The following is a 141,646-nucleotide window of genomic DNA, read 5'->3' as shown; positions in this document are numbered from 1 at the left end:
CCTTCAGGTACATTTAATTACAGTTCGCCTTGTTCCAGTTGCTGAGCTTCAGCCGTTGAACACTCACCAAGTGCTTTGGCGTGAAAAACAGCCAGTTGTGAATGGGGACTGTGTGGATTTATGAAAGGGTAGTAAAATGATTGTGTAATTTCTTTAACCTATGGCCCAACTTCTGGAAGCAGCAACCACTCTGCTTGTAGTCAGAAGCTTTTGTAGGAACTCAGCAGCTGCAGCGATTTCAAGGCAGGACAGCTAAGATCCACAAAGGACTCATGGCAACAGGTCAGAGCATGTCCTGACCCCTAAACACTCCTATGCGGGCTTGCACTGCCCTGTGACCAACAAAGGGGTTCCACTTACTGACTGCCACTGTGTCTGTCATAGCCTTGTCCCCACTTCCATGTGTTCCTAACTTTGGGAGAAGCTAGGAAGCTTTCCCCCACTCCTGCCCCTACACATGTTGAATAGTTGTTGTTGTTTTTTAATTGTTCACCACAAGCATTAAATGCCACTGCAGCCTTCCCTGGATGCAAATAGCAACCTCAGATAGGCAATTGTTGTTGTTGTAAGTAAGGATTAAGACAGGGAGGACGAGTTAAGCTCCCTACTGTTCAGGCTTCCCCTCTGCCACTAATTACATGACAAAAGATATGCACAGTTAATTGCATTCATGTAGTTAACATCATTATCTACTTTAGGCTAGAAATGATGCTAGAAGGGTTTGCTTCTAATGTTGTATTGCTGCTTTTTTGGGGTGGGGGGGAGTGGTGTGTGTGTGTGTGTGTGAGAGAGAGAGAGAGAGAGCTTTGAATATGGTTAATATAGTTTGTAAGACAACAGGAAATGACTATCCTCCTGGCCCTGTTTTTTTGAGTACATTCGTCCCGGATATTTCTAAGGGTGAAGGGGGGCGGGAGTACAAACATTTGAACATGAATCATTCCTGGAGTCACGTCAAACATCATGGCAGATTTTATTCCCCCCCCTAAAAATGTTTTAGAATCTGATTCTATTAATGTAACACACACAAACACCCCCATACATGTAATAATAATAATAATATAATAATAATAATAATAATAATATAATTTATTTGTACCCCGCCCATCTGGCTGGGTCTCCCCAGCCACTCTGGGCGGCTTCCATCAAATATTAAAATACATTTAAAATATCACAGTTTAAAAACTTCCCTAAACAGGGCTGCCTTCAGGTATTTTCTGAATGTCAGGTAGTTGTTTATTCCCTTGACTTCTGATGGGAGGGCGTTCCACAGGGCGGGCGCCACTACCGAGAAGGCCCTCTGCCTGGTTCCCTGTAGTTTTGCTTCTCGCAGTGAGGAAAGCCCTCAGCGCTGGATCTCAGTGTCCGGGCTGAATGATGGGGGTGGAGACGCTCCTTCAGGTATACGGGACCGAGGCAGTTAAAGCACATGGCTTCCCTCAAAGAATCCTGGGAGTTGTAGTGTACCCCTCATGGAGCTACACTTCCCAGTACCCTTAACAAACTACCGTTCTCATGATTCTTTTGCAGGGAAGACATTTGCTTTGAATATACGTTGCGTATGCAGCTGGAGTCTCAGTGAGTTTTATGGTACGTGCTCCCAAGCAAGTATCGCTATCATTACCTGCATTAATCTAATCTCGGGTTGATAAGAGATCTCTTTGTCCCACAATAAAATACTTGGTGTGATTATTTCACTGTGTACATCCAGTCCAGAGCTTGCTATTGCATGGCTGTTTTACTGGGGCATAGTGTTACATCTAAAACAACACCCAGGAAAGTTGTGAGCAGCATTGTCCCTTTCTGTCTTGCAAGCCCCTTGCACTACCAGCCTAAATCAAGGGTTGGATGGCTGACCTTTCATACGGACACGCTTGTTTGCTGCATGTTTCTGTATTGGACCCCAAGGAAAGTGTGAAAGGAGGGGGGGGCTCACATGGAGGCAGACCCCCTGGGATTAGCCAAGTCTTCTTCTTCTTCTTCTTCTTTCTTTCTTCTTCTTCTCTTTTCTTCTTCTTCTTCTTCTTCTTTCTTCTTCTTCTTTCTTCTTCTTCTTCTCTTCTTCTTCTTGCTTCTTCTTCTTCTTCTTCTTCTCTTCTTCTTCGCTTGAGAATACTGGTGCAAATGCTGCAGCAAATGCCATGTCTTCAAACGACTATGTGTCGCGTGTGAATTAAAGGTTCCCTTTCCAAAACGCGGCGGAGTAATTCGCAGGGCAATTCCGGTTTTAGCCGATAGGTGGCGTTGCCCCCTACCAATTTTCTGCTGGATGGCTGCCGCCAAGGGGATGCTGCTTATATACCGCCGGCCTGGTTCTCGAGCGCTGGGCTGACGTCATCTTCTCCCAGTGCAGAGAGGGTCCCTCTCTCGCAGAGATTTCCTCGCAGCTGCAGTTGGCAATGCTGGAGCCTGCGAGCTGCCAGATTGTTAGATGTGCGTCTGTCTGAGATCCCGAGGAGCTCCAGCCGAGGACCGCCACGCAACCGAGAGCCAAACCGGCCGCGCCATTTAATTGCTCTGATTGCCTTTTCAAAGCGCCCTTAATGTTTTGCTCGCCGCATGCTCTTGACCCCCCCGGGTTTGGCTGCAGATCTCAAACCCAGTCCTCTGAGATCTCGGGCAGCGGAGTGAGGGTGGGGGGGTCTTACCTGGCCGTGATGCAGCGATGCAACCCTCCAAAATACATATAATTTTTTGTGGGGACGCGGGGAAGGTTGAGGTTAAGGGGCCCCTTAATGAAATTCGAAAGACCTCTCCATTGACTCGCTCTCCTCCTTCCCCACCTTTAAATATAGTAGCTGAGGAGGGGAAACAGGTAAGAAAGACCTCCCCTTGGCCCCAGTAATTCAGGTCTTTAATGTAAGGGGTTGGGAGATCGTCGTCGTCTCCTTCTTTTTTTTTTTGCACGCCAACTGAGAGTCAAATGTGGGTTAGAAGAGGGGGGAGGCATGATCTAGCTTGTTCTCGTTTTCAGAGAAGAAAAATGGGACCGGGGAGCCAACATGCTGGCAAGCAAATATCTGGAGTAGTATTGATAAATCGGGGGGGGGGGGCAGGGATGCCCCCTTCCCCAGTACTGCATGGGACCATATTGCATCCATCCCATCTTGCTGACTAATCTCTTCCTTTGGTTTATTTTGGGAGGCTGGTCCAAGAGGGCAAATGGGGGCACTCTCCCCAGCAGGCTCGACCTTCCCCATGCCAGCCCCGTTCTGTCTGTCTGCTTTTCTCCTTTCTTGCAACCAGCCCGCCGGGGTCGGGGGGCGGGAGAAGGACACTGGCTGTGAGCCCCCCCCCCGCTCCGTGTTGCCCCTTGCAGAGCTCGGCAGGGCGGGGGCTGGGAGGGACGATCCAGATCCGGAGTCCTGTAGCTCCGGCTCCACCTGCCGCTGCCAGTCCCCAGACCCACCTGAGACTTGGGACCCCTGCAGTGGGGCCAAGAGACGAATTAGGGGTTTATGGAGGGCTGGGGGAATGTCGCAGGAGGAAGGATGGTGGTGGGCGTGCGGGAGAGGGGGGAGATTGAGCAAAGCTTTGCAGCCGTCAGTCACGGCATAGAGATCCAGGGGTGTGGGTGTGTCCGGATGCTGCCAGGCGGTTTGCGGGAGGAAGGGCTTCTCAAGGATTTTTTCACTCAGGAGATATATCTCCACAACACACACGCGCGCATCTATTTTGTATCCGCTCTCCAGCCTGAATGAGCAGAATCCCTTCTCGCGCTGACATCCAATTTAGCAGTATCCCTGCTGGCTCAGCACGTGAGGGGGAAACCGAATGCCGGAGCTATTTTCAACCTCCATAAATTCATCTCCTTCAGGCAGCCAGGCTTTTCTCCTGCTCCCCCCACCTCCCTCCGTGGAGGAAACCAGGCGGCGGTGGAGGAGGAAACTGGAGGGGGATGCCGGGATTTCTGCTCCCACTTGCTCTGCAAAGTCTGCTGAGCTATGCTCCTCGCTCTGACATCTCCAGCTGCTCCTTCGAGGAAGGAGGGAGGAGACGATGATGAAGCTTACATACAGAAGCTTTCCTCCGTTTCCTCCCCTCTTCAGCTGATGCCTCTCTGTGGTCTTTCAGGCGGTTAAACACCTCGGGAGCTCAGTGAAGTCATGCACGCGACTGGCCCCAAAATATAGGCTGGGATCCTGATTTAGGCGTGCATTCAGCAGACCCACTGAAATCTGTAGGCCTGCTGCTGCTCTAAGTATGGTTATGTTTGGATGCAAGACCTTAATGTAGCACAGTACAGTATCAAGCATGTGTGTATTTGTTGAGTTCAGAGAGGCTTAGATTACAATTCTGTATCCCCTAACCTGGCTGTATGGGGGGGGAGGGGTAGTACTCTGGTGGGGACACCTTGTGTTCCTTTTGGGCAGGCATAGGCAAACGGCCCTCAGATGTTTTTGGGTCTACAACTTCCATCATCCCTAGCTAACAGGACCAGTGGTCAGGGATGATGGGAGTTGTAGTCCCAAAACATTTGGAGGGCCGAGTTTGCCTATGCCTGCTTTTGGGGTACTTTGTTGTGCGCATGATCACCTGAAACCAGAGAAAGCAGGCCTTCAGAACAGCTCTTTCTCAACTCATAGGCAGATACGTCGATGCATATTTAAAGTCTTCATTAGCACTTGTACCATAGCTCTAACGACTCCCCATCTCTGAAGCCCACTCTGGGGGCGTTCTCCAAAATGTTGAACAAGCATTTCGGGGGTGGGTGGGGCGCGAGAGAGAGTGCAAAGAGGCAGAGTTTGGGCAAAGCCACCTTGGGGGGAAGGAACACACACACAACGGAAAGCAAAGCCGCCTGTAGGTTCCTCCGAGGGCCTTGTTTTGCAGCAGAGCACACAGTGAAGGCGTCTGGGAGGTAACGGAGGTTGCAGAAACTTACCCAAGGCCGCTCGATGGGGCGCGGCGGAGTGTGGGGAGGGATCTGTGGCAGAAATGGTGATGGAGAGAGCTCCACCCCACCCCCGGATTTCCCCAGCTGCCCTGTGCCATGCCAGCCTTTGGATTGCCCTAACAAAGCAACGCGCTTTTGCTAATCCTTAAGGGCTAGAAGTGTTCTTTGCAGTCTTTGCAGTGACATTGCAGATTCCTCCCAGGCTGAGTGGCACCTCTCGCCTTACAGCCAAGGCCTTGTTGTGCTCCCCTCTGCTCCCCTCTCCTAGCCCCCCCCCCCCCGCCCCCTACCCCGGGAGGTCAACGCTACTCCAGCAGCAGCTGCTTTGTTGTCTGGGTCAATAGGCGTTTATATTTAGCAGGAGCTGCTTCGGCGACATTGACTATTTATAAACCTCCCTGCCCGCCTCCCACGCGCTCCCACCCGGCCAGAATGCAGAATGAGGGTTGGAGGGGGGGGGCTCACTCCTGGGCGGCGGGGGAAGGAGAAGGTGTGCGGCACAAATCCTACCGCACTGCAGCCTCGCTTGGCAGGGGCGGGGGGGAGAAGGGGAAAGGGGTGGGTTGTGGGGATGTGGAGTGGCGGCGGGGGGGGGGAAGAGGCTGATTTACTGTGGGCAGCTGCTAAGAGGGCTTCCCAGGCTTGGTAATGTAGGTGGTCATCGAGGAAAAGGACTGGGCCCGGTGGTGTTGTTTTGCCTAATTAAACGGGAAAGCGATGCAAAGCTCAGGGTCTGTCTGAGGAAGGAGAGAGAGAGAGAGAGAGAGAGAGAGAGATTGCCTTTGCAGGGAGGGAAACCCAAGCCTGTCAGAAGAAAGTGGATGGGAAATCGAAGAGGCTGATGGATGCGTGCCTGTGCAGCCGGGAGACCTCTTTAAGCAGAGCTGTTTGAGAGAGAGAGAGAAATGCAGGATTAAATACTTGGTGGGTTGGGGGTTGGGATGCCTGAAGGAAAGGGCCAGAGATAGCAGGCATTAGCAGACACAGATGGTTCCAGTGAAATGTCTCATTTATTGCATTCCTAACCCACCTACTCTCTCTCCCTCTCCCTCTCTCCAAGGAGCTCAAGGTGGTGCAGATGGTTGTTCCTCCTCATTTAATCCCCGCAACAGGTTAGGCTGAGAAGCAGTGACTGGCCCAAGGTCACCCAGTAAGTTTCATCATGGCCAAGTGGGGGATTTGAACCCTGCTCTCCCAAGTTCTCATCTGGAACACATGTCTTAGTTTGGTCCCTTCAGTTGCATTAGGAAGAAATAATTTCACTTGACCTCCAAGAGGACCTCAAGTCTTGGCTGTACTGCTGGATTAGGAACCAGTGCCTGTGAGAAAAGGCTGGGGGAACTGGGAAGTTGCTTCCTCTTGTCATTCGTTGAGAAGCAGTGAAACACTTTGGAAGCTTCCGCCCGTTCAGCTGCCCTTACACAATGTGTACACAGATGTGGAAGAGAGATGACTACACCTGTATCAAACTGAGTGTACCATTTAGTGTAAACATTTCCATCTTTTACCCGTGCATGTGCTCCAATGTCATTTTTGGATCTGAGTTCCAGGCACTATGGGAAATGTAAAAAAAAAAATGAAAAATTTAAACCTCTCAGTTTTAAAATGTCACCACCTGCGAAACTGCCTCTTGATTTGTATTCTCGTATTTTGCTTGTCATCTGTTTGGACTGGGAAATGTTTTTCTTCTGTATATGACTCTGGTGTGTGTGTGTGTGTGTGTGTGTGTGACTCCAGCACAAGCTGAAAATCGGCACAGTCACAGGTAAGGCCAAGGTGTTGGAGATGTTCAGCGGGTACAGGTTTCCTTTGTTGGGTCTTGCTCACTCTGAGGTGAAACCATTTTTTTTCTCCGATGCCATTGGAAAGGCCTGAAACACAGCTCTGTCTGCTATTCTGGGTTGTTTGTTTCTGGAGCAAACCCTGCCTCCAGAGTTTGATCCCATTGGCCAACCCTTGTAGGAAACAAGAGGTCCAAAGACTTCTGGGAATCTTGTCAGGCCAACAATAGTTCTGCATTGCTGCTCATTGGTCAAGTTGTGCTTGACGGTTGTTTAGTATCTGTCCTCCTGTCTTGGCCCTCAAATCAACTCTGACCCATGCTCCTGCGCTGAGTCTCCTAAGCCCTCTTGCTTGGTATGCCCTGGCTTCTGAATTCAAGGCTTGAGCCTCAGAGCATTCTGAGTGGCCCGTCTTAGAGCAGGCTTCCCACCTGCTCATTCCTAAGATGCTGGACATTTTTCAATGCTGCTCATGGCCTGGTGTGACTTCAGCTCTGCCATTTTGTTTTTTGGTCATAACCATAGCTGTTATTTTATTGTATTTACTATTTTATTGTAAATTCAATTTTAACGAACCATATAAACACAATAGATACAACATCCAGAATATTCAGAGACTTAAGAGATGATTCAGCTTGCGGTCAAAACCTATAAATTCACGTCAAACAAAAAAATCACTTAAATCCATAAAATTCCTTGTACCATATAAAAAAACCCCAACCCCCTCATTCTTAACACTCTGTAAAATCAATCCAGTTTAAAATCTATACTGTCTTGAAATAATTTTTAAAATTATCATAATAGCCCATCTTGAATATTTCTCTTTGATTTTTCTCTCTCTCTTTACTTTTCTCCACTTTTTATCAGTCATTTAACTTGGCCAGGTTAACATGCAACATTAGATTTCCCAGTTCTTCTTCCTTTTTCCAAACCTGAGCAGCTAAAACTTGGGCTGCCATTAACAGAGAATAAATTAATTCCCTTTTTTGTTTTTGGTCCAATTTCTTCTTTAAAAAACCCTAACAAAACAATAAAAGGGTCTAACAGTGTGTCTTTGTATACCTGATTCGTTGATTTTCCTAATATTAACCTCCAAAACCTTTGGCTGCCATTTTAGGTATCTTTGGAAAATGGCACTGGCTGGCACCATTACTTCAAAGGGAACTTTGGTGACTACGGTCTTTTGACATGGTTTCCTGTGCGGCCTTGTGCTTGGATAACCAGCCTACGTTACCCATTCTGCAGCCTGTTTTTGACTCGCGTAATCTCTATTGTAAGAGGAGATTTGAGCCCATGCCAGAACAAGGGACAATGGCATTTTCTCCCCCTCTTTTCCTGGCATTCTGCTTTGGGATAACTTTGGTGTTTAGGAAAGATCTTTCCTTGTGACTTCTGGAGGCAGTTTACCCTTTTTCTCCCTTCCTCACGACAGTGGAAAGACCACGGTCTTCTCACAGAAGGAAGGCACGTTCTAATCCCTCCTTGGAGAACTATTTCGTAAGAACAGGGACTCCTCATTAAGGAAAGCCATTGATGACATTCAGAGCAAGCACCATGGGAAAGAGCTTTCATCTTCGTGAGAAAGGGGAGCTTTTTGACCGCCCTGCACAATTTGTGACTCACTAACCCAAACAGAGTTCACGAGCCAAATGTGGTGGTCCTGGCCTCAGGAATAAACTTCCTATCAGGACTCATGTGTCAGGAAGGGGACCTTTACTGGGACCCAGAGATTTGGGGCGGGGAGCACAGGCTGCAACTCTCTTACTGTGAGGAGAACAACTGAGGCTGAATTGTACATTATGCTTGAGTATATTTATGAAGTGTTAAGGATCTATATGGAAACCTACTTCCCTGTTATCCGTGTTTCATGGTCCAGAGTAGGGCTGGGCGATATATTGATATGTCGCCCAAAACCGGTTTGAAGTCCATGTTGTGATATCCATTTCATAATTTTTGACCTGGGAACATATCCCATCACAGTACCATATCTCAGCTGTCTCTAGGCTCATCCACACTTCCATTGTCCTGCTGCTCTTCCCTGGGAAACCACACTCTTTACCGCTGAATTGGAGCAAACACCAATCGAGTTTTTCTGCCCCCCTATTATCCTGCATGTTCTTGGAGACCAGGGGAGGGGGGAGCTTGTTGCAGCAGGAGAGGAGACTCCCTGGATTTTCTGCAGCCTGTTGACCTCCCCTCCCTCTTCAGCCCGGAGTCTGGACTGCTCCCTGTCACCGTCTCTTTCCTGCTCACTAAACCCTGCTGCCCCTTCATCCAGCACCTCCTTCCCCCTATTTCCTCTCTGACGTCTCCTCAGTGTCCCACCACCAATCCCCTGGCTCTGATCCTTTGTCCCCTGGGGGTTTCCTTGGGGTTCCCCTGGCTGGTGCCTCCCACCTCTCCTCTTCAGCCAGTCCCTGGCAGTCCTCTTAATTCAACAAAGCTGGCCTTAGTATTAGATAATGGGGGCAGTCACCTAAGGAGTGTACACTCAGCACTGAGTGTCGCAGTGGGGAGACAATGTGACCCATGGGGTGTGGTAGTATTGTTCTGCAGCTTCTGTTCCTTCAAGCAGCATGTAGCAGACCTTCCTGTTGGATTAGCTGTGTGTTTTGGGGGTGATGCTATTTGGACTTTCCATTCTCAGGCATGGAATTTTTGTGGGGTGTGTGTGTGTGTGTATCTGTGCATATGCTTAAAAACGACAACCCTTAAGCCTTCCAATTTAAAAGCTTATCTTTGCAAGCAACTCCCTCCCTCCCCGCAAAACGGGATTCACCTTCCCAAGCTCAGACTCTGCAGAAATGTTTAAGCATCTCAGAACATATATCCCCCTCCCTCCCGACTCCAGTGTTCCCTGTTGCCTGGAAACGAGGGATTTTCTCCAAAGGAGATCAAGCAAGCTTTTCATGTTTCTCCCCAATGATTTTGCTTCTTACTCTCCCTCCACAACGTTGAGCACTGCCCTACAAACCACACAAACACACACACACACACCCACACACACACACACAGTGTACCACACCACAGAAAGGGCAGCACTTCTAAAAATAGCTCCTTGTGGGAAAGTGCCGAATGCCTGAATGGAGGAAATCCTAACAAGGCTCTGAAAGGAAACACCTGGGGCTGCCATTGCTCCGCTGTAGTTGCAGCTAAAAATAAATCTGCAGTGTACAATCTGCATCCCTTGTTGATAGGGAAACACGCATATCGCTGCGTGCAGAATAATTTGCTGCCATTCTAAGATAAGCTTTTTTTCATTATTTGGTTTGTGAAGCCCTGTATCTGATCTGAAGAGTCTCCTGCTCACATATGAACCTGACTGGGTTCCCCCACCCCGCCTTAGGTCTTCTTAAGTGTCTCCATCTTCAGAGATTAGGTGGGAAGAAAGGGCCTCCTCTGATTGTGGAATATGCTGCCCCCAGAAACACTCGCCTAACATCTTTTAAGATCGGGGGTTGCAAACCGTTTTAGGCCAATGGTGCATTTTGAATTTTGGGAAGGCGCTGTGACTGCCAGTCAGAAAATGGCTACTGGGCAGTGTGTGGGCTATGGACACAAAATGGCCGCCACACCAAGACAAACGGAAAAGGAGACAGGACCACAAAATGGACCCTCCCCTTCAATGGAAAAATGGCACCTCATCAGCCACTACTACCACACTCATGGAAATAAGCTCTTTGCATCTCTCCTCTTCAAAGAGGAAGGGAGTCCAATCCGGCATCCAGTGACGTGGGGATGTTTAAGAAGGTGCGCTCAATGTGCAGTGCTGTCAAGTATCCCGTTTTCCCCGGGATTCTCCCTTATTTCAAGCAGTTTCCCGATGCTCTCCCTTATTTTTATTTCCCTTAAATTTCCCGTTTTTAATGGAAGCAGCTCCTCCCCTGCTGGCCAGGGACTGGGTGGGAAGACCTTGCCCTACTTGGAGAGAAAAGCCTCAGCCCTCAAAGCAAGTTGGAGCCGTTTCCCGTGCTTACAGGGGGTGTATTCCTCCCCCTGCATCTGCTCCTATCTGTTGCTGCCGAGCCCCTCAGCCGGCCAATAGGGTTAGCTGGAGGGCGGAGCCCAGCTGCCTTTGAGCAGCTGCTGCTTCCTGTCCTGTTTTGATGGGATCAGACAAGACGATGGGGCTCCATCGCGCGGAGCACATGGCTGCCCTCCTCTTTGCTCCGCTCTGAGCCTGAGCCCGCTTGGAGTTTACATTGCTGCTCCGCCCACTTTTGCTTCTGGCTCCGCCCACCACTGACATGTGACTGTCCCCGGGATAGGTGAGACTGCAGATCCTTTATTTTCAAATCCGAAACTTGACAGCTATGTCAATGTGGAAGAGATCGAGCCAGTGCACCATGGATTTTTGAGGGAATATTTACTAAGATTTTTTGCAAAACACCATACTGTTGGGCACATTGATGACCCCCTACTTTTAAGAAGGAGTAACTTTTGTTGTTAACTCTTTGGAAACTGCTTCTTGAAATGCTGGCTAGTAGACTTTTTTTTTTTTTTAAACCCACAACTGTTGAATAAACAGTACATAAAACACATAAGATTAGAGCCAAAGCACAACATAAGAGGTTATGCACCTTTGTGAAAATGAAAGGATAATCTTCAGTATAGATATTATTGCCAACAGATTTCACCAACCATCTTATTGAAGAGCAAGAATGGCAGATTAATATTGAAATAAATTATGGGGAAACTGGTTATGGTTTATAATAGTTTTTTTTTAATGTGATTTTCAGGTTCATAGCCTACATTTCAATAATTTTACAATCATTTTAACATTTCAAAACTTGACTTCCTTCCCCCTCTTTCTGCAGTTCCTTAAATTTATTTTTAATATCTTCTGCATATCCAAATTAATTTGTCCCTTTATTCATCTACTTTAAATATATACTCTTAGGAAACCGCAGGTTATTACAGTAATCCTGCCAAGGTTCTTATCTGTTTACAATTTGTCTGTAAATATTCATTAAACCATTGCCATTCTTTTATAAAAAGTTGTTATCTTGATTTCTTATTTTTCCGGTAAATTTTGCCATTTCTACATATTCCATAAGTTTTGTATCCATTCTTCCTTTGCTTCTTTCCATTTTGGGGCAAGTAATATTCTTGCCGTTGTAATCACATACATGAATAAGTTTCTGTACAGTTTGGGTAGTTCTATCCCCATAATTCCCAAAAAGAAAGCTTCTGGGGTTGGTTGGGTTTGTTTTTACAAATGTTATTTTGAACATCTTTTTCAAGCTTTATACAATATTGTTAAGAAAACAATTACCTCCCGTGAAAGCAAAAAGGGAAAAAGAAATATTGTAATTTTATGTCAATTTACATTTACTTATATGAAATTATGATATGAATATTTTCTCTCTTTTTTGGAGCAGAGCTTTGTTGATTACTGTTAATAATTGTCAAATGAATAAATAAAATGTGGGTGGGAGATTCCATAAAGAAAGGTTTTACACAGATCATGCCATGAAAATTGTGCTAAACTTCCACAAAATTGTCTGTCTTGTTGGGGGACACAATTACTTTAAAACGGAATAAGAAAAATTAAAGGCTTGAATGGAGATACACTTTACCCCTCAATGACTACTGAAACTTCTGTTCCCTTAACCACCTTGGACAGCCATGTCACAAGTGAATCTGCCTTGATACAACCTCCTCATAGTGCATGTTCAGGGCCGTCTTAAGGATATCTGGCACCGTGGTTCAAAGATCCCTCCAGCAAACCCCCTTCAAAGATCCCACCGGTCCCGATCCCCCCCGTTTCACCTTTTTACAGTGCTGCCGGCAGCTTTGCAGGACTGGAGGAGGCGGGTAGCAGCTGGAGGGTGGCTTCTCCGGTGGGGAAGAGGCGAAGGCTCTGGGCATGCCGCTGCTTCAGCGCAGCGGGCGAGGGCACCGCGCCCAGCCTCCGCCTCTCCCCTGGCGCCTCTCGCCACTTGCCTCTATGGGCAAGACACCCCTGTGCATGTTACCACCTGAGTACCCACAAAGTCAGCTTTTTAATGTTCATTTTGCCTCAGTATCGGACCATTTTCATCTTTGAGATTCAAGTCACCTTTGAACACCTTTCTTGCACAGTTTATGTGACTAACTCATACAACAGCTGGGGACTAATATTTTTTTTGTGTCAAGGGTGCATTGCCTTGGAGATACCTCCAAATAAGAACTTTGGTCCCTTCCAGATGTACAATTCATACCACTATATCTGTTGTCAATACAAGTTTATTGTTTTAGCCAAAGGCCATGGCAATCCCGCAGCAAGAGTACAATTAAAACATTACAGATCACATACATCCATATTATGAGCCAACATCCATGATGTAAGAGAGAGGTTGCCAGAGATGCCAACAAACTCAGATCCAGCTTGATTTCCAATTATATATTTTTTTCGTTTTATTGCAACCAGTGCATAGAAGACCACTCTCTGTGTTATGAAGCTATTATGGTCACTCAAAAGAAACTGGACCTTTTCTGTTGGGGTGTACCTGCTTGCTTATGTGAACAAAAGTTTCAGAAAGCAATCTCTTGGGTCTCTATATAAGGGGCAGGCTAACAGATAATGAGCGATGTCTTACACCTGAGGTTGACCACAAATACAAAGTCTATGTACGGGACCTTGTTGTCGCAGCCATCCAAGACTGCCGTGGGCATCACTTGGGAATGCAGCTCAATAAAAGCACGCCCCCCCCCAAAAGTGCAAGTAGTAGCTCCGGCGGGATGGTAAACGGTGTTTCTGTGCGCTGCTCTGGTTCTGGTGTTCTGTTGCACCAGAAGCGGCTTAGGTCATGCTGGCCACATGACCCGGAAAAACTGTCTGCAGACAAACGCCAGCTCCCTCGGCCTGTAAAGTGGGATGAGTGCTGTTGTGTATTGATTCAAGGGTTATAATATCTGTATAATATCTGTATTACTATTGTCTGTGTTCACATTAGGGAAGGAACAGCCACTATTGGTTCATTCAAGTTGCTGCATTTGGATCCTCAGTCTTATTGGTTCCCACCAAAAGGCAGCTTTGTGATTGCTTGAGATTGTTCCCTCCAAAATGTATCCTTTCTAGCCAGTCTTTATGTCCCTATAAATGTAGCATCCCTCTCCTCAGTTCCCCAGTCTTGTTTGTCTGAATAAAGAGTGTTACATGAAGAAGCTGTCTCCTGCCTGCTACGTCAGAGCTGAAATCACTTGGTGAATCACGATCCCCACACTACAACAAGCGCTGCAACCCCAGAGTCATCTGCCACTGGACTTAACTGTCAGGGGTCCTTTACCTTTTTAAAGGGCATTTCTTAAGGAAGCTGGTAAGAGTTTGGTCACATGACAAGCTCTAAAATGCTCTTTCTCAAGACTGGATACCAAGGGTGGGTGGGTGGATTATGTTTCTAATTAGTTGCAGGTCCCTTCTGGATTCTATCCAGAAGAGACAATCTCTTAGTTGACACTTCTTCAAGGTCAAAGCAGAGCTGAGTTCTGGAAAATGATAATAGTCTAAAAAAACATATAGCACAGAGCGGGAAGGCACTCATTAGGCATAGTAGCAATTTTAAAAAATATTCTTTAACTGAGTGCAGTCTGCTCGTTTTAATTGTTGTCCACCCAGATTCTGTATGAAGAAGAGCTGAGCAGAGACTACAGCTTCTGGAGAGAGAGAAAATTTGCAGTTTCCAAAACTAATGGAGATTACAGCCCCGTATTTCAATACCATATAGAGCATCTGAGTATGCACTTTGCTACCAAATATTTTAAGGGCAGGTTCAACCAGCTGCCCGCCCTCATCAATGCCCCTATGGTTTTATGCGCTTTGACTTTCACTGGCTCCATACTTCCAAGTGTCCAAAAGAGTACACTCATGTATCTAAATGAGTGAGTTTGTTCTATACTACAGCCTGCTGATCCAAGCACCATCTATACCTAGGACTGTGTCTCCCAAAAATCACAATCTTGGTCTTAAGAGTAATTTATAGATAAGCTTTTCTGTTTTCAGTATGTGCTGAAAAACCTCTACAAAATTTTTGAGGCCCAGTCAGGAAAGAGAGGAGTTGCTGTCTGTCCTGATGTTTTTTGGAGCAAAATAGTAGTGGAGCATTGCACCAGCTGCTTGTTGCTGTTTTTCGAAGGGCGATTAAGCTTTCTTCCATACGCACCAATGACAGGGTATGTTACATCCCTTCTGCCCCCTTGTTCCAGCAACTAGCAAATGTCGCAAGTTATGAGCATGTGCACAGGTTACTCTGATAGCCATTTTCACTTGGGTCTCCTTTTTGAGCGGGGAGAATTCCAGAATTCTGTTCCTGTCGAAGATTAGGAAAAAATAGCTGGCAGGAAACCCTTGAGTTCACTTCACTGGGTGAGTCTGAGCTATCTACCATTTTGGAGAGTGCAGTAACAGGCCGCATTTCAAAAAAAAAGTTGAGGAAACAGTGTGAAACGCAAGTTGCTCAAACCGCAAGCCTCCCCACCTCACATAAAAATGGGAAATTGCGCTAAACGTATTTCACACACCGTGGAAAGAGAACCACACAAAGGTCGGAATTTTTACAAAAGAGGAAAAAGCAGTTTGATGGTGAAGGTAATATTCTGGATGGAGACCCAGTAAGATGGGTGGGGTACAAATAATAAATTATTATTATTATTCTGGAATAGCAATGGGATGATAACAATGTCATGTGGAAGCATACAGGAAAATCTGGAAGAAAACCCCAAACCCAGCAGCTATAGCACTACAAAAGGTATGCCTGGAAAACCCCCAGATTTTGACTTTTCACAGGAAACTCAGACACAGGAAATCCTTGAGCACGCCTCAATACAACTAAGTCCAGTGCCACCTAGTGTCTAAACTATATATATAACAGACAGGGGGAAACACTTTTTTCTGTAGCTTTGCCTTGGTGGTATTTAGGGGGTATTAGCAGCTGCTGATGGGTAGGCCCAGAGCCAAAAATAGGTGTGTTATCCTATTTCCCCCTTCTCTTCCGCTCCCTTCTCTTCCTCCCATTTCAAAACATTTTGTAAATGTGGAGCCATTTTTCTCAGAGGTGATACAACATACATATATACCCCTCTTGTAGAGTAGACCTTGAAAATAAGCAAGAAAAGTGAACGCATCTGACAAGGCAGGAGGCCGTTGTAGGCAAAGACATCAACAAACAGGCCCCTCCTTTTGCAGAACTGACCTGCTCTTTAGTCTTTTGTTCAAAAGTGTCAAGTTTTGTTCTTCTTAATTGAGGCAAGATCTCGGGCAGCTGCCCAGTAAGTAGGTTAGTGTCTTAGTGCAGCCAAAGGGCATGAAAATATGACAGGCTTGCAGCGTGCTTTTTTAGAAACGCATAAAATAAATTCAATTACCATGTTCCATCTCTCTGTGGCTGGACAGCATTATCCCTCAGTGCAAGGCTCTGAAATGAGGGAGCGCTCTTTAACTATGATAGGACTAAGCTGATCTATGTGGTCAGATTAGGCAAGTGGTACAGTCTTGTCTCTATGTGGGACAAGAAGCTACAGTTAGAACTGGATATGGAACAACCGACTGGTTCAAAATTGGGAAAGGAGTACGACAAGGCTGTATATTGTCTCCCTGCTTATTTAACTTATACGCAGAATTCATCATGCGAAAGGCTGGGCTGGATGAATCCCAAATCAGAATTAAGATTGCCGAAAAAAATATCAACAACCTCAGATACGCTGATGATACAACCTTGATGGCAGAAAGTGAGGAGGAATTGAAGAACCTTTTAATGAGGGTGAAAGAGGAAAGCGCAAAATATGGTCTGAAGCTCAACATCAAAAAAACTAAGATCATGGCCACTGGTCCCATCACCTCCTGGCAAATAGAAGGGGAAGAAATGGAGGCAGTGAGAGATTTCACTTTCTTGGGTTCCATGATCACTGCAGATGGTGACAGCAGTCACGAAATTAGAAGACGCCTGCTTCTTGGGAGAAAAGCAATGACAAACCTAGACAGCATCTTAAAAAACAAAGACATCACCTTGCCGACAAAGGTCCGTATAGTTAAAGCTATGGTCTTCCCAGTAGTAATGTACGGAAGTGAGAGCTGGACCATCAAGAAGGCTGATCGCCGAAGAATTGATGCTTTTGAATTATGGTGCTGGAGGAGACTCTTGAGAGTCCCATGGACTGCAAGAAGATCAAACCTATCCATTCTCAAGGAAATCGGCCCTGAGTGCTCACTAGAAGGACAGATCCTGAAGTTGAGGCTCCAGTACTTTGGCCACCTCATGAGAAGAGAAGACTCCCTGGAAAAGACCCTGATGTTGGGAAAGATGGAGGGCACAAGGAGAAGGGGACGACAGAGGATGAGATGGTTGGACAGTGTTCTCAAAGCTACTAACGTGGGTGTGGGTATTTGTATTTGGTTTAATTTGGAAAATCCAATAAATTCTTATTAAAAAAAAAGAAATTGCAGGAATTATTTTTAATTTTACATCTATGCATATAAATGCACATATGCAAACTTTATGCAAACCTGTGTCCTCTTTTTTTTTGGGGGGGGGGGAATGCATGTAAGTGGCCACTCTAAATTAATCAGGAAAAACTCTGAACCGAAAGTATTCTGCTTGCTTCTCCCCCTGAGAGTTAAATTCCTTCCCCTGCAGACCTGGAGCTCTAGATCAAACTCTGAAACCCTACCTAGGTCAATTACAGCAGCAGGAGCTCTCCTGGAGTAGAATCAAGAGGGTAAGTAAGGAGTTGGGTAACACAATACAGGCAGAGCTGAAATTGCTGCAGTTAATTTCTCATAGGAGAAGCATTAGGAATACAAGCCTTTCTGAAAAACGTCTCCTCTTAGATGAAAGCCTCCTTGTGTCCATTTCATCTGGGACATTTCTGCGGAAGAGGGTGGCTGTGACTCCACACGGGTGAGGCAGAGACCACCTGTCTTTGTGATCCATCCACAGTCCCAGGCCTGGCCTCTGGGATCATAACAATAGGTTTACCTCCCAGTGATCCTTGACTCAAACCCTGTCCATTTTAAATGTGTTTTTGCTTGAGGCAGTTGTGCAGATGAGAGGTGTAAATGCAAATGTAGAGATAACAATGAGACTGAGGGTACGTTCTATCACATGTGGTGGACCTGTAAAAAGGGTAAAAGAGTATTGGGAAATAATTCATAATGAATTGGAGAAAAAACAAGTTTAAAAGTACTCCCCCCCCCGAATGACAGAGTCCTTATTGTTGGGGATAATTCAGATGGAAATTCCCAGGTGTCCATAAAGGTTATTTTATGCATGACACTACTGTGGCCCGTGTTTTGTCAGCCCCAAAATGGAAAAGAGGCGAAGTCCCAACTGAAGAAGAAATGACAACTTAAAGTGATGGAATATACATTTAAAGAAGATTGGAAACTTTTTATTGAATATATGGGGGGGGGGGAGGAATTGTGAACATTTGAAAACGTGGGCAGCATTAAGATAAATTCAACAGTGTAAATACCGTAAGTTTTGATGGATGTAATACGTAATGGAAAACTGAATGGTTTAGTTTACGTAAAATCTGCGGGGATTTATGTTATGCAAAATGAACCATGGAAAGAGAAGAAGGGAAGTCATTGATATTTTAAGGTTGTTTAAGCCAATATTCTAAAATGTAAAGCAGAAAATTTAATAACAATTATAGAGAAAAGAAAATGCAAATGTAGACATAACTATTACAATATAAAGCGGCATCACAGTTCATCTCTAGCATTAGCAGCAAACAGGTGACCCGCTGAGTTTGCTTTAGTGCCTCCTATGCGCTCTTCCTTCTTAGGGTTCTTTAAACCAGCCTCAGACTGGACAGCCCTTCCAATGGGGAGCTCCTTCAAACAGTCCTCTGTAAGGTAGGACACATCGCTGCCCGGTGCTGCAGGCAGGTATGGGGCACGTGCCACAGCTTGAACCCACAAAGCAAGCCTGCTGCCCTTGGGTGCAGTTGAGGACGCTGGTCTATTGCCAACATTGGAGTAAGATTCAACTGCCGGTTCTGGACAGTTTCTGGACTCGGAAGGGGAGCGGGTGCCCAAAGGCCTCTTCAGTGGGCTCTCATTCCACCACCACTCCTGCCCAATTCTCTCAGCCATCTTGGATTTTCCTCTTGGTTCATTGGCCAGTTTGATGGGCCCCATCCTACTTGATTCTTCTTGGGTCTCTCAGCCTGCCATGCAAAGAGGGAGGGAGAAGGTTACCCTTGGCTACCCAAGGCAGGGTGACACAGGAGAACGGCTCTTTTGGGACAGCAGGCAGCTGCGGCTTGAAGCATGCTGACCCCTGGAGGCATTTTGCAGACCCTACACTCCCTTCTCCTTGCAGGACGGCAGCTCCAGCAAATAACTGGGCGATGGATTGCGGGTAGAGGTGACTTGCTTCCCTTCCTTGTGAACTTTGGATTCAGGATACACAAAGGAGTGGAAATACACACCTGATCCCCGAATGCAACAGCTGCTAGGCCTTATTCCATTGAACCCTACAAAGAACTTGGCCGCTTTGTTCAACGGAGCAATTGCCGAATTGCATTGTTTGTTGTGAATTGCATTGGCCCTTTTTATCCGAAAGCGGCCGGGACAAACAACAAGGACATTTCCCTTGTCTTGCCACCTGTCATAACAACCTTTAAGTTCTCCCCTGCTCCAAACACCTGCCTGTAGTACTGATTCTAACAATGCTGTCTCTACAGCACCTGTCAAGGTTTATTGTACCGCATTCTTTGTACAGCAAAGAATGAGAAATCCGGAATAAGTAAAGTGATGCTTTGATATTGGGAAAGCTTTATAGGTTGGTAGAAGTGTGCGAGCCTCTGATTCAGACAGAATTCTGAGCTGGATGTTTGCATGAACTTCTTCCATCTTTGCAGATGGGTACTCAGAGGGGTGAGTTTCAGTTCAGGACCAGCTCCAGATTTAAGGCTCAGTGCTTTATAGAAAGCTCCTTCCCTCTATATTTGCACGTCACCAGTCATCGCCTTTTAAATTCCCCACAATTCCGCAGAATGCCTGGGTTATTTTTTATTGTTGTTGTTGTTCGTTTATATAAGATCAAGATAGTTTGCAAAGTTCAAAAACCCATTCCATAGACATTAAAATACGAGCATCCATAATTAAAATACACAATAAAACAATCCCATTAAAAGCCATAGTTTAATCCATAATTAAAATGTGTGCGCGCACACACATTACAGTAATTAAAAAAAGAGGAGATTCCGGTCCAAAGATCAAGGGAATGCCTGTGTAAAACATCCTCAGAAGCTAGCAGAATGTCCACGGGATGTCTCCTGCCCACCCATGAGGCCAGGTGAGGTGATAGCCTCAGGCGGCAGGGTCCCTGGGGCAGCAGATCCTTGTTTCATCTTTCTCTCCCCACTCCCACTCTGTCACCGCTTGTTCCTCATGCCAATCTCCCCTGGTGGGAAGCACTGCTCCCCATATTGTGGTTTGCTTCAGGAGCTGAAATGTCTTGAGCCAGCCCTGGCATCTTGCCCCATCACTCTGTAGAAATACGGGCAGTTTCAAACGGCTCACTTCTGCTACTTTTGCCAGGTACGTCCAGAGTAATTCTGTGCTCGCCTTATTTCTTGGACCTGGTCACCGTTATACAGGCAGATTTGGCCACTGTCTCCAGCATGTGGCCAGCCAGGAAGCAAAGAGGGGAAAACACTGCCACAAAACCCCAAAGCAGCAGGTGAACCAGAGACACACCACTTAAAACACTCCCACAGTCCACCACTATGTGCTGGTACAAAGGCACCCACATGGCACTGAGAGAGAGAGAGAGAGAGAGAGAGAGAGAGAGAGAGAGAGAAAGAAAGAAAGAAACAGCCAATAGACTTCTGAAGACAGAGACAGCACAGACCTTGCATCACCATACACACAACATGCAAGACAGCCAGTGGCGTAGCATGGGTTGCTGGTGATTGGGGCGGGCAAGCCACCAACACTGCCGAAATGACCCCCATGCTGGAGCCAAGCTAATCAAGCTAATCAAGAGCCTTGATTCTGCTAACAGAAGGGCATCTAACAGAATACATGTAAATACTTAGGGATGTGTGCCTAGAAGCAGGATAGGGGAAAAGACTCCCTGTTAGTGAAGCATGACCTTATGTATATATGTATGGTTTATTATTATTGTATCCCACCTGTTTGGGAACACTCAGAGGGATTTATGCTGAGCTCCAGTGGTCTCCCATTCGGTCGTACTGTTGACAATGTTACAGCATCAGGTGTTCCCTGCACAAGCGCTGGGCCCATATATAATGTGTATGGTAATGAGGCCAGTTGAAGAGAGAGCCTTGATTCTGCTGTCTACACAAATGTGGCAGTGTAATTTAAGAAGGCATGCCTTGCGCCATAACAGAGGCTGCTTGTGGTGAGAGCCCTCATCCGTCTCTGCAATGCATCTACATGAGGCTTAATTAAAGCACAGATGCTCCCAGCAGGTGAATGCAAAACCAACCCACTTAATCTCCGGGGGCCAGATCGCCAATTGGAGCAGAACAGGTACTGACGCTAAGAGGAATAAGTTTTTTCACATTGTACTAATGGCGGATCCAGGCCTTGGGTTCATGCCCAGCTTGTTACGCAAAGAGTAATGAAAGGTCTTGTGCCACCTTAAAGACTATCAGATTTTATTATGGCATTGTGGACTGGTGTCTACACCAGATGCATAAAACAGGTTTGTCTCTTGTATGCACAACAGGCAGAAATCCAACAGGCGTAGTAGCTATTTTTGGAGAGTGATGGGGAAAGCCCCACTGATTGAATCCCAGTCTGTTATGCAACTGTGAAAGTCACCAGACAGAAAAGATGGTATTGGTCCCCAGAGTCCTCCAAATGGCCTTTATCACAGAGAAGCCAAGGCAGAGAACCTCAGGCCCTGGGGCAGGGAAACAGAATGTGCCCTTCCAAGCTTCTGTGGCTGGTCCTCAGGACTCTCCCTAGCCTATACCAGCTGCCCAGGCACATCATTTATTTTATTTTATTTGTTAGATTTATAAACTGCCCTTCATCAAAAGTTCTCAGGGCAGTTCACAGAATAAAACACAGGATTAAACAATAACCACCCTTACAACAGACACATTTAAAAGGCTGTAGAATATTTATCTGCCAGAGGCCTGGTTGAAGAGGAGCATTTTTGCCTGGCTCCTAAAAGTAAATAATGAAGGTGCCAGGCAAATCTCCCTGGGGAGAGCATTCCACAAATGGGGGGCCACTGCAGAAAAGGCCCGTTCTCGTGTTGCCACCCTCCGGACCTCATGTGGAGGAGGCACATGAAAAAGGCACATGAAAAAGGGGTCTTAGATAATGAACACAGTCCTGGATGGTTTATATGAGGAGAGGCAGTCCTTCAGGCCTGCTTTCATGCTTGCTATGTCCAGGGCAGGCCTAGATGTCTTTTTGCTGTCTCAGGCACCTTGCTGAACCAAACCCGGAGACTTTTGAATGCATCACTCTGTGTATGAACAGTTGCCAGAGAGAAGCCCCTCAGCAGATTATTGGGGTTTGGGAAGAGCTCTCTTGACTAAAGACTCCCACTCAGACAGATTGAAGGGAAGACTTTCAACAGAATCTCTCTCACTCTCTCTCTCTCTCTCTCTCTCTCTCTCTCTCTCTCTCACACACACACACACACACACACACACACTGGTGTTAATCAATAGCCATTCCCTGTTGCTTGTCTCTGGCACCTAGAACTGTCTGCCAGTTCTGAAAATGGAGCTTGAGAATTTGGCTCTTGTGGCTAGTACCTGCCCGTAAACTCATCATATATCTGTTTAATCCTTTTAAAAAGCCATTTATGGGTTCTATAAACCAATTATGTGTTTCTTGTGTTCTTAAAAATTCTACTGCCTATGAATTTTTATAGCTGTCCGCAGGTTTTCTGAGGTGACTGCTGTGTGCCTGCTCCTCACTCTCTCCACACATGGCTCACAGGCTTATAAAACCTCAGGCTGCAATCCTGCACCCACTTATCTGGGAGTAAGCCCCATTGAATTAAACGGGTCTTACCTCCGAGTAAACCTGCACAGGCTCGCATTGTCATATTCACCCTTCAGCTTTCAGTTGGTTTGCTTTGAGGGGCCGATCTACACATTGCCTCAGTTGTGTGGCTGGGGTTGACTGCCATATTGCTTCACTGTGGCTGGCGCCATCTCCCGCGATGCTCTGGTAACATGTAAACCTTTTTGCCCCATGTGCTACAACAGAAGAAGAAGAAGAAGAAGAAGAAGAAGAAGAAGAAGAAGAAGAAGAATTTGGATTTGATATCCCGCTTTATCACTACCCGAAGGAGTCTCAAAGCGGCTAACATTCTCCTTTCCCTTCCTCCCCCACAACAAACACTCTGTGAGGTGAGTGAGGCTGAGAGACGTCAAAGAAGTGTGACTAGCCCAAGGTCACCCAGCAGCTGCATGTGGAGGAGCAGAGACGCGAACCCGGTTCACCAGATTACGAGTCTACCGCTCTTAACCACTACACCACACTGGCTCCCTCCACAGTAGTGTGGGCCATGCCATTGGGAGGCACATTACCGGTACTTGTCACAGGCTTAATCCCACAAATCTACCTATCTGTCTGTCTATCTATCTATCTAAATGGCCTCGGTCCTGTATACCTGAAGGAGCGTCTCCACCCCCATCGTTCAGCCCGGACACTGAGATCCAGCGCCGAGGGCCTTCTGTCGGTTCCCTCACTGCGAGAAGCGAAGCTACAGGGAACTAGGCAGAGGGCCTTCTCGGTAGTGGCGCCCGCCCTGTGGAACACCCTCCCAGCAGAGGTCAAAGAGATAAATAACTATCTGACATTCAGGAAATACCTGAAGGCAGCCCTGTTTAGGGAAGTTTTTGACCTGTGATATTTTAATGTATTTTAATATCTGTTGGAGGCTGCCCAGAGTTGCTGGGGGGACCCAGCCAGATGGGCGGGGTACAAATAATAAATTAAATAAATTATTATTATTATTATTATTATTATTATTATTATTATTATTATTATTATTATTATCCATCCATCCATCCGGTACTTTTTAGCACTGTTGTATTGATGTCCTGCCCTTTCTTTTTTACCTTTCTTTTTTACTTCTAAACCACCCACAGAAACCTTTTGTCCTTATGGGGGTATATAAATATTGAAGAATAAATAAAATGTGTCTGAAACACAGACCTGCCCACATGTTCCCAGAACAGCGTGGAGGGGCCCCCCATCCAAATGAAGTAGAGGAAGCAGCACCAGCCACCCTAAAAGTTAAATATGCCATTACTTTTTAAGAACGTGTAAAAGTGATTAATGGCTCTCTGGAGTATGGAGGAAGGAGTTGCTTTTTCTCCTTCTCAAAAAGTTGCAGACAAATAAAAATGTCTCCGACCTGGATAGTCAAAGCCTCTTGCAGCCACTTTTCCATTTTGGTTACTTTTGCTATCAATCTAGAAACGGTGCTGAATTCTGCATGGCTGCTTCTCTTTTGTGCCTTCCCTGATTTAGAGCTTTTTCTTAACTCAAGTCTTTCAAGACTATAGGCTTCCCAAGGAGGCTCGCATTTAGTAACAGATGCACAATATCGTTTACAAACAAACTTCAAAAATCAACTAGTTTCCAGGTCAATAAAATTCAATATACTGTATAGCAACTCCAGCAGGCTATTGCTGGACTTACTATCAGCCACAGCTGGCATGGCCAAGGGACCATGGATGATGGGAGCTGTATTCCAGCCCATTGGATAGGTTCCCTATCCATGCTCCAACTGAGCAAAACTGGTGGTATTGTAAGGCTTCCTTGAAAATGAAAATGAAGGAGCCAGGCATATCTTTCTTGGAAGGCAGCGCTATAAGGTTGGAGCCACCACTGAGAAGGCCCTGTCGCTAACGCCCATGAGCACAATTGATCTTAAAGGTGGCACACAAGTAGCTGCCACAGAAGCCGACCCATCTGCTCAACAAAAGCTAACGCTGGAGGCAAACCAGGAGTGCTCTATTTGCTCTCCTTTCCCTCTACTGGGATTCTCATGGCGGGAAATGGAAATATCAGAAATGCATCTCCCCTGCCACCTACATCTGCAACAACAACAACAACAACAACAAGGCATCTGGATCCTTCTCTTCTAAATGAGCATGGGTGCAGGGGCGTACCCAGGATCAAATCTAGGGGGGGGGGGCAAGCCATGGTCGTTCAGGTTCAAAAACAAAAACAGCTTCAAAAAACAGAAAAACTCCCCCCCCCCAAACAGAAAGCCCCAAATGGCTGAAAAACTCAGTTTCCCAGGATCCTCAGTCCTCGCAAAGGAACTACTCACCATGCAAGGGAACTCAGTTTGCCAAGCTCCCTTGCAATGATTAATCCCGGCAACGATGAATTCGCCCCCTGACACTGCCCAAGTCTCAGCCTGCATCCCCATTTGACCAAGCAAGGTGCAGGCTAGGATCCGGTCTCTGATAGGCACGCCAGCTCTTTGTCGGCATGAGGGAGGGGGAAACAGCCGGCGCCACACACACACACAGTGGCCAACTGCCTCGGCAAGAGCGGAAGGGCTCAATTGTTATTGAGATTTTGGGAGGGGGTGAAAGACCAGTCTTGAGCTTTTTTTTTCCTTTTAGGCTGCCGATAACCATTTAATTTTTTTTTTGCTTCTGGGGGGGGCAGCTGCCCCCTGCCCCCCCTGGGTACGCCCATGCATGGGTGAATCTTCCATCTTTTATATCACATTGTCTGGTGTAAGACACATATTTTTCAGTTGCTTGAAACTCCCTTGGCAGTGAGGTCCAAAGACCAGGCATTCCTAAAAATAAATAAATAAAAGACTCAGTCTCAAATCCTCATCCTCTGCATCTCACTGGGTGGAAGAAAGTTCCCTGGCGAGTGCAGAGTGTGAACAGGTTCAGTACAAGAGGAAACTGTCCTGGAGATTGCCCAATTTCAAGTTGTTTTTAGGGCTTGAATAATAAAGGCTTCCACATTGCTTTAGTGGCACAGTGAGTCAGTGGGTCTTGCTGTTAACCAGAAGGTTGGTGGTTTGAACCCATGCAGAGGTGGCTGTGGGCAGGATTCCTGCATTGCAAGGAGCTGGACTAGAGGACCCTTGGGGTCCCTTCGAAGTCAGCAATTCAATGATCATATGCTCCCACAAGTTCTTTGTCGGGTACATAGAAACAATAGCATGGTGGCATGTTCTACTTTACAGAGGACAATCCTGCATTTGAAAGGCAGTTAGAGGGTGGTCCTCTCTTTGAAGGCACCCTCTGTTTCAAAGAAGAAGAAGAAGAAGAAGAAGAAGAAGAAGAAGAAGAAGAAGAAGAAGAAGAAGAGTTTGGATTTGATATCCCGCTTTATCACTAACTACCCGAAGGAGTCTCAAAGCAGCTAACATTCTCCTTTCCCTTCCTCCCCCACAACAAACACTCTGTGAGGTGAGTGGGGCTGAGAGACTTCAAAGAAGTGTGACTAGCCCAAGGTCACCCAGCAGCTGCATGTGGAGGAGTGGAGACACGAACCCGGTTCCCCAGATTACGAGTCTACCGCTCTTAACCACTACACCACACTGGCTCTCCCAGTCCGCTCTTAACCACTACACCACAAAGGCTACCCAGTCCAGTTTAAAGTTAAAGAACCCCGACAGGAGGGACCTTGGAGGGTCCCCATCAACTGCTCCCAACCTGGACAACCAACATAGGAACACAGCAGGTCACAGTCTGGCCACAGTCTTCTCCCACTATGGTGAGATGCTTCGCAGACAGCTCAGTTGGTTAGAGCATGGTGCTGATAACGCCAAGGTTGCAGGTTCGAACAACTGCATATATGCGTTGCAGGGGGTTGGGCTAGAATGACCCTCAGGGTCCCTTCCAACTCTACAGTTCTATGATTCTATTATATCTATTTACGTTTTGCGGTGGCTGGCTTCCCACTGAGAATGGCAGAGGAGAATGCAGGGATGCAGAAAGCTCAGTGGAACCAGAGCCCAGAGCCAATGAGAGGTGGAGCTAATTCTAGCTCTGCCCCCCCATCCTCTTCCATGTTGAGTCTCTACAAGGGCAACAACACTGGGGCTCAGGAGGAAGAAGCTGGCAGACAAGGACCCCTTCCCCCAAGACTAGATGCGAGTAAGAAGGCAGGCAAGTGGGGCTGGTTGAGGGCAGACGTAGGCTTGGGGAACAGTGCCTTCACTGTTCATACCACAGTCATTATTTCTAAGTCTGCACCCACACTGTTAACGTAAATTAGTATATGTGAGTTTGATGCGAAGTGGTGTCCCAAGTGGCCATACAAAGAAGAGGGTTATATCCCTTCCCTATGGGCTTGAAAGCAATTATTTCGCTTGAGCCTGGAGCAGGAAACCAGTACAGGCACCAGAATACTGTTATAATACCTTACTGGTTGACACCAGAGCACAACAACATGACAGTTGTAATAATAATAATAATAATAATAATTTCCTTTACCCCACCCATTTGACTGGGTTGCTCCAGCCACTCTGGGCATCTTTCAACAGAATACAAAAGAACACATCAGACATCGAAAGCTGGGCCATGTTCTCAGTGGGGGGTTAGTTTAAATGAGTATTTTATTTCTTAGCTTGAACACATTCCTAATATTGCAAAGATGCTGGGGGTGGGGTGGGGGAACTTGCTACAGAAAGTGATGTTTGGGAAATGACTTTCCCCGTCCCCTGCTGTGCTCCAAGTCCTGTAACCTTGTCTCCCATGATCGATGACTATTAGTTTCTGCGGCCGCTGCCAAAACAACTTGCTTCAGATGGGGCCCCCTTCCTCCGCCAGCTAGACTGGAAGATGAGCCCAAGATGGCTCCCAGAGGTGTAGTTAGTTTCAAGGTAGCTTCAAGGAAACAAGATGTGCGATCCGAGTCCAGGACCTGTCAAAATGGCAAGCTGCAGAAAGCGGCTATTTTTAAATGCTGCAGGGCTCAGAGTGCTCATTTTGGTTTGGGATCTATTTGCTGGATCCCACTCCTGCATGCCTCCTCTAAGGCAAATTGGGGTGGGTGGGTAGACGGGTTTAACAGTTTCTGCAGTTAAGCCCTAAAACTGAAGGTTTGTGGGTGAATTAGGTGTGATCTCCTGTTGACCAGAGTCCACAATAGTCCCACTCTCAGTTTGGGAGCTTCCTAGAGACCAACTATTCAGGGCCCACGTCCAAATGTCAGCCTCCCCACCTGTTTTTCTGGCATTTATGTTGGCTTTTCTCTTCACACGTTCAAACGCATCTTTGCATCACTAAAGGGAGACTTGTGATTCGTTTTGTCATTTATGGTGGGCAGTCCCAATAAAGGCATGCTTTAGAGCAGGGGTGGCCAACTCCCAAGAGACTGCGATCTACTCACAGAGTTAAAAACTGGCAGTTGTTGAGCTTTTTTAGGGAGGGGGAAAGCCACGGTTTTTTTGGGCTTGCAGGTCAAAAATGCTGAGCTTTTTTTTTTTTTTTTTTTTAGGGGAACCAAACTTTGAGCTTCTTGGGGGGGGGCACTGATCTAACAGTGATCTACCACAGACGTCCAGTGATCTACCGGTAGATCTACCTCTCGGATGTGCCTGCTTTAGAGACATCGGCAGCTGCCTTATGCCACTGGTCCATCTATCACAGTATTGTCTACACTGGCAGGCAGCAGCTCTGTGTGTGGAGGGTTTACAGGGAGGGGGTCTTTCCTAGCCCTACCGGCAGATGCTGGTCATTGAACCAGGGGGATTCTGCATGCAAAGCAGACGCAAGCCACGTCGTCTCAGGATCCCTTTTCAGTACGGAGCTTCCCAAGCGGTCCGCTTCGCTTGTTAACTTGGTAGGGTTTGTAGTCTCTGCTTGGGGATATCAGTAGAAACGGAAAGATGGGGAAGAAATAGTCAATAACTAGCAGGGAGCTTCTTTGCTTGCGTCCCAACTTGAAACAACAAACATTCCAGGTTGCATGGAGCGCTGTGCGTGTATGTGTGTGTATGCACACTCCTCTTTCCAGGCGGGGTTTTCAATCCCCGAAGGAGAGCTATCATTCTCAGCGACGGGGGTGGGGGGGAACCCACCCTCGCCCTCGCCGGCTCAAACGCACAGTGGCGCGCAGGGAAACGAGCAGGCAGGCGCACGCACTCGCACATTACAAAGACCAGGGAGGGCATCTAGCCCTTGATCGGTGACTTCCCCACCCCACCCCACCCCTTAATTCATTTTTGCCTGCGATTTCTTCCCAGCTAGCCAGAGGCTGCTCTAGGTGGCCAAGGTGCACCCGCGCCCGCGCGCGCACCCAACCCACCCACACGCCCGTTCCTCGCTCGCACGCGTGGCGGCAAGAAGCTGGCAAACTTCACGCGTCCTGCCCTGGCGTGATGGGAGCTCCTGCGAGAGAGAGGGGTCGGGGTCGTCTCCTGCTTCGGATTCAGAGGCAAGCTCCGGAGCCTGCTGCGGATTAACAGGATAAAAGAGAGCGAGCAAGAGGAGCGAGCAAGAGGAGCCGAGCGGGGAAAGCCGCAATGCCTGTTGCTTGGAAGGGGATCGTGGCGGATTCGGTCGGCTCCCCCCGCAGCTCGCCTTTCCCGCTTCCCCCCTCGGGCTGCGGGGCTCCGGAGGGCAGCTACGGCCAGCGGCGGGAGGCGAGCGGCGGAAGGTGAGCCGGATCCCAGCCCTCCACCCCCGGGTTAGAAGCGGGAGGAGGAAGGCGAGCGCGGGAAGCGGGGCGGGAGAGCTCAGCCATGGCTCCTCCGGCGAGAAGGGCGAAGCGGGAGCGAGATCCGGAGACCCGCGCGGAGGAGGAGGAGGAGGAGGAGGAGCGGAGTTGCAGGGAGAGCTGGTGTGCTGCAACTTTGCCTGCATCGTGGAAAGTTGTCTCTGGTTTCATCCCCCCCCCCTCCCTTCCCTTCCCGTGCAAAATAATAATATATTTATATATTATTATTATTTTTTAAGAGAGAAAGCAAACGTGCACCATATGCATCCTTACTCAGAAGCAAGCCCCATTGTGTGCAGCGGGGCTTACTCCCAGGCAAAAGTGTGCGGTTAAGATTGCAGCCTTGCAGAAGCCTGGTTACACACCTCTTCCGCTTCAGCGTTCGTGCGGGAGAGAAGGCACGGGGTTTGCAAATTGAAAACGGGCTTGCAAATTTCGTTGCAATGGTCTTTTCAAAACCGAAAGCCTGGGGGTAATAATAAAAATAATAGCTGGGTTTTCAGAAGGGGCGGGAAAGGGGTGTGTGTGGTGGCCCCGCCACTCCCGGGCTCCCAGGTAAGGCGGCCGGCTGCATTGCCCAAGGTGCACGGTTAGACATGCACCCGACAGCTCACTTTATTTTGGCTCCCAGGCACGACGCAGAATCCTGTTCTGTACTCAGCTGAAGCTTGCTTCTCCCATTCTGCCTGGGTGGGTTGTGCATGTGTGTGTGTGTACGTGTATATGCGCGTGAGCGTGTAAGAGAGAGAGAAAGGGAGAAATGAAAGACCCTTTGCATTAGGTATGAAGCCGCTGATTTGGTGCCCTCTCGTGGCTCTCAGTTTCATACCATTATATCGTGTGTGTGTGTGTGTGTATGTATCTATATAAAACCATGAAAAATATATATATTGAAAAAGCAAGAGGTTTCAATTCCTTAAGCACAAGTTTTAAAAGGTGAGGAAATAAGGACTTGGTCTTGGGGGGGAGAAACTTGGCCTGCGTGTGAAAACCACTGGGATCATCTTGAATGTAAATCTATGCAGCAACTGGATCTCTAGGCAATGCCATTTTTCATGGTGGATTTTAGTACTTGAAACCTCTCTGCGTCCTTTTCAAGAAGAATTTTGGAAATGGCATTTTTCATGCTTCTGTAAGTTTCAGTTCCACTTAACAAACGAAGAACGAATTAGTTTCTTTCCTAACTGGTTTCTTAGTACGTATATATCTTACTTCAGATCTTACAGCAGTAGACATTTCCTCTGGCTCTGCATCAAGATCCCTGCATCCCCTTTAAAAATCAAGGAAACAGCAGGAAATGAACAACCCCGAAATTATTGCTTAATTCCCCCTGGGAAAAAAAAGTGGTTTTTGTCTGCCTCCAGAGCTTGATTGCAGCTTAGTACGATAGATTTTGTACAATCACATGGTGCAACTCTGATTCAAATTTTGGCCACGCTCATCTGCCAATTTTTTTTTTTTACCTCTTCACTGTTAATGTGCTGCTTTGCAAAGATGGGCCTTCACAGGTTGCATGTAGGCATATAAGATAGTATTATTCTAGGTTTGCTTTGAAAGCACACATGAAAACAGACCTCTTTCTCCCTTTTCTGGAAAATGAATAGGACTTTACGGCTGCTGATTATGCCTGTCTTGAAAGAGTGTGTGTGTTGTGGCAGCAGCCACAGCAGCAAACCGAAAAAAAGGGGTGTGTGGCAAGGCTGTTCCGTTCTGGAGAACCAAAATGTGCAGTTAAGGTGTCACCTGAAGTTAGGGTTTTCCTTTAATTTTAAAAAAATGGCAGAGGCGTGCAATCTGCAGTGGTAAGATGCCTGTAAATACTGGAGTGCCCTGGGGGAATATAGGCATTCCTTAGACGGGCTTATGGGACTGCATACCTTCTCTGGGAAAAGAACACGCGTGTCACAATTCCTGCACGATGCTTGTAGAGGTGGCTCAAGTTATTTTGCTGCCTGAGGCAAAGGACAAGATGGCTTCCTCCCATTCCAAGTTCAGGAAATGATTAGGCTGGTTGTTGAATCTTGCTTCAACACTGGCCGTGGGGTAGTCTGGGGTGAATGACTGGCCTGATTGGCAGCGCACACAGAACCCAAATGAAGCTGAAGATTCAGGGCAGGCAAAATTAAAGCGCTTCCTCCCACAGCGCGGGAGAGTTCTGTTGCATTCAAGTCTTGCTTGCGGCGGGCTTTCCATAGGCATCTGGTTGGCCACTGTGAGAAGAGAGTGCTGAACTAGATGGGCCTTTGGTCTGATCCAGCAGGGCTCCAAGAAGAGGAGGGCTTCAGCGTGCAGAGGAGGAACAATGAGGAGGGGTGGGGCCTGATACTGCTGCCTGAGGCAGTTACTTCACTCTACCTAATGGCAGGGCCAACCCTGGAGGTACAATGTGTTTCTTTGTGTGTGTTTGCACCTTAAACAAAGGATACTCCATGGTGACCTTGTTGTTGTTCAGTCGTTCAGTCGTGTCCGACTCTTCGTGACCCCATGGACCAGAGCACGCCAGGCACACCTATCCTTCACTGCCTCTCGCAGTTTGGCCAAACTCATGTTAGTAGCTTCGAGAACACTGTCCAACCATCTCATCCTCTGTCGTCCCCTTCTCCTTGTGCCCTCCATCTTTCCCAACATCAGGGTCTTTTCCAGGGAGTCTTCTCTTCTCATGAGGTGGCCAAAGTACTGGAGCCTCAACTTCAGGATCTGCCCTTCTAGTGAGCACTCAGGGTTGATTTCTTTGAGAATGGATAGGTTTGATCTTCTTGCAGTCCATGGGACTCTCAAGAGTCTCCTCCAGCACCATAATTCAAAAGCATCAATTCTTCGGCGATCAGCCTTCTTTATGGTCCAGCTCTCACTTCCGTACATTACTACTGGGAAAACCAGTGGTGACCTTAGGCATCCTATTATTTAAGGCCACATCTACACTGTACAGCAGAGGGTGTTCCGCAAAGAATCCTGGGAACTGCAGTTGATCCCTCACAGAGCTACAATTCCCAGCACCCTTGATAGGCTACAGTTCCCAGGATTACGTGTGAGGCAGCACGGTGTAGATATAACCTAAGTTACCCGATGCTCATTCAGTAGTCAAAGCTGCCATCCTATACCAGCTTTACCTGGGAGTAAGCCCCATTTAATTCAATGGGACTTAACTCCTAAGTACATATACATAAGGTCGTGCTGTAATTAACTTCCAAGATGGAAGTTCTGAACTTTTCAGTACAGTTATTTATTTATTCGTTTGTTCATTCTAAACATATTTTTGTCCATTAATTTAAGGCGACAACTCTCGAGTGACTCGCAACAGTCTGGAGCAAAGACCCAGATTATGCAGAATAGTAAAACCAGAGTAAAGTGATTTTTTTTTTTAAGAACAACAGATGCACTGTTAGAAACCATCAAGATTGAAATAATCTTGGGAGTTGTGCTAGGAAGTCTGGCTGAATGCACAGTTATTTACCTGCTGTCAAAAGGATATCAAATTTGGTGGCGCTGTGGGTTAAACCACTGAGCCTAGGGCTTGCTGATCAGAAGGTCAGCGGTTCGAATCCGTTGCTCGGTCCCAGCTCCTGCCAACCTAGTAGTTCAAAAGCACGTCAAAGTGCAAGTAGATAAATAGGTACCGCTTCGGCGGGAAGGTAAACGGCGTTTCCATGCGCTGCTCTGGTTTCACCAGAAGCGGCTTCGTCATGCTGGCCACATGACCCGGAAGCTGTACGCCGGCTCCCTCAGCCAATAAAGCGAGATGAGCACCGCAACCCCAGAGTCGTCCATGACTGGACCTAACGGTTAAGCCTGCCTGGCAGAGAGATTCCATGTGTGCAGTTGCCACAGTGGAGAAGGCCTTCTAGTTCAGGGCTGGCCCTATCGCTAGGCATAGGAAGGCAGCAGAACCTGGGGGCCAGGGAACAGTAGCAAGGCTTTGTGGGCTCAGGCCTATGCGTGCCACATGGCCTTATCCCAGTGCCGTTAGCTAGCCTACTGCCCTCAGGGGCAATGGAGGACACTGTTGTGCTAGCATTGAAGTACAACGTGACCTCTGACTCACCACAAGCCATCAGATGAAGAGGTTCCATGCAAGCCTGCCCTTGCTATTGTGAGAATGGGCTGATCCCATGCCACTCTACAGTCCCGATTTAAGCAGGACACCCCGGAATTACAGAAGACCATCTTGGCTTCTGTACTGGATCCTGAAATGTCCAGGGTTTTTTTTTCGGTTCGGCTCTCTGGTGTAAGTCAGAAGGCTCACACCAAAGCACCGGACCGAAAAAATGAACAAACAATTGCTTAAGAGAGCTCAGGACAGAGCGTCCTGATTTTGGTCAGTCAGTGGGACGTTGATCTGAAACCTTGCCTACAAGTCTTGCCCACAGGTATAGGCAAGAATGTATATCTGGAGTCTGGTACCATTTCCTAGACGGAAACCCACCCTAATGGCTGAGGCTGCATCCTTGTGACTTCATTCCCCGTTCCATTCCAAAGGGTTCCTATTCCAAAGCAGTGCAACTCTGGTACTGTACTTTTGAATCTTTAATTGGCCGATCTGTTGCCAGCAGGGCTTTCCCAACCCTCTTCGCTCTCTTAGGGAAAGCAACTCATCATTTGCAGAGGCTGGAAACACTCAATGAATCCCTTTCACTATTTAATGGGATTGCCTTCCTGGCAAAGTACCCATTTGCTTGAAAGGGAGGGAAAGACCCAAACATCTTTGCTTGGCTCGTTTCATGGAAATCCGGACCAAATTACCTTCATAAAACACACAGGCTCAAGACCTTTTATAGCTCCTCAGAGCTGGAGGACCGTTTTCAGAAAACCCACCAGGCATAATTGGCTTTTTGAAATAGGCAGAAGCCCTATTGATCCTAGATGTGGAAAGTCTATCCTTCCACTGATAGCAGAGTTTTGATCACAGCGAGAACGGCATGTTCTATTTGGAGAGAGAGAGAAATTGTTTCCTAAGTATAATAATTTTCTTCCTTTTCCCCTTGTTTTTTTTTAAAAAACAGCAACCCCACATACTTTTAACCTTCATGAATGCAAAGTACAGCACGGAAATATCTGAGACAATGCCTGTCAAAGCCTTGGAAAGGTTACAACATCTAGGGGTTCTTTAGTTTAGAGCAGTGTTTCCCAAACTTGGGTCTTCGGCTGGGTTTTTTTTTGACTACAACTCCCATCATCCCTAGCTAGCAAGACCAGTGGTCAGGGGTGATGGGAATTGTAGTCTGAAAACAGCTGGAGACCCAAGTTTGGGAAACAATGGTTTAGAGAAAAGGGAGATAAGAGGCGATGTGATAAGAGTAAAATTATGTGGATAAAATGGTCAGAGACAAGTTTTTCTCCCTCATAATGCTATAACTTGGGGCAACCCAGTGAAGCCGAATGCTGGAAGACAAAAGAAAATACTTCTTTTTCATACAAGGCAGAATTAAACTATGGCATTCCCTCCCACAGTTTAGTTGGCTTTAAAAGATCAGACAAATTCATGGAGGAGATGGCTGCCACCACAGAGCAAGTTCTCCAGAGCTTTTCTTCAGGTTGCTTATTAAGCAAAACAGTGGGTTGGGTGGGGTGGGGTGGACGCATGGAGAGAAAGTAAAATGTAGGCATGGTGTTCGAAGCCCAAAATATGTAGCTTATAGCAATCTTAAGGTGGAGTGCAGGAGGCACTAGGCAGATTTGCAGTCCGATCCCATTCCACCTTGAGGCCACCTTAGCTATGCTGTTGACACTGCAGTCCAAACCTGCAGGTGACTTCTCCTGGCCGTGTCACGTAGCTGTAGAACATCAAGCCACTCTGGAAGCCCACAAGCCAATGGCCATAGCGTGGAACAAACACTCCCCAACACCGTCTTCTGGGAGTGGCCACCCAAGAAGAACCTGAATTGCTATAATAAAGTACCCTTTAAACCTAATCCCGACCTAGAAAGATACCATGGTCAATGGTACTGAGAGCTACAAGAGAGATCCGAGAGGTCTAACTGCCCTGATAACATTCTCCGGCATATGCCATCCACCAGGGTAGCCAAGGGACAGAACCCAGACTGGAAAGGACCCAAGCCATCAGTTTCATCCCGAACTCCTTGGAAGTTGAGAGGCTGCTTGGAGACCAGACCATAGTTGTCTATGGTCAAATGGCTTCTTGGTCAAATTTCACTTCTCTACGACTGGTCTCACTACCCCCACCTGCTTGAGGCAGACAGGAACGACTCCCTTGATGTAGCTGTCCTTGATGCAGAGCATTGTATACATTAAGAGCGAAGGCTTGGGTGGGTGCAAGCTTGCTGTCCAGCCGCACCTTGGCTGCTGCACCCATTCTGAAGCACTTCCATTTGTTTCCCGGTGGTTATGTGAGATGAGTATGGAAGAAGTTCTGCATTAGGAAGTGGCTCCACATCAGATATGCCTTGCGGCGTTTCCACCCTGCCAAGCCATTGCATAATCTAGCAGCCGTTTCAGTGCAGGGCAAAAGCTGATGTTGGCATGTGGGCACAAAAGGGCTTATCTGATGCCAGCATGTCTGAAGCCTTCTCCTAGTAGGTTTCCTTTCTCGGCTAGTCCCCCCCTCCCCGACGTCTTTCCCTCCCCAATTGCAGTCTATTTTTAAATGACAACACAGGGTGGGGAACATAATTGCAGAACTTCACGCGGGTGACCTCAGCTTGCTGACACCACGTGGGCACACTCCTGGCAGCTGACACTGGCACGCTTTTGTAGTGACTTGGCTGGCACCAAAGGACATTGAGTTCAGGGTGCTCTGTGCCTGTGACCTACGGGTTCAGCACCAGCCCACACATGAGGCAAGGTGAGGCAGCTGCCTCAGGCAGGAGGATCCACAGGGGCAGCAGATCCGGCTTCTGAGGAACTCGTTGCCTGCCTGCCGCCACCATGGATAACAGCAGTAGCTGCGGCACACTCCTTGAAAGCCAGACCTGCCACCTGGATGTCCCTATTTTCACTGGAGAAATGTTGGCAGGGATGTCTCTATTTGCATCGGAGAAATGTTGAAGGGTGTGAACCTCCTCAGTAGCTCTCCCAATGCTGCCTCTATGGCACCCTCTTGACAAAAAAAGGTGCTGCTGGTCTCCTCCCACCCTTGTTCCCAATATAGTCTGCCTCAGTGCCAGTCCTGCCTATGGCCTTCTATCTGAGAGGTGGCTAAAAATGATTTGCCCCCAATTTTTCATAGCAGAAAGGAGCGGGCAATCTCGGGTCATCTGCTGGGATTGGAAGGGGTTCCTTGTAGATGTTATTGTGGACATTTCTCCTAGCAGTGGGAATGTCCAGTGGTGCTGACCAGTTTTGATTCCCTTTAGGAGGCAGTCACTGTAGGCTTATTGGGGCTTTGTAATACAGTCGTACCTTGGAAGTCAAACGGAATCTGTTCCGGAAGTCCATTCGACTTCCAAAATGTTTGGAAACCAAGGCGCGGCTTCCAGTCGGAACCCGCGCCGGACGTTCAGGTTCCAAAGAACGTTCGCAAACCAGAACACTCACTTCCGGGTGTGCGGTGTTTGGGAGCCAAAACGTTTGACTCACAAGGCATTCGGGATCCACGGTAGGGCTGTATTTCATTTTATTTAAATGCATGCATGCAGGTGGAGCGTAGGTGGAGGCCATGCCGAACACAGCCAAAGTCCGTGGCTCCCACGGCGGGTTCCCATAGCGATGCAGCCACTATCCCCAAATGCTGTTAGCTAACAGCAGGGGAAGACCTTGGTAAGGCCTTGTGCAAGGTCAAAATTTGTTTTTGTTTTTTTAAAACAGAATTTATTAGCATTTTCATAATATAACACAAACCCAACCCCACACCTACAAATACCAAAACAAATACAAATACACATAATGTCAGGATTCTTCTTCTTATTTGTATACCTTACAAAAAAAAATTTCTACTTCTGAATCTTGACGTTTGACTTCCCCCGCCTTTTCACCTTCGGTTTTAAATCAATATACTATTTCCTTAACAACTTTTCTCTATAAAAAAATTTAACTTTACTTAAAAATAACACAATTATCTTGATCTTTCTATTATAACCTAAATCATAACCAAACATTCTTATAACTAAACTTATTTCTTCTATCCTTTATCATGCTGCTTTTGACTTAAGATTCAATATCTCCTTACTTATTTAAAATAAACCTATAATTAACAGACTTCACACTCCGATTTCGGATACCATGACAGACCATTTGGATTATACATTTAATACTTCAACCCACTCCCCCTCTGTCCATTGTCTTTTTCTGTCTTTCACCAGAACCGGATCTCCAATTGTCTTCTTCTAAGTGTCCACAGATCCAGGCAACATTCACAACAAACCTTGCATTGAGCTTCAGGGTGTTCATCGCTTCCTTTCTGGGCTCCTCCGTTTCTTTGTGCCATACTTCTTCTTCTTGTAGAAATCTTAATTCCATGTCCCTTGCCCCCGAGCTGCCACCTCGGAGTCTGGATATTATAAATTTTCCCGTTCCAGGGCTGCCACCCCCAGAAATCGGTTCCTTTTCCCGGAGTTGCCCAGCCATTTCGAACCATCCTTCAAGCACCCCTCCCAGCTCTTTGCCAAGGTTTGATTCCATTGTATAAAACTTTTGAAAAGCCTCCTCTGTGGAAAATAAGTCCTTTTTATTTATAATTCCACTCAAAACTTGTAGTTTCCGATTAAGCAGTTCCAGCTTCAAGACAGTGAGCATTTCCTCATCCTTTAAACCAGAGTTCAATACCAGTGCAAACACAAAGTCCAGCATTTTAGAAGGGAGGGTGAGTGTCAAGTTTCAGTTCCTGTCTCTTCCTTCCTTTGTTTCAATTTTTTCCCACGACAGTCCAAGTCGTCGCCATTTCTCCGAAGCCGGAGTATAAAGACCAAAACTTCAAATGGAGATATTTTTTCCCCAGTTAACCCCCGAAGGGAAATCTCAACAGTCTCAGTTTTCAAATTCCAGATACTTTCTATCGATTATTGTAGCAGCAGTCACTTAAACAGTTAATTTCTTTCATCTCCCGAAGGGAGGGAGGCGGGCTGCCTTTCTTCTTTCCCCCAGATCGTTCCAAGAATACAAAGAGTCAATCAGATACTCACAGCCACTGGGTTCTTATCAGCTCGTTAAAGACAGGTAGAACTTAGACGCTCATCACAGGCTTTGTCGCCGCATTTACATCCCGGTTGGGGCATGTCCCCTATAGCCCGGCTCCGTCGTCCCTTCACCCCCACTCCCCCTTTACAGGGGGAGCGGGGGAAGGGTTCGGAGCCACAACGGGCACAGCCGGGGAGCCCAGGGTGCGGGACGCTCTTCCCGCACCCCAACCGGAGCCCCGCTATGCGGTGGCAGGGCTCCTAACCCCCGGGATGGACTGGGTGCTTCGCAGCCGAAGCAGCCCACGACCACCCGCAATGGCGTCGCCGCCGGAAGTCGTGCAAGGTCAAAATTTGATGTGCCCCAGCCCTTGCACCACTAAGCGAGGTGCCAGGCTTTGGGAAGGAGGCACCAGGCTCTGGCTGCATCTTAGAGCCCCCCCTGTCTTCTTCCCAAAGCCGAGCAATCACTAACAAGGCTTTGGGAAGGAGGCAGGAAGGCACCCTCTTGGCCAGGGGTCAGCAACCTTTTTTAGCTGTGGGCCGGTGCACCGTCCCTCAGATCATGTGGTGGGCCAGACTATATTTTGAAAAAAATATATGAATGAATTCCTATGCCTCACAAATAACCCAGAGATGCATTTTAAATAAAAGCACACATTCTACTCATGTAAAAACACCAGGCAGGCCCCACAAATCACTCAGAGATGCATTTTCAATAAAAGGACACAGTCTACTCATGTAAAAACACACTCATTCCCAGACCACCTGCGGGCCAGATTGAGAAGGCGATTGGGCTGCATCTGGCCCACGGGCCTTGGGTTGCCTACCCCTGCTCTTGGCGCCCTATGCAGGGGAACTGGTTGCAGTGCCGTAAATCTGCCTCTGCTCACAGAGCCCAAACTCTGCTCTATATTTCTTTTCCCTCTTTAGTCTCACTCAAATGGCAGTCTTTCTTCACACTCCTGGATTACATTTTAATCCTATTTGGGAAGGGGAAGCCTCACCCGTTCTCTAATTGGTTTTTCATATACAGAACCATCCAGAGTGGCACTATATCAGGAAGCAGTTGTCTGACTGTTAGTTCTTATGGAGACGCATTAAAATGCAGCTTTCCTTAACAAAAGGACATGTCTGCCTGGATGGAGCCTGGCTAGTGATCTGACCAGCTTTAGGTGGTAGTCCTGGCCCTGCCCAGACCCCCCCAATCTCACAGCAATGTTGTCATGCTTGCCTCACCTGGCTGGTGAGAAGTTTTGGGGACGTAGAAATCTCCTGGGTTCACCAGTTACCTCCAGCAAAAGGTTAGAGGGATTTTATGGTATTTGTAGTATTTGTGTTTACTTACAAATAGATGGGTCAGACACAGGTAGAGGTATAGCTTTAATTCTCCAAAGTCCACTGCACTCACCTCAGGACCACCAGGGGAACAGCCTGTAACCCAACATGCTTTCTGAGGCAACTCAACTTTAAATGTACATTGTGTGTATGTAGCCCCTGTCTGTCTACCATTCTCTGAAAAACAGAATGCGGCAGTTAGACTGGTGACTGGCCACCAAGACCATATAACACCGGTCCAAAAAGACCTACATTGGCTCCCTGAACATTTCTGAGCACAATTCAAAGTGTTGGTGCTGACCTTTAAAGCCCTAAACGGCCTTGGCCCAGTATACCTGAAGGAGTGTCTCCACCCCCATCGTTCAGCCCGGACACTGAGGTCTAGCTCCGAGGGCCTTCTGGTAGTTCCCTCAGTGTGAGAAGTGAGGCTACAGAGAACCAGGCAGAGGGCCTTCCCTGTAGTGGCGCCCGCCCTGTGGAACACCCTCCCATCAGATGTCAAGGAAATAAAAAAAACTATCTGACTTTTAGAAGACATCTGAAGGCAGCCCTATTTAGGGAAGTTTTTAATGTTTGATGTTTTATCGTGTTTTTAATATTCTGTTGGGAGCCGCCCAGAGTGGCTGGGGAAACCCAGCCATATGGGCAGCGTCTAAATAATAAATTGTTGTTGTTGTTGTTGTTTCTGACACAGGCACCTTGATGATCTCATGCCCAGCTGATGGAGTGGGATGATATTCCCCCTTCTCCAAAACAGCTTTCTCCTTCCAGAACTGTTTCTGGCCATTTTCTAGTTATCGTGGGCAGCTCTGTACTGGATTTTTAAAATTATTTTTTTGCAAACACAATTGCTGCTCGTGGGTTACATTGTATAAAGTATCACCCTTTAAGCCCATTGTTTATAATGTAACTCCATGGTCCACGCCACTGTTGTGCTTATGCTCCTTATAAGTTCAGGTGTGACCCAATTTAAATGTAACACCTAGACACATGAGACTTCAGACAAGCTTTGTTTTTTTTAAAACCCAACATAAACAGTGCCATGTTGAAATTGGGCCTGGGAACTTGACACACCCCCAGCATTTTTTAAAAAAGAAATGCAAGGATCTTAATCACAAAAGGAAGTTCAAGCAGCAATGAATTGTGCCTTTGTGTGCTTTTTTTTTAAAGGAAAAATGTTTATTGAACACAAGTATATTTGAATGCAAATCTCTTGCAAGATCATGGAGGCTAAATTCCACACCAGAGTGTCAGATTCCACCACTTAGCAGATGACAAGCAGTGCCCTCGCTGTTGATGATACAGAAACAGTGGCTCAGATGACTAGGTGAGGAAGTGAGAAAGTGACGCAAGCCGGCAGTTGATGCTCCAGAGCAGGGAGTGCTCTAGAGATCTCTGGCCTCAATATCGCGGACCTCCTATTCAGTTCTGAGCCCAATTTAAAGCGCTGGCCTTTAAAGCCCTAAATGGTGTGGGACCCTGCGGGAATACCTCCTCCCCTCCCAGCCTGCCCGTGCCTTGAGATCTTCAGCAGAAGCTGTCCTCTAATTTCACCTTTGAAGGTGGCCATGTGTCCTACCCCTCAGAAGACAATACTCTGTTTGAAGGGGCGGTCAGGGGAGAGTCCTCTGCTTACCCTTCTGAGGTAAAATGATGCACGTTGGAGGCAAAAAAAAGTACTTCACACTATGCGTAGTTAAGCCGTGGAACTTGCAGTGGCAGTGGTGGTCACAAAGTAGGAGAAGGCTCTCCAACGGCTGCTAGACACGATGGCTATGCTCTTGGTGCTGGAAACCAGAGGACAGGAGAGTGTTCTTGCACTCACATTCATGTTTGTGAGCTTCCCACAGGCATTTGGTTGGTCACTGAGAGAACAGGATGCAGAACTATGTGGATCATTGTCCTGGCCCAGCAGTCTCTTGCTATGTCCTATGAGAACTGCAATTCAGTGAAGGTGCTCTGGTGACTTCAGATCTTTAACCTCCTTGCTTCCAGAATTGTAGCTCTCAGGTTTCCTTCAGGACAGGTAATGACTATGATATCTTGTCTGCAGTGGAGATACACCCCAGTGTACACAGTGTACACACACACACACACACACACACACACACACTTGAAAAACAAATATATAATCATAAGAGTACTGGGTAAAATAAGACATGTGAAGAAAAAAATGAAATAACACCCACGTAAAAAACAAAAAAAAACCCTTATAAACACCACATGATTTTTATTGCAGTTCACGTAAACGTAACCTTTATATAGTGTTGATAAAAATGAATTCCAAATGCCGTTAGGCTAAAGCTCCCATCAACCCTGACCATGGGCCATGCTGGCTTGGGATGATGGGATTTGGAGTACAGCAGGAGGTTGGACTAGATGACCCTTGGGGTCCCTTCCAACTCTACAATTCTGTGAATTTGGGGGCAAACTCTGTGTCGTTTTCGTATACTGTAACGCTCTTGCGCACCCATGTCAAAAACCCCAGGACCGCATACAGTCGTACCTTGGATCCCAAACGCCTTGGTACTCAGACGTTTTGGCTCCCGAGCACTGCAAACCCGGAAGTGAGTGTTCCGGTTTGCGAACGTTCTTTGGAACCCTAACATCCAACGAGGCTTCCGCGGCTTCTGATTGGCTGCAGGAGCTTCCTGCAGCCAACCAGAAGCTGCGCTGTGGTTTCCGAACGTTTTGGAAGTCGAACGGACTTCCGGAATGGATTCCGTTCGACTTCCAAGGTACGACTGTACTTTGTTTTGGTGGTGGTGGTGTTTCATTGTGATGACGAAACGTTGCCTCAGCTCCAGTTTTGCCCTTGCTCTGTCTTTTCAGTTAGTGAACTCCGAGCCGCAGCCTCCAAGGCTCCCCCAGAGGCAAAGGACGCCCATCAAGGAACTGATGACTGAGCAGCTACACCGTGGCTCCCCAGATGCCCCGCCATGCCTTTTCTGGACTGGCTCCTCTACCACTCGGTTGCCATGTGGCTGCTCCTCCAGAGTTTTGTCCTGATAGCCTTCTGCTTCCACTCTGCCACCACCTTCCCCAAGGGCTGCTACCCTTCTACCGAGGACGGCTTCAAAACCTTCCGTTGCAGCAAGGCCCAGCTCACCGTTATCCCGAGGGATATACCCAACGACACCAACAAATTGTACCTGGATTACAACCAGATTTCTTTCCTGCCTAACGACGCCTTTCAGAACCTGCCCCTTCTGGTGGAACTCGACTTGTCTCACAACACCATCAGCCGCGTGGAGGTCGGGGCCTTCCGGGGATTGTCAGAAAGCCTGCATGCTCTGGACCTGTCCTCTAACAAGCTGGTGTCTGTCAACAAGGATGTCTTCAGTGCGCTGAAAGCCAAAGCCAACCTCTCCAGCAACCCTTGGCTTTGCGATTGCACTCTTCAGCAGCTCATCGAGAGGGTCGAGCTGGTTGCCGGCACCTCCGATGGGATCATCTGCGATGCCTCTGCCCGGAAGGAGCACATCGGCAAGCCCTTTCTGCAACTGGTCGGAGACATAGACTTTTGCAACATCTACAAGAAGACCACAGACATCGCCATGCTGGTCACCATGTTCGGCTGGTTCGCCATGGTGATCTCGTACTTGATCTACTACGTCCGGCAGAACCAAGAAGACGCCCGGCGGCACCTAGAATATCTCAAGTCCTTGCCCAGCAAGCAGAAGAAGTCGGAGGAGTCGTCTACGATTAGCACTGTGGTGTGACCAAAAAACGAAACCCTCCCTCTGCCCCGCATCCTCAAGAAAATTGTAAGCAGATAAAAGAGATTCTACATCTCCTTCATGTGGATCGTGTCCACTAGATGCTGGAATGCACAATGGCTGAAGAGACTGTTACTAAACAAACAAAGAAAACGACTTGGGGAGGCAGGGCCTTGCTTATACAGAAGCCTCCCTTAGCATTTCTTTTCGAGCAATGAGCAACAAAAATCATGTCAAGGTTGAATTACTCGGCACACTTCAAGGCAGGGGTTAGTGCCAGGTTGAATCAACTACTTCCCAGCCCTGCCGTAGAGACTCCACCATACACACACTTTGCAAAAAAAAAAAACCCAACAACCCTCTTTCTCTCATGATTTAGAGTACCAAAAACCTGGAGAACTGCATCCTGGGATATATTCCCATCATGTAGTGCTCCAGAAGGATTGGGAGTGAGATTTAGGCGAAGCTCAGGCTTAGTGGAGTGCTGTAGGTGTGCTGCTAAGATCCTGCACGTTTGCCCAGAAGTAAATTCCACTGGGTTCAGTGCTGTTTACTCCTCAGTAAGCGTGCGCCGGGCTTTAGAGGATATTTCAAGGCCTGAAGTACGAAAGCCCCCCCCCCCAAAAGCTCTGAACAATATACAGTAATTACCAAGTGCTGGGAGGCGTTTTGAGCCCGTTATTAATGTGCAGGATTAGAGAGGATGAAACAAATTGCAGCATCCTATTAATACTGAATGTTCTCTTTGAACGCACATTAATAGCACCACCAGTTCCCCTGTCAGATGCTTCTTATAGGGATTCCCTCCCCACCCCCTTTAAATCATTTTCTTCTTTGCAGGAATCCATTAAAACATTCAGCATGGGGTGGGGAATGGGGAGATGGGGGTGGGGAGGGGGAAGAATCAATGTTTTGAACTTTTAAGCCATTCTCTCACAGTTCTTGGCTGCTGTTAAGATTATTTCTCTGGCCTGCTGGGAGATGGAAAATCTTAACTAGCTCAAGTAATGCAATTTGGGGGTGGGGGGTGGGGGCAGGAATCGTACCCACGCCGACTCTCAAGGAACACAAAGAAAACATGCACAAACGCCCTCGATCCAGCAGACAGCAGGACCAGCAGAAGGCTTTGACGGCAAAGACACTGTTTAGCTCTCCAAGCTAAGCTGGGTTGTTTTTTTTTGCAGGGGCCTCCGAGGAGTAGCATATGGCTCACCTGCACGGATCGGCACCTTGCTGGGTGATGCCTGCCGTCCACCTTTCCACCCCCCTCCTGCCGACTCCGCAGCAGCCTTTTCCGCACCTGCCATGTGATAGATTCACATCCAGGGAAACCTGTTTCTACTGTGGATTGTATCCACTGGATTGAGGGGTAGTTGTGTTTGCCCGTTTTTCTCTTATAACTAGTGGCAGCATCATCACTATAGTAATCTAGGACTCCAAAACAATCCCCATGATTCACAAGATATTTTGCCATTTTGATAACATAATTTAAAACACACACACACACACACACACACACACACACACACACACACACCAAACAGAATAATTCCTAACTAGGAATCATCAACAAGCAGCTGAGAATATTTATATTGGCCCCTACAGGCAAAATGCCACGTTACCAAGAAATGTATAGTATCTTATCAGCATTCCCCCCCCCTCCCAAAAAAAACCAGGGAACATTGCAATTTTCATTTTGCTAAGTTTTATGTACTTAAGAATAATAATCTTAAAAACCTGAACGCATATCGTTGCTGGTTTTCCAAACGGATCAACTTTTTAATATGTGCTGTAGCAATAGCTGGATATCCATTTTGCTGGAATGCTTCACTTCAAGCCATGGCAATTATCAGAATGAAAATGCATATGGACTTACGGATCAATAGCATAAATACTTGGATCAGTAGTAAGGCACGAGATAATAGAAGACACATCTATAGACTAGAATCACGGGGGGTCATGTTCTTTGAGACTGTTTTTCTTCTTCAAAAAAAACAAAAATAGTTTTAGGCTCAAATTTGACAAGAATTTACCTGGGCTCCAAAGGTTTATTGTACTGTTACCTTTCCATTTGTCAGAACCAGAACTACGAACCCAGGAAAACAAAAGGGGGCGGGGGCAGGGAACAGTCCACATGTTGCCCTTTTGTTATTTCTTCACTCACAGAAGTTGCCTGCTTGTTGTGAACAACAGTGATAAAAACGGAGCACATGCTTCCCCCCCCCCCAACTCCACTCGTGGAACTCAGTTGTGTTATTTATTTTGTCCAAGACCCTTATAACCTGCCCTTCCTCCAGTCTGGAAGCTCAGGGCAACTAACAGCCAATGAATTAAACCACCGTACAAAATTATGCCCAGGATTCTATAGCGAGGGTCGTTGAAATGTGGCTTTGTTCATAGTTTCGCTGGTTACGCTAAATCTGCCAGCTCCTTAACTCCTTGTTTTCATCAAGAACTCAGATCTCAGCTGTGACATCCTCCATGGTCTGTGAAGTTCTGAAATAATACCTTTACATGGAGTGGAGATCCTCCGCCAGTTCCCATAGGGGGAGGACCGCTCCTGTGAGTGAAGAGAGCATCAAAAGGGGAAATGCCTGCACTGGCGCAGGGCCAGTGGAAAGCAACATCCGATCTGATGTCTCCTGCTAGCCAATACTGCATCACCTTTTATACAACACCAATGTGCCACGTCAAAGGGTTGTTTTGCCTGGACTTTTCCAAACGCTGGAAGAAGTTAAAATTAAGGAGGACCTTAGGGAGGTATGCTGGGATTCGGGAGAGTTACTTCTACTCGCTCCAAACCTCGAGGGTGTTGAAATTGGAGATAAGAGCTGTGGGCAAGGGGGCACATCCGCGGCGCACCACTCCAGACTGCAGATGTGACCTGGATATCCACCTGTATTCCACATGTGCCTACCTGGTTCCTGCTTGTGGGGGGGAATGACGCCCTGCCAGGTTTCTAGACCATACGATAACTCTGCTCTGGCCCAAGAGCGGGCAAGAGATAGAGATTACATCCACCTGCCATTCTCTCAAGTGTCCTTTATTGAGAGACATCCTCCTCCAGAGCTTTTCAGCCTGGTGTTCCAGGGCAGGCCTTTCTCTGTGTGGTGGTGGTGGTGGGGGACATTTATTATTATTATTTTTTGGCAAGTCCCACCTACTTTGTAGCAAAATACTCCCCTTGTTCTTCAAGAGGTCCCTCCTTCCGTTTCCTTTACCAATAAAAGCCGAAACGCCTTCTTTTTCAAGAGAGAGTATGCACTGCAATAGCCTACCATCAGACTTTTAAAAAAGGGGCAGCTGGTCACCGAATGTTTCTCGGCGGAGGACCCAGAAGTCAGCTGACCTTCCACTGTGACCGTGCATTGAGGGAGCCCAGGAGGTGAGGAGGAAGACCCTAATGCTCTCTCTTTCTCTGTTGATCAGCAGCCTTATACCTTGACCTCTTCAAACTCAGTACCTCTTCTCTACATTCCCAGTATGCAGTAGGACCCCCCTCCATCGCAGCGTTGGCAGCCGGCCAGAGCTGCCATTGGGAAAACCAAAGCGGCCATAGAAAAGCTTATACACATGCGCACAAAGAAGAGAGGGGGAGAAAAGGAAGGAAGAAATACTCTGGTAATAAGTAAAACCTTTCCTGGTTTCTGTTTGTTTGTTTGTTTTGCCCCACCCCCCTCCTCCAAATGTTATTTATTTCAGTTTTTCCCCATGAAAAAAGGCAAATAAACAAAAATTCAACATCCTACATTGGAAGATGCTTGGCTGCTTTATGTGTGCGCGTGTGTGTCTTTGAAAATGTGCTTTTCCACGCAAGGGTTGCACTGCACAGGTGATCTGTGCAGGAGTGGTTCAAGGCATTTGGGCAGAGCATGTGTTTCGCTTGCAGGAGACCACGGGTTCAGTCCAGGTAGGGCTGGCAAAGCTGGAGTCAGATCCATGTCAGCACTAAAGTAATAAGTCACTGATGCCGATGGTGTTAACTCTTTATTCAAGTAAACCAAAATACAACTCAGGCCCTGTGGTCTCAGCAACCCTTCCCAGCAGGTCTTGCCCCAATGACACGGTTGCAAAGACTGAAGTTCCTCACCTTTCTACTCCTCTCCTGGGTTTTCCCCATGCAGTCTCAAACTGCACAGCTAATCTCTGTTGTGCCCTTTTCATTTCTCTGCACATTCTCAGAGACTAGTGGGGAAGGGAGGTGGTTGCAGCAGCAGCAGGAGACTCCCTGGGTTCTTCATCCACCTCTTGACCCCACTCTTCTCTCCAGCCTCCAGTTCAAAGTCTGAACTGCTCTCTGCCACAGATTCTTCCTATTCATTAAACCCTGTTGCCCTTCTAGCTTCCAAAACACCCCCCGTCTTTTCCCTTTGACCACTCATCGCCATCCCACCACCAATCCCCCGGCTCTGAGCCTTCTTCCCCTGGGGGTTCTCTACGGGGTTCCTCAGCTGGTGCCTCTCTCCTGCATCCAGCCAGCCCATGACAATGTCCGAAACCCTGAAGAGCTGACCTCTGTCAGTGTGTAGCCCAGGGAAAGGGAACCTGTCTCCCTCCAGAGAAGAAGAGGAAGAGGAGGAGTTTGGATTTGATATCTGTGGGAATGTTCAGGGATGCAGGAGAGGATATATTGTTTGATTATATCCTTTCCTGTGATGCTTGGAGAGTGCTAGGTTCTCCTTCAAAGAGGATTTCTCCATGAGGGACATTTCAGTTACGGAGTGTCCAAATCTGTACAGATGATGATGATGATGAAGAAGAAGAAGTAGAGTTTGGATTTGATATCCCACTTTATCACTACCCGAAGGAGTCTCAAAGCAGCTAACAATCTCCTTTCCCTTCGTCCCCCACAACAAACACTCTGTGAGGTGAGTGAGGCTGGGAGACTTCAGAGAAGTGTGCCTAGCCCAAGGTCACCCAGCAGCTGCATGTGGAGGAGCTGGGAAGCGAACCCAGTTCACCAGATTACAAGTCCACTGCTATTAACAACTACACCACACTGGCTCTCAGGTGGTGCTGAAGCCCGACTCCTGTTATCCCTGACCATTGGGCACACCGGCTGGGGCTGTTGGGAGATGGAGTCCTCCAACATTTGGAGGGCCACAAGAAACCATCCTGGGATAAATGCTGACCTGGATAGGCTGAAGGTTTTACCTAGGGTCGTTCCAGATTGGCATTTTATTATGGGAGTATTCTGCAATGAGGTGTGTGGGGTGTGAGGGGAAGGGTAGTACCAATGACTGCTGGTGCACAGTAACTCCACCACAGCCTAGGTTGGGTGGAACATGTCAGGGACCAAATATGGTACCAGTCCCTGACACATTGGGGGAAATAACAGCTGGTCTGCCACATCAGATAGTTTGAGGAGCACTGCTTTAATGCATTTCAACTCCAGGCCTGAGGTTTTAACTCCAGGCCTGATTTAGAGCCTTCACACACCCCTCCCTTCAGCAGAAAAGGCTCCCTGTGCAACTTAATATACAATCAATTTAAAACAGGACAGTCCTTTCCTGCAAGCTGACAGCTCAAAAAGACAATGACACACAAGGGAAAAGGGAGAGGTTGGGAAAAGGAAGAAAGCAAACTTGGGAACCAATTCTTAGAAGTTAAATGTTAGTCCTTCTCCTGACCAGCTGGAATGGAAGCACCCCGGGGACACGAGGCATCTGATGGAGGTGATATTTCAGAAGAAGAGCTGCTTGGGTTGCTCCTAACAGAAATCTCTAGTCATTCTCTGCAGAGGTTCAGTGCATCTCTCAGCCCACCCCACTTCCTCACACGATTCACAAGCACACCACAAACACACTTCAGGTCAGAAGACTGTGCTGGCAGTCTCATGTCTATTTTTGGACGTTTCGTGCTAATTTCAAGCTGGATAGCTCAGTCGGTAGAGCCTGAGACTCTCCCATCTCAAGAGTTGTGGATTTGAGCCCCACGTTGGGCAAAAGATTCCTGCACTGCAGGGGCTTCGACTAGGTGACCCCTATGGCCCCTTCCAACTTTTACAATTCTATGATTATAAATCAAGAAAGTGTGGACAAAAAAAAAGCATGTCAGTAGATTCTTGGTTCTTATCCCCACTTTGTTCATTAAAGTAGTCTTCAGATATTTTAAAGCCAGCTGCAACCTGCAATACAGAGACAAAATAATAATAATTTTTTACTGTTGTTTTTATGCCAAAGTGTCTCAAAGTGACTTTACAAAAAAAAGAACAGAAACTTTTTTAAAAATAACAAAAACTAGATGGAAAGCTGCAATAAAGCAAGAACCAAAAATGCTCATCCATAATTACATACGAAAAGGACAAATCCTACCCACCCCACTGAAAGCTAAGCACAAAAATTGGCCACAGACATAACCAATTACCCTCCAAAGTGCGGGCCGAGAGCTCAGATAAATTGCCCATTGTTCTCCCCCTTGATCCTTCCCTCCCTGTTCTCCGTCATTCTTCCCTCAACTTCCCAACAACAAAAATAATATAGTGGGGAATGGGGAACTGCCCCACTAAACTCTGTCCTCAGCCAGCCCCTACCTGCTTCCCTAACTACCTACCGGTATATGCAGTTCAGGGAAGGAGGGTCCTAGCTGTCTGCTTCCTTCTCCGTTTTGCTCTTGTAGACCCCAGCAGCGAGGAGGATGGGGGCGAAACTCGAATTAGTTGGTTTCACCTTTCATCGGTTCTGCCTTCATCTTCTGCCGGCCTTACCAGCCTCAACACGCACCAGCCATCACTGGCAGACATGGGCATAGCCAAGGGTGGTGGCAGGGGGGCACACACACACACCCCGCCGACGTGAGAACTGGTTCCCACACAACTCCTCCCCTCTGGAAGGAGGAGAGGTCTTCTCATGTCATGTCTGATGTGCATGCATGGCTGGCCCGTTTTGCTGCCAAAATGGTGCTCCCCCTTCCCGTGATAAGTGTAGAAGTTAGCCTGATTGGCTACTACACTTGAAGGCAGCAGGCTAACTTAGGGGACACAGGGCAGAAGTGATAGGGTGTGTGTGTGTGTGTGTGTGTGTGTGGGTGTGTGTGTGGGTGTGTGTGTGTTCAGAGCTGGGATGAAGGCCCCAGCAAAAGGCAAAGGTTTCCTCAGCACTGCAGTTCCAGTATCCAGTATACTGTTGTGCCTCCAGGGCTATGGAGTCCCCAGGGCCAACATTTTTTCTAGAGGACACCATAGGAAGGACCCAGCTTCTCTTCAGAGGAACCTGGTGGGCCCTGAAAGCGAAACCATTTTGAAGCTTCTGTTTAGCTAGAGCCATTCCTTGCATCCCACTTCTGCTGAGTTTGGAGGGCGGAGAGGTTTTTAGAAACGAGACACCGTAATCCCACTTTTCAGGTGCCTGCGTGTAATCCAACCTTATCCCTGAATGAATAAAACAACAACAAGCTTGTTGGGCTTTTGTGAATGAGGTCATGTTCAGAGCCACCTACATCATGTTACCCTCTTGAAATCAAGTAAATACGGTGGACTAGACACAGCTGGAATACTTGAGGGTTTTCTTTTCAATCAAGGAGGTTGCAGCTGTGGTGTGGGAGCAGTTTGTATTATCCATCGATGCACATGCCCCAAACTGACCCTAATGACCAGCAGCACTGCCATTTTTCAAATGCACACAGCTCCCACTACGCAAATGCTCGTTAGAAAAAAATTCGCTTATCCAAACACGAGGAATTAATACCCAAACTTCACTATACACAGCACAGATATCCAAGCAGCCAGATTGTACTACTGTAAACAAATAAGCAGCCTTAAACAAGTCTTACTTTGTGTGTTTTGCTAGTCTGCTGGTTAGCCGTTTCACCAGAAACCATGGTGAGGGGGCGGGGAGGGAAAGGGTGAGAGATTCAACAAATAAGAGAGCATTTTATTCCTTCCTTGTTTTATTTTTGCAAGGTTGCAGAGGATTTTGCAAGGTTTCAGACTCTATGCCTGGGGTTTTTTCATCACTTTGGGGTCGCAATTCTGTGGTCAGGAACGACGTGGAAATTTCCCCATAGGAATCAATTGAAATCACCAACTTGTTATGTGAACGTTCGCCTAACAAATGATTTCCTGAAAATGCATTGTGTTTGGATAACAAGACCTGTGTGGTAAGTTAATGACCCTATTTCAAATTCTGAAATGGCTTTTGACAATCTTCTCAGTGGGGACACATGTGTAAAAGTAAGGTAAAGGGACCCCTGACCGTTAGGTCCAGTCGTGGACAACTCTGGGGTTGCAGCGACTCTGGGGTTGTGGCGATCATCTCACTCTATAGGCTGAGGGAGCCGGTGTTTGTCCGCAGACAGCTTCCAGGTCATGTGGCCAGCATGACTAAGCCGCTTCTGGCGAACCAGAGCAGTGCACGGAAATGCAGTTTACCCTCCCGCTGGAGCGGTACCTATTTATCTACTTGCACTTTGATGTGTTTTCAAACTGCTAAGTGGGCAGGAGCTGGAACCAAGCAACGGGAGCTCACCCCGTCGAGGAGATTTGAACCGCTGACCTTCTGATCGACAAGCCCTAGGTTCTGTGGTTTAACCCACAGCGCCACCTGCATCCCACATGTGTATGACGGTTCAATTTTCAGACCCTTTCCTGGGTCTCAAGAAGCTGATCTCTAATAACCTCCAGAATTTCAATATTTTGCAGAATGGATTCCATCACAAATCATAAATTTTGCTTTGCACAATTAAAGCTGACTAAAGTCTTTTGGGACGCGGGTGGCGCTGTGGGTTAAACCACTGAGCCTGGGGCTTGCTGATCAGAAGGTCGGCGGTTTGAATCCCCGCGACGGGGTGAGCTCCTATTGCTCAGTCCCAGCTCCTGCCCACCTAGCAGTTCGAAAGCATGTCAAAGTGCAAGTAGATAAATAGGTACCGCTCAAGTGGGAAGGTAAACGGCATTTCCGTGTGCTGCTCTGGTTCGCCAGAAGCAGCTTAGTCATGCTGGCCACATGACCCGGAAGCTGTACACCGGCTCCCTCGGCCAGTAACACGAGTTGAGCGCCACAACCCCAGAGTTGGCCATGACTGGACCTAATGATCAGGGGTCCCTTTACCTTTAAAGTCTTTTGGTACTCTGGCATGCCAAATCTGCTTTAAGAAAGCAAAATGGTCTTTTTGCGAATAGGAAAGTGATATGGCTAATGGGGGGGAAAAGTGAGATAATAATCAACAAATGGGAACACATATATTAGTGAAAACCACAGACAAAAATACATTATATTGGGGAAATTTGTTAGTTAAAAATGTACATGATGCAAAATTACATACAAAAATTGTATTTTAGGAGAATTTCACATAAAATGCCGATGAATTTTCACGACGATGCTTTTTAAAAAAAGAATTTGCAAACAGATGTGGACATGTGATGAATGGCACTCAAAGATTAGAAAACGGAGTGAAATTGAATTTGGCAGATCCACCCATCCCTGTGGAAGAGTAAGCAAATGCTGAACCCTGCAGAAGGGGAAGGATCTTCAGCAATGAGTAATGTGGGGGGAAGAGGAAGGAGTATGCTGAGGTAGCATGAGAAGAAAAGGGGTGTTGCAATATGAGCATATAACACAGCCAGCACCTCTAGTTTTGGTAAAGTTCAAGTATACTGGACAAAACTGCTTAAAAGTTATTCAGGGCCATGTGTGGTCCTGGGAATCCCGTTACCCTGGAATTAAGCTATTTTGGAAAATACTAGTGGTGGTGGGGAGCAGAAGAAATCTTAGATGCAGAATTTAACACAAATATCCTTACTGTGCCAGGAACAGAAATAGTGGTTATCATTATCTGCTAACAAATGAAGGATGTAAAGGGGGTTCTTAGTTCGGCTCATATTCTTAGACCTAACAGGGAGAGCTTGGAGAGTTTAAAAAGAAAAGGTGGGGGAAATGTATAATACGAAGAAGAAATAAAACCACAGAATTGCCCCGAGTTCTGTGCTACTGATTATGTGCTACACATCTAAACAACAAAAGTATGAATTATTTTGACACGTATAAACCTTAAAATGAGAGTACAGGAGTTGGAATGACAGCCTTACTAGTTGGTTAAATTTATAATTTGTCCCAGGCATGGGGTTCAAAACAAACCCAAGCTTGGCAGAAGCTACTCAAAAGGTATAACCCCAGATGCCTGTTTAGGTGAAAATCCTAATGTGGTGGGGTCCTTGCGGGTGGAGGCTGATGCCAGTGCAGATGGAGGCTGAAACCCCTGATCATAAATCATAGCCTGCCTCCTTGATTCTGCCACCTGAAGCAGAAACTTCAGTCCTATCCCTGGAGATCCTGCGACGGCGACTCCACCCATGCTGGCTTAACCCCGACCATCAAAAACCAGTATAGTGAAAAGAAAATCAAAAAATCAAAAAATCCTTCCAGTAGCACCTTAGAGACCAACTAAGTTTGTTCTTGGTATGAGCTTTCGTGTGCATGCACACTTCTTCAGATACACTGAAACAGAAGCCACCAGACCCTTATATATAGTGAGAGAGTGGGGAGGGGTATTACTCAAAAGGGTGGTGGGAATGGGGGATTGGCTGATAGGTGTGGGAAACCAGTTGACGGCTGTTAACGACTGCAATTGGTCTTACAGGAAAAAGCAATGGGTGAGATGGCTAAAAATAGCTTTGTTATGTATAATGAGATAAGAATCCAATGCCTTTGTTCAGACCAGGTTTCTCCATGGTTTTAAGTTTGGTGATAAGTTGCAATTCAGCCACTTCTCTTTCCAGTCTATTTCTGAAATTTCTTTGTATTAAGACAGCTGCTTTGAGATCTTGTATAGAATGTACTGGGATATTGAAGTGTTCTCCTACTGGTTTCTCTGTCTTGTGATTCCCAATTGCTTCTCATGCATCTTGTAATTTGAGGGCTTCGGTTAATATTAGTTCATTCATGTGATCAGGTAGAAGGTGTCTTATTTCACAATATACCGGTAAGCTTTCTGTTCAATGAAGTACCGTAGAACTACAGTTGTGCTGGGAAGTAGCGAAGGATTACTTCTTTCAGGATGCCTAACACCAAAATCAGGTTAAAATGATTGCCCCCTCCCCAAACCAGAAATTGGCATCTCTGCATCTGACAAGTGGGTTTGGGGGTGAGCTGGGGGTTCAGAGGGTTGTGTTCCCTGTTTCTGACCATTCTCTAACTTTACCACTGCCCCAAGGTTCATCACATTCTCAGCGTGTTTCAGGGTTCTTGAGTTTTGAGAAAATTGCGAGAGCCTTTGCATCATGGAAAAAGAATGACTGTTCTCAATTTTATTGCACAATTCCTTCCTTTGCGGTAGGTAGCCCAGTTGAGTCAGCAATTCTCCCCTCAACCTTTGCATGGCTTCAGTTACAAATCTGACTATCCTTCTACCACCCTGAGCAGGTTGCTTGTTGTTGATGTTTGGTATAATGAACTGCTAAGCAGTTTCAACATGCTGTTGTCTTTCTTAAGCTACTCAGAGATCCTTTGGCCTACTCTAATCCTCTCATTCTAATAATAATAAGTGCACACACTTATTTCACTGTCTCCATTGCCTTCTGACTCATTGCTCTGTGTTATTAGTGGTCTTGCCCAAGTCTGCTTTCATTTCTGTATGTTGATATTTTCGTTATCTTCCTGACCCAGGATATAATGTAATTACGATGTTTGGCCGATCTCCTAGTGTTTCATTCTGTATCGTCGTATCTTATCTGCTGGTATTCTGTTTGGTTGCGCTAGGGAAAGTAAGAGAACACAGGTTTGTGCGTACTTCAAGAGAGTCTGTTTGTTCTGTCCAGAAAAGGTTTGGGAAAGCTCATACACAGATTTCAGACTGCAAAACTCTGATTGCGTGTTTAGACCTTTTAACCTCCCCCTTAAATAAATTCAGACAAGACTCAAATTTTTGGTTTGGTTTTTGGGAGAATTTAGGCCACAACTTTATTGATTACAGCAAGTGAGTGGTTGCATAGGCTCTGGTTCGACTAGCTCCCTGCACCGTTGCAGGTAGCGCTGACCCAGGGCACCAGCCTAGGTCAGCCTAGGGTGAGCACCTGAAACAGCGGAAAGCCGGGGTCAGGCTAGTCCACCACCCAGATGTCCCCCTGTACTCAGGCACGGGCACAACCCCTCTCAGGGTTGACCAAACCATTGAGTCCCTGGATTCCTTTAACAGAATACCCTTTGCATAGAGATGGCTAGAGCGTTCTGCCACCCCATCACCTGAACCAGAGCCTATCTGCAACCTTACAAGTTGTGATGATTTGCTACACGTCAGGCGAAACCCAAATGGCAACAGCCAATCAGCCAAGTGGGGAAAATCCCTGCCGTGCCCCTGTCCCAACGACAGACGACACACGACGGCATAGCAAGGTCAAACACAAGCCCTAAATATAGGGAGAGGTGGGCGGGTGTTCCTATGCACTGGCCCGAAGAGGAAGCTCAGGGACACGTGCATGGGCTTATGTAGGTCCTTCGATCCGTTTGGCTAGCGTCCCATTGATCTGATTACTCCCAGCATCGAGGGACCTACCAGTAGGGTGTTGTGGCTATCCAAACGCTCCCACCCACAACACAGGGTTTGGTTGCCAGGTCGCACCGCAACACGTGCCCTCTTTGAGGGAGGACCCGATCTGTGCAAAATGAATACAGAGATTAAATATAGGCAACAACTGATTTAGAAGAAGAAGAAGAGTTTGGATTTGATATCCCGCTTTTCACTACCCGAAGGAGTCTCAAAGCGGCTCACATTCTCCTTTCCCTTCCTCCCCCACAACAAACACTCTGTGAGGTGAGTGGGGCTGAGAGACTTCAGAGAAGTGTGACTAGCCCAAGGTCACCCAGCAGCTGCATGTGGACGAGTGGAGACGCGAACCCGGTTCACCAGATTACGAGTCTACCACTCTTAACCACTACGCCACACTGCATCTGATCATGGCAACCCAGAAGTGGCCAGAAAAGGGGGCAGAGTAAGTAAGAAGAAGATTATGGAATTAAGCTTATATAGATAAGATAAAGAAGAATTGGTTATAATGGTGATGGATTAGCAATGGTAATGAGTTTTTTTAAAAAAAAATTATGTTCACTATGTTAAGCTTATGAAGAGAGGTTAATATTACTAGATTAGAATGATTTTAGGTAACTGTAAGGTAATAGTTACAAAGTTACTACAGTATATTAGAATGGAACACTGAAGAAAGGGTGGAGGAGGTCCATTAGATACAAAATAAGATAAGATATAGATGAGATAATATTTTTTCCTATTTTCTTTTTTCATTTTTCTTTTTATTCTTACTGTTTTTGTCTTTTTGTTTTTGTTTTTATTTTTATAGTGATGTATAATGTGTATTGTAAGGTATAATGAGCAATGGTTTTCTTTTTCTTTTTGTTTTTAATATGGAAAATTCAATAAAATACTTAAAAAAAAGAAAAGAAAAGGGGGCAGAATGGGGGGTGGGGCATAGCAGGCTGATGCATGCTGCACCATCGCACATGATGATCCGCAACACAACCCTCATGCAAATAGGGGGTTGCCTATAAAGTGGGGGAATTCTCTGTACTCTGGAGTTGTCAGGCTCCAGCTTGTTTCTTCCCTGTCTGCCGTGCGAGTGTGTGAAACTCATTCGGATACTTCAAACATAAGACAAATTTTGACTGTTCTGTCCCGGCTGCTATGCAGTTACTGAGCCTGAACTATTTCTTATCTTCAAGGCTGGTACACTCTGAGCTTCACAGAGCAGAATGCAAGTCCCGTCCCCCCCCCCCATTTAACCGAGTTAAAGCGCAATCAGTTTGCCAAATGCACAGTTATCCTTGGTGCTACACTGCTTAAGAGTTGTCAGCTTACTAAGACCATTTTTACAGGCACAGATGAGAGCAGCAGGGTGGGTCATAACAGTAAAGAAGCAATAAAGCAATAAGGCAAAGCTTAACACAGCATTCCAGCTGAGAACAACAACAACAACAAAAAAAGATAGCTGAGACTTGAATGTTTCAAAATAATCTACGCAGGGCTTTTTAAAAAGCTAGTACTACTCTCCAGATGTTGATGAAGTATAACTCCCATCAGCCCTGGCAAGCATGGTCAATGGCCAGGGGTGAAGGCTGCACTACAGAAGACCCATAAGTTTTACCTCACTTGTTTGGGACTTCTGTCTACAGGTAAAAGGGCACGACTTCAAGGCAGGTCGTGGCACATTTGAACCCTCTCACCTCAACTGATCACTCATGTGCTCTCTAGCCAATTGAACATGCCAATACCTAGCGGTTTGTGTGACTCATAAGGAGGGTTAAAAAGAGGATGCCCAACTTCCCTTTATTAGCAGAAAACTTCACAATTCATTTTAAAGTGTTGTTGGCAAGCTCAAGAGAAGGAAACTTGCATTTGACCTTGCTGAATCCAGAGTTACTCTTGTCAACCAAGGAAGGCCCCCCCCCCCTTTTAAAGAAGAAACCTGAAGGCTTCAGGATTCAGGTAAGTCAAAAACTATTTTCTGAAAGAAACCAAGAAATCCTGTTTCGATGTCTTCATGACATCCCAGAATCTCCCACCTTACTTTTACACCCGGAAGGAGCACAGGTAGCTGGGAGAGAAACTAAGATAGTCAGGTTCTTTGCACCTCTGAAAATGCTGAAGATAAATCATTACTAATTACAAAGTTATTGATGTGATACAATGCAGCAACTCAGGAAATCTTTAGCAAATAGCTCAGTGTTTCCTTCCCCCTTTCCTTTCGCTTCTCTGTGCATTGAATAAATGAAACTTTTAACAAGAACAATCTGATCCTCGGTCCCGGCTTACCTCACCACTCTCAGTCTGGAAGAACTTTTTAAAATGTCAGTAATTGTGTATTTTCGTTCTGGTCCCTCTCTCTCTTTTAACTTCCAACCTTATTCCCCCCATGCCAAGTCACACTTTTTCGCTTTTAATGTGAAGCTGGCAGGCATGTCATTTTAGCTTTTCATTTTCAAGCATTAAAAAAGAAAGAAAGAAAGAAACTCAAAAGGCAGCTGGATTGAACAAATTCATGGTGTCTTGGGGCCAGGACTCCTCTTTTCTCTCATTGATGGAGCTCGTGCATCTGCTGGAGTTACCTGACAGGCAGAAATTTAACAAGGAAAGCTACACCTGTTGAATTTCTCTGACTTAAAGGCAAGTGTGCCCATCGGGCAGAGTGGGCAAGCTGACCAGCTTCCTCGTGAATTTCATGTGCTTTCTTCCAAATCAGCCGTTATCTTATTAGTGTTTACACCAGCCTATAAACAGGACCAGCCCAGGCAGATTTTTGTAACCCTATTGCCTGTATGCATTTTGTAGCACATGGAGAGCTTGAAAGAAAAACCAGACCCTTTCTTAATTTACAAATGCTTCTCTGCCCTGTCACCTGTAAGTGACCTGGTGGTCAGGGCTGGCCCCATATTTGGCTGCCTGAAGCAAAGGCCAAGATGGCGCCTGCTCCTTTCCATGTACTGAAGCCAACTAGACAGAAGGTGAAGCGTAATTCAACACTGGTGATGATGGGGCAGCATCCTTCACTGCACCTCAAGGCAGCATGAGAGCTCAGTGGGGCACAGGACAGGGTGCGAGGCACCCACTGCTTCCCTCTACCTAATAGTAGGGCCAGTGTGGTGTAGTGGATAAGAGTGGTATACTCGTAATCTGGGGAACCAGGTTTGTGTCTCCACTCCTCCACATGCAGCTGCTGGGTGACCTTGGGCTAGTCACACTTCTTTGAAGTCTCTCAGCCCCACTCACCTCACAGAGTGTTTGTTGTGGGGGGAGGAAGGGAAAGGAGAATGTGAGCCGCTTTGAGACTCCTTCGGGTAGTGAAAAGCGGGATATCAAATCCAAACTCCTCCTCCTCCTCCTCCTCCTCTTCTTCTTCTTCTCCTTCTTCTTCTTTTTCTTTTCAATTTTTTCTGCTGACTCTCCTTTCAGAGATCTCCTTCTCTCTTCCACCTTCAACATATCCAGACACAGAATGCTTTCAATCACAATGAGGAATATGGAATCCCCTTTCATTTTTTTTATCTCCTCCTCCTTTTCCTCCTCCCTCTCCCTTCTTTTTCTTCTCCTCTTCGTCCTCCTCCTTCTCGTTTTCCTTCATTCTTCTTCTTTTGGCTTCCATTCTGTGTTTCCTCTACCTCCTCTCACTGTCTAAAGTAATTTCTGACTGGGTTGTTAAGCACCACCCCCTTTTCTTTTTGCTCCAGAGATTTCCCCCTGAAAACCCACCCTTTAAAGCTCAGTCAGAGCAAATGTCAGTCTGCAGAAAACCCAAATTGATGTTTGTTCCAATTCAGCTTTAAAGAGCAGGTTTTTGCAAGGAAAGCTTCTTTTTTTTGGGGGGGGGGGGGAGAAACTGTTTGGACACAGAACGTTAAAGCACAGTAAGTGTGGATAAGCCCTTAGTTATTTAGCATTTGCTGATCGTAATACTCAGCTGTTAGCACTATGCTTTCTATTTTTTTTCTGTTGTGGCTTGCTGTATTTACGGGTTAAATTTATTGCTGCTTTAATGTGTTCTGTAACCTGCCCTGGAGTTTGATAATGAAAGGCAGTATATACATATTGTAAATAAATAAAGACCAGTTGAGTGATCACTTAATTACAAGCAGGACGGCAGCCTATAAAACAACAGTGACACTTCAGTACTTTGCCAGCCTTAGATTTCACCAGCAGCAGCATATGCAAGTGAGGTGATCACCACACACTTAGGGAAGTGGTTTTCTTCAACAAAAACTTCTTCAAAGTTAGCAGGGGGAAAAAAAACAATACTGGAGGGGAACCACTTTGCATGCAACCTAGGCCTCAGAATATAGCCTTTTTTAATGCTTCAAAATGGTTTGTAAATGTTGTTTGGGAGAGCGTTCTCTCACTCTTTTCCTGAAAGCCTAAGGCCTAATGCACTGCCCAGTTCCACTGTCAACTTCAAATACTAGCTTGGGGCTGCCATCTGAGGAGCACCCAAGAACCAGATGTGACCTCAGAATTGAAAAGTTGCAGGTATTACAGCACCAGGGCCAGGGCCAGGACCAGCCTAAAATATTTTGCTGCGTGAGGCAAAAAAACAAAATGGTGCCCCCCCATGGCAGTTGACGCTTACTTCAACCGTGGGGATGGGACAGCAGTCATATTCACATTGTGCATTTGGCTTTCCCCCCAAAGAATCATGAGAACTATAGTTTGCTAAGGGGACTGGGAATTGTAGCTCTGTGAGGGGTAAACTACAGTTCCCGGGATTCTTTTTTTTTGGGGGGAAACTATGGGCTTTAAATGTATGCTGCAGATAGTACCCTCACAACTCTCACCCTCACAACTATCCTGTGAGGTAGGCTCAAGGGAGAGGCAATGATTGGGAAACAGTCACCAACTTGCACCTTAGCCTCCCAGGTCATAATACAACACTCAGACTACTTTACCACACTGGCTATTCTGTTTTAATAAAAATAAAATAATTCGGTTCCTTCCTTACAGGTTGTAAGCTGCTTTCCTGCCTTCCTGCTGTTGTGTCTCAGCGTCTTCCAATCTGTGGGGGTAAAAAATGTTTAAACGGCTGACCAAGCAGCTTATAAAAGAGCTGGGCTCAGATAGGAGGCTGATACCTGTGACTAGCCAGGTACTCACTGATAGCTTCCAGCCTCTCTCTCTGGTGACTAAAGAGCAATCCAGATTTCCTTGGAATACGCGGAAGTATTCCCCAAGCCCTTTCAAACTGGTGGATGTGCTTGAGAAAGGAGCAGAGGTGGAAATAGGTATGTTGTTTTTCGTATCATTTAGTAGGCATCTGTTAGGGTCCGTGGGGCCAGGAGCAATACAGTGGCTTACTAGAAACCATGTCCAGACCAGGGTGCATACCAAAGCTTAGGGGAGACGTTTTTTTTGCTGTTTAACAACTGCGATGGACAACCCAGGAATGGGATCTAGAAGTGAAGCCAAATCAGAGCATCATAGAGCTGGAGAGGCTCTTGTCCCAGACAGGCAATGAATATTTGCTATTTGCTTATGCATGGCTTATGTAGGCTCCGTTTGGGGTTTAGGCCGGAAAGTTGTGTGTGCCTCGTCTGAAGGCATTCACACTTCCATGACCACACATTTGAAGTAGCCCTCCATGGACATTGGAATTTCATGGCTGGAGTGTTTGGAATGTGACAAAAGAGATTTAAGGTGTTTGGATTTGCGGTTTAGCTCTTCAGCGGGCCATGCTTCCAACTCACATACCCAATATGAACTATGGATCCCGGTTCTGGTTTGCATGGAAAGTGGTTTGTAGTAACGATAGTGAAGTGTAGGTGGGTTCCCACGAGGCAAGACACAGCGATAACAGCAAGAACCTTCATTGAATTAACAGAACTGGACAACAGGGGCAAAGCAACTGCTTATATACATTTCTGAAGGCCTGGGCCACTCCCACTCCCAACACAATTGGCTATCTAAACTTCCAAGCTGCGAATCATAACTCAGAGTTTAAGGGCCAATGGCAGAGGCCCAAACCCTGAAATGTTCTGGGATTGGATATCATGTATCGAATCAGAACACAGGGGCTCAGAATCCTTTTTTTTTTATAAGATTTTTTATTGTTTTACAATAAAACAAAACAGAAACAACATTAAACATACATAAACACAATAAAATCATAATACACAATCAACAATATCAAACACAACAATAACATATAAAAAGAAAACTTATACAAACCTTACCAAATACCTATCTTTGTTTCTCAACTTGTTTTTTACTTCTTGGGGGGACTTCCCCTGGTCCCTCCACTGTCTTCAAAAACATATATACTCTTTAGATAGCTTCATTTCTTTTCCCATTAACTTATACTCAATTTCTTAATGCTCTTTAAATTTGCTTAAACCAATATACATCTTAACTTATACTCTATATCTTAAAACCTTCTTGTACAAATAGATCTATCACATCATAAATTTCTTCTAAACCGTTATAACTAACCTTAAACTTCTAAAGCCGGTTCTTTTATATATTTCTGCTCAAATATTCAAACATTCAATTTAACATACTTAAGTAAATAGTCCTTAAATTTCTTCCAATCTTGCGACACCTTCTCCTCCCTCTGGTCTCGGATTCTGGCGGTCAGGTCTGCGAGCTCCATATACTCCATCAACTTCATCTGCCATTCTTCAATTGTCGGTGTCTCTTCACCCTTCCAGGTTCTTGCCAATAAAATTCTGGCCGCTGTCGTGGCATACATAAAAAATACTCTATCCTGACTGGGTATCTCTTCATTGGTCATGCTCAAAAGAAATGCCTCTGGTTTCTTACTGAAGGTAATTTTCATTACCTTTTTGAGCTCATTATATATCTTATCCCAGAAGGCCTTTACCCCTGAACACGACCACCACATATGATAAAAGGTACCTTTCGACGATTTACATTTCCAACACACATCCGACATTTTAGAATTCATTCTAGCTATCTTAACTGGTGTCAGATACCATCTATATATCATTTTCATTACATTTTCTCTTAAACTATTACATGCAGTAAAATTGATACCTTTCTGCCACAATCTCTCCCAGTCATCCATCATAATATTATGACCCACATCTTTTGCCCAATCTATCATTGTTGATTTAACCAGTTCATCTTTCGTATGCCACTCTAGCAACAAATTATACATCTTGGAAAGGTTTTTAGAGTTCGATTCGATCAGTTCTGTTTCCAGTTTTGATTTTTCCACTTGAAAACCAATTCTTTTGTCTAATTTAAATATTTCATGTACCTGGTGATATTGCAGCCAGTCGGGGACTTGGCTTTTGACTTGATCGTAGCTTTTCAGCTTAAATGAGTCCCCTTCCTGCTGCAATATGTCCATATATCGTAACCAACTTGCAGACATATTCGGTCTCATATAGGCCTTGGCCTCCACTGGTGAAATCCATCTAGGAGTCTTTCTCTCCAGTAAGTCTTTATACCTAATCCAAACCTGATACAAAGATTTCCTAACTATATGACTCTTAAAAGTTCTGTGGATTTTAACTCAGGGGCTCAGAATCCTTAGTCCAGACTCAAGCTCAGACAAACACAGACCACTGAATGCACAACAGATAGTTTGTCCAATTCAGACATAATGGCAAACCATACAGTAGGTATTCGGCATCAGGGAGCAGAAAGGATCTGCCAGGTAAGGTAGAGCTGCTGCAGGTAGGTTGTTAAGAGGGAGAACAGAAGAGGAGAGGTGGCACCAATATCAGTGCATTTGCACTATGTTAACCTTCCCCCCAGCAGATCACTCCTCCCCATAAGCAACAGAGACCCACTTGCTAGGAAGGTAGCACAGCTAGCTGCTCCACCCACCTGCCAAGCAACTTCTTCCAGTAAGGAAGGAAACAAAGTGCACTAGGAGGGGAGAGAATGGAAGGATGGCTTGCATAAACCCAATGGGTTTGGTCGTAACAAGGAAGCAGATGTAGGAGCCACAAAGTATAACAATTTAATGCCGTCGAGAGAACCTGCTGCTCTGGCTCTGTAATGAGAAGAAGGGCGATAGCACCTGCCTATACATCCGATTTGATTCTTGTGAACCTCCTTGAGAATCATCATGAGTGGAATGTGGGTGGTTAAAGAAATAAATCTGACCGAAGTGTTTTGAATGTGGGGTTTTGTTGTGTTTTCCCCAGAACTGAAACACTCTGAACCACTTCTGTTCTCTGCAAACACCTGCCACAAATCTGGAGCAAGACTGAACCTCAAGATACAGACTGCTGCAGTGGACATCGGCGGCTTGGGCTCGGCCTGCTTGTCTTCCTCTCTGATAGCTGTGAGGAAAACGTATGTGGACACCAGGGAGCTGTGGTGAGCATGGCTTTGCAGGGTGCTTGGGAAGGGGAGGAATAATAGAAGTTGACCAGCCTTTTTGGCCATTGTCTTTTTCTTTTTTTTTGCTTATGCAAATGGAGAGCCTTCTCTTGCACCGCAGTCAACCCTACCATAATGCAAAAGGAGACTGCAGATGCTCCAGGAAGCTGACTTTGGGTGTCACCAAGAGCTGCAGAGTAGGACGGATAAATGGATCGGGCCCACATCCATTCTAACACCCACACTGTGCATTTAAAGCACATTGCCCCTGCAAAGAACCTTGGGAACTGTAGTTCATAGACCTACATTTCCCAGCACCCTTAGCAAACTACAGTTCCCAGGATTTATTTGGGGGATTGCCATGTGCACCAAATATGCAGTGGGTGTTGGGCACCCTGTCTTCTAAACTGTCTCTCAGTGAAACTTTTCACACCGTGACTGTACCAGGCTCCCTCTGAACAGGAAGGATCAGAGAATCGGAATACAGTAGCCTGGCAGTCCTTATGAGGGCAGCTAACACTACGGAGCTCCTCTGAAGCACCATTTCTCACTGCAACCTGGCATACCCAAGATTAAATGACAAAGCAAGGTGAAAGCAAACAAGATGAACGTTCCCACGTGGAAGGGAACGAGCAAAAGCTGCAACAGCAGCGCAGTACAAACACTGGTAAAATCCGTTTTTTTTTTTTGCTAAGAGGGCTTAAGACTTAACTGCAGCCCCAACAGTGCCCACTAGAGGGCAGTCAAGCAGAAAGAAAGAAAGCAGCCTTGAGTTAGGACTCATTGAGTTAGGTAGGACTCGAGTTACTGCACTCCTTGCAGAATCTGCTACAATCCTCGCCTTGTCTCTGGAATGCTCACTTTCCAGGAGGCTAGCCATTTATTCATTTCATAAAATTTATACATTGCTTGATTGTAAAACACACACACACACACACACACACACACACACACAACCAACCAACCATCAAAACAGCATACAAAAAGGGGGGGGGGAATAAAACCAAGGAAAAAATTACAACCTTTAAAGCATGCAAAAATTAAAATACTAAAACAGATTAAAATGACCTCAACTTTCTGAGCATCCGGGTAGCAGTGGTGTAGCGGGGGTTGCCGGCGCCTGGGTTGGAACAAATGTTGTGCAGTTGTGGACTGGGCAGCTAGGGTGGAGACTTGTGCATTAAGATGATGCTTTCTGAAGTGAAACTGCCAGGAAGGTCACATGGAAAGCGGACAGGGAGATACACCATGTTGTCCTTTGCCTCAGCAAAGCAAATTGTCTTGGGCAGGATCCGGGTGTGGGGTCTGGGAAAGTGCCACATCGCTGGGAACCTTTTGCTCTGTAGCCCTTCTGAGCGTGGCCCTCACGAGGGGCGCAGAAGCAGAAGCCCCCCAGTTCTTTCCTCACTCAGCAAGATCCCTGGATGCTTAGGAGCCATTGCTACATACCTCCCCGTTGCTTTCAGGAAAATGGTGCCATCCTTCAGTCTTCTCCAGCAACTCTACCCTAAGCTGCATTTCTACGTTGTGACGGAGGCTTTCGAGATAATGGAGCCACTTCTGATTGAGGAGACTGTCCAAGCAGGAGGCAAGGGAACGGTGACAGCAGCGGAAATATTGACGATACAGGTTTGTGGCCTTTAGCTTTGTGGTTTCTCCTTCTCTCTCTCTCTCTCTCTCTCTCTCTCTCTCTCTCTCTCTCTCTGTGTGTGTGTGTGTCTCCCACAACCCACATTTCTGTGGTGGCTCCCCATTTGTGGAATGCTTTCCCCAGGGAGGCTTGCCTGGTGCCTTCATTACAGATCTTTAGGCACCAGGCAACAAAGTTTCTCTAGGTAGTTGCACCTGTCCTGTCAAATGCCCTCCCGTCAGATGCTTTTTCGTAGACATCTGAAGGCAGCCCTGTTTGGGGAAACTTTTAATGTTTGATGTGTTGTTTTGTCCCTTTATTTTTAGTTGGAAGCTGCCCAGAGTGGCTGGGGTAACCCAGTCAGATGGGTGGGAAACAAACAAACAAACAAACATTGTTACCAGGTAACTGGCTGATTAAACAATCAATCTTTGGCCATTTATATATGTTTGTGAGGGGGTTATTGGTTTGTTGTGGTTGTTGTTATGTCTTTTGTGTTCTCATTTCGTATTTTTATTGGCCTTTGATCTTCAGATGAAGGGCAGTATACAAATTGAAATAATAATAATAATAATAATAATAATAATAATAATAATAATAATAACCACAAGAACAACCACTGTCTGCGTGCAGGGCCTGAGCAAAACAGTGAAGAAGAAGGCCATGCTGATCCCCCGAGGCACAGTGCTGGCCTACGTGGTTGAGAAGCTCCAAACCTACGATGAAGAACTGGGTGAGTGAAAAGAGTTGTCTGCACAGATTGAGACGGTTGTAGCTTCCACAAAGGATGTGAAGCATCTTGAGCCAGGATGGGGAACCTACAGCCCTCCAATTGTTGGATTCCAACTCCTTTCAGCCCCAGACAGCATGATAGGGCTTATATTCCAGCATCTATAGGTTCCATAGTCTCTGCCCTCTGATGATCTAGAGAGCAGCTGTCTAAATTTAAATGGTCAGGACTATCATTGCCCCTTCCACTAATAGCATGAAGCTTCCAGCAGGTTGCCCATGAGTCAATTCACCCTACAACGAAGTGAGAAAATGATTGTCAAGGCTTCAGGGAATCCAATCCCTCCCACAGTGGGATGCCAAGAAGCAGATAAACAAGAAGAGTTCTTACCAAGTAATTTATTCAATATTCACAGAGAGAGACAAAGGGATGCGGTCTCTCTTAGATAATGGCATTGCTCCAAGTAAAGTCCCACCCCCTCCTATTCTACTTCACCCCTGTGCCTGCTGATCTGTGCTTTCTACCTCTGAGCTTTCTGTTCTACTACTCTCAAGGCATGCCGGGTCCTAGAAGGGGGTGGGCCTGGAATGCTTTCTAGAGACCCTGAGTCTGTCAGCTGTCTCTCCCCTGGTACTTCTTCTTCTTCCTGCTCCCCTCCCAATATTTCCCAGCTTCTCCGCTCTGCAGCCTCTGAACTATGACCTTCTGCAAACCACTGTTCTAAATCTATACTGTCTCCCCCTTCTCCCTCCTCTTCGGACCAGTCCCTGACAAAGATGCTCTTGGTGTGCAGAACCACAGGAATTGGAGAGCTTGCTGGGTGGTGTGATAACAGCTGGTGTGTGAGGCATCTACCTGTAGTTAAACAGTTCAGCACTGCGGGTTGCCCCAGGGTCACTCTGAGACCAATGCCCCTGTTGGAAGACATGAAGAACTCGATTCTGTTGTCCTTTCCTGATCGTTTCTTTGTTTTCTTTCCAGTTTTGCTCTGCCAGCGGCTTCAAACAAAGTTGGTTTCCTCACTCACGTATGATGGTACGTGTGAGACTGTTGTTATTTATAATTTACACATAATAATGCACTCAAAATGTATGGCACTTTGTAGAATAATGCAAGTGAAACAAAAAGAGACAGACGGAGAGGACTCTTGATAATGTTCCAGTATGAATATCAACAGTGGGCAGGACAAGAAGGAGGCGAGGGAACAGAGGGAAAGGTGTGCCAAGATTACTAGAGTTGTTACATTAGGTTTAACAGGGTGGGTATGTCTTTGCCCTGTGCCAAGTGTTCACACCTTGGCTAGAGATGAATTAGGAACAGCTTACGGACTCTAGTTGGTGTGAAGCTGGTTTGAGAAACAGGGACTCAACCAGTAGTGTTCTATTTAAAAAGGTCCTGGGTGCATATGCGTTTTGGATGATGTGTGAACCCAGCACTTGGAAATGCAGTGAGTGCATAGTGAACACAGCTTTAGCTAACATGAATTCCAAGTGGGTATTTTTAAGCCAATATTTTTTAAATTTCTCTCTACTTCTCCCTTTAGCATTCCAGGATGAGCTAGGCTCCTCGCTAACAGGCAAGTGGTCTTCTGTTGCTTTCTGATTTCATGCCTGGATTCTGCCTGTCCCAGTCCTGCAGATCTTTCCCACCAGAGACCAGCAAATCCCCTTCATAGCTCCGTGGCAAAACATCTGTTTTCTATGCGGGCGGTTCCAGGTTCAGTCCCCGGCATCTCCTGGTAGGAATGGGAAATAAGACTCCTGAAACGCTGGTGATCCATTGCCAGTCAGTAGTAGACAATAGTTCTGGCTCAGTATCATAAAAATTGTAGAATCACAGAATCGTAGAGTCAGAAAGGATCCCGGGGGTCATCTAGTCCAGCCCCCTGCAATGCAGGGATCTCAACTAGATCATACATGACATGTGGCCACCCAATCCTCCAAGGAAGGAGAGTCCACCAGCGCTCGTGGGGGTATGCTCCACTGTCAAACAGCTCTTAATGCCAGAAAGTTCTTCCTGATGTTTAGTCGGAATCTCCTTTCTTGTAACTTGAAGCCACTGGTTCTAGTCCTAACCTCCAGAGCAGGAGAAAACAAGCTTTGCTCCATCCTACAAGTGACAGCTCTTTAGATATTTGAAGGTGTCTATTATATCTCCTCTCAGTCTCCTCTTCTCTGTGCTAAACATACCCACCTCCCTCAACCATTCCTCCTAAGGCTTGGTTGGCAGACCTTTGGTCATCTTGGCCACCCTCAAATGCACACGTTCCAGAGTGTCAATATCCTTCTTTAATTGCAGTGCCCAGAACTGGACACAGTTCTCCAAGTGTGGTCTCTTGAGTTTTGCTCCTCTCAAGGCTAAACCCAGCTGAAATTAGCTCCTGCTGCCTCTGAAACTCAGCGCCATACTATTTATTTAAGCTATTTAGGTATTGCTGGAATTTCTAAGCAGTGTGCCCTAACAAGCACTTTTAAATGAGTGATTGGTTATGGTAAGTAGCCCATCATATACCAGCCTCAGTCCTCAAAGGCAAAGCCACCTCTTCGCTTCGATCAGTAAAGGTAAAGGGACCCCTGACCGTTAGGTCCAGTCGTGGATGACTCTAGGGTTGGGGCACTCATCTCGCTTTATTGGCCAAGGGAGCCGGTGTACAGCTTCCGGGTCATGTGGCCAGCATGACTAAGCCGCTTCTGGCGAACCAGAGCAGCGCACGGAAACACCGTTTACCTTCCCGCTGGAGCGGTATGGTACCTATTTATCTACTTGCACTTTGATGTGCTTTTGAACTGCTAGGTTGGCAGGAGCAGGGACCGAGCAACGGGAGCTCACCCCATTGCGAGGATTCGAACCGCCGACCTTCTGATCGGCAAGCCCTAGGCTCTGTGGTTTAACCCACAGCGCCACCCCCGTCCCATTGTTATCAGAAGTGCCGCAGTGCAAATCATGCTAACCGTCTTGACTGCAACCTTTAGCTGTCCAGCAAGTGAAAGACGCCGTCAAAGAGGCATATGAGCCGCTGGGGCTCTTGAGCCAGCCTTTGAGGAAGCAGCTTCTGGAATCCTTTGAAGTTTTCCTGCAGGACGGAGAAGTCGCTTCCACTGTCCAGTCGATGGTTCGTCACTTTTCTCAGCTGCTCAACAGCTCATATACTGTGCTATTCTGCTGCATGTAGGTGTAGGCCAGGGTTTCCCAAGCTCGGGTCTCCAGCTGTTTGTGGACTACAGTTCCCATCGTCCCTGACCACTGGTCCTGCTAGCTAGGGATGATGGGAGTTGTAGTCCACAAACAGCTGGAGACTCAAGTTTGGGAAATCCTAGTATGGATGCAGACTAAATCTGTAAATGCCAGGGATGTTGAACCTGTGACCCACCAGACCGGGGGGGGGGGGGGCTGGTGGTAAAACAGAAAGTGCCGCTTTGCCCTGCTGCTGTCGCCGGCCGCCACCACTGATCTGCTCATGCTACTGCTGGCCTAGAAGCAACACCATCTGTGCAGATTTGGGGTCAGGGTTTGCAAATTTCGGGTAAGATTTTGCCCCAGATGGATGCTTCTCCACCACTGGTGGTGGCAGGGCAGGCGGGACGCTCATTGGCATGCCACCTGGGGGCACCTGCCACCTGAAGCAGCAGCCTCACTCACCCTGCCAGCTGGGCCGGCTCTGCCTCTGCAACTCCTATCATCCCTAACTATTGGCCATGCTAGCTGGGGCAGGTGGGAGCTGGAGTCAATCAACAACCGCAGGGCCACGGGTTCTTTTTCACAGCGGGTATGTACCCTTCCCGTGTTTATTTCAGTTTCAGCGCTTGTTCCAGAAATCTGCTACCAAAGTATCTTCTTTCTCGAGCTTCCAGCTTGTCTGTTCCAAGATCCTGGCTTTACCCAAACTTATCCACTCAGTCTCTGCACCTAACCACATTGCTTATGTTCCCAGAAGTCCTTTATTGGGACTTAGCAGCAAATATGTATCTCAGCTCTGGGGGGAAAGAAGAAGAAAGGCTTTAGGAGATAAGGGCTCTGCTATATGTGGCAGCTGTCTATTTTCACTCCTGTTGACTGACCAAATGCTATAATTTCCCACCAGCTGGAGCTTTCTATGGCAGGAAACAGAGTCGATCACTCCACGCTGGAGTCCCTGAATGAGGAAAACCGACCTGCTGTGGAAAAGCTGCTTTCCTGTTTAGGGATTTCTCGAGACACGGAGAGTGCGAAGAACCAAGATCTCTGTGGACCAGTCAACTTCCTTTGTTCTTCTATAGATGGTATGGAGAACACTTATCGGTTGGGTGTGTCAGCTTGGCTTCCCCAAGGCGAGAGGGGTTGGTGGATAGTTTTTGCACCTTCCTTGCAAGCCTCTAAGCCAGGCATAGGCAAACTCGGCCCTCCAGATGTTTTCGGGACTACAACTCCCATGATCCCTAGCTAACAGGACCAGTGGTCAGGGATGATGGGAATTATAGTCCCAAAACAGCTGGAGGGCTGAGTTTGCCTATGCCTGCTGTAAGGCATCCATCCAGACCTGTCTGTTCTGGATAACTGTGCGCATGTGTGTGTAAAAGATGCTACCATCCACATGTGGCAGTATCGCTCCATTCATCACGTCTTGGGATTTGTGTTCACAGACTTGGACTATGAGATGCTACCCCTGCTGCATACCGTCCTGGAGAAGAAAAAAATGGCCCAACAGCTGGAGATGGTGAGGCCCTTCCGGCTTAACTACTTCCATGTAGTTTTTAATTTTATTTTATTTTAAAGAAAAGATGAATACCAAACATTCATGCCTGGGAGGTATTCATTTGCTCTTCCCTCACCCATTACATCAGAATGATTTCCCCTTAAGAGTTTTAACATTTTGTTATGGCCACTGGCTGTTTCTTTCTTGGTCATCCACTCTGCCCAAGATGGTTGATCTTTCCTCATTGGGGAAGGAAAAGTTAGGAAAAACTTAAAAGATATTTCTGGAGTATTTTGAATCAAGAGTTTGGGGGAGGTGGCTTCTCCCTAGCTACGGTGAGGTGAACGTGTGTGTATGTGTGAACAAACAAGAAAGCAGGCTGGGAACAGACTAAAGATAAGTCTATCAGTGGCTACTAGTCCCTATGGCTGTATATTACCTCATATATTACAGGTACCCTTGTGGCAGGAAGGTAAACGGCGTGTGTTTTTGTGCTCAAATTCTGCTTTGGGGCTTTCCATAGGCATCTGGTTGGCCACTGTGAAAACAGGGTGCTGGACTAGACATGATTTCTGTCCAGCAGGGCTTTTCTCACGTCTTCTTCAGTTACTGCCCTCACCCACAATTCATCCCAGGAATTGTACCCCGCTGTATCTGTGAGCGCTCAGTTCACATGCACTTGCGCGCCCAAGGAAGGCAATTACTGCTCATATGCTCGTATGTTGGGAAAGATGGAGGGCACAAGGAGAAGGGGACGACAGAGGATGAGGTGGTTGGACAGTGTTCTCGAAGCGACTAGCATGAGTTTGGCCAAACTGCGGGAGGCAGTGAAAGATAGGCGTGCCTGGCGTGCTCTGGTCCATGGGGTCACGAAGAGTCAGACACGACTGAACGACTGAACTACAACATGCCAGAGGGAGGGGCATGTGTAAACTGGTCCTTTTGCTCATTTTGTCCAATTCTCTCTCTCTCTCTTTACATAAAAAGATGGATGGCATTCTGGAGTGGATTCTTTTTGGCGATGAAGGCAGCGATTTCGTGATTCCACACCATTCCTTGAAGAATGAAGAAATTCACCTGGCCATTGAGATGCTGCAAACTTGTGGGCTGGAACTGGAAGCTGGGAAAGACTCCACCGTCTGTCTGTGGAGCAACGAAGCCCGTTCAGAACTGGCTGCTCTGTACTCCAGCTTGTATGCCCTGCAGATTCTAAGTGATTGAAGCCGGAAGTAAAACAGATCCCAAGAAGGCAAATCTTTTCCCCCTGTTGCAAGGGGGGGGGGGTCAGCTGGGCTGAGGACTTAAGGTGTAAAGCACTCAGTGCTTCCACCCTATTGAGCCTGTCCAGTTCTCCAGCTTCTCCGCTTGTGGAATGGAGTGATTGGAAGGCCACAAGAAGTAGCAAGTGGTTTGCACTAGGTGATAGATAGAAGGCTGCTTGGGAGTGGTTTGCCATCCCAGTTACCATCCTAGCCTTTATGGTTTTCCATCTTCTGATGCGTCTTTGTGAAATGCATTCAACAAACACACAAAACATAACCGGCCGTGCATTCACATAAGCTCTTCTGCGTTTTCACAATATCAAATATTTCTCTTGTACATGACCAACACATAAAGTTCAACAAAGTAAACAGAAGTCCCAATAGATCAGTTCGTTAATAGAGTCCAAATATTTGCTAGTTTCTGTTACATGTATGTCTTTGTATATTCATAAAATCCAAATGGGAGCTTGCTACAGTTCCACAGAATCTTGACAAGGATTTCCGGAATAATGCCTTGTTTCGCCCTCCTGGGCTTCATCAGTTGTACATGTTCGTATGTAGTATATCAAGATTATGGATCTTATGACATAGTGGTTGTTGTCTTTGTAAGATACAGCTACACGGCCCAGATGCCAGACCAAGATTGCACATGAGGTCCTCAGGTCATCAAATGCATGATTCTTGCAGGAACCTTGGAAATATTTGTTGACAAGGTTCTTCCGCTTGGCAACCCAGTCATGTGGGTGGCATATAAATAACAATATCATCATCATCATCATCATCATCATCACATCATCATCACCATCGTTATTAGGAGGGGTATTTGGTCCAAAGGCCACATGTAACATTAATACAAATGTGGAGGCTTCCTGTTTCACAGGGAACTGCAGCTATTCAACAACTAGAGTGTAACCCTAAACTATGATTATCCTAAGACATTTCAGAAGAGTGTTATACAGCCTCAGTGGTCCAGCTTCTGTATAGCGATACACTGTTGGAAGTGGGAGGAGCCAAATTCTCAGCTGCTGAGTTCAAAATTAGGAATAAATTCCCTTGAAATGAGAGTCACAAATTGTGACTATTTAAGACACTCAGGATGCCTAGAGACTAGCATTGTTCAGGTGTTTTTGTTGGGATCAATATTTAATTTTGGAGATGCCTTAGTTTTGCTTTATTGGTATTATGTTTCCACATATTTATTGTTAGATATTTATTGTTAGATCTGATTACCGGTATGAATTATGTGCTTAATTTTATTGTATATTTACTAGACATTCCGTGGTGGAGGTAAATACAGTGCTACCATTTTCATGTCTTTCTTTGACTCTTGTTTGAACCCATGACCGGAGCAGAAAATGATGAAATAACGAGTCTTAGGATCCACTCTCCATTTTTCTCATTTTGCTTTTATTTAGCAGGTTGTTGCTCCATAGTTTTTAATCCGTATATTTGTACACGGCTGGCAGACCACTGCATTGTTTGGGCTGTAGCTTCCGGGGTCACAGGCCACTGCGAACCAAATGGGCAAACGTCATATTGGGGAAATGAAGCCATCTAACGGGTTATCAGTCATGACATTCTTGCAACAATCAAGATATCTACCTCTCCATGCACACACATACAAAACATATACACAAAGGACCAAGTGTGGAAAGCACAGCAATCACTTGTCCAACCTTTGCAATTAAGGGAAACATTTATTTACAATTCCAAGTTACTTGTCAAATGGCCATACCCACATCTTGCGACACTGCATTTATTCCACAAACTCATCAGGTTTGCTTGTTTTTATTGTTACTATTTTGCTGCCAAACTTTCAGTGCATGTTTGTTATCTTTAACATCAAATCCTCATTGTAATAGTGACAATGGGAAGCAAAGCAATTTTAACAGGATGGGAATTACATATAGCAGGGGTACTTTGGTTGTCAAACTTAATCCATTCTGGGAGTCCGTTCAGCTCCCGGAAACCGTTCGAAAACCAAAGCGTGGCTTCCAATTGGCTGCAGGAGCTTCCTGCACTCAACCGGAAGCCGTGTTGGAAGTTTGGCTTCTGAAAAACGTTTGCAAACCAGAACACTTACTTCTGGGTTTGCGGCGTTCGGGAGCCGATTTGTTCGGGAGCCAAGCTGTTCGACAACCAAGGTACCACTGTACAATTAAGAACTCAGTCCAACGGTAGGCACACATAACAGCTAGGGCTGCTTTCACCCAGGGATGCCAACTCCTAGGGGCCAAGACCTCTTGGACACACACCCCAATATTTTTTTTTGGGGGGGGCGGCCAGGCCCCTACTATGTTCAAAAGCAGTAGAGGAGGAGGTCAGGTGTGGAGCCAAGTGCAACATGACTTTAGCAGCTGTTTCCTTCTCCTCCTGTTGCTGCCACAGAGGGGAAGGAGCAAGAAAGCAGCCCCTGGCCTAGGCAAACTCGCCCTCCAGATGTTTTGAGGCTACAATTCCCATCATCCGTGACCAATGGTCCTGTTAGCTAGGGATGATGGGAGTTGTAGTCCCCAAACATCTGGAGGGCCGAGTTTGCCTATGCCTGCCCTAGCCGGTCACAGTGGCAGGAAGAGGAGGAGCTTCAGCCATTGAAACCATGCTGCCGCTGTGTTTGGCTCCACCCCCGGCTCCTCCAACGTCCTGACGTCACGAGCACAACACCAGGATGTCGCACCCATGACGCCATGCACCACATGATGTCACCCCCCCTCCTTCGGAAGCCTCTGCTTTCACCCTTCTCCAAATGTCGCTACACTGTTTGTATTTACATGTGTGCGGCGGAGGGAAGAAAAATACTTTTGGGATAAATATTTCAATAGTATTTTGAGAGGCTTTTGTTTGGGCAATGTGCTGCAGAAACGAAATGGGGAGGGGGCATTTTTTTTTTTGCCAAAGTGGCACTGACCTAAAATAGACAGATTCACCCATCCCTGTTTCTAAAAGGAGCAATTGCACCTCTGTACTTTTGAGGTTGAGAAGGAGGTGTTCTCTCAACCTCAAAAAGCTATGCTTGAAGAGCCCTTATATCGCTTGATTTAACAGGAGGAATCAAGTGGGCATTCATTGCTGGGTGATCTGTGGCCCACCTCTCTCAGCCTCAGCTACCTTGCAGAGTTGTGATAATAAATGGGGAGCAACTTTCCCAAAGCCATGTGGGACATCCCAAACACTTTGGAGGAGGATGGCGAGGGTGGTGGAAATAGATAGGTAGATAATAAAACAAATACCGCAGCAATTTGCACAGTCGCTGTGGGAGATGCCGTTTTTCCCAAACCCTGGCCGGCAGCTGTCCAGCCGAGTGACTTGTAAACTATGGTCTACGTAATGGATTGCAGGGGCATTCTGAAACTCGTTTTTCATGATGTACTGCTGCCTACGGAAGAACTCTTCCACCAACGATTGGGCCTAGAACATACAATTAAGTCAGAAAAACACAACAACGAGCATGTTGACTGGATTACATCAACGTTATATATTTCCCTACGCGTAACAAGAGGGGCTTATTCCTTCACATTTCCTTGCCCTTGCCAGTGCATTCTATAGCAACCATCCTCTCCCCACTTCATTATATAAAGGAGCAACTTTTTAGACCCCCATAAATTCTGCACTAACATGCCTGTGGAATGTCTGTGGAAGACCCCTCTAGTGTTCAAATGTCTATGCTGTTTGAAATTGCTTGCTCCCTGCACTTTTAAATGATATCAGTGGGCTACGTGAAAGTTTTCACATCCCTGCAGTGTATGTCATGAGGAATGGCATCCTCTGAAATCACCCTCCTGCTTCAGTATAAAGACCGAAGGTGCAGGAACCCTGGCCTCTGACTTTAGGGTTATGGCTGTTCCCTTTAATTTCTCCAGCCAGTGTATTATCCCCTCCTTTTCCTGTTGGCACTGTTCAGTAGGCTGTCATGGCAGCCATGCTTCTAGGTAATACTGTGCAGGTGCTAATGGTAGAGGGTGCCCCTTGGTACTGGTAGGGCAGGCCAGGGAGACCAGGAGGAGGTGAAACCAGAGCCAATGATGGGCAGAGCCAAGTAATTCTAGTTTGGTCCGCATCTTGTTCCTTGCTGAGTTCCGTGAGGGCAATGCTGAAACCAACAGCCAGGGCCATCCCCTCAACTGGTTGCAAGAAAAGAGACAGACAGGTAGGCGCTGGCAGAGGGCAGATTGAGGTTAAAGGGGTAGTGCCCCATTTACCCTAATGGACTAACCACCAGGGGGTGTGTGTTCAAAGCAGTGTTAGCAAAAAAAAGGGGGGGCAACTGCAGCAGATGTGCAGAACAGTTATTGATCCAAGCATTGCCAGTTGGGGAGAGGGGGCACTTACCTACCTCCACCCCAAAAAAACCTAAGAGAGCAATCCAAACCCAAGATACTGCAAGAGAGACCAGTTATGACTTGTTAGTGTACACAGGAGGCTATATGCTAAGGAGTAGGGAAAGGTATTTTGTGTTTTGCAAGCTGCTCTGAGCCTCTGTTCCCTCTCTCCCAACTCACTTATCTAGTTAGCCATTTGGAAGGTATAACTATTGAATATTCCAGTTCAGATTTTTTTTAAAAAAATAACTCTGACCTTTTGAACACGGTTGTTGGTCACATCTTCACAGTCAGAGCCCATCTTGTGACAAATAAGTTCCCAGCCAGGGGCAAATGGACTCACTAAAAGGCAAAGAAATACAACTGCTTGAAGATGAAAATTCATTTCTCTGTGGATTTTGCCTGAAGAATCACCAAGGACAGAATTTTTGCACACAATCCCAAGCCTTATTTACTCACAATTAAACCTGAGCGACTGGAATGAAATTTCCTTCCAGGAAAGGTTGCTTAGGACTGCAGCCGCAAAGGCCGCCTTCTTTAAAGCTATACTGGCTCTGCCTTGTTCAGGAGTGTTATTAGAAAAGGACGGCTGATCCAGGAGACACATAACTTGTCTTATAGCTCCATCTTTGGGTCAGGAAGGGGGGGGGGAAATAAACCCCAAACCCTAAGCTGTTAAAGTGATGGCTGAAGAAAGCAACAGAGGAAGAAGGAATGTTGCTTCAGTTATACTATAACCAAGTACCATGGACAGCGACAGAAGGCCAGGCCTATGGAAGTTGCTTTCAAACTTCCTATCTTGTGAGAAGACTTTTTGCCATTGATTTCTCTGCCAACAAACCCCAGTGCCTTGCAGTAAATTCTGGGGCATGTTCTGTGCTGCAGGCAGCTCTTATGATGTCATCTGGGCCTTCACTTTGCCCCGCGTGAGTCCATGTGAACCAAGACCCAACCCTCTCTGGTGGCTGCATATTGCAAGGAAGTTCAGTGGAGGTATGCAAGAGACATTTCAGGAAGCTTGTGTACTGTTAGAAAGACAGGGCACTTGCTCTTCTGATAAGAGATAAAATGCCCTTTAGGGAGCCTCTCTAAAGGCCAGTCAGAGGGATCTTTTATCTCTGATCTTAACACCAAACACCATAACACTGAGATTAGAAATAAAACCTCTGCCTGCTGTTTAAGAGTAGAAGGCAGCATTTCCCCCTTTTATGCTTAAAGAACAGGCAGAGGGCTTATTTTACATTTCAATGCTGTGGTGTTTGGTGCTAAGATTGGAGACAGAATATCCCTCTGACAGATCTTTAGAGATCCTCTCTAAGGATCTAGCTCTATGTGGATCATCCCACCACTGTTTCCTGTTGGCCATAGGCCATGGTGACAAGACAGAACCACCCCTCTTCTGTTACCTTGAAAAACAATGAACAGCTCGTCTTCTAGCCCATGTTTTGGTCGTTTGACAGAAAAGCATCTGTAGGACGTCTCGATGATATGACATGTCAGGTGGGAAATCAGATTGTTCAAGATCTTATTTAGCTCTTGAAAGAATTGTTGATTTGTTGTTAGATGACACTCTTTGGTCGTAAAGTGAACAGACATTCGATACGTGTAATCTGGTTCCCGATATGCTTTAAAAGATGGGGGTGAGAGGAGAAATGTGTGTGACTCTAAATGGTATGCACTATCATTTGCTGTTGTTGCTAACCATATTTATCAATTTATAAAGCACCTACCGCAACTACGATTTGTACATAAAATAAAAGACCCAGGCTCTTTTATCTCAGGCTTCTGGTATAAGATAATCTATTGTTTTCAGGCCTTGGTCAATGTACTTTGCTAACCTGGAAGTAGTACCTCGGGTTACGAACTTAATTCGTTCTGGAGGTCCATTCTTAACCCGAAACTGTTCTTAACGTGAGGCGCGCTTTTTGCTAATGGGGTCCCCTGCTGCTGCCGCACGATTTCAGTTCTCATCCTGGGGCAAAGTTCTCAACCCGAGGTACTACTTCCAGGTTAGCAGAGTTTGTAACACAAAGTGTTTGTAACCCGAAGCATTTGTAACCTGAGGTACCACTGTATTTGGGTTGTGATCTATGAATTGGCTACAATCTGGCACCAGGTAAGTCACACCAGTAGTGCTGCCGCTGTTTCTCTTTCTCACTTAAAGTTTCTTTCCTTGGCCTCTAAACATCAGGGAAGAAGCAGGGCACCTGGGACAAAATCCATGAACAACGGTCATGTTAGCACAACTGTAGTTTAGTATAATGTGCATGAGGTAGAATGAGCATTCATGTGCTAACCCCTTTCTCTTGCACGGCCGGAGGAGTTTAAAGCTTCAGGTTTAAGTCAACCATGGCCTTTTCTGGACCGACGTACTGCGGTTAGCATTAACAAGCCAGCTTCAAACCATGGCTTGGGTGGTTGGCTTGTTTAAGTTAACTATAGTTACTGAGAACCATGGCTCCAGGACTGGACCATTTGGGAAGCTGGATGGGGAGAGAGACTAGAGGAACATGAAAGCTCAAGGCTTGTTCCAACTCATGCGCATTGCATTAAAACTGTGAACTGCTCTGAGACCTGCAGGTATAGGGCGGTATACAAATTTAATAAATAATAATATTAATAATTAAAACTATGGATTAGTTTGACATGTGAACCAGCTCATATTAGTGGTAAATGGCTGCTTTGGGGCACTTACATATAAGCAGTTAGTGCAGAATCCTGGCTTATTTGCAGAGAAAGAGAAGTAGCAGAAAAACTGTGTGTGTGTGTGTGTGAGTGTGTGAGTGAGAGAGAGAGAGAGAGAGAGAGAGAGGAAGGGAGGGGGGTGTTGTCTTGGCCACCTCTTGTGCCTTTTATAGCAGGTTGATCTACCAAAAGATGCACAGGTAACACCTTCCAGGTAATGGAGATAAAGTACCTACTGGTGTCTGCAGATTTAGCTGCTGTTAAAGGCACAGGAGTATGAGCCAACTGAAAAGCTGGCAACCCTAGTTTCCTCATTAAAGGACTGTGTATTTCTGAGTATCCAAACTTCTCTTGTACGACGCTGGGGCTTTTTGGAGGCTCAAAGTAGCCTGATTCAGTCCTGTTTGTGAGCTTAGGAATTAGGCAAGGCCTAGAGCCAGAGTTAGGATGGCACAGGCAAGACAGGACTTGCTTCTCTTACCATACACCATAAACCTATATGTCTTGAATATCTCTCGTTCTCCTTTCATGTCGGGCTGTAAAACTCTGTAAGAAAGTGTGCAAGTGTAAGATCCAGACATGTGCTCTGTAAAACCGCGCACCATCAACTTTCCAGTAGCTGTGAGATTCACATAACTTTTCCCTAAAAGAAAGAAAGAAAGAAAAAGGTAAAGCCAGGTCAACAGACATGCAACATGCATGAGCCTAGAGATTCTGTGCTCTAAGGCAGCTGCAGGCATGCAAAGAATCTGGTGGGAGGCGTCCTACAATACATGGAAATAGCATCCCAATTTTGCTTTCTGTGCTAGGGCAGCTGCCACCATTAGAAGTCACTATTAGCGCAGATACAAAAATAACTGGGCCTGTTTAACTTAGCCAAAAAGGTTAAGAGGAGCTAGGAAGCCATATAATTTCCCAGCTGTCAGTTTCAAAAGTGATTTGCCATGTGCCAGGGCAACAGAAAGTTAGGAAACACAAGCCCAATACCCTTTTGGGCAAATGGAAGTAGTTACACAATTATCTGGATCCCAGCAGACATGCACCTAATTTCTGTGCTACTCTGGCTCTCTGGTTGTGGCCCATTATGGTGTATGGGTGAATCGATCTCTCCATGTGGAGGGGGGTGAGTTTGTAGCCCTGTCTTCAAGAGGGAGTTGAGCTTTTCCATTGCAGGGGGTTGGACAAAATGACCCTCGTGGTCCCTTCCAACTCTACAATTCTATGATTTCTGATTCTGCCAAAAAGGTAACTCACGTCTCAGGTTCAGTCCATCTGGCCCAATCCATAGGTAGCTGGGGTCTATGACTTCACTTTGCGAAAGTGACAAGTCCATGCACACTAGAAAGGGGCTGTCTTTGTGTACTTTGACATAGACATTCACTGCAGAAGAAGAAGATGTTGGAAAATGGTCATATCATGAGCCCATGTGTTGGTGCTTTGGATGGGAGGTTTTATTCAGCTGGCTTTGACTTCATGTGGAATGCCTGTTGGCTTCTGATCCCAGACAGCTGCCCCACTGTACCACCCTCAGGAGCTGGCCCCAGGGAGTTGGGTGGCTGCTGATGACTGCAAGGTTTTTCAAGTGCCCCTGATCTGCTGTAAAAGCAGAAGACTGGCCTGTTTCTGAATAAAGGTCGTATTCTACCAGCAACTACAATGAAGCTTGGGGGCTCTGCCTCAGTCATGTAGTATAGGTAAAGGTAAAGGACCCCTGGACAGTTGAGTCCAGTCAAAGGCAACTATGGGGCTGTGGCGCTCATCTCACTTTCAGGTTGAGGGAGCCGGTGTTTGTACACAGACAGCTTTCTGGATCATGTGGACAGCATGACTAAACCACTTCTAGCGCAATGGAACACCGTGACAGAAGCCAGAGTGCACGGAAGCTGAAATATACTCGGAGTCCAGTGTGACTTTCATGCTCTTTATTCAGCTCATAGTAGTGAGGAATGCAGTTCCCCCAAAACATTTGCTTTATATACACTATTTACACAATGGGCCCCACGTGATTGGCTAATTACGGGATACTCCTGTATGCCAATCGGAATGTGGATACACTTCCACCTGGAGCTGGATTGGGTGGCTCAAGCGGACCAATCAGACTGCTGCAATCTCAATCCTATTGTTCTGGGACCAATCAGACTGCTGCAATCTCAATCCTATTGTTCTGGGACCAGTCAGACTGCTGCAATCTCAATCCTATTGTTCTGGGACCAATCAGACTGGTGCAATCTCAATCCTATTGTTCTGGGACCAATCAGACTGCTGCAATCTCAATCCTATTGTTCTGGGACCAGTCAGACTGCTGCAATCTCAATCCTATTGTTCTAGGACCAATCAGACTGGTGCATTTTGGATCCTATTCAACTCAGTACATAACAGAAGCGCTGTTTACCTTACCGCCACAGTGGTACCTATTTATCTACTTGCACTGGCATGCTTTCGAACTGCTCACCCCATCGGGGGGATTCGAACCGCCGACCTTCCAATCGGCAAGCCCAAGAAGCTCAGTGGTTTAGACCTCTTTCAATAAAGTGACACAAACAGGATACGATGCTCCTGTTGAACTTCTAAGAATTATCTCTGCTCCTTTCATTGGTAAAATAAACCCCCACACACTGTATTCCATGCACCGTCTTAATTTAAAAAATTAAAAAAATTAAATGTTACCTTTATGGTGGGTAATGCCATAAATGTAATTCTTTTTAACTGACGTAACAGAATACTGTTCTTTGCCCACTTCATTTTTGACTGCGGGGAAAATAAAATTATTTAATGATTAGGGCACATGGGATTGAACCACAGAGACCTGAGGTCAAATCTCAACTCACATGAAGCTTGCTCCATGACCTTGGACCAGTCAATGTTCAGCCTAGCCTTCCTCACAGAGTTGTTGTGAAGATAACAAGCATTACAATGCAATGCAAGCTGCCCTGAGCTACCTGGAGGAATAGTAGGGTCTAAATATGAAGTGAGGCTCAATCCCCATAAAATGAAGATGTTGGTAGGTGGTTTGTCTGACGGAAGAAACGATGCTTAACCTGTTTTGGGTGGGATTGCACTCTGAAGAAATAGGTTTACTCTCCGGATTCAGCTCTGTCTTTGAAAGCCCCAAATGGTGGCAGAACACGCAGGGGCGTCGCTGGGGAGGGGCGGTACGCCCCCAGTGACAGGGAGACGAGCGGCGGGTGGGGGTGACAAGCGGCGGCCCCTCCCGCCACTCCCACGCGCCGCCGCTCCCTCCGTCACCCCGGGAGCAGCAGCGCTGCACGGACGGGGTGCTCGCTTGGCCGAGCGAGCACCCCGTCCGTGCAGCGCTGCTCCTCCCAGGCTGACCGGTGGTGCGTGGGGAGTGGTGGGAAGGGCCGCCGCTTGTCACCCCACGTGCCGCCGTTCGTTCCGTCGCCCCGGGAGCAGCAGCGCACAGTGTGGCCCGCGCGGAGGCGTTGTTCCGTGCGCATGCGTCATGACGTCATGCGCACGGAGCGACGCCCCGCCCCCATGGGTGCCGCTGGGCTTGCCGCCCCCAGCAGCCCAGCAGCTAGCTACGCGCCTGAGAACACGTTTCACCCATAAAGTGGCCCTTCCTGGAAAGAGATATCCTGGCCACGGTTATTCATGTTCTACTAACCTCCTGCTTAAATTACTGCATTGTGCCCGGGGCTGAAAATAATTCAGAGCTACGGCTTGTACTGCTTTAAAAGAAAATTTTATGAACATGATGTACCGTTGGTATTTATCTCCAGTAAAGTTAGCAAAAAATGTATAAGAATTTGTCTAATGTATGCTGGAAGTGTAAAGATAAAGTGGATACATTTTATCATATGTGGTGGTCGTGCAAAAAGGTAACAGGTTTATGGGAAATGATTTATAATGAATTGAAGAAAATGTTTAAGATAACCTTTGTTAAAAAACCAGAGGTGAAGACATACCAAGAAATGTTAAAAGATGATTTATGTATGCAACTACAGCCGCCAGGATGCTACTTGCCCAGAAATGGAAAGAAGAGAAAGTACCAATGAAGGAGGAATGCATAACTAAGAAGAAAGACTACCGTATTTTCCGGCGTATAAGACGACTGGGCGTATAAGACGACCCCCAACTTTTCCAGTTAAATATAGAGTTTGAGGTATACTTGACTGCAGATTCTCCATCCGGCGTATAAGACGACCCCCGACTTTTGAGAAGATTTTCCTGGATTAAAAAGTAGTCTTATATGCCAGAATATACGGTATGCCGAAATGGCAAAGATGACTGTGAAAATCTGGGACCAAGATGAAAAAAGTTTATACAAGACTGGATTAAATTTACAGAATATTGAGGCTTCCGGCGGCGATGCCATTCCGGGTGGTCGTGGGCTGCTTCGGCTGCGAAGCGCCCAGTCCATCCCGGGGGTTAGGAGCCCCGCTACCGCAAAGCGGGGCTCCGGTTGGGGTGCGGGAAGAGCGTCCCGCACCCTGGGCTCCCCGGCAGTGCCCGCTGAGGCTCCGAACCCTTCCCTCGCCCCCCCTGTAAAGGGGGAGTGGGGGTGAAGGGGCGACGGAGCTGGGCTACAGGGGACATGCCCCAACCGGGATGTAAATGCGGCGACAAATCCCGAAATGAGCGTTGAAGTTCTACCTGTGATGCATCGATATGAAGAACCCGGAGGTTGTGAGTACTTGATTGGACTAGTTATTATGCTTTTTAGACAACCCGGGGGAAGGAGAAAGGCAGCCTGCCTCCCTCCCTTCGGATGAAAGAAGGTAACCAGTTTGAGTGACTGCTGCTTCAGAACTGGATACAAAGTATTTGAGCTTTGATAAGTGAGACTGTTACAATTTCCCTTTGGGGAGCAAATTTGTGAAAGATATCTCCGTTTGAAGTGTCGGTCTTTGCACTCTGGCTACAAGAAAGATGGCGACGAAAAGTTTAAACCGAGTTGAAAAACAACTTTCACAAAAGGAAGAACATAGAGACAGGAACTGTAATCTGACACTCACTCCCTCCCCCTCTTCCACTATGCTGAACTATGTCTTCGAACTCGTTTTGAACTTTGGATTAACGGATGAACAAAGACTCACCGAGCTGAGACTGGAACTTCTTTATCGGAGAGTGAAAGTCTTGTGTGGGGATTTGAAAAGAAATTTATTACCCACAGAGGAGGCTTTTAAATATTTTAATACGTTGGAAGGAAACCTGGGCAAGAAGCTGAGAGGGTTGCTTGAAGAATGGAGAGAAATGACAGGGCGACTCCGGAAAAAGAATTCGTTTTTTGGGGGTGGCAGCCCCAAGACGATGACAAAATTTGTTATATCCAGACCCCGAGGTGTGAGCTCGGGGGCAAGGGACAAAGAATTAAGATATTTACAACAACAAGAAGAAGAATGGGTTAAAGAAATGGAGCAGCCGAAAGAAGATGAGTTGGATACCCTGAAGCTCGCTGCAGGGAGTGTTCTGAACTGTGCCTGGATCTGTGGTTATTTGGGAAAAGACGGTAATTGGGAATCTGGCTCTGGTGTCTCCAGGAAAAAGACATTGGACAGAGGGGGAGTGGGGTGAAGTATTAAGTAAAATTTAGAATGGTTTGTTATGGTATTTTGAAATCGGAGGGTGAAGACCGTTAGTTTTATTTAGCTTTTTTGTTTTTAAATAAGAAAGGAGATATTTGAAGATTTATGTTACTAGCAGCAGGTTAAAGGATAGAGGAGTAAGAATGTGACAAGAACAATTCATGAAGATTTATGATGATGTATTATTACAATGATGTATTATTAGTAAAATTTTAAATATATAACTGTGTTTAACTTTCAGAAGAAGTGGTTAAAAAATAGATCAAGGATATAAAACCGAAGGTGAAAAGGCAGGGGAAGTCAATGGTCAAGATTTGGAAATAGATTTTTTTTTTTTTTAGGAAAGACTTAAATAAGAAAACTTGGCAATGTTTGTATCTGTTTTATGAGTGTATTTGCTTTGTATTTGTTTAAATGTAGGTGTGGGTGTGGGTATATGTTGTTATAAGGAAAAAATGTCAATAAATTCTTATAAAAAAATAAAAAAATAAATTTACAGAATATTTTAAGTTTCACTGGAAATACTTAAAAACATTAGCAGGATTGATATAGCATCTATGAAGTAATGTGAATTAGGGTTATCGATGGACTTGTAACTGAATGGAAAACTAAAAATGTGTAAGGTAACAAAAGGGGAGAGATTGGAAACTGGGGTGGGTGGTGGGAAGGCTAGAAGGTAATGAATAGGTAATTAATTTGGATGTTAAATTGTTAAATTATTGAAAATTGAAAATATAATATGAGGAAAATAATTCAGAGCATCAGTTAATACGAAAAAGCAACCGCAGGAAGTTTTAAAATGAGGGCTGGGCAGATGGAGCACATGTAGAAGAACTACACTTGCCCCAGCTTTGTTTCCTGACCCAGTTAAAGTTCCTCAATCTCTTCCCACATGAACCTGTCTATCAAAATCCACATCAGAGACACTTCAGCAAGCCCTTCCTGTGTCTGCAGTAAGGCAGGTAGTGACCTATAAGAGGACTCTGTCAGCTATGGCACCCTCATTTTGAAATGCTTTTCACAGGAAATGGGACCTCAGGCGCAGGGGCCAAATGTGGAAACTCAAGCCTCTTTGTCTGGCCCCCAGAATTCCCCCCAGGCCCTGCCTTGCACAAGGCCCATGTAGAGGGAGGGGCAGCCAGGTGCACTTGCCCAGGGCCTTGGAGGGCCACCCACCAGGGGCGTAGCAAGGGTGGCGAGGGGGCGGGCTGCCCCGGGTTCCATAATGGAGGGGGTAACAAATTATCAAGGAAAAATTTTTTTTGAATTTTTTTTTTTTTTGGAAAATGCCTGCTCCGAAGGTCTTATCTTACTATACTAGGGATTATATAGCTATATATGAAATTTCATGCATATCGGTTAATATCTTGACCCCTCCTCCACCGAAATAGCTGTTCACTTGGCTGTTTTCCTATGTCACGAAGGCTGAAATTTCAGTTCAGAGAACACTTTACTGTTTCCAACCCTAACCCTGTGAAAAGCCATCTAATTAGACTTTAATTTGATTTTGAGATGTTTTTAGGAGGTAATTTAATTATTGTTTGGTTTTATACCAATGTTATGTATCTGATGTTAGCCACCTTGAGCCCAACTTCGGCCAGGGAGGGTGGGATATAAATAAAAGTTATTATTATTATTATTACTCGTTATTATTCCTTTGTAAGAAAATATGAAATAACGTAAAACCATTTTTGCGGGGGGTGGGGAATCAATGGGGGTGTTGACAAGAAATTTTCTGCACTGGGTACCACCTGACCATCCCATGCCTCGGGGGTGTGTGTGACAATTTTCTTTGCCCCCGGGTACCAATTTACCTTGCTACGCCCCTGCCACCCACTATGGGCCTGCTGGACTTACGCTGTCATGCCAAGAACAAGACCCTGGGCATCCGGCAAGCTCTGCATGGGCCTGCCTTGAACCCCGGATGCTTTTGCCTGGCTTGAATGCAGCTTTGAACTCTGGTAATGCTTCTTGCTTCCTGGTTAGAGCATCGAAAAGGGCACGTGGGTGTGTTTAGAAAGATGTTAAATCTACTGCACAAAAGCAAAGCCTGGATTTCTTGCTCCACTCACGTTTGCCTCTGGCGCTGCCCCACCATACTGTGACTCCTGAAAGGGAATGTGGTGCCCCACTGCTACCTGGCGCCAAACCTGACAACCTTTCAGTAGCAGGTGAATATCTTTTTATTTGCTCAGGCCTTTTAGTGTGTTTGGTTTTGTAGTGTCTGTATGGCTTTTAAATTTGCCGCCGCTGAGTTTTGTTTGCTTTGCTGGTTTCTGTTTTCGTAGTGCTTGTTTTTTTTTTTTTTAAAAAAATCTTAAGACAATGCTTTTTAAACGAAAAAATCTTGCATGGTCATGATGAGGAAAATGTGCTGGTCTTGGGTTAGGGTACTGTTTAAGGAGGGTTGTTGCGGGGGGCGGGGATTGATGTTACTGATTAATTTTTTGTATCCTTATTTTTAAATCTTGCTGTGATTTATGTGGAAATTGTTCGGTTTGGTTGTGTACTTTTTGATGTGTTTTATTTTACCAGGCAGAGGGCCTTCTCGGTAGTGGCGCCCGCCCTGTGGAATGCCCTCCCATCAGATGTCAAGGAAATAAACAATTATCTGACTTTTAGAAGACATCTGAAGGAAGCCCTGTTCAGGGAAGGTTTTAATGTTTGATATTTTATTCTGTTTTTAATCTGTTGGGAGCCGCCCAGAGTGGCTGGGGAAACCCAGCCAGATGGGCAGGGTATAAATAAATAAATTATTACTATTATTATTATTATTAATTTATTGTTTTTTACTGCTATGGTTATATTTGTAACTATGTAATTTGTTTCATGCTGTAAGCCACGTTGAACATGGTTTTAGCTATGGAAAGGCAGCATACAAATAAAATGATGTTTGTATGTAACCTATTTTGGGAAACTTAGCCTGAAAGCTGATATGCAAATACCTTAAATAAAAATGTAAACAAAGGAAGACATGTAAATAAATATATACAGTACACAGGGGAAAGAAACCCGGGTTCAGATTAATGCAAAGCCGAAAGGCAGAAAATAGGAGATGGTTAAGGTTTCTGAAATGCAATCAGGGAGTCAACCCAAATCTGAACCAGAACCAAAAAATTGTCTCCCCACACCGCATGAATACGAAAATAAGCTGAACCATTCTCTGAAAGTCTGGAACAGGTCTGGGGGAGAGAGAAAAAACAAGTTACTGCTTTGAAATGAAAGGGTGCCCCTCTTAGCCACAGAGACATGTGTCTCAGGTGGGGAGGGCAGTGGATTTTTGCATCTTCCCTCCAGTTCATCCTCCCCCTTTTGGCACTTGGAATTTGTCACTTTGCTGGTGACTGCCTCCTACAGCATTCGTGGCTCTGGGAGGATTATTCCTCATAGTATTGTGTGTGAGGTGACTCTGGAGTGTGGCCAAGCAAAGTTCAACTAAACTGCATACCCTCCAATATTCCTCCGATGAAAATAGGGGCATCCTATTCAATAATAATAATAATAATAATAATAATAATAATAATAATAATAATAATAATAATTTTATTATTTATACCCCACCCATCTGACTGGATTGTCCCAGCCACGTTGGGCAGCTTTCAAAAATATGATATGATATGATATGATATGATATGATATGATATGATATGATATGATTAATATAATATAATATAATATAATATAATATAATATAATATAATATAATATAATATAATCATTTTAAAATGTCCCTATACAGGGCTGCCTTCAGATGTCTTCTAAAGGTTGTATAGTTACTTATCTCCTTGTCTCAGGGGTCACGTAAGGTTCCAACATTTCTCTGATGAAAATAGGGATGTCCTAAGGAAAAGTGGGATGTCCTAAGGAAAAGCGACTGGCATGAGTTTGGCCAAACTGCGGGAGGCATTGGAGGATAGGGGTGCCTGGTGTGCTCTGGTCCATGGGGTCACGAAGAGTCGGACACGACTGAACGACTGAACAACAACAAAGGAAAAGTAGGACATTCCAGGGTCAAATCAGAAACCGTGATGGCTTCTGTAAATCTGGGAACTGTCCCTGGAAAATAAGGACCCTTGAAGGGTCTGGAACTGGCACTCTTTGGGGCCATATTACCCACCTTACCTTACTCTGGAAGGACCACACAATCTATAGGAATAGGGGCAGGAAGCAGACGGAAGTCCTTGTGTGGTGCTGTGGGGGGCGGGGCGGCGAGCAGTGGCTCTGCCTCTGCTGCAAGCAGCAGGACCTCTTGCACCAGCCCTGCGAATGTGGCCGGCTGCAAACACAGGACAGGCCTCCTACACCTCTCAGAATGGCGTAGGAAGAGGGAATTTCAGCAGATGGCGTTTGCGCCATAAGCCACCCTAACGTTCTACCCAAAATACTTGATGTGGCACACAAGTTGGCTCCAGCAGAATGAGAATGAGTCAGATTGAAGGGTTTAAAATAAGCCTGCACCTTGCCCACAAAACCTGCCACAATAAATGTGTCCATCTTTAAGGTGCCGCAACAAGACCCATTTTTGTTGTTTTTGCAACAGACTTAATTATATGTAATGGTTTCCCCCACTCCACCCCACCCAGTTTCTGTACCCTCTGTGAGAAGGCTAGGCCTGAGAACCACCAAGGGGCGGACCCAGGCGATGCTGGTCCCACCCCCTGGGGAATCCTGGTACCCAGTCCTGCGTGCCATTGGCTGATCCATTGTAAAATGGATGTCAATTACCTTGGGTCAAGGCCATGAGAGTATTCAGCATGACCCCCATTGTGAGGAGAAGGTGGGGGGTGATGTACAGGGGAAGGGGCGACCAACCGCTGCCGCCTTGCATGGTGCAATGGAGAGTCCATCCTTTTATGCTACTCTGGCCCTCTCAGCCTTCTGTCCATAAGGGGAGGAGAAGGGAGAAACAAAGGGAGATACCCCTCCGGCGTCCAGTCGGTGTTCCAACTGTCACACCAACAGACTTGTCAACTTGTCTTTCTAGTAACCGTGGCTACTGTTCTGCCTCGGTTGTTCCGGAGAACCTTGGGATTCTCTGGAGGTTTATGAGAGTCCGTCATGGCAAATGTGCATCTCTGGAAGAGAGCCTGGCTTCCCACTGCCCATCTTCCCCTGAAAAATGCTGCTGTAGGGGAGGCATTGGGTGGGTTCTCAAGTCACCTGCTCACTTTCCAGAGGGTGACTGAGGTCCCACTGGCCCACTCAGGGTGGCGTAAGGAATAGGTTGGTCTTGTGCCCTACTTGAAAGAGGAGAGTATTCAGTACGTTTCCGAGCACAATTCAAAGTGTTGGTGCTGACCTTTAAAGCCCTAAACGGCCTCGGCCCAGTATACCTGAAGGAGTGTCTCCAACCCCATCATTCAGCCCGGACACTGAGGTCCAGCTCCGAGGGCTTTCTGGAGGTTCCCTCCCTGCGAGAAGTGAGGTTACAGGGAACCAGGCAGTGGCACCCGCCCTGTGGAATGCCCTCCCATCAGATGTCAAGGAAATAAACAACTACCTGACTTTTAGAAGACCTCTGAAGGCAGCCCTGTTTAGGGATGTTTTTAATGTTTGATGTTTTATTGTGTTTTTAATATTCTGTTGGGAGCCTCCTAGAGTGGCTGGGGAAACCCAGCCAGATGGGCAGGGTATGTATGTATGTATGTATGTATGTATAAATAAATAAATAAATAAATAAATAAATATCTTTGAAGAGATGAGGACAGTCCTCTATTTGGAAAAATCTGTCCCTAAAAGGTAAAGAACCCTATGAAAAGAGAGCAAGAGGGGCCTTGAAGTTGCCCATCAACAGTCAGGCCCAGGTCAGTAGTGGCCTCACAAGCTTTATTTAATCATTTTATTTATTAATTTCATTTATATACCATAGAAATATACTTTATCTTCTAAGGATCTCAAAGTGGTGTACACAACCATGTTCATCCTCCTCCCCATTTCATCCTCACAACAACCCCTGTGGGGAAGGTTAGGCTAAATTGCATTTGTAACCTTTAGGCCACAGTCCTATAAAAACTGACCTGGGAGTAAGTCCCTTTGGACAGAGTGTGGCTTACTTCTGAATAAATGTGCACAGAAACACACTGCTAATGTTTACAATGGTTTTAAATAATTAGAATCAAACAGGGAGAAGCAGATGACAGACGCACAGAGTTAGGAGAGAAGACTGGGGAAACGATGCTTCCTTAACAGAAGCTTGGAGAAGGATTGCTGGATTCCTGCTCCCCACCTCTCAACAAATGAGTAACAGCAGCTAAAAAATTGTGCCTCGTTATTATGTTTTTGCACCAGATCTGCCACCTCCCCCCACCACCTGGGGGCGCTCTGTTCCTACACAACATGCAAGTATTTCCTGTCCCTTCCTTGTCAAACCCTGGATGTCATTGCTGCGATGCAAGACAGCTCCTTTTTGAAGCAGAAGCCTGCCAGGTTGGGAATCTTATTTTCTTTCTGAAAGTCCAGAGGGATCCCAGGACCCAGAAGAGAAGCATCTGGAGCAGTTGCTGCAGAACAAAATGGAAGGTGAGAGATGATACAATTCTGACGAGTTCTGTTTTAGCAAAACCCTGGTTTCCTTTCCTTTCCTTTCGTTTTATTTTCATGCGCAAGTAGTGCACAGTTTCATAGTTGATCTTCTTCTTCTTCTTCTTCTTCTTCTTCTTCTTCTTCTTCTTCTTCTTCTTCTTCTTCTTCTTCTTCTTCTTCTTCCTCCACACACATCCACATCCACAGAAGCTCCTGAGAACCACAAGACAGAATTTCAAAAGGGATGCCAGGGAAATATGAGGCACACTGACCTCTCACTCTCTGTGAGGTCCTGGTGTGCTGCTTCTGTGCAAGGTAGGACAATGAAACAGGCCAAATAAGCACTAGGGCAAGGGAAAGGATTCTGCCCTTGGGAACGATTTCTATTGTTTTTTTTTGAAATACAGCTTTGCCACGATGAGAACTTAGAACAGCAGACCAAGCAATGCAGTCTCTCTTGTTTCACAGCTTTTGTACAATTCTGAACCCCGCTCTTCCAACAATAAAGCACACACACACAAACACAAAGGAATTCGGCGATAATAGTATTACCCAAGCGCCACTTGTTATGTGAAAATGACGGTGAAATCTATTGTTTTCTTGGACTTTTCTACTTCGTTTTCCTCTCTACTTCCATTAGAATTTTGCAATGAGAAATATATATATTTTTAAAGTGCTGAACTGCCTTAAAATACACGCCCCAGAATGGCAAGATTTATGAATTGCTACTTTCTTTCCTAGACCCCAGTGTTTTTTTTTTAAATTGGCTACTAAGATGTAGATTTCTGGAATAACAAAGTACCTTAAGGATACAATACAAAGTTGAACTCTTCTGGTAGGGTGGTTGCAGTCCACGTTGACCGCTGGCTGTATTTTAGGAAATACTTTCTCCTGTTCCCTTTTGTTATGTTTCTCTTTAGTTCATGCGTGCACAACCTAAATGTTCAGATACATACATACCAGGAGGGATACGCACACCAGTAAAATACATATTTCATAGGTCAAAACTTCAAAATTTCAGCCAAATTGGTTTACAAAGTAAAGTGAGGTTGCAATCTTGTGCACACTTGCTTCAGAGTAAGGAAGATTTACATGCAAGTGAACGTCAACAGGATCAGGCTGTTTGTAAAGTGTCTCTTGCTTTAGATGTGACATTGCAAGTGTTGCTTGTTGCTTTGTCTCAGATGTTAATCTGGCAGTCGTTGACAATTTAAAGGGGTTTAATTGTTAATTTTGCTCCGCATTCAGAGCACTTTGCCAGGCAGGGTGGGTCCCAAGAGATATAAAATCCGTGTGACCGATCTGTCATCAGACCGACCTCCATTGACGTTCTGCGTTTTGAATTCCAAAGAACTCTTCATCCAGCAAATAAGATGTTGGGATATTGATTGTAACCTGTAAAGGGATGGCTTTTGTATCAAATATTTTTATTTGATAACCGCCACTTCCTAAGCAGATTTCATTATTTATTCATTTATTTGTAGTGAATTTGTAGCTGCCAAGCATGATCTTAAAGAAATAGTTACTTCTTATGGGGGCGTCAATGCTAGCTATGTTTACTTAGAAGAAAGCCCCTTTGAAGTCAGAGGGTGTTCCTCTGAGTCAATACAAATGAGGATTGAGCTGCAGATGTTTGCTTAGTGGTGCTAAAATGTGGTGGGTCCTGCCAGGTGCTTTATCCAGTGATAAGGTCCTCTCTGGCCAAGTGGGTATTACACTATAAAAACAGATGTGTGTTTTTTTGTGTGGGGATTCCATTTGGAAGAATGCAGCTCCAAGGCTATGGTGTCTTCTCTCTGAAATCTGGTGGCAAACAGAAAAAAAGCACCAGCATGTTCTTTCATTCTTTGTTTTTAAATGTCAGAAGCAAGAAGATTTCTTTAAGTTGCATTCCACCATTGATATTTACAGGGTCGCCATGTGTCCTCTTTTTCCAGGGCACACCCTCTTTTTTTCAGGGGTAAAATTTCTGTCCAAGTGGATTTTTAAAATTTGCCATACTTTCTGGATGAGACATAGACATAACTGGTGGCCGAAGACTTGCTTTCCTATTCTCTTCTCCTGCCCCCTCAGCAGTATATCACAGTATCTATAGCCTACATATAGCAGGGGGTATTTAAAACGAGAGTCATCATAGCGTCCTCTCTCTTTTTTTGCTCTTCAAAATATGGCAACCTTAATTTAGCTCTGTGGATGATTGGTTTAGCATGCAATTTCTCTCTCCCTCTGAAAGTCTCAACATGAGGTCTGCTGCTCAAAAAAGCTGCTCCCAACTTTTTAAACTTTGTCCAATTTTCCTTGGTTTCCATTTAGGGAAGGCAGAGAAAGGAATCCTTGGGTTCCACTGTGTTTCAGTCCACTTGGCAATCTTCCTCAGGAGCACCTCACTAGTTCTAAACGCCAAGCAACTATTACCATAAGCAACTACATAGGCCTGTGGCTATGAATGCCATAGGGTCAAATTCCTTTGTTGTCGCGCCCACCCACCCTGCAAAAACGTGTGCGGGGGGGGGGGTTTAAAACCAGCAACAGCAGTTCTAACTTGGTTAATTGGAACATACTGTTTTAATTTGGGCTGCTTCTCCCCAGAACCCTACCTCTCCCCCCCAACCCCCCCCATCTTTGCAGGATTTTAAATCCTTCTGTGAATCTCATTCCCCATCTCTTAATGGCCCCCTCCCAAAGCTGAATGCTGAAATGGTTCCTGTGCAATTTGCTTCCCGGCACAGCTTTAGCAAGGCTTGAAAGATCGAGAGAAGCAAAATACCCTGCTTGTATCGTGCAGAAGTGAAGCCTCAACTGTTTCCTTTTTTTGCTTTATTGAAAAACAACATTGGGAAGATTCTAAGAGGCATGGAGGGAGAACGCTCTCAATCCTTTCCCCATTGGCTGCTTTCCCACTCAGAGCTGTCCCCCCTCCAACTGTTTTTCAACCCACTGGCACATGAGATTTGCATCCTGCAATTGGCCTTTACAGGCTGCGAAAGTGACCATTCTCCACAGCTAATCCTTCTTTGAAAATTATGTCCTCTCCTCACTGCTTTTTAGATGACCTGGGTTTCTCTACCCGGTTCTCTTGCCAGATCTATGGTTTGGCCTTTATAATATATAGTTATCAAACAGGGTTTTAAGCTAGGGCATGTGGGTGGGTATTGCTTGGTTTTGCCATTGTTTCACATATTGTTCCTCTTCGTTCTTTTCCTCCTTACCTTAGCGGATAAAGTGAATTTTCTGTACAAACTTTTCACACTGCGTAGTTTGGTCTCCTCTGTACAGCTGCAGAAGGACATTTCATTTGAACACAAAATTTCTGATAGGTCTGTTGTGACTTAAACAGCACTGTAACAGTCAATATGTTAACATGGAGGGGGGGAGAGTTGACCATTGCCCCGTTTCCAATTCTAGGAAAAGCTGTATTTTGTGAATTTCTGCCTGCCAACGTAGCTGTTGAGGGCACAGGAGCTTCACAAAAATAAAAATGTTCCGAAAAACCTGGCAACAGGTCTCAGGAATCAGATTTTGGTTTTCACTGGATCCCACATTGGCAATATTTTCATTTCGTGAATGCTGAGTTGTGCATAAGATGTGACCTCTTTATTTGCATTGCCTATGAATGTGTCAGTTTACGAAAGTATGAAATCACAATCTTAGTATCAAATATTAGCAGACAGTGGAATAAATGTATGTTTTAGCGATGTCCCGTCATCTCATACCCTGAAACAAGCTTGCTTGATTTTTGTGCAAGATTGAAGTGAACTCGTATACACCTCCCAACTATTTCTCTTTACCAGGGACAGTCCCTGTTGTCTGTTGTCTGTCCCTGCGTATCACCCCCATTTTGTCATTTGGAGAGATTTTGGGAGTTCTGACACTTTAAAAAAACATACTAAGTGTGCATTGCTAGAACTGCAATTCTTTAGGATTCAGCCTCTCTCCCCAGAACTTAACTCTTGGAATGGGGAATGCATCATGATTTTAGTGCCCATGAATGGAAATACATTTGCTTCAAGGACGGGAACCTGTAGCCCTTCAGATGTTGCTCAACTACGACTCCCATCACCTGACCACTGACTGGTGCTGTCTGGGGCTGATGGGATTTGTAGTCTGACAAAATCTGGAAAACTCTCTATCCAGATAAACAGTTTTAATGTGTTTTGAGTTGCTGCTATCTGTAATAAGGGCAGCCAGATCCATTGTGAGATTGAACATTCTAAAGTTGAGGAGCTGGTAGGATTCATTCTCTGGTCAGTTTACTAATATTCCCTGCTTGAGAAGGCGCTGCAGTGCACACCACACTGCCTGCAGAGTAAATATATAAACAGCAAGAACAGACGAGACTTCAGTAGTGTGCAGTTTTGGGAGGGGGTTCCCATGAGCATCACTCTTGGGTGTGAGAATGAGTTGTTGTTGTTGTTTTTACATGAAAGGCTCAGTTTTAATCTATGAATTGTTGGAAGATACAGTATATATAATTTCCAACCCGGATAAGTAGATACCAGGTGAATCAAGTAGATAGCAGGTGAATCCTCCCCCCCCCCTAAAATCTCAGTGCTTCTAGTCATTTTCTTTCTGGTTTATCTTCAAAAGCTCTCTGTTATTATTGAGATGGTGTTAATTCATCCAAGGTTGTTTTGCTTAATTTCTGAAGCAGCCTTCTCCAACTTAGTGCCCTCCTGATTATTTTGGACTACAACTCCCATCATCTCCAGCCAGCACAGCCATTGGTTTGGGCTGCCAGGAGTTGTAGTCCAAAACATCTAGAGGACTCCAGGTTGGAGATGGTTGACCAAGTCTTCTTTGAACCCACATCCTCTGGCCTAGAAGCTCATCCCCTTCAATCCCAGATATATGGCCAGACTCACAGAGGCCTGGGTATAGTCATGCACTGTCAAGAGAAATGAACTCTGTGTACGTTCAAAGACATTTGTTTTATATTAATTGTTACATCCTAGTTTTCAGAACCAATTGCTTGCATTCAGTACCTCTTTGGGGGCTAAACTCTGGTGAGTTCTTTTTCCTTTTTCGATCCCCCCCCCCCCGCAAAAATTAATTCAAGAAAAGAAAACAAAAAGGAGCGGAGGATGGGGACCCCCCAATCATCTCATATTAACAATACAGTAACTATCAATATGTCCATTTTAGTTTACTCGTATAGCTCAATAGATGCTACCCAAATGTCCAAATCGGTATCCAAGTGAGATTGGTGTTTATGAAAAGTATGTGCAAATGTAGCAAATGCATTAAGTTCTTCAGACCATTGTGTAATAGATGGTGGGCTCCGACTCAAATTAAGCTCCATTTCCTTGCAATCTGTCAATGAGGTGCAAGTGACAGAACCACAATCGATTAATTAAGACAGAGATTAGCAACTAGTGATTCATGGGTGACATCTAGCCCCCCCCCCCAACTCCTTGGCACCTGCCAGCTCTGGGGAGTTGTGTCAAACACTTATCTTTAAAATTTTGACAAGATGAGTCCTCTTTCCTGCAGACTTGTAGATCTCCCACCATTTCACTAATAGTTTTTTGTTTGTTTTTTTAAGAACAAAACTCAATCCTGTGGATTTTGGTTCTCTAATGTTGGACAACATGCTGTCAGTGGGGGCACTGGAACCATTCAAGGCCTGCTGTGAAGAGTTAAACAGGGCAAAATGGTTCACTTTTATACAGACCTGGATGCTGTTGCTAATATATTCTCTGGTGAGACACCCAGAACACTGTCATATCCAGTTCTCTGGGATCAGTTCCAGCTATTGAGGCCTGAGGATATGGGCAAGGTGCTTCTGACTATCCGTCCAACCATTTGCCCTTTCACCCTTGCCCATCCTCACTTGTTCATGCAAGTCAGGGTGGGGGGCTGATGGGTAAGTCCAGAGGGTGGTTAGCACATCTTTGCACCAAAGGGTTGTCCCACCTGCCTTGAAGAAGGTGGTGCTATTCCTGCTGCTGAAAAAGCCTTCACTGGATTCTGAGGTGTTCCACAGCTACCACCTCCATCCATCTCTGACATCCGCTCTTGGGGTAAGCTTCTTGCAAGGTTGGTGGTGATTCAGCTGCAGGCAGTGGCGTAGCAAGGTAAATTGGTACCCGGGGGCAAAAAAATTTTGTCACCCCCCCCCCCGGAGGCATGGGAAGGTCAGGTGGTACCTGGTGCGGAAAATTCCTTGTCAAATCCCCCATTGATCCCCCCCCCCGCAAAAATGGTTTTACATTATTTCATATTTTCTTACAAAGGAATAATAACAAGTAATAATAATAAAAAACTTTTCTTTATATCCCGCCCTCCCCAGCCGAAGTCGGGCTCAGGGTGGCTAACATCAGATACATAACATTGGTATAAAATCAAACAATAATTAAATTACCTCCTAAAAACATCTCAAAACCAAATTAAAGTCTAATTAGATGGCTTTCCACAGGGTTAGGGTTGGGAACAGTAAGTGCTCCACTGAACTGAAATTTCAGCCTTCACGACATAGGAAAACAGCCAAGTGAACAGCTATTTTGGTGGAGGAGGGTCAAGATATTAACCGATATGCATGAAATTTCATATATAGCTATATAATTCCTAGTATAGTAAGATAAGACCTTTGGAGCAGGCATTTTCAAAAAAAAGAAAATTAAAAAAAAAATCCCATTTCCTCCCCCCCAAATTGTTCCTTGATAATTTGTCACTACTCCATTATGGAACATGGGGCGGACCACCACCCTGTCCCCCCTTGCTATGCCCCTGGCTGCAGGCACTATTGGAGGAAACAGATTATCTGGACCCATTCCACTCTGGATTCAGGTCTGCATTTGGCACAGAATCAGACCTGGTTACCCTGACAGATGACCTCCCTTGAAGGCGAGGCAGTGGAGTGCAACCCTCATCCAGTTTTTATACTATTGACCATGGTGTCCTGTGCGTTAGGAGTTGGGGGCACTGTTTTGCAGTGGTTCCACTCCTACCTGCATGACTGGCCCCAGAGAATAGCATTGGTGGACTACATGTCTATCTATATCTTGGCAGCTTAACTGCAGGATGCTGTAAGGCACGAGCCTGTCCCCAATGCCTGAGACAGTTGCCTTGGCTCATGGGTGTGCCTGGCCCTGGGTCACAGCAGGCTGTTTCTAAAAGTGGGCAGGGAAGCTTGTGTCATCTAGATGTTGCTGGACTACAACACCCACACCCACACCCCGGCCAATGGTCATGTTGGCTGGGACTGATGGGAACTGTATTCCAACATAATTTGGATGGCTGCAGGTTCTCTACTCAGACTGGGTAACAGAACTGCTCTGCCCCTTCACCGCCAAATAATGTGGTGTCAGATCCCGGGAAACAATACTTTCATCTTCAGGAAGAAGAAGAAAAAATTAAGGAGCGGTGCATGGCAGTGGTTTGGAAAGGCCTTCTTTTATCAAAGTTCTTCTACTCGGATGTTGCAGAGGCCCCATATATGTCCCATAAACCTTGGTGGTGAAGCAAGGGAAGCGGTTAACACTTTCCTGCCGCTTCATGTGAGCTACGTTTTGCAGTTATGTAACAGCCAGGACCAAGTTTCTCTCTCTTTTTAAACAGACATCAGATTCTCAGATAAGGAGATGAAAGGAGGGAGAAAGAGAGAAGCAGAGAGACCATTAGAAGAGATGAACGCTTGATTACTCTCCCTCAAAAAGTGGCTTTCTGTCAGTATTCCTCAGCCAGCTTATCAGGGGTTTTGCGATATGTCATGGCAGACAAATTGGCTCTGCACCATTGCTAAACTTTCCCTGCAGTTTTCAGCTAGGGTTGCCAACCAACCAGTAAATGACAGGCCTTGCTCACAGTGGTGGCGGTATATATATTCTGCCCCCACATCCATCCCAAGCCCCCCACCTCAGACTGCTGGACTCCATACTTGGACATGTTCCCCCTAGGCCCTAACGGCCTAACCAGTTGTCCAATTTTTAAAAAATCAAATCCGAAGCCAGCAGCTCACAGTGGGAAAGCAGGAATAAGTTTGGTTTATTCCAACTTTGCGCAGTCTCTGTTGGCAGAGGCCTCTCCGTAATGTTCAGGGTGTGCAGGATCGTTGCAGAGCGTTGGTGGCGCCCCAAAGGGCAGGGCAGGCTTAGCACTCTGTGCATCCTGAAACATGGCCCAGAATCCTTTGCAATGCACAGGAGTCCCTCTTGGTAACTGGCCGCGTTGGGAAGCCATATTGGCAATGCGGCCACTACTTGCATGAATGCCATTCAAATCAAAAGCAGTTGCAGCGGTAGGGTTCTTATAGGGCCTAAGATATGGGGTGTGAGGAGGGAATTTAAGCCTTCCCCTTCCTCTATGGTCAGCATAGTTCTGATGAAATTCTCCCCCCCCCCCACCAGCCACTTTTTCCCCAGGAGGAAGGCAGCTAATAATATATCACCCCTTGCCTCCCAGGCAAATGCCAGCTGTTTTGGGGTCACCTCCTTTTTTGCAATGGCTGTTTTTTTATATATAAAAAAGCTTCCCTGTTAAATGTGTTACTTTCATGAACCGTGTGGTCTGGCCTTGACAGATGGTGGCGAGGAGACGCTAAAGGAGAAATTCAGGAGGGTTTTTGCAGAAGGTGGTTTTGACTTTGAGCTTCGGGGGGGGGGAGGAGCTGCTCTGGAGGTTGGAAATCATGTGGCAGGCGCTGCCGAGGAGACAGGAGTGTGAACAAAGGGGCTGACAGGAAATGGGTTTCTGTGGGACAGAACAGGAAGGCAGGTGAAGGGGATAAAGGCCTTCAACGTGAGCAAGCTTATATTTAGTGCGAACAAGGAGGAGTCTTGTGGCACCTCAAAGACTTGACACATTTATTATGGTAGGAGATTTTGGGCACTGCAGTCTCCTCCTCCCATATGTGTGAAGTCTTCACCCGCAGTTGGCAGGTATCGAGAGAGCTGAAATCGGTGTTGAGAGAGAAATACAAACAGTGTGATCAGAGGGTGAGAAAATGCCAAGCATAGAGTCTGTGACTATTTTATTACAGATGAAGACTGCAGTCCTGTACACATGTACCTGTTGCAATCCTAGATACACGTACCTGGACAGGTATAGGATTGCGCTGTAAATGTATGCCAAATAAGTATAAGCCATGGCTGGCAGACCGGGTGCCCCTCAGATAATTTGGAATACAATTCCCATCAGCCCCAGCCAGCAGGGCCAATTGCTGGAGATGATGGGAGTTGTAGTCCACAAAATCTGGAGGGGACCATGTTACCTAATCCTGGTATGAGCTTTCATTTTAATTGCCATAAATAGGTTTGGTTGGGGGTTTTTTTTTGCATTTCACTTCCGCCAGGCTTCACTGTTTACATGTGTCCGGTGTTGTTTTTGTGACAGTATTCACCAACATGGAGTGCTGGCATCTGTTTTTAATTAATTTATTTTTTGCTGCCCATGGCAGCCATTTTGTGCTGGCACCCATGACACTTTTTATCAAGATGTAAGTCACACAACATCTCATTTACTTATTTATTTTTTACCCCCCCCCCAAGCACTGCATGTTTCTGTATACCATATGAGGCCTGTTCCGAAAATAAAAACAGAAACCCTAATTGAATGCCACCCATAATTAACACATTTACAATTCCAAAAATAATCTAATTGAGACCAATTTTAAATTGCCCTGGCACAGAATAAATGGATTGGCACAACTACAACAGAGAAAAAAGGTTGTGCCTCATCTACAAAAGTATTATTCCAGAGATTTATCTTAAAAGACAGTCTTTCAATAAACCTATTAACTTGATTTCAATAGTAGCTTCTTCAAGCTGAAGTTTTAATTGTTCATGCCAGAGGCCATGACAACTATATATGGCACATCAACACATCAACACATCAACCCAATAATGGAAAGTTCACATTCCAGACCCTATATCAGGCATGCATTCAGATTCCAGGGGTGCAGAAAACCTCAGTCTTCAATACAAATTAACAGGGCAATCCTCTACTTGTGCTCAGTGAGCCTTACTCCCAGCAGCTGTATAGGATCACAACCTTAATCTTCGTTTCTCTTGCGAAGCAATTTTATCTAGCTCTCTTTCTGATATTCCTAGTTGTCAAGGTAACACAACAGCTTTTTAAAATAGGCATTAGTATCACTCAAGAGATAGTGAGTAGCTTCTTGAAAAACAAGTTAATTAGCAATGCGTTTACATCCAATTTTTAACCACTTCGAAATTAAGAGGAATTGCGAGGTTTCCCAGCGATCAGCGCAGTAGCAAATGAGTGGAATTGTTGTTTTAATTTTGCTGGTTTTGCCACTCCTTTTAAACATCCCAATAAAATAATTCTGGGATCAAGAGGAATGTCATATACTATCATCCCTTGGGTTTTGTCTCAGTCAGGGATGGAGAAACTGTGGCCTTCCAGGTGCTGTTTGGCCTCCCAAGACCCATCCGCATAGTGAATATAGAATGGGAACTGGAACCAAAAACATCTGGAAGGCCACAGATTCCCCATCCTGAATCTAGGACTTCTCTCCACACATTCGTATGTATAAACAGGACCAAAATCTTGCACGATGTCTGTATCTGAATGCCTTTTATCTCCAACAAACATTTATTGATATTATTTGGATATTATTGTTATTATTCACTTCATTTCTATACTGCTTTATATTTTTAAAGGGGGGGGGGATCTCAAAGCAGTTTACAACCTGCATTAAAACATCAGATAAAATAATCCAGAATAAAACGTTACTGAAGGAAGTCAAATATAAAAGTATAACTTTCAAAGCAACATAATTAACAGAAAACTAAAGCGTTATCTTCAAAAATTCAAGAGAAAATATTAAGGTACTATTGATTGATTGTTATAAAGCTCATTAATCTAATAGGAATGTTATGAGATGCCCATGTCTGTTCTTCGGTACAATTGCGGTACAATTGGCCCCGATTCTCACACAGATATTTAATCGTTTATTGGAGTTGTGCAGTGTTCCTTCGTGCTTTAAACATTCTATTATCATTCCGGTGCATAAGAAACCTTTCATCAGCGGGATGAACGATTATAGACCGGTTGCTCTTACATCTGTAGTAATGAAAGTCTTTGAGAGACTAGTGTTGGCCTATTTGAAAGACACTACTGACCCAGTGCTGGATCCTTTGCAATTTGCTTATCGAGCTAATAGGTCAGTAGATGATACAGTCAACATGGCACAACATATGCATTACATCTTGCAACATTCTTTTCTGACCAAGGCCATTTGCCGTGGTCTAATTTTGAAGTTTTGTTGTGGTTTAATAAGGGGTGAGGCAAAGGTGTAAGAATGCTTGGACTACATAACCCATGTTCTAAGGAATGAGAAGGTCTTATCTCCATTCTTTATACGCACCTCTTGGCTATTTAGTGGATTGTTCTGTTTATTGAAAACCCACCCACCTACACAGGAAGAGTATGCTTTGGACGACACGATTTTGGACCAGGTTCAGCCCTTCCAGTCTCATTGCAGAATTGTCACTTAGTGTTATACAATCTTTAGAGATTTAAATTCTTTCTTGGCCTCTTTTCAGATTCACCAGCTGGCATGGACCTCAGCCATTCTCGGGAGCAAACAGAGTCTACAGGTACTGTGCTGTGATGCCCCCACTCCCATTCTTCTACCCTTAAAAGAGTTCCCAGCCTGGGAACCTGAAGATGATTCTTACTTCCCACATATGACCATATAAGTACCGTATTGGCCCGAATATAAGCCGCACCCAAATATAAGCCACACCTTTAAAATTGGAGGGGGGGGGGAAAGAAAAAATACCCAAATATACAAACCACTTCATTCCTCGCTGCTCCTGGCTACGTATTGGGGGGGGGGAGCCGTGCTGTGTTGGTGGGGGCTTTCCCCTTCCTTGCTCTCTCCCTGGCCTTGGAGGAGAGGACGGGGGACAATGCACAGGGCGGGCATTGCTTTGCCGCGATCCTGGCACTGTTTGCCTCGCGCTCCTGGCTGCATACTGTAAGGTCGCGAATATAAGCCGCACTTTAACTTTTCACGGTCAGATTTTTTTTGGGGGGGGGAAGTGAGGCATAATTATATTCAGGCCAATACAGTATGCAATGAGAAGCTTGATCCAGAATATCTAACATTAAGTTGGATACTTACGTGTCTGCAATGTGGCCTTAGCCCATAAGATTGATGCCTGAAAATTTGAATGTTTTTAATGATTTGATGCTTAGTGCATTTGAACTATATTACTAATGCTTGCATGTTGGGTTTGTAACCAGAGTTCAAATTTCAACTCATCTTTACAGAGTCTTGTTAAGGTGGCCTCCTTTTCGATCAGTCTCAGTTTCCCTAATCTGTAAAATGCAAGCATTGAGAGCATATTTTGTTGTTACTCACTGAGCTAAAATGTATCAAAGCACATTTGAATTGCTGTCTAAATGATTCGCCGTCATTATAATTCAGTCACGTATATATTAATATATTTTAAAAACTCCTTCTAGATGTTCCAGATGTTTTGACTGATGGCAATTCTAACACATCCCATGAAAATGAAAACATGGATAACAGCGAAGACTCAAAGGAATATCAGTTGACTAATGGAGAAGGGAGAGAAGGTAAAGTGGAAACTGGAATTAAAGCTAATAAAACAACATATGCCACCTAGAATTGCCACTATTTATATAGGTAATTCAGGAAGAAGCAGGTGTTTTCTTAGACTCCAACTCCCATCAGCCCTGTCGTGCATGGCCATTGGTTCACAGATGATGGGAATGGTAGCTGAACATATATCCCTGAGTTTATTGAGCCAACTTAAAAAAAATGGAAGCAACTAACCTTCAAAATTCCCTGACATAATTGGGAAACATTTTGAAAGTGGCAGCCCCTTTCTCTCTTTCCCTTCTGTATCTGCTGGGACCTGCTGTCTCTCTCCTCTCTGCCACTTGGGTGATGGTGTGGGGGGGGGGAGGAGAAGGAGGTGGGCACAGGCACAGGCTCAAAGTTCTCTTACCTCTAGATCAGACTTCAAAACCAAGAGCCCCACCCCTGCGCTGAAGTTTATGGGATATGTATTGCCGAGTCTTCCACACACAAAGGCATTCTAGAAAAAGTTTCATTCTAGGTTCAGTTACAGGTGGGTAGCCGTGTTGGTCTGCCATAGTCAAAACAAAATAAAAAATTCTTTCCAGTAGCACCTTAGAGACCAACTAAGTTTGTTCTTGGTATGAGCTTTCGTGTGCATGCACACTTCTTCGTGTGCATGTACACGAAAGCTCATACCAAGAACAAACTTAGTTGGTCTCTAAGGTGCTACTGGAAAGAATTTTTTATTTTGTTTTCATTCTAGGGTTTGGGTGGTGGGTTAAGTTCCTAATCAGATTTCTCCCCCACAGCAAAAAAATAAAAAAATAAAAAGTGGGGGAAGGAGCAAGTGGCCAGAATCAGGAAGGCATTATAGGTACAACAACACAGAGACAGGAAAACTAGGTAGAGGGAGCTTTGTCACCAGGTAAGATGAAGAAACAGGGTGGCAAAATGAGACAGAATTTGGATTCATGGAGGTCAATCCAGTGTGTCCTTGCAGAGTTCCCATTAACTTCAGTATGGCTTCAGAGGAAGAGAACATCACAGGAAGCCGCTATGTGCTAAGTCAGACCGTTGGCTCATCTTGCCTGGTATTGTCTACTTGGCATTGTCTGACTGGCAGTGGCTCTTAGTCTTTCAGACAGGAGCATTTCCCATCCCTACCAAGAGATGCTGAGACTGAACCTGGGACCTTCTGTGTGCAAAGTGGAAACTCTGCCATTGAGCTACTAACCAAGTGGGAGAGGGTGCACCAAAATGTATTGGGCCACCCCTGAGACATAAGCCTAATTCTGTCTGCCTGGACTGTACCACTTTAGGCTGTGAGTGGTAGCAGAGAGCTAACATGACAGAAATGTTGCCCTTTGAGGAGCAGAATTCTAGCCTAGGCTTTTTCCTGTGGAAGTGGTACAGCCTAGGCACCAGTTGAGTGAGAACTAGCCCAGGGTTTCTGTAGCTATATAAAAAAGGGATTTCAACAAATGTTGCTTTTCTCACCCTTGCATATGATAAGCTGCAGCTGCTGAAATCCTGCCTCTGCATGCCTCTTACAGTCACATGGAGTGCAGGAGGTCTGTCCTTCTTTCTGTCTGGTGATCTTGACAGCCAACCTAGCAGTTCGAAAGCACGCCAGTGCAAGTAGATAAATAGGTACTGCTATGGCGGGAAGGTAAACGATGGTTTCCGTCACTGTGTTCTGTTGCGCCAGAAGCAGTCTAGTCATGCTGGCCACACGACCCAGAAAGCTGTCTGTGGACAAACGCCGGTTCCCTCGGCCTGAAAGCAAGATGAGCACCACAACCACATAGTCATCTTTGACTGGACTTAACTGTCCAGGGGTCCTTTACCTTTACCTTAACTTGACGGGGGGGAACATATATGACCTGCCATTGTCCCCCACCTTCTCAGTGCAGCCTATTAGCAATCCCCAATACCAGACAAACCTTTATTTTTCTTTTTTTTCTTTTGCACTAACAGAAGTTAGTCCGGAAACGTTGCCTTTATCTCTGTTGTATCTGTGGAGTTAGCAGGACTGTAACTGTCTGCACCAAGTGCAGAGATAAGCGCCTAAGGAGATAATCAGGAAGATCACGAACTTCCCCTTTAAGTCCTCCCATGGCAGTGGCTCTGAGCAACATCACCTGCCTTACCAGAAATAGGGTTTGAGCTAAAAAGGGAATAAAAGTTCTGTTTTGTTTCATAGAATATACTATCGGGAACAAAAGGCCAACCCATATTTTGTATAAATGTGCTCTTGGGCATTTAGCAGTGCACAGAATTGGGAGTGCATTCCCACGACAGTCAACCGTGCCCAGTGGTGTTCACACATGCAGAAACGGCAATTCTGGATTAAATGGGGGGGGGGATACGTGAAGGCATTTTGACAAGGGCAATGTTGTGTGGGCGCCACAGGAGCAGCACAGAGTCTACAATCAACTGCTGTGCCCATGGTCTGCTCACAGGAGCAGTGCAAACATTAGGCAGGTACTTTCACAAGGGCCCAAATGTTCCTTCTCTGCAAAAGAACTGCCGCTTCTGAACTCTGTCATGGAATGACCCCTGATCTTCCGGACACTTCTGAACTTTTATCACAGGATAGTTACTGGTCTTGTGCTTTCCTTGTGCCAGCAAGGACAAGTTTATCTATACCAGCTAAAATCCGCTCTTCTGCAAAACTATGAAAAGTGCCGGAGCCCTCGTCCTCTTTTCCACCACAGCTGCCACTGGAAATTTTACTCCCTGGGAGCTTTTAAGCCGCAGGGTTCAGGAACTCCTATATATATATATATTTACATGTATAGGTATGTCCCATTTTCAAATCTGGATTCCCAGCTAGTGAAGTTATGAACTCCTGAATTAGAGGTTTGTTGGTGCTGTACGTTAGTTCGTTTGTGTTTGTGCAAAATAGGGAAAGGTGTGTGGGCGAGATACCTTGGACCTTTAAGCTAATAGGCGTGCTGCGATTTTATTTTATGGGTGACTGTGAAAAGAGCAAGAGAAAAGGCAGGAGCAAAATGGGAGAATCTGCCCAGAGGTCTCTTGGTTGAGGTTCCAGCCGCCGTCGCCTTAGGCGTGTGGCTGTGCTAGAAAAGGAAGTGCTGTGTTTTTTATTATTATTATCAGAATATCGCATCTCTTGCCTCGTCCTGCTAGTGGGACAAAACTGGGAGGGGGAGAGGCGTATCTAGCAACTTCAGCAAGTCCTTTTCTGCAGAGGCTCATTTAACAGGGGATTTTCATATAGGATTTTTAAAAACACACACGACTGTGGAACTTGAAACTTACTGTATTGGCACCGTCTTCCTTTGATTGTGGTTTCTGATTTGAAACTCACAAGTCAGGCAGCAGGGCTCTGTAAATTCTCTGTGTTTTCTTCCTTTGTTTTATTAACTAACGTGCCTAGGAGTTGTTACGACACGCATAAAATATGCAGCACGTTAACTCTTTGTCCATGTATATAGGCTGTTTATAGAGTAATATGAGCTCCCCAAAAAGGCAGCTACCAGTACCTGTCTCCAAGCACTTTAAAGTCCCTCCTTCCACAATGGGAGATTTGGGCGGGAGCGAGAGAGTGATTTGTTTAATGAATTTTGCCAGTTTTTTTTTTTTTACTTTGTGGACGCTGAAGTGTGGCCCTGAAAGAAGGCGAGACATCTGAATTTGGGAAGCTGCATTATGCTAGCCCAGTCCAGCCCATATTGTCTATTATGATGAGCAGCAGCTTTCCAAAGTCTCATGCAGAAGTCCTTCCCAGCTCTGTTACCTGGGATTAATGTATTGTATAAAGGTAGATACAGAGCTAATGTATTGTATAAAGGTAGATACAGAGCTCCAGACACTCTCCATGCACTCTTTATTAGAGTTCCCTAACCTTTCCACCTAGAATAATTCCCAGGGTTCTTTGGATGGAAGTACTGATGGTATTAATAGGCTTGTGCTGTGTTTTTCAAGCTACATTTCCGAGAATCCTAGGGTTCCTCATAGGCTTGTCAGAGAACCTCACCAACAGATCCAGTAATGGGAGACAAATTTCTATGGAAGGCAGCTTACCAGCTGCCACTGCTGCTGCCGCTACCAGCACCATTTATATTTCAAAGTGTCTGGGGATATTCTGGAGTACATTTGGGGTTCTCGTGCGGCAGCAATTAGTCCCAGTGGGCCTTGGATGCCTGAACCCCACCTGTACTGAGAACGTGACCCATAACCCTCCACAGCATTCAAGGATTCGTCAGCAGACAACTTCATCTGGAATCAATTCTCTGAAAGTGCAGAATTTGAAAACCGTTTTCCGAGACAAAATGGCTTCCGGTGCCTTCAAACTAGGCTGTTCTTCTCAGTTTTTCATTTTTCAAACATTAAGCTGAGTTCTCCACATTCCCACATCACTTGCAAGTTGATTTTTTTTTTTAAAGGTTCTCATGAAGGTTCATCAGCATTTTAGTATAGGATTCTTCTCATACGCGCATTGATGTATGAAGCTTTGCCTAATACAATGCAATTTTAATGTTCTTTAAATGTTATATATGCATTCTGTGCACGTTTTGGCCAGTCTAGGCATTCCAGTACATATTCCTTGGTTGGAGAGCTGCACTGCGAAATTTGTAGAAGCGCCCATTTCAAAGAATGACTTTGTTTCAGTTCACGTATTGCTTCAGGAAGTGCGAATTGGGTAGATTTGCCTTTTGAGGGTGAACTGAACTGGGTTTCTCCCCCATCCCTACTTCAGACCTTCCACAATGGAAGCATAAGTTCTTGATATTTGAATATATTTTCTCCCCCCCCCCCCACAATCTAGTTTGCTTATTTATTATTTTGTCCCTCCCCTGTTTTTTTATTTTCTTTTAAGAGAGGCCAGCTTTTTGGCAATAAGCTTTCGTGCTTGCCAAGGAATTCGGAAAGTTTGGTTGGTATTTTTAGTAAGTGAAATTTCCACCAGGTGTTCACTGTCTGTCTGGGTTCATTGAGGCATCACCCTAGAAATGAGTTATTTAAATGAAAAACAAGACAAGATCCAAAGTCATCCCTCTCTGCACCCATGTTTCTGTTGTTGTTGTTGTTGATCAATTTATCACCCACACTTCACCAGGAGGTCCAAGGGTAGGTTACAACAGTTTAAAATTCAGAATTAAAAACAGTCAAAACAAATTACATTTGCAGGAATCGGTTTAAGTCCTGAAAATACATATATCAGGTGTCAAAAGCCAGGGTAAAGAGGTCTGTCTTCAGCATATGATGGAAACTGCATAATACAGAGGGAATTCTGCAACCTAGGACAGAGCTTTCCAAACTGTGTGTTGCGACACATTAGTGTGTCGGCTGCAGTGTTTAGGTGTGTCGCGTTCCTCTCGGGGCTGGAAATTGGTTTGCTTGACCTCTGGTCTGCTAGTAAAACAGAATTACTGTGTCGTGAAATGATGCATGTCTAAAAAGTGTGTCGCCAACATGAAAAACTCTGACCTAGGAGCTGACATAAAGGATTCCCTCTCCCAGACTACCCGGGCTAAATTTCTGAGGGTGGCGGAATGACTAATCTGCTGAGCTTAACACCCAAGAAAGTCTGTAGGGAAGGAAGCGATCTTTCAGGTATTTGGGTCTTACGCCGTTCAGGGTTTTAAACACCTTGAATTGTGCTCGGAAATGAATTGGCAATTGCCCACTCACTGTTAGTACTGCCCACTCATTGTTCTCTCTCACTGTAAGCCGCATAACTTCCCACCCTTCAACATGTGCCCCATCTTCCATCATGTCAATTTCCTCTCACGGGATGAAGAGTGGGAACTACACATTAACCACCCACACCTAGTGTGGATGTACCCTTTGCCTTGGGGAAAGCTTGAGGAGGCATGAACAAGACGGGGGCCTGAGTCACACTCTTGTCACAACAGCATAGGTAACGTTTTCCTCTGGTTTTTTTTCTTCCTACACTGCTCCACCCGTAACAGTTATGTGTCAGAGCTCCATGGGTGGAAGGAATGACACGGTTTTTCAAACGCTGACATTAGCGTGGAGTGGAGTGGGAAGGAACCCCGGAGAAGGGGCTTCTGCCTTGCTCTACCAATGTATGAATCAGCCCTGAGCGTGTGGCAGTGCGTTGCCTTCCTCGTCTGAAAGGCTTTGATGGTTACAAATCCTAACTTTAAGCCTCCCCTCCACAGGGGAACCACTGGCGGCCTTCCTCCATTGTTCATAGAACCACTGGCGGCCTTCCTCCATTGTTCATCTTCCCTCCTTTTTAGTGACTGGTTTTACCCAGGAGTTGGGAGTGGGAACAGCTTGAACTATTCATGCTAAGATGAGTCAAACAGAGATTCTTAACCAGCTGTAGGAAGGTGGCCAGCGGTGCCACATTCCCTTCCAGTTTTCTCAGCCTGTCTCCTGTGGATGGAGTGGGCTGAGGGAGGAAATTCAGTTCTCTATAGATTGTGGTGTCAGTGTGTAAATGCTGTGATGTCTTTGAAGCCTTCGACCAACCACGAATCCCTAGCTGTTGCTGAATCACAGTTCCCAGCAGGGGCAAAACAAAGCTTTATTTCACCCGGGTCAAAGACCCACCCCACACATTTTTGTACACAACACAGGCTGGGAGCCTCAAGGGTGCCCCTCTGGAGGCTTCACCTGGGGCAAAAAAATTGGATAGCTCCCCCCAGTAGCTACGACACTGACTCCCATAAGCCCTGACCATGCTGGTTAGGAATGATGGATGTCATTGTCCAGATATAAAGGGAATGAGACAGAACCATTGTAGTGACTTTTGTTAAAAAATGGAAGTTGGAAAGGTGAGGAGCAGATACAAGCAGCTGTTAAGAAGAGAGATGATGAGAGATAGAGAAAGGCAGGCAGCAGTTCCTCTGTCTTTGTCGGTGCAATTTTAAACACATCTATTTGGCAGCAAGGCTGATTCCGATAGGACTCACCACAATTTAAGTGTGCTTAGAATTGCAGCCTCACAATGCAATCCTCTGCACTGGGAAGGGCTGTAGAGTATCTGCTTTGCATGCGGAATATCCCAGCTTCAGTCCCCAGCATCTGCAGGTAGAGTCGGGAGAATCCCTTGGCTGCTGCCAGTCAGTGTAGACTGGAGTAGCTAACATGGTGCATTGCAGATGTTGTTAGACTCCGAATCCTATCATCCCTGGCTGAGAATGATGGGATACGGAGTCCAGTAACACCTGGAGGGCACCGCTTTGCTACCCCTGGTGCGGACAATACTGAACTGGATGGACCAGTGGTTTGACACAGAATAAAGCAGCTTCCAGTGTCAACTTTGTCTACACAAAAGTAAATCCTATTGAATTGTGTGACACTTCTTACCGAGTAAATTAATATATAGGTTTCTGTCCCCTCCAGGTTCCTTGGCCTGTTGGGGTGGGGATATTTGGATTTCTCAATAGGCAGAGCTCTCCTGGTGAGCTTAACAGGGGTGCCCAAACTTTTTTTTCAAAGAGAGCCAAAATTGAACATGCGTGAGAGCTGACCAAGGTTGTTGACCTTTTTTAGGATTGAAGTTGTTGAGCTTTTTTTTTTTTAGGATTTTACCCCCAGGAAATAAACAGGGGCCAGATTAAACCGACTGACGGATTAGGCCCCTGAAACGGATTTTGGCTTAACCCATAGCCTGGCGTAAGTGAAAGGCTTTCAAATCAAGTGTTGCTTTTTCAAGACAAATATAAGCCTCACTGAGCAAGGCTGGGCTGTTCTCTCTTCCCTTTACCTCCTGCCAGTGAAGACAGGGCTACCGTGCTATTGCTTGTCACCGAACTGCTCTTTTCTCACAGCTTCTGCTTTCTGCCCCTTCTGCATGTTGGTCCGCATGTTTCCCGTCTTGCTTTTTTAGAAAGCACCTACATGCAAACTGAAAAATCGCTCAAGCTTTTGCTTGGGGGAACCTTCAAGCACTAGAGCATGGCGGGGGCTTCGGTCAGGGGGGCTCAGGTGCATCCTTTCAGTTCCTTATCAAAAGTGAATCAGAGGCAGAGAGATGCACTATGCAGAGGCAGATGGCCTGAAGGAAAAGCAAAAGGCGGGTATTTTTCCTTAGGAGGAGTTTCAGTAAGAACCTTGCAAAGAGGTTCCCACAGGCAGGATCCTGAAGCAGGTGAGTTGTATTGTTCATGTCTCCACTTCCCCAACCAGGGTCAGCCTTTCACACAGTCAGTTTCCTTGGGAGTGGAGAGTGCTGTGGACTTGTGTAGTGTGATTTTGTAACTAGGGATGCCAGGGAATTCAGTTTGCATTTAAAGGCAAACCTATCTAATTTGCCGTTTCCAAAACAGTACAATCCAAACAGAGCCACTCTTTGAAATTTGCACTTCTCTGATGTTTTTGCATATGCAGTTCTTCAGCCTTCTTCAGCCAAGAAATGTGTGCAAAAATGCATATTAGTGAAAATAATATACAGAAATGTATTACTTTAGAGGGAAGTTGCTTTGCAAAAATATATACACAAATGTGTGTGCGCTCAGATAAATTCACAGCAAAATGCTGGTGACTTTTCCTGAGGACTGATGTGGAAATGTGGAGAATGGAACTTAAGGTTGGAGAAACCAGAAACCAGAGAAACAGAAACTGGCAGATTTCCCCACCTTTATTTATGACATCTACTTATTTGCATTGTACAAACTGGGAGGAAGGCAAGCACCCAGGTGCCCAGTGTTGGTCTGTATGGTTTCCAAAAACCAACAGCTTAGTCCTTTTCTCCTCAAGGCTCCTTCTTATCAGCCAGCTGCAAAAACTTGTTTCTCCTTCACTGGTTACGTCCAACTGCCAAGATCCTTCTCCTTTGGCCCCACCCATGCACATGCTCCTCCTGCAAACGCATACGATTAGTAAGCTCTACCCATACAAAAACCTCAAGAGGTAGTCACTGCATATCCAGCGAGGATGTTTGAAACCATATTCTGCAATCAAAGCATATCTTCAGAAGTTGATACATTCACTCCCCACACTACTTTTCTCAAACCATAGAGCTGGGGGCAGACAGAAGATAGTTTGGGAGCTACTGTTAGATCTCTGTGTGGTTTGCAGTACACTGGCAAAGACTTTCTGACTCAGGGGTTGGCAAAGTTTTTGTGGCTTGGGCCAGTTCACGGTCCCACAGACGCTGCGGTGGGCCGGAGTGTGCGGGCATGTACATGCATGCGCAAACACTATTTCCGGCACTCCTTCTGGTGCAGAGGAGGCGTGCACAGCTTCCCATTGGCTGCAGGAGCTTACTGCAGCCAATGGGAAGCCAGCCAGCACCGCGGAAGGCGGTCCCTGCTCTGCTCCTCGCCAGTTTAGCGCGGTGTACAGGAGCCTACCGAGTGGGCGGTGGGGGTCCCTGGGCCGGTTAAACGACCCCCATGGGCTACTTGTGGCCCATGGGCCTTAGATTGCCATCCCCTGTTCTGACTCCTAGTTGCTCAATGATAGGAAGAAGAAAACGTTCCCATCTAAACTGGGCTGCTGAAATGAAGAAAGCTTGGGTGGCCAGGACTGGGCTTTTGTATTAAATGATCATTTAATGCAAAAGTCCACTCCTGACCACCCAAGCTTTCTTCAACAAGCTCAACATACCAGCTGTCCTGCACGTGCATTTATTATGGAGTACCTCAAATTTCATCTGAATGTCTCACGGTTTGTTAGTGCTGCAGAAAGGCAATGGATGGTAAACTCCACAATTGTTACTAAGACTGCGATCCTATTTCCACTTACATGGGAGTGTGCCCTATTGAATGAACACAGTGGAACTTACCAGCAAGTAAAGATGCATGGGATTTTGCTTCCTATGTTTGTTTTAAGACAATTGTGGTGATGGATGCACTGTGTCATACTCCCAACCGCTTCCGAAGTAGTCACTTCCCTGGTAGTGGCCATGTGCAACTCTTAAGCAGGTGAGGTGATTTTGGAACAGAACAATAGCTGGCAGAGGAAGAGTTAAGCACCATACACATGTACACATACTCCAACCGACACTCCTATTGGTCCATGCTTGTCAGTGCCGGATTTATGTATAAGCTAAACAAGCTATAGCTTAGGACCCCACTCTCTTGGGGCCCCCCAAAAAATATAAAGGAAAAAACACCTGGATGTACATTTCCAAAATATAAGATAAAAAAACGAATAAAATAAAACCTACATACAGCAACAGTGTGTTGTTTTTGTTTTGTGTTGTGTAGGCTCCTATTAGGTCCATAAATTACCATATAGCATGTATTCAACACAAGAAGCAGCGACAATTTGTTGTCGACAAAAGGACAGCTGGACATATAAAGGGCCCCATTACCTCCAGTAGCATAAAACCTAAACCTGGCCCTTGTCCCTGTGATAAATAGCAAATTCCATTCCTGGTGCCTGGATCATTTTAGTTCTGTATGTCCTCTAGTTAAAACAAACAAGACTCAAATAGACCTAATTCTGAAGTGCTCTATGGAGCCTTCCCCCAGTATTTTTAGGGCCAAGTGATGAAAAGCCAGCACACAGAAGTAGCCTCCCTCCATTCAACCCAGGTGGAATTGCATGGTTGTGTACAATGGGTTGCTTCTTAAAGACTTTCAATCAGAGGTGACTCTAATGCCACAAGCAGCTGCCTTTGGGGTTTCTAGCAGTTCATTGAGCCAAGTGTTTTCTTGCTCCTGCAGCTGCTCAGAAATCCAGAACACTTCCTGGCCTCAGGTGAGCAAAGAAGTGGCTCCAGAACAACAGCTTATAAGACAAAGATATGGATTGACCAGTGGGTGGAAGAAATATTAGAATTAAGCATCAAGGAAACAGTGATGCTAAAAATGAAATACTCCTGATGCCTCTGATCTTACCTGGGAGCCATCTCTTGAGTTGCTGGATCTTGAATGGATCCATCTTGTCTTCATGTTGTTGTTTCTCTTCTCTGCCCTCCCTTCATCTCTATCTCTCTCCTATTTTTCCTTCTCTTTTTCTGGTTTCTCTATATTCTTCATACTGTGAGCAGTTGTGAATGGGGTGGGCAGTGGGGAATTGAAAGAGGGTGGGCATTAAAAAATGTTTTTTTGCTGGCCTAAATCAGGGATGGGAAAACTGCTTTTCCAGATTATCAGACTCCAGTTGCCATCATCACAGGCTGTTGAATGTGCTGGCTGGGGCTGATGAGAACAGGAGACCAACAATATTCCCACCCCTGGTCTAAATGGCTTATAACCTATAATAGTTTGAATTCAACCTGCCCCCACCATGCCCCTCAAAATAAGTTTTAAGATCTGGAAAAGGCAAACAAGAAAACTAAGGAAAAAACCATTTTGCATTATTTTTGTTTGTAATGGGGGGGGGGGAAGTATGGCTAACTTCTTTCTGTGGATTCTCAATTTTTATCAATCTCCTGACTTTTGGGACCTGTCTTCCGTTTCCCTGCACCCACCCCTCCAGAAGATGGCTTGCTTAAAGGCAAAGGTGAATACACTGAAAAAGAAGATGGCGTTTTGAATTCTGAACCAATGGAAAACCGAGGAGAGCCTGGGAGCCTTTATAACTGTCAGCAGGAGTATGGAGAGTATGAGAGCATCGAGCTAGAGAGGCATTCCCGGCCGTACGACCTCATCAGGCCATCTAGTGGAAAGCTGATTTGCCACATTTGTGGGCTGCGCTGTGTCAGCCTCAATGTCTTGATGGTTCACAAACGCAGCCACACTGGTAATTACTTTTAGTCCTTTCTAAGGCAAGGCCGGTGTTAAATGCATTTGATCTGGGCCCAATAAGTTTATCACCCCTGTGTCAAATTGAGTGGGGGAGAAGAGGTGTTTGTGGGGGGGGGATTTGATTCAGTTCACATTTAAAGCCAAATTTATCACATTGCCACTTCCTGGAAAAACAACAACATGAGAACCAAAGCATAGCTATCCTTCAAAATTCGCACTTATCTGAATTTTGCAATGCAGATTTCCAACCAAAAATAGTGATTACGAAAAGAGTTGTCCCACTGAAATGAATGCCTCTGAGTTAGCCGTCCTGTCCATCATTTTCAGTGGATCTGCTTCAAGCAAGAATTATGTTGCACACAACACCTGGTCTTTAAGGTGCCACAAGACTCTTGCTATTCCTGGTGAAGAATGCCACTAAGTTTAATTCAGCAAAGGAGTATGCTGCGGCTGTAAAAAAAAAGGGGGGGGGGAATACCACTCTCATTCAGTTGGCTGTTCCCTCACCACCAACACACACACACACACATTTTAGGTCTATGGGGTGGCCCTTGCATTCCCTCCTTTGGCCAGTGCTGGGTGGTGTGGCATCTGAAGCCCTGCCTGGCAGCCCTCAGGCAGAATTATGTATAATTTGTGGTTTTTAGTATAGAGGCTATACTGCCTGCATGGTAGCACTTAAGTGATATCTTTTTCTCCTCCTTCCATGGTGTTTTTAAAGGTGAGCGCCCTTTCCAGTGTAACCAGTGCGGGGCCTCGTTTACTCAAAAGGGCAACCTTCTCCGCCATGTTAAACTTCACACCGGGGAAAAGCCATTCAAATGCCACCTTTGCAGCTATGCCTGTCAAAGGAGAGATGCGCTCACTGGTCACTTAAGGACACATTCTGGTAAGTGACTTCAAAAAAAAAAAAAATGCCGTACTTTTCTGTGTAGAAGATGAGGGTTTGTTTTTTTTAACTCTAAAATAAGATTAAAACTCGGGGGCGTCTTAATCATGGATAGTGCGTATGTGGGATGGGCGATTGGTTGCAGTTGAGAGCAGGAGCTTGTCAGCAGCGATCGGGTGGGTGATTGGTTGCTGCTGTAAGGGCTGCTGAGGATTGGCTGCCGCTGCAGCAATTGTGCGTGCGATTTTCGGGGCACTCCCCTCCAAATCTGGGCAATCCTTCCCCCCAAAAAAGCTCAACAACTTTGGGCCATCTCCCCCCATTTTCTTAATTTGGGGTCCCCAAAAGTAGGGGGCGTCTTATACACGGAAAAATATGGTAGTTCTCTCCCCACCCCACCCCCACCCTCATTGAATGGCTCCAGTTCCTTTTCCTCTTCACTTTCAGTCTTTCAAACTCTTTACCACCCCCTTCGCCACTTTTGCATCCAAATATTGCGTGAGAGTCAACTAACCACACAAGATTGATCAAAGCCATTGATGCTGATGTGTCGCACTTATCTAGGAAACTGTGATGAAGTCACACCATTTTTGTGTGTGTTATAAGCAATCAACTTTACAAAGAGAATTGATGTCTAGTCTTTGCGTTATGCACGTGGTGGAAGCACTGAATGCTGATTGGCAGAGCTGCTGTGATGTCACAAAATGTTCACAAATCATTTAGTGCCATCGATTAGCATTTTAGTCTTGAGAGAGAAGGTTAGTCTGGCTGGGAATAACATCTCACACAGCCTGTAGGGACAGGAGTAGCTTTCTGATGCACGTTGAAGGTTGGGAAGAGGCCCCGGAAGAAAAGCAAAGGAGCAAGGGGACCCAGAATCGGAGAATCAGAGAATTGTAGAGTTGAAAGGGATCCTGAGGGTCATTTAGTCTAACCCCCTGCAGGGCAGCAATCTCAGTTTCCTCCAACAGTGGAAGTAGAACATACATAGCCACCATGTCTAATAGCCATTGTTATTATCCTTTGTGAATTTGACTAAAGGTAATAAGATAAAGGGACCCCGTCCGTTAGGTCCAGTCATGGACGACTCTGTGGTTGCGGCGCTCATCTCCTCTTTTAAAGCCATCCAAGCAAGATAGCTGAAGGACGTGTGCAGAGCAGGCACTGAGCCCGAGAGAAGGCTATAAAAGGAGAAGGGAACTTGATGAAATTTGAGAGAGAAGATGGGAGACAAAAGGAGGCTAATGAGAGAGGGGGCTCTGAGAAAATTTCAAAGAGCACAAGGACAGCAGGAGCTGCGTACATGAAGCGTGAGAAGGGCTAGGCCAGGAAACAGAGCGGCTGAAGAAAATAGGACATAATGGGTGGTGGAGACATGGAGTAGACATGGAGAAAGCAGGGCTGGGGTAAAATCTCCCATACAGCCCTGGAACATTAGGAACTATGTACCATTGTCAAGAAGAAAGTGGACAGATAAGGGAGGTTTGGGAGACTGGCGTCTACGGGCCATACAGAGTAATCTTGTTGGTGACCATGTACCCATACTTTGCTCTTCCGTATTTCCCTCCAGCTGCAAAATGGGTACAGCTGGGATTGGAGGGGAAATATTCAACATCACTGTCAAATATTTAAGTCCACTGGTCCAGTCCTTGCTGCAATCTGATCGCTCATGCAGGAGAATTCAAGGGATAAAAAAAGGCAATGATTTTAAGCCACTGGTTTACATATGAAAATTGATGCGCCAGTAACACAGTACACGCACAGAAAGATAACAGTCCTTTTGTTTGCTTGCTTATTCCTCCTAGTGGAGAAACCATTCAAGTGCGAATTCTGTGGACGGAGTTACAAACAAAGAAGCTCATTGGAGGAACACAAAGAGAGATGCCGAACTTACCTGCAGAACGCTACCCTTGGTGAAGCTGGTGAGCTCCTCAAAATTAATTAGATGCAGAGAATTCTGAATTAAATTGGAGTATCAAGGAGGGGAAGATCCTGGAACAGAGTTCCATGAAGAATTGTTTCCTTCCCTTCGCGAGGGAAATCCATGTGGCTCTGGGGAATCAAATAATTTCAGGCATATAATAGACCTTCCTCCATCATGGCGAATTTTGTGCATAGTTGCTGTAAACAGATCCTATTACCAGGAATTAATTCAATCTCAAATAACATATTCAGGCGTGTTTCTATACAAAAAAATGTCTATCTAAATGCCCCAAGGCAGTGGGAGGGGATACTGCTGCCATTCCACCAGTAGCCTCAGCCAGTTCTAATCCACTCTGCCTGTTGTACAAATCCGGCCTCTGGTTTTACCCCACAGTCCCCTTGGAAGGCCAAAGGTAGTGGTGGAGGGGTGGGGTGGAAAGCAATGCAGTTGTCTCCAGGCATTTTAAAGGGCTGCCTGGGATCTTTGTGCATTTTGGCAAACCATTTCAGATTACTTGGATTACAGAAACCTGTGCCATTCTGGTTTGTTGCTTCTGCAGCACAAGGTGGATGGGAAGTTCCTGGCAACATCCACCCCAATTTATAGGGTCACAGCCACACCATACATTTCAAAGCACATATGGATCACACGGCTCTCCCCAAAGAATCCTGGGAATTGTAGCTCTGTGAGGGGTAAAAACAACAGTTCCCAAGATTCTTTGCTGTTAAAGTGGTATAATTTCAACATATGATGTGGATGTGGCCAAGGAGCTAAGCAGAGAAGTTGCAATTAGAAATATAGTGGATTGTAGTCTGAAGATAAATTGGCGTTTAGGCTCAGGGCCTTTTCTGTGGTAGCACCTTAAAGGCGGAACGTCCTCTGCTCAGAAGCGCAGCTGGAACCTTCTAGATCAGGCATAGGCAAACTCAGCCCGCCAGATGTTTTGGGACTACAACTCCCATCATCCCTAGCTAAAAGGACCAGTGGTCAGGGATGATGGGAATTGTACTCTCAAAACAGCTGGAGGGCCGCGTTTGTCTGTGCCTGTTCTAGATTATCTTTTCAATGCCGGTTTAAAGCTTGCTTATTTACCTAGCTTTTTAACATGTTGAATTTTCGTAATGGAATTTCCTGCCGCGCTTGTTGTTTTTACTGTAGATCTTATTGGTTGATTAGGTTGCGGCTTATAATAAATAACACCCCGCCCCAAATAAAGAACAACATATTTATGAACTCACATTCAACATTTAAAATTTCACTTGAACTTTGGCACAATTTGTAAATGTTGGGTTAATTTCAAAAACTTGCCAGTCACATGACGGTGGCATAAATAATGATTTATTGGTATGATCGACTGATGTCAGTATAGGGATATATGTATATATGTGTGTTTGTGTGTATGTACTCTTTTTGTTACTAAAGGGTGGAAGGGAAACGGTCGTGGTTGTTGCAAGCAGGGAGGATCTGTGGGCGTACCGAATCTAGCTTGAAGTACTCGGAGGAATGAGTGGGGGGGATTTTGCTCTGCATTTGTCTTCTCTGAGGCATCTCATCTGCGTTTCGACTGCTCCTCTGGAATTTGCCATTGATTGAAAAGGGTAGCATTTGCGACCACATGGCTGGGAAGGAAGAAAAAAAAAAGTACATACGCCAAACCCTGCATGCAGCATTGTAATTCAAACGTGACTCCCATGCCTGATCAGAGATCCTTATCTGGCCACTAATCAGTTGTCTTGTTCTGTGCTCCATTCCCCTATTGACCACATCATTTGGTGTGACAGGAAGCAAGGCCGCTCATTCAGGTCTCATTTAGCACTTCTGAGGTTATGTTAACCATACCCTCTCGCTGTGAGAAATGTGAAACTGTTAAGGCCCTGGGCTGACAGAAGTCTCATGTTGGGAACAGCCTGAATTGCACCCTGAAAAGGCACGCCGTTGTTGCGTTGCTAGAATAGAGGACCAAAGGAGAAAGAGAGAGAGCCAGAGAGAGGGGTTGGGGAGGGGATAAAGGAGGGGATAAAGGTAAAGGAAAAGGTAACCCTGACCATTAGGTCCAGTCGCGGACATCTCTGAGGTTGCGGCGCTCATCTCGCTCTATAGGCCGAGGGAGCCGGCGTTTGTCTGCAGACAGCTTCCGGGTCATGTGGCCAGCATGACTAAGCCGCTTCTGGCGAACCAGAGCAGCGCATGGAAACTCCATTTATCTTCCCGCCGGAGCAGTACCTATTTATCTACTCGCACTTTGACGTGCTTTCGAACTGCTAGGTTGGCAGGAGCTGGGACCGAACAACGGGAGCTCACTCCGTCGCGGGGATTCGAACCGCCAACCTTCTGATTGGCAAGCCCTAGGCTCAGTGGTTTAGACCAGTGTTCCCCAACCTTGGGCCTCCAGCTGTTTTTGGCCTACAACTCCCATCATCCCTAACCACTGGCCTTGCTAGCCAGGCATGATGGGAGCTGTAGTCCAAAAACAGCTGGAGGCCCAAGGTTGGGGAACACTGGTTTAGACCACAGCGCCACCCAAAAAATTGGTGCTTCCTGCTTCCCCTTCGCGCTCTCCTTCTCTGCTCACTTTTCTCACAGTATCTGTACTAATTCCCTCACAGTATCTGTACTAATTATTAACATTTTGTGACCGTCCTTTCCCCACTCCACATTTAGATGGTTCTTGTACATCCTTTGGCGTCACAGCGACACTTCAGTAAATAAATAGCCGGGGAAGCTAATGTCACATGTGATAAGATCAGGGGTGGGGAGCCTTGTTCCTAGGCGCGAATGGTGCCCCTCCAGGCCTTTCTGTCTGGCCCTGGGGGCTTTCCCCAAGCCACACCCCCTCACCCATGCCCTCCTCAAGCACCTCTGCCTGGCCGAAATGTGTCCTTGAGCTCTGATAATGTCTATTGCTTGTCTGTGTGGAGATGTTGGGGGAGTGGGGGTGCATAGAAAAAAAACAAACACATTTTTTTAGATGGCTGGAAAATAGCTGTGTAAACATAAGATTTACACCTGTTTCTCCACCCACTCCTTCCCCCGCACTGGCCTGCTGCCCCTGAAAGGTTCCCCATGATGAAACTGAGACTGAAAAAGGTTTCCCAATGGGCTACAAACATTAATTGACTTGATTAGTAGTGTGATTTGTTTTTTCTTTGATTAGTCACTGGGTCCCATTTAATTGGTGGATTTGAGAATAGTGGTCACAATTTTTTTTTTGTAATATTCACATACAATTAAATGTAACCAATCAATCAATCAGTTTACTAATTGCCTGCCATTTAGTACAGTTTAATCAGCTAAAATTATTTCATGGTTAGAAAGCTGTTGTGTCACTGCGCTGCAGATTGTGCATGTAGGTTTGGATGCAACTCAGGTGATGATCTCTACCAGGCAGGTTGCAGGTGGATGTGGTATGCATCCATACAAAGAAAAGCACAACTCTACACGTGTAAAGCTACTGTGTCGGAGGGAAGGATTCTAGTTTTGCCTTCTGCTAGTTCACAATACACTCAGGGATTTTTGTTTTGTTTTGTTTATTTGGGTTTTTGTTTGTTTGTTTGCTTGCTTGCTTATTAATCTTGCCCCCTCCCCGCCAGTTGTAGTTCAGATTGGTACAGCCCAGTCTCGGGTTGACCATTTCAGCGAAGATCCTAACCCCATTTACCTGGGAGTAAGCCCCATTGGCTGCACTAGTTTTTACTTCTGGATTGCACTGTTAGCAAGCCCTTTCAAGTAGCAAACTACTATTCAAAGCCCAGAATAGTCTCTTCACGTGATGCAGCCCAGTACTCTCTTGTCCTTGTTTCTCACCATACCCGAAACACACCCAGACTTTGATGTCGGCTCCGTCGCGTGTTCTCTCCTCCATTTTCCCCACCATGCTAGAAGTTATGTTTTTGCCCTCCTGCCTCCCGCATCCTTAAACTGAAAACAGAAAGATGTTGCATAGCACATTTACAGCGCTGTTGTTTTAGGGAGGAAGGGAGAGGCACGCCCTAGAGCCTCGCTTATCCTAGAGCTCAGGCTGCCGAGGTGTTTTCACACTGAGGCTTAAGGCAGTTGTTGTGAGTGTGAAATCTACAATTGGCAGAATGACCGTTTGCATTACAAATGCTTATTCTCTCCCACTTTCTCCTGTGCATTAGCAAAGGCTGAAAATGCCCTTAGAATGTAGAAATAGATTCTGAAAGTTCCGTTTTTTTAAGTATCATTCCTGTTGTGCATAAGAAGTTCTTTAAATTCTCTCTCTCTCTCTCTTTCTGCTTTCCTATTTCCCTCTTTTATGTATTTGTAGGGAAGCCTGAGTCTCCCTTTACTATCCCTCTAGTTCAGAGAGTGAAATCCATTTGCACAAACAAGCTTATACATGTGTACAGAAGCGTACTCTGTGTGCATACAAAAAAAACTCAGGGTGCTTCCAGACAGGTGTTTATTGTGAGCTGTGTGTATGGTTTTTGCATCATCCACACCAGGATGATGGAAGAGGAGCCAAAATGCAAGCCCGTATTACCCGTTCCTGCTTAATTCAGATTTCCTCTTTCTGGGGGAAATCCAGAAAGCCCTGTTGCTGACACCCATTCGCAATAATAAGCCTTCATCTGGGAGCATCCTCACACACCCCGCAACCCAATCTCCCATGTATAACTCTACACCTTGCGCTATACAGTGGTACCTCGCTAGACGAATGCCTCGCTAGACGAAAAGCTCGCTAGACGAAAGGCATTCGCTAACGAAAGGCTGACTCGCAGGACGAATTTTCCTATGGGCTTGCCTTGCAAGACGAAAAATTTTCGCGATTTTGTTTTCTTTCGTCAAACCGCTCTTCCCCCGTTGGTGCTTTGCAAGACGAAATTTTCGCTATACGACAGCACTCACAGAACAAATTAATTTCGTCTTGCGAGGCACCACTGTACCTGTTTCCAGGCTCACAGGCGAGGCACTGGGTATTGGCACGCACACCTCCTGCAGCCAGAGCCAGCCCAATACTTTTTGCTGCCTGAGGCAGAACAGCACACGATCCCTTCCTCCTCAGAAAACAAGGGGCATGGAATCTAAGACTAACCATGTCATTTTGGCACCTGAGACAGAAAATCCACCAAGTGCCTCTCCCTCAGAGTAAAAATGCAATAAGAATACATAAAACAATTTGCTGCCCTTCCAGGACACCCAGAATCTGTTGCCTCAGGCAACCGCCTTACACTGCCTAATGGTTGGACCAGGCTGTACTCCATGCTAAAATTCTGCACCAGGAAATCCACTTTCTTTGTTGAGAAAAGCTGCATTAAGTGATCCCAGCCATAAGGTTTAGAAACCTGTTCTCCCCCCCCCCCAAAAAAAAGGAAAAGGAAAAGGAAAGACAGAAACATGAGTTTCTTAGGAAACTGAATTTTGCACCCCCGCAATCACATTATGTGCACTTTTTGTGCTTCCACAGAATTGTGTCACGTGCGACACCTTGCGTATTAAGGCCAGTCTTTTTTTTTCAATCAGGACAACAGTCCTAAACGTGCTACAGTCACAGCAGTGATTAACCAGGCCCCCTCCCCCATCATCCATGTTGACTAATTTCTATACTGCGGTTTTGGGACAGGAGTGCTTTGAAGGCCCTCTGCCTTCGGTTTCAAAATGCTGTGTAAAGTGCAAGCATGCAAATTAAGTAATCTGCCTATGGCCCTTTTTGTGTGTATGTGACTAATTTCAGTGCCGATTCAAATATGCCTGAGGTGAGTTTTGGAGCTAAGTTGTCAAAACAAGTTGTCGAAAGGGTTAACTTACAGTGCTGCAAGTTTCATCTATCACGCCTTTGTGGTTAATGCTATGTTATTTTATTTAAGCACGTATTTTATTCATTATGGGAACCTTCCTCTGGGACAAATTTCAAAGAGGTCATCATTTTATGCTCTCTGGAAAAACCACAGAGAGACCTTGTGGCCATCTGCTGTTAAAAGAAGCATGCTGGATTAGGGGGAACCTTCGATATTATTCAGAGGGGCTCTTATTCCTTATTTATTTATTTTCTTACATTATCTCCAGGAGTGGGGAAGCTTTCCATCTTGGCAGACGAGATCCCCCCTCCCACTCCACAGGCTAGTTTTAACAGGTGGTCGGGAGCCACTCATCAGTCAATCACCTGGCATCATGGAATTCAAGGCAGTGCAATTGTGGTTCCCAGGCCACCAGCCATGTAGACCTGTGTCACTTCAGCAAGGTGGTGGCCTTTAGACCCTGGGACCCTTATGTTTTCAACCTTAACATCCTAAATGGGTTCATAGAGACACTGTGTTGAATTCATGAAGGTGACTCATATTTCAGGTCAATTTAAAATGTTGTTAGGGATTACTTGGATTTTATTTTTTGGTACTGTGAATTTGTATTATTACTTCATTTGTTTTGCAAAAAAATAAATGGAAATTATTTTTTAAAAAATACACTTATTAAAAAAGGCCTGCATTCAATGTGGCATAAGCTTTCAGGGACCACCAAAACATCAGATGCAGTGGGTTCTGACCCACTAAAGTTTATGCAGCTACAATGTATTTCTGAGTATTTAGGATGCCACAAGTTTGTCCTTCCTCTTTTAAAAATAAAAAATAAAAATTCTGAGACATCTTCTAGGTTTGTGTGAGGCTGTGGCCAGTACTATCAGAGCCACCCACTGTTACCCTATGAAGTCTGTGTGACCTAGAACACACCCAGCACTTTCTCCTGTCTACATATTGTGCGGAGAAATGCATTGAGAACGAAGCTGCCTCTCAGAAAAGGTTGCTTGTTATTACCAGCATTCTCATTAAAGAGCTAGCAATAAGCTTCCATGAAACAGTGACAAGACTTCAAACTGAAGAGTACAGAGTTGGAAAATCTCTGCTCCAGACTGCCGTGGGGTGGAGCCACAAAGCTAGCAGGTGGGAGGGGGAGGCGAAGGGCGGTGGGGAGGGTGGCGCAGTGCAAATCTTTCGGCAGGAGTGCCAGATGGACTCTGCCAGTGTGTTTGCACTGTGCTGACACCCCTGTCGCCTCGTCTGTCTCCTGGTAAGCAACGGTGACCTGCCTGCCAGGAAATTCACGTAGCGACTCGGTCCCACCTGGTGAGCCACTTCTTCCTGTTGGATACAAGGCCAGATCTATAGACATAACGTTAAGAATATTAGCAGTCCTCTAACTGGACCTTTCCCATTGGGATGGAGAGATTTAACTCATTGTTGTTGTTCTGTCTTGCTTTATTAACGTAACATAGTGACAAAGGGTTTTTTTCTGCATTGAAACTTTCCTTGCTGTTTTCTCTTTGTAGCATTCTCCAGAGTTTGTGATCCTTGTAAACCAGTAAGCATTGTTTTGTGTGTTTTTGTTTTTTAAAAGAAAGAAATCACAGATCCATTGGAATCACTGCTCCCTTGCTTTCAGTTTAAGTCTTTGTCTTCAAAGTCTTCCTTGGCTTTGCTCTCCTTATATCTTGTATATATTGATGCCCATGACTTTCACTCTTCCAGCGTTGCCGCCCTCGGCCACCAGAAGGTGTGATATTTCTGCTTCCCCTGACAAAGTGCTGCCTCTGTCTTGCCCTTCTTCTGCAAAGCCCAATTCTTCCATTAAGCCTTTTGTCGTGGAGCTTTTCGTCAACCTCTTTGCTCCTCATATCATCCTGAAAACAGCCTAGGCCGCTCTTCAGTTACAGCTGCATAGGAGCCTCTTTTCCATGGTGACACCCCAGGCAAAGTGGGAGGCTGTGTGTGAATGATGCAGCCACATTGAAAAGGGGGCTGACCGCATGGACCATTTTGCATACGAACTCTTTCCTTGTCATCCCCTTCCCTCCCTTCTGCTTTGCTGTCACCTCTTTAGATTATAAACTCCTCAAGGCAGAGACTCCCCCCACCACACACACCTTATGTAATAGTATGTGTTATGTACCTCGGTTGCTCTGTATAATTTAATAAATAATGATCACTCCCACTAATAGCAAACTCAGTTGCTGAGTGCCAACAGGGTCAGAGGCAATTTGCTGGGTAGGGTGGAGCTTCTATGTTAGTTTTCCAGCAGATGGGTTGCTGTTGCATCCCAGAGAGAGACAGGGAGTGTGGAAACAACAGGGAAGTCGGCGCAGTGGAAACGCACTGGCAAAGCCAATCTGGCACTCCTGCCAGAACGTTTTCACCACACTGGCCTCCCCCCACTCCCTACCTCCTGGAAAGCCATAGCAACCAGCCTGCTAGGAAGCTAGCATAATGGTTCTGCCCCACCTGACGAGCTGCTTCTGAACAGGGTAGTAACCAAAATAGGGCCACTGAGAAACGAGAGAGAGGAGTTTGCATGCTCAGAGGAATCCCAGAGTTTGCAGAAGTACAAAGAATATTTAGGGGAAAACTTTGAAGGCTAAAACAACACCAGCATCCCTTTAAAAAAAAACAACAACAACCAAAAAAACACCTGATGAGCATCATGCTCAGTGATTACAGAATGTTGAGTGTCTGTTTGGGTTGGCTGGGGAGTGAAAAGTGTAAGGGAGGGAGAATTGAATGGTGTCTTGCGGAGAGGCTATGACTGGCTGGAGCACCGAACAGCAGCACTCCACAACAAAGCATTCTGTTTCAGACAGTGCTAATACTAATGATAAACCAAGCATGTTTCAAAGGGTGAAGACGTCGTGGTTCCATCAAAGCGCTCCCCACCCCCTTAGCACGTCCATCAAAGGGCTGAACGCTCCCCTTTTGCATTCGCCTTTTCATGTGTTCTGGGCCTGCCTGCAGGTGTCTTGCAAGTCTTACTCAAAATCAAATGGAAAGATGGGCGTGACAAGGTCTCCCTCCGCATTTCACAAACTACAAGGTCCAGACTGTTCATATTAGCAAGAGGAAGTGCACAACCAAGATGTTAATTCCGTTAGGTTGTTTGCTCCCCTTTTGTGAGTCTGAGAAATTTCAAGGTTTGGGTGTGTGTGTGGTGTTTTTGCCCCTTAGCTCTGCTGACCACAGGGGTGAAACAGAGGTTTGAGAACAACAAGAAAACAGCTACTCTACCACAAGTTCCACTCAGCTTTCTTGGCTGAACTGTCTCTTTCCCCCCTTCTATGCTACATCTCTCTCTCCCTCCCTTTCTTTTCGTTCTCCCCTCTTTTCAGCCTGATTTTTCTCTTGGTTTCCCCTCATCTAGAAAGCGTGGAGGGAAGGCACATCAAATCCGAGATGGGGACCGAACGGGCCCTTGTGCTGGACCGCTTAGCGAGCAACGTGGCCAAACGGAAAAGCTCCATGCCTCAGAAATTCATTGGTAAGAGAAAACATGCTTTTATAATGAAATCGCACTGGAAGTGGTTGGTGAGGAACTCACATGTTTGTTCTGCCTGGGATGATTCGAAAGCTTATGTTGGTGCAGGAATTAGTAGCGTACCTTGTACAGGAAGTTGTGTTCACAACCAGATCCCTGATGAAGTGCTTGTGGTGCCTGTTTGTTCCTCTTCTCTCTCCCCCCCCCTTTCATTTCAATGAAGTGGGCAGCTTTTATGTGCATTCCTTGGCATTTGCAGTTTTCATCCTGAAAAAGAACAGGAAAGCTATTAAAGCTGCTGATTGGAACCCTGGAGACTTTGAGAGAGCATTGGATTGATTTCCAGTGAGATCAGTACTGGCCCAATATATAGCCCAAACCCAGAGAACTGTGATTCAGAAGGCACGTAAACATTTTGGGGTTGTGCTACTGGTATGTGTATGAGTACCTATCAAGCAATAGACATAATACTTACCCTAAGGCAGGATACAGCCTTTGTTACAGCAGATATTCTTTGCGGAAAGGTATTTTAGCTGCCTGATGGCCTGTGAACTGATTAATTGATTGACTTTAACTGCGTTGCATATTCCCAAAATATCAGTAAGCGGGTGGCAACTTACAATTGCTTAGAAGGGAATTGCAGTCTTCTTATTTTCTTTTCCATTCTATATCACAACCACACCTAAGGATCAAATAGGGTTAAACATAATAAACAATTGTGTGCCCTTAATTCACAGCCCCTCTAATTAAAATTTACGCTTGCCAATTAAAGATGGCTCCTGCTGATTAGATTACCGTACTCTGCTAATTAAACCAGTTTCAGATGGAACCCATTTTGTGTGTTTGATTGAACATATGCGATTAATAGGGGCATTTGTGTGTAGGTTGAGGACCCGATACGTTTGTGCCTCTCTGCATGTACTTGCACATAGGTGCAAAAAACAAAAAAGCACTTACACGTGTATGGTGGCTTTATAGAAGCACTTTCCTTTAGCTTTTAGCTTTGCTGTTTTTGACATATTTTGAATATGAAATACAGAGAACAGTTCTGATAAACTTCTTCCAGTAATTACTTTGCCAAGTTATCCCATGAAAGATTAATATTACAGTACTTAGTATTATTGGGCAGTATTTAACTAAGTTTTACCCAGAGTAATCCCATTGAACATTAATTTCAATTTCTGCAGTTCTTCTCTGAGTAAAACATAGTTGAATACCATCCATTATTTATAATAAAATATTGGTATGGCTAATATTGGAGCTGCTGTTGGTATTGCTAGTCTTTATACTGCTTTTTAAAAATACTAATATTCTAATTCTATTTAATTCTATTAGATATTTTATAATGTTATATTTTCATATGCTTATCAATAATTTGCAGAATGAGCTTATGCAGTTTGCAATTTGTAAGAGCAAAAGAAAACAACTTTGAAAGACAAGTGGGAAAACTGGAAATCTGTTCAAATGACGGATTCATTTTGTCTATTAGCATTCACATCTATTTACATATTATCAAAATCTCAGTTTATGAGCCTTTGAAAGAAATTGATAAAACAGTTTATCAACAAAAACTACCATGTTATTGGGCAGGGGGAAAGGGCATAGTTAATTTCTGAGGCTGTTTAGGATGTGTTGGATTTCTATCATACTGGGATGCAAAAGAAATTAATAAACGAGCATGCACTTAACTCCTGTGCTCACTGATAAAAATGGTGTTATTCATGGAGTAATTAACTAAACCTTTAGTTGATTTATGAATTAAAGGTTGGTTCCCTAACTTTTCAACCATTCACTTGTAGCTCTGCCTTAAGCAGCTGTCTGACACTAGCAAGTTACCTTGCATGTTTCCATGCTATTAAAAAAACCAACACTTAGCCCACAGCACAGTAAGAGCTTGGATGGTCATCTGTCATGGGTGCTTTAATTGGGATTCCTGCATTGTAGTGGGTTGGAATAGATGACCCTTGGTGGGCCCCCTTCCATCTCTATGAGTCTTTGATTCTAGGGCAACCGCAGTATTTTGCTGGCCAGCTGCTAACCCTTATTAAAGCTAGGGTGTCCTAGTAAAGCCCTGGCCTCAGTGAGACAGGGACCAACCTCCCGTACAGTTGTACCTAACACTACGCAATACAAAGCAGAACCTTTGGACCCCAAGAGGCCCCATTTTCTTGTCTCCAACCTGTCTTTATGTATCATTTTCTCCCTCCCTCCCCCCTCTCTATATATGAGTTTCAGAATAGAGCAGGGTATATTTTTTTACTTTTCGTTTCAGGTACAAAAATGTCCGAGGCCAAACACTCCCCTTATACGTCTTTACCTCAAGCTAAAGTTAAGCACAAACCTACTATAATTTTATTTTTATTTTTATTCTTGATTTTTTTTATTGAAAATTGCATTTTTTAAAAAATGCACGGGAAGAAACTCTGCTATGCTTAATAGAGGAGAATCTAAACAATACAATTTAAAGTAAAATTTCGTTATGATAGTGCTGCTGTAACAATATAATAATATCAAATTATAAAGGTCCAAGCAGTATACACAGTTTTACAATATCTTGGACTTTATCAATCCAGTAAATTATAAAGACACTTAATTCTTCACCCCCCCCCCACCAAAAAAATATAATCACCTGACTGTCCGCCTTCTCTGGAACTTAACATATTTGTGAGTTTGTCCATTATAATTGTTGTTGTTGTTATTATTATTTAATTATATTATTACAGGTATTTGTGAACAATATCCCAAATTTTGATTACCCAATTGTACATGGATGGTGCCTTTGATTTCTTCCAGTTATAACAGATAACTATTCCGCCGGCAGTCATTAAATGCTGAACTAGTTCACGGGAACAATTATTAGGTCACGTATATCCTATTACTGCCTTGATTTCAGTTGTTACATCCTCCCAGAATTTTTAAACTTTGAGACAAGCTCAGAAAATATGCAGCATTCCTGCATTCTCCACTCTGAATCTCCTGTGTCGATCACTAGCAGTATTATATATATGGTTGGGACACGATGATTTTAAATACCAGTGGAGCATAAACTTTAAAAAAACTTCATTTAAGAGATAACACAGGTTATTGGGGGACTTTTGGCCATATCCACTTCCATGGATCTGTCTGAATTTCTTGTCCAAGATAGAAATTTCATTCTAATTCCTGGCTCTGTCCCAGTTTGTATATTTAGCGTCATACCGTTTTTGAGCCTTCTTTCAAAATCAAAATTTATAAGCCGAGATCTCTCTGGTACTGTATTTTTTTATCTGATCTTGCTGCAAACGCCCTGTGACTAACTGCCATCCCCTCTCTTTTAATGCCTTGAATAAAAATAAAGTTGACCTTAATTCCCCACCCCACCCCCAACTCTGCAAAAGCAGAGGGGGGAACATTTGTTCACTGTAACCACAGCGGGCTCTCTCTGACATTTACAAACAAGAGCCAGTAGTCACCTGTGCAAAAATGGTGTGTGGGGTTTGTTTGCAGCTTTTGCACCTAACAGCCGGCACAACTTTGATGGGCAAGATCCTTTCCCTACGTTACGAACCTGCAGCACTACCTGAGCTCAGGTTGTGATTATGACGACAGCAGGTGAAGGCAGCAGCACTTGTCACTGGGATTGGTGGGTTTCACAGAGTTTGGGCCCCTTCACTCACCCACCGGTCCATGCTTGTTTGCAAAGTTCAGCTGGGAGATTGCTTATATGCAATAACTACTCAGTGGGACCAATGTGTGTTATGAACAAAGTGATAGAGCAGAGGAAAAAACAGGTTCTAATCACTGCTCTGCTATAAAAGCTTGGTAAGTTATTCGCTTTGAGCCCGACCTACCTTGCTGTCTTTTGCTGAGGATAAAATGGGTGAAGCCCCGTCCATCATTCTGAGCTCCTTGGAGGGAGGGCAGAATAAAAATGAACCGTGTCAAAATGAAATGTCAGAATGCACATTACTGTGGCAGGCTGCAAGTGGGAATCAACCATTTAAGGATAAAATGCTCTTTTCATTTCTCGACTCATCCGCAGCAGGTGTTTCCCTCCCAGAAGAGCCAGAGTATAAATATCCTCAGTACATGGAGGAAAGGTGGAGTGGTGGCAAGAGTTGCAGAGAAGTAAGGCAAGGTTATCATGCGAGCCACATGTAGAACATGTCTCTGGCACAAATTTTAAACTAGCATAAGTCATTCTCTCTCCCAGTGGAATTATGGGGACTGTAGTTCTCTGAGAGGAGGAACAGAGGTCTAACTGAGGAGACACAGACCCCTCACCAAACCAGAATTCTTTGGAGGAAGCCATGGCAACTGACATAAAAACAACATATGTTAATTTTGTAGATGTGCCCTTTGAGCTCCTATGACCTGTTAACATGGGCCTGCTTCACTTTGTTAAGGCACTTAAAAATGTAACGTGTTACTACCCAAACAACAGCCTTGCTGTGTGAGCTAAAGTGATCGGGCCTGCGACACACAGCCTGGCATCTTTATTTTCAAGGGAATGCAAGGATGTAAGGCTAAACTACCTGACAAAATAGAAGCTTTGTTTCCTACCCAAATTTTAAACAGCTAAGGTGCCCTCTCCCTGATGGGAAGGGCATCCCTCTCTCTTCCCTGATAGGAACAGTTATCCCACCGAAATAGACTAATCATATATATATATGCCAAGGATGGGATGATACTCACACAAAGGACCCTGGCCAGGGATCCTTGTAGCAAGCAAAACTAGGAAAAGGTGAGGCATGGGAGAAGGAGATGCTGCAGACACCTGTTGCTTCTTGGGGTTTGGCTGGATAGTTTTCTCCAAATTCAAACAGCGAGAAAACTGCTTTTATAGAGACATGGGGTGGAAAGCAAAGTCCTGTTCCGCAGGATCCAGAACGCCACAAGGTTGCAAAAGCAACACTGCCAAAATACAGGTTCTAGGTATCCAAAAAATGTCTCAGTATTTTCCTCTTCACATGCTGGGAAACACAATCCAATACATAGGCCACAAGTCTCTCCCATATTAGCTAGCCAAGTCCAAATTTCTTGCATCACAGTTTCGGCTTGATTTCCACACTTCAAATCCACCAGCCCCAACCTTGTTTTGCTGCTTCCAGCCTCTGTAAGCAAAAACCATCCATATACACACAAGCACAAATGAATATATCCATTCTGCTCTGCGGTTGCTAAGGCTCCTTATCTTCCAAGCTGAAACAAGCTGCTAGTTGAAACTGCAGAGCTTTCATTTATTATGCTAATTTTTTAGTCTTATCTGGGTCAAGACAGTTAACTTAAAATCAAAGGACAAGACAGAAAAACGGGTAATGCAATGATACATGTTTTTAAAGCATTATATGCAATAAAGAATGCATATATATCATAAGCATAAATACCTCAAACAACCACTGATTTACTGATTTACCAAATATGCTTCTGCTTATTAAGCTTGCCAACTTATACTAAATAATACAACAAATGCATTTTAATCATGACAATCGACACATCAAGCACCACAAACTTTTTTTATGGACTAGAGCTCGTGTCATCTTACTTATTTATTTAAAAAAAATTGTATAGCGCTGTTTCATTTAAAAAAATCAATGTTGTTTACAACAATAAAAATGTTAAAAAATTAAAAACATGTATGCATCACAGGTGCAGTGTAATCAGCTCTGGGTAGTGATTCAGCATGCTAGCAAGGATATGCTAGGATTCAAGTCTAACAAGAACAATCTCCTTTATTGCAGTAGGAACTTGACTGACTGGAGGGAAAGGGCGAGCTCCTTTTATACTCTCAGGAACAGGAGTTGGGGAAAGGATACATTTAGATTTTGGCGGGACCCAATCAGAGTAAGGATCCAAATTGTGCCAACAAGTTAACCAATAGCAGCTGTCACCGCACCCATTTGAATCACCCTGGAGCGGGAAAGGTAGTTACAGAACTAGCAGTGAAACTCATGTATGAATATTAAACCAATACATAACATGTATTAACCATGGTGAGAGGATGTATTCTTAACTGCCTGCATAGGACTAGTGGAATAGAACAGTTTTCAATGGGTGTTTAAAAGTTGGCACAGAAGGCACCTGCTAAATCTTTGTTGGCCAAGTCTTTCACAGGACTGCGCTGATGACATTAAAGACTTGGTTTCTTGCTTAACGAGGTATGGCTAAAAAGGCCATGAAATCAAGCGACACAGAAGTTCTGCTATATTTCTGTGCAATGATCAAATGCCTATATAAGACAGGAACACCGACTTTAAGCTATAGTAGTAATTTGTGACAACTCAATCTTCCCGGCAATACTTAAATGAATTAAAAATTTGAAGAGGAGAAGAAATCCTCAGTCTGGGTGAAATCTAATTCCCTGATAAATTTTAATACCTACTCTAGGTGCTCTCTTTTGTTAAAGGATTGTGACTTTCACAACAGCATTCTGGGTAACTGAAATGCTCCGAACATTGTCACTTTTGCTGTCCATTTCATTCCTTTGCATAGAGGTGGGTCTGATTAAATCTGATAGTCCTTAAATTGCCTCAAGAATTTCTGTGGCATTTTCTGAAACGGATTAAAACAGTTACCCCTCTCAGTTTTTTTTAAAAGACAAGCACAAGTTTGCAAAACATATTAATTAGATGAGTATATCACCCAGGAGCTGGAACTGAACATAGCTTGCGTCCCCAATAAGTGTACAGCAAATAGCAAATTCAGGTTTGCCGTTGTGTAACGTGCAGCATGTTTAAGAAGAGGCAAAGATACAGGTGCTATGCAGTGTTCAACTAAGAAAACAAAGCCCTTTTCACCAATTAAAACACCAGCAAACTTGAGCCAACGGGAGCAGCACACTCAGTAGGGGGATGAAGCCAATGGCCAAGGCAATGTACCTGTATGATGAAATAAGTGTTTACAAACATGTACTTGTCACACACATTACCTGCTTTAGGTATCAGGCAATGCAACGTCTAAGGAGTAGTTGACACAGCTGAATTTCCCCGTGCGTCTTTGTACACCAAGGTGTGCAAAATCCTGGTCACGTTATTGGTATTAGTACTGAATTTTTATTCTGCCCTCCGGTTCAAAGGGTCCATATAACCCCCCCCCCCTCCCCTCATAAAGTTAACAATATAAAGCAAACATCAAATTCTATACCTGGGATGCCGTAACAGAGAAGGCCTTATTCCATGCCATTGTCCAAAAACTGTCATTGGTGGGAATACTGTATAAGCAGGGCCTCTCCCATAGATCTTAAGGCACAGGCATGAGGCCTAGCCTTTCTTCACATGCTTATGTACCCACGTGGAAGAATATGTGTGTGTGGGGGGGGAATTCAACAATGTGAACTGAGCTGCGATGGCACCTGCCTTATTGTGGTAAGGTACAGGTTGGCAAACAGTTTCTTGAAGAGTTGCATTAAGAAAGAAGGAAACACGGGTGTCACCGCAGCATTGTTTTCTGACACTATGTTGTTGTTTTCAATTAAAAAAATAAAATTACTCCATGCGGTGGGGTTTCATATAAGTGTAACTTTAAAAAAGTGACTCACTCTCTTTTATCCTCCAAGGCGCACTCCCATAAGCTGACCTTAAGCTGACTTTTCATTAAGTAATATAGCGAAAAATTGCTTGGAGGAAGATGTTTGGTTCTCTTCCTACCTAGGTCATCCTTTTCCTCACCTGGTGCCCTCCAGATGCTCTGGCTGTGGCTGATGGGAGTTGTAGTCCAAAATTTCTGCAAGGCAATGGTTGGGGAACACAGACATAGACTCAAGTAGCAGAGGTTTAGATACCAGGATCCAGACAATAATATTAATGGATAACTGTTTCTGGGTCTCTGTGCTTGTTCTCTGGGGGAAACTGAGGTGATTATCTGGTGTGGAACGTGGGCCTGGTCTACACTCACAGCAAAGCATGGTGGGAATAATGTGGTAAAGAGTCTTGAACTGATATGAAAGAGGTGGTAGGCTGTGCATCTTCAGATGGCAGAATATCTTCTCATGCTAAAATATGGAGAACCATTTCAGCAGTACTCATTTCCTGCTCTGCTAGTCCTCTACTTAGGAGGATTCTGCTTCCCTTAAAAGGTAAAGGGACCCCTGACCATTAGGTCCAGTCGCGGACGACTCTGGGGTTGCGGTGCTCATCTCGCTTTATTGGCCGAGGGAGCCGGCGTACAGCTTCTGGGTCCTGTGGCCAGCATGACTAAGCCGCTTCTGGCGAACCAGAACAGCACACGGAAATGCCGTTTACCTTCCCGCCGGAGCGGTACCTATTTATCTACTTGCACTTTGACATGCTTTCAAACTGCTAGGTTGGCAGGAGCTGGGTCCGAGCAACGGGAGCTCACCCCGTCGCAGGGATTCGAACCCCTGACCTTCTGATCGGCAAGCCTTAGGCTCTGTTTTAATCCACAGTGCCACCCACGTTCCATTCTGCCTCCCTTACAGAAGCATTTAAAAATGTCACACCCACCCACCTGCACCTCTCCCAAGTAGTACAGTCCATTTCACCACCTTACAACTCGGAGTTTAACTAGACATTGAGAGGAGAGAGACTGACATCATTACTCTGTTGCGTTGCCCTGCCTTGCAGCCAGGGAAGAACAGAGCAGACAGTGGCATGATGGTGTTACTGCCATCTTTGAAACAGTAACATTCCGAGGTGCTAAAATGGACTGTACCATCTTAGACAGCACCAGACAGGCAAGGGACTATATTTTCAAATGCTTCTCTTTTTCTTGGGGGGGGGGCACTTTCTGCAAGTAGAAACTAGGACTGGAAGAGGAAGGGTGGGCTGATCTCGCACCTTTCTCTTTGATGTGTTAGTTTAGGGAAAAGGAGTTACATATTGGGGGAGAATGGCATTCCTACCTGCAGTTCTGCAGAGGTACAGGCCACCTTGGATGGGAGACAAATACAATCCAATTTGCATTTAAAGGGAACCTGTCTAAGTTGCACTTTCTGAAACAAATGCACAAACTGAAACACAGCCATCCCTTCAGAATGTACACTTTGCTGAATTTTTGCAATGCAGTTCTCCGGCCAAGTAATGTGTGCAAAAATGCATGTACCGGGGCAAAGCGTACATAGAAATGCCTGTATTAGTGAAAATAGGATGCAAATGCATTACAGTATATAAAGAAAAGGAAATTGCTTTCCAGAAATGTGCATATTAGGAGAAATTTGCACTAAAAAGCTGGTGGGTTTTCAGGACTTCTTCTTCTTCTTCTTCTTCTTCTTCTTCTTCTTCTTCTTCTTCTTCTTCTTCAAGGAATTGCAAACAGATGCGGAAGTGTGGAGAACTGAACTTAAGGTTGGGGAAATGAGCAATTGTGGGGAACCGAGGTTGTCAGATTTTCTCACTCCTGCCCCTCATCCTGCTGGATGTGGAGAGTAGGGCCCAGATCTCTGTTCAAGCCCCACAGTGACTGGTTGGGAAACAAGGGAGGGCAATGAGCTTCATAGAACAAGGCCAGGTCAATTAAAAACATTAATCGAGAGGGTATAATCGCTGAAATGACACCCACAACTCTACACCCGCCCAAAACAATGTCATATCATAAGTGTGTGCATTGTGGGTTGTTGTTTCTTTTCATTCCATGTTCTTGATAGCAGTTGAAATTGCGCCAATGTTTTCTGGGTCACTTTGTGGTTTGCCACCTGTGATTAATACCCTTGAGTGTCTGCAGCTGCTGCTGTGCGATTAAGTGGATCAGATTGGGTACAAATGAGCAGGTGGAAACCATAATTCCTATATGTCCTATTTTTTACTTAGTGACTCAAACATTTCCGATTTGGGGTTTGCCACAAGGTGGAAATATTTCACCCTCTGCTATCTCCTTCCCTACCAGGTTTCTGCTTATATACCAAAGGTGAACCTTTTCTGACTACCCCCTACTCCACAAACACACACATGTTTTTCACAGTGCTTGAAAGCTAACCCCAAACAGGAGGTGTTTTTAGAGCTTTTGAAAATGTTTTATGAATGCTTCATCCCCCTTCGGCTCCGGCCTAGTATTAACCCACGAGAGGAGGAGGAATACTCATTTGGAATATCCAGAGAGTGAAGCTAAATGTAAGGGGAGAAAGCTACCCCTGCATTTTGGATCAAGCAGGAATCCAAGAGCACCTTAGCATTACAAAGTTGTAATTCAGAATTACAGTGGTACCTCGGGTTACAGACTCCGCTAACCCAGAAATAACGCTTCAGGTTAAGAACTTTGCTTCAGGATAAGAACAGAAATTGTGCTCTGGTGGCACAGCAGCAGCGGGAGGCCCCATTAGCTAAAGCGGTGCTTCAGGTTAAGAACAGTTTCAGGTTAAGAACGGACCTCCGGAACGAATTAAGTATGTAACCAGAGGTACCACTGTACTGATTCTGCTGAGCGGTATCAAAGCCAGTGCAGTGCTTGGAGGAATACAGCAAACCAGGATAGGGCTAGTGAGTCATATGCAAAGCATGGCTGAATCTAGACTTTCCTTTTCCCCCTCGAACACAATAGTGGTTATCTAGTAGAATGCAAATTTACTGGTTAGGTAAATAAAATACTTAATGGTTGGTAATCCTAATATTTCTCCATTCTAAACATGTGTTGTAAGGTCCACGACAGCAGTCTCCCATTTTAAAATGCAAAACATACATTTTTCCACATCCAGAAGGAGAAACGTAGCATATATATTTTTCAAGGCAAAAATACTGCTCACAACCCCTCTGCCAAATAGCTGAACTGTTGCAACCTAGCCATTCTTCACCGAACTGTGGCCAGAAATACCTGTTCACCATGTAATTTCACCGTGAAAGTTTCATACGGATAGGACAAATTGCCTTCATTGTGTGGCGAACAGAACGTTTTAAGCTTCCTCAAAGAGAGAATGCTAAAAAGGCATCAAGATGTTTTGAACTGTGGATCCAGTCTTATAGAAAAAATCAGCATTCCCAACATTCTCTCGTACTCACATGGTACCAAGCAAAAGCAATAGCCAAGACAGGACTGTGCAGATGAAGAGAGGGAGCCATGCGAATTGGAAAAGGCTTGGATCTTAATGGCTGGGATGTCCAAAGGCAGGGATCCAGGGGTAGCTCCCCACCCCAGTGGCACCTTCTGCAAGTGCCAATGGTAAAGCACAGCCACGAGAACACTATTGTAGTGATGGCAGCATTTTCTCGCCATCCCTGAAACTGAGTTGCAAGGACTGCACTAGCAGTTCTCATATAGGAGTGCAGTTTATCTCTGCAGAATGTACAGAGACACACAGCAACCCCCCGGGGCTTGCAGTACAATATACCAAATATTTATCAACCTTCCCATTGCCTGCACAGAGCCCGCCCTAACGCTGGATATTTTCTTAGCTAATTGTATTCATGAGTTCAAAACAAGAAACTGAAAACTTTCAGCATCCCTTGAGAAACGGGGCTAATTTTCTTTGATTCATCTTTTCTAGAACTGGCATCTGAGTCATAGACAAATGTCATTCTGTGGGGGATTTTTCTTTTTTTTCTTTTTAAGATTCCTTTTATCTATCAGATGGATCACAAGATTGACAGAGAATCTTGTCAGCGGGTTCTCAAGCACAGTTACTAAAGAAACGTGAGTGGTTGGTTTTCAAACCCATCCACTGAAACAGCCTGCCAAGTTTCGTGGTCCTTGAGTCATAGTACTGCCAGTGATAAATATCTCAAGGGTTTGACATTCTAGTTTCTATCCTTCAAGCACAAAGGATTTTAATATGAAAAACGCCATTGCCTGCTGCGTATGAAAATGTTGCTCATGGCAGCAGAATTCCATTGTCTTATGGCAACGGCTGAATGAATCCCATGATACTATAACTGTACCAGAGAAGTGCAGAAATCAGTACTGGGTGCAGAATTCAGCTGCCGGAGAATGTCAGCTTCTGTTTTGTCCTATTTAAAAAAGGCATGTTTCAGGACCGCAATACCTCAAGGACCACCTCTTTCCATAGGAACCTACCCGGACCCTGAGAGCATCTTCTGAGGCCTTCCTTCATGTGCCGCCTCCTTGAGAGGTCCAGAGGGTGGCAACACGAGAACAGGGCCTTCTCTGCAGTGGCACCCCATCTGTGGAATGCTCTCCCCAGAGAAGTTCGCCTGCCGCCTTCATTATATACCTTTAGGCGCCAGGCAAAATTGTTCCTTTTTAACCAGGCCTTTGGTTGACCTGATGGACGTCCTAGACCCTTTTAAAATGTGACTCTTGGGGGGGCATGTTATTGGGATATTGTTCTTATTTTGATTTTATATATTGTTATCATTTTTGTGAACCACCCTGAGACCTCCGGGTATAGGGCGGTATATACTGTAAATTCAATTAATTAATAATAAAATAATCCTTAAGCTAGACCTGAAAGTGTTCAGGGGACACTAGTGAAAGGAACAGGACGGGTCGGGGCAGAGTAGAATTCCTAATAGTCTCAATACCCCCATGTATTGTTTTTAATAGTATCTTATATTGCGATGTTGTGCACTGCCCTGATATTTTAGAACATGGTGGCACAGAGATGCTTTTGTACGCAAAATGTATTTATTTATAAAAGTATTTTCATGCTGCCATGGTATGAATGTAAGGCGGTTTTCGAACTTTACCCTGTAACATCCTCATGCATCCTTCTGTCCCGCAGGTGAGAAACGCTCCAGCTTTGAAGTGAATTACAACCCCAGCTTTGCGTACGAGAAGGAGAGGGAGGCCATGTTGCAAGGAAGCCTGCTGGACCAACAAGCCATCAGCAATTCCATGGGCTACCTTGGCGCAGAAGCCCTGCGCCCGCTTGTGCAGACCCCGGCGCCCCCGACCTCGGAGATGGTGCCCGTGATCAGCAGCCTGTACCCCCTGGCTCTCACCCGCTCTGAAGTGCCCAACGGCAACCCGCAGGAAGTGGAAAAGGGCCATGCCCAGCTGAGAGACAAGGCTATGTCTTCCGACAGAGGTCTTTCTCCAAACAACAGTGGCCAAGATTCCACGGACTCAGACAGCAACCAAGAGGAGCACCAGAGCCTTGCCTACCACCAGAACCAAGTGGCCCCTCCTCCTCTGCAGGCCCGCAATGGGCTCCTGGTCTACAAGGAGCACCCCAGGTCCTACGAGATCTTCAGGCCGCCCGTCGTTTGTCCTCGTGACGTCTTGAAAGTCTTCAACAAGGAAGGCGAACCCATTGGGGTCTACCGATGTGACCACTGTCGTGTCCTCTTCCTGGATTATGTGATGTTCACCATCCACATGGGATGCCACGGCTTCCGTGACCCTTTCGAGTGTAATTTGTGCGGCCACCGGAGCCATGACAAATACGAGTTCTCCTCCCACATAGTCCGTGGCGAGCACAGAATCGGACTGAAATGAGAGCAGAATTTCTTCCGTCAGTTTCTGGGAGAAATGTGGACCATAACCTCAAAACCAGTCCAAAACCAAGTTTGAGTATTGTGTGATTTCTACCAAACAACCTGGGGTGGGGTGGGGTAGGTGAATTATAACTTTGTAAAGATGTTGTGGGTATTTCCTTGACTCCATGGATCTACAGCCTTCAGGGTTCCTTGTCCAGGAACATGGGGAGTTTAAGACTAGTTTACATTTGTAGCCTAGTCAGATTTTTAAAATCCTTTTTTAAAAAAATGCGGAGAGATTTCATTGACATTTTTCTGTACCAGCTGCAAAAAAGGTTTGGCCAGAAGTGAGGAATCTGTAGGCCCCAAGCCCAGATGTTGCTGGGCTACAGCTCACATCACCCTTAGCCCCCTTCAGAAATGTGAAAAATTAAGTGGTATATAAATGTCTTAAATAAAAATAGACAAATATTGGCCATGCTCTCTGAGGCTGATGAGAGCTGGGAATCCCAGTGTCTGAAAGGTCCTT

At 45.5% G+C, this 141,646-nt stretch overlaps 4 protein-coding genes across 6 annotated transcripts; 3 read left to right on the top strand and 1 right to left on the bottom strand.

Annotated features, from left to right (window-relative positions):
- Positions 1-42,622: 42,622 nt before the first annotated feature.
- LRRC3C (leucine rich repeat containing 3C) lies at positions 42,623-43,781 on the top strand. The gene has a single exon (XM_033170655.1). The coding sequence runs from the start codon at positions 42,663-42,665 to the stop codon at positions 43,443-43,445; it is 783 nt and encodes a 260-aa protein (XP_033026546.1). The 5' UTR covers positions 42,623-42,662; the 3' UTR covers positions 43,446-43,781.
- A 17,109-nt stretch (positions 43,782-60,890) lies between these two features.
- LOC117057938 (gasdermin-D-like) lies at positions 60,891-72,482 on the top strand. The gene is made up of 10 exons (XM_033168781.1): positions 60,891-61,150; positions 64,043-64,217; positions 65,687-65,849; positions 66,484-66,583; positions 67,562-67,615; positions 68,124-68,179; positions 69,546-69,692; positions 70,662-70,839; positions 71,200-71,273; positions 72,240-72,482. Exons 1-10 carry the CDS (start codon positions 60,940-60,942, stop codon positions 72,471-72,473), a joined length of 1,392 nt encoding a protein of 463 aa, XP_033024672.1. The 5' UTR covers positions 60,891-60,939; the 3' UTR covers positions 72,474-72,482.
- Positions 72,483-73,900: 1,418 nt separating this feature from the next.
- ZPBP2 (zona pellucida binding protein 2) lies at positions 73,901-90,021 on the bottom strand. Its single transcript, XM_033169788.1, has 8 exons — positions 89,793-90,021; positions 82,186-82,266; positions 80,773-80,898; positions 80,000-80,161; positions 78,240-78,458; positions 77,090-77,175; positions 75,745-75,922; positions 73,901-74,023 (listed from the first exon to the last, which is right to left on the bottom strand). The coding sequence occupies exons 1-8, from the start codon at positions 89,893-89,895 to the stop codon at positions 73,926-73,928; spliced, it is 1,053 nt and encodes a 350-aa protein (XP_033025679.1). The 5' UTR covers positions 89,896-90,021; the 3' UTR covers positions 73,901-73,925.
- Positions 90,022-91,235: 1,214 nt separating this feature from the next.
- Positions 91,236-141,172, top strand: IKZF3 (IKAROS family zinc finger 3). 3 transcript variants are annotated; one of them, XM_033170832.1, is made up of 8 exons: positions 91,236-91,586; positions 103,094-103,147; positions 104,022-104,135; positions 115,483-115,743; positions 116,470-116,637; positions 118,443-118,559; positions 127,703-127,819; positions 140,421-141,172. In XM_033170832.1, exons 1-8 carry the CDS (start codon positions 91,580-91,582, stop codon positions 141,134-141,136), a joined length of 1,554 nt encoding a protein of 517 aa, XP_033026723.1. In that variant the 5' UTR covers positions 91,236-91,579; the 3' UTR covers positions 141,137-141,172. The 3 variants fall into 3 exon arrangements, with proteins under 3 accessions (XP_033026723.1, XP_033026722.1, XP_033026724.1); XM_033170831.1 differs by having other exon boundaries at positions 115,480-115,743; XM_033170833.1 differs by lacking the exons at positions 91,236-91,586; positions 103,094-103,147; positions 104,022-104,135; ... (1 more) ...; positions 116,470-116,637; positions 118,443-118,559 and adding an exon at positions 127,411-127,454.
- The last annotated feature ends 474 nt before the right edge of the window (positions 141,173-141,646 follow it).

Source organism: Lacerta agilis, chromosome 14 (assembly GCF_009819535.1).
Source record: "Lacerta agilis isolate rLacAgi1 chromosome 14, rLacAgi1.pri, whole genome shotgun sequence".
NCBI classification, from domain to species: domain Eukaryota; kingdom Metazoa; phylum Chordata; class Lepidosauria; order Squamata; family Lacertidae; genus Lacerta; species Lacerta agilis.
Note: the sequence above shows the minus strand (reverse complement) of the source record. Positions and strands in the feature narration are given on the sequence as shown.

Excerpts from the sequence above, each read along its gene's own strand:
- IKZF3 (XM_033170831.1), top strand. Across the intron at positions 104,136-115,479 it reads TAATGGAGAAGGGAGAGAAG|AAGATGGCTTGCTTAAAGGC; the intron begins GTAAAGTGGAAA and ends CCACCCCTCCAG. Across the intron at positions 116,638-118,442 it reads TCACTTAAGGACACATTCTG|TGGAGAAACCATTCAAGTGC; the intron begins GTAAGTGACTTC and ends TATTCCTCCTAG.
- ZPBP2 (XM_033169788.1), bottom strand. The coding sequence starts at position 89,895 with ATGCAAGGCGGCAGCGGTTGGTCGCCCCTTCCCCTGTACATCACCCCC. Across the intron at positions 82,267-89,792 it reads TCTCATGGCCTTGACCCAAG|TCAAAAATGAAGTGGGCAAA; the intron begins GTAATTGACATC and ends TTTTCCCCGCAG. Across the intron at positions 75,923-77,089 it reads CCAACAACCGTGTTCAAAAG|GCCCAATCGTTGGTGGAAGA; the intron begins GTCAGAGTTATT and ends TGTATGTTCTAG.
- LOC117057938 (XM_033168781.1), top strand. The coding sequence starts at position 60,940 with ATGTTTAAACGGCTGACCAAGCAGCTTATAAAAGAGCTGGGCTCAGAT. Across the intron at positions 69,693-70,661 it reads CTTCCACTGTCCAGTCGATG|CTGGAGCTTTCTATGGCAGG; the intron begins GTTCGTCACTTT and ends ATTTCCCACCAG. Across the intron at positions 71,274-72,239 it reads TGGCCCAACAGCTGGAGATG|ATGGATGGCATTCTGGAGTG; the intron begins GTGAGGCCCTTC and ends TTACATAAAAAG.
- LRRC3C (XM_033170655.1), top strand. The coding sequence starts at position 42,663 with ATGCCTTTTCTGGACTGGCTCCTCTACCACTCGGTTGCCATGTGGCTG.